Source organism: Pogonomyrmex barbatus, unplaced genomic scaffold (genome assembly GCF_055798465.1).
Source record: "Pogonomyrmex barbatus isolate J1 unplaced genomic scaffold, ASM5579846v1 scaffold6, whole genome shotgun sequence".
In the NCBI taxonomy this organism is placed as follows: Eukaryota; Metazoa; Arthropoda; class Insecta; order Hymenoptera; family Formicidae; genus Pogonomyrmex; species Pogonomyrmex barbatus.
Window position 1 is genome coordinate 580,979 of NW_028297160.1, and position 144,179 is coordinate 725,157.

General features: G+C 37.7%; 1 protein-coding gene, 3 long non-coding RNA genes, 1 other non-coding gene and 1 pseudogene across 15 annotated transcripts; 4 read left to right on the top strand and 2 right to left on the bottom strand.

The window, feature by feature from the left end:
* Positions 1–403: 403 nt before the first annotated feature.
* Positions 404–116,170, bottom strand: LOC105426115 (uncharacterized). 9 transcript variants are annotated; one of them, XM_089082714.1, is made up of 10 exons: positions 115,982–116,167; positions 115,408–115,552; positions 115,207–115,312; positions 115,053–115,127; positions 67,444–67,655; positions 11,376–11,517; positions 10,827–10,963; positions 10,536–10,739; positions 9,915–10,203; positions 404–9,500 (listed from the first exon to the last, which is right to left on the bottom strand). In XM_089082714.1, the coding sequence occupies exons 5-10, from the start codon at positions 67,653–67,655 to the stop codon at positions 9,210–9,212; spliced, it is 1,275 nt and encodes a 424-aa protein (XP_088938840.1). In that variant the 5' UTR covers positions 115,053–115,127; positions 115,207–115,312; positions 115,408–115,552; positions 115,982–116,167; the 3' UTR covers positions 404–9,209. The 9 variants fall into 9 exon arrangements, with proteins under 9 accessions (XP_088938840.1, XP_088938845.1, XP_088938843.1 ...); XM_089082719.1 differs by lacking the exon at positions 67,444–67,655 and having other exon boundaries at positions 115,982–116,170; XM_089082717.1 differs by lacking the exon at positions 115,408–115,552.
* On the top strand, positions 41,346–42,265 carry LOC148935048 (uncharacterized; annotated as a pseudogene).
* On the top strand, positions 44,613–44,684 carry TRNAI-GAU (transfer RNA isoleucine (anticodon GAU)). The gene has a single exon. It is a non-coding gene; the product is annotated as a tRNA-Ile (tRNA).
* Positions 53,151–64,369, bottom strand: LOC148935049 (uncharacterized). Its single transcript, XR_016140737.1, has 2 exons — positions 63,078–64,369; positions 53,151–63,003 (listed from the first exon to the last, which is right to left on the bottom strand). It is a non-coding gene; the product is annotated as an uncharacterized LOC148935049 (long non-coding RNA).
* Positions 116,171–116,380: 210 nt separating the features above from the next.
* LOC105423517 (uncharacterized) lies at positions 116,381–117,984 on the top strand. 3 transcript variants are annotated; one of them, XR_016140736.1, is made up of 4 exons: positions 116,381–116,658; positions 116,746–116,936; positions 117,014–117,525; positions 117,782–117,984. It is a non-coding gene; the product is annotated as an uncharacterized LOC105423517 (long non-coding RNA). The 3 variants fall into 3 exon arrangements; XR_967403.3 differs by having other exon boundaries at positions 116,404–116,658; positions 117,014–117,984; XR_016140735.1 differs by having other exon boundaries at positions 116,427–116,658; positions 116,746–116,901; positions 117,014–117,984.
* A 14,886-nt stretch (positions 117,985–132,870) lies between these two features.
* On the top strand, positions 132,871–137,519 carry LOC148935050 (uncharacterized). The gene is made up of 2 exons (XR_016140672.1): positions 132,871–133,480; positions 133,564–137,519. It is a non-coding gene; the product is annotated as an uncharacterized LOC148935050 (long non-coding RNA).
* Positions 137,520–144,179: the final 6,660 nt, after the last annotated feature.

A 144,179-nucleotide genomic window follows, 5' to 3' on the forward strand; every position in this document is an offset into this window, starting at 1 on the left:
GAAAATTCTCCGCGACTGGGGTTGCTTGCGTTCGTATCGTTATTTACGTTAGATCTTGAGCGTAATAAATTGTCGCGTCTCGCTATTTGTAATATATTGTTATCAATGTCGCTAAGCGAGAACATGCGTTCGATTACAATATTCGGATATAACTCCGTTCGACTCTCTAAGCTATCGTCAGAATAATAATCATTTAAGTTATGATGCACGTTATCGCGTGGATTGCGTGTATTTTCCACTTGCGCGGGGCTCGGAGGACTCAGACTAAGTGCATGGCGGCCTGTATTACTATGTAACCACTAACGTTTTTTCTCTCAACGTTTGATTGATGTCTTCATTTTTGATATCTATTTTATTCTCTTCTTAATATCTATTGCACTCGCTTTAGTTTTCTATGACTTACATTATGGTTGCAATTCGCATGTTGTCGGCGTAGCGTTTGCTCGCTTGTTGCGATAGGTCCGCGCTTTCTTCGGTGTCGTTGATATGCTCGCTGGTTGCTCTACCGGGTGTCCTTGCTGGATTGCACGACTGTCCTTGCGTGACTTGCCCTCAATTTTGTCCTCTTTCTAGAATCCAGGTCTCAGAAGGAGTGCGATGGCTGCTTCCTCTGGTTCCGACACTATGTACCCACTGCCACCAATCTGTTGTGCCGCTCCGGACGCAACCAAGAGGAAGTGACGGAAGAGGGAAGAAAGAGCTACTTATCCAACACTTATTTTATTGAATAAAAAAATTTTATTGAACACTCTCGCGTTGGTTATTTCGGTCCGACAATATCTTAAACGTCGCGTATTGTTATATTATTAACGTCTATGTAGTATTCATGCGTCTGAATCTCTGAACATCTGCTGATTACTCTCGTCGCTTTTTATTGGTCCGCTGTTACGCGGCCTCGGCGTCGTGTCGAAACATTATTTGATACATCAGTGTTTCGATACGATGTTATCGGAGTCAGCGTCCTTGCCGAATTGCACGTCGGTTTGTTGCATTCGGCAAGGGCGCGCATTGTTCCCTTATTTTAAACTTATTTTAATTTCTTATTTGATAATTCTCGGGTTAGTCAGAATCCTTGGGCTTCTGACTGATCAGCGATGTTACGAGATCGGTTTGCGTCATTTAGGTTGCGGCCTCGCAAACGAAATTTATTTAGCAAATTATTCATGTTACTGTATGTCTATTTTATTGCATAAATTATTGGTACACGGGCCTAATATTATTTCATCTTTTAATCCCAATAGGCTTACCAGAAGAAGCATTGGAAGCCAGGCACAAAAATATTAGACGTTTTAGAGGATATCACACTAAAAAAACTTCCCATGTTAACACAAATAAAAATCTGATGAAAATGCTTCTTAACATCAGATCTTAAATTCTCTTCTTTACGAAAAAATAAATCTAACGAAAAGATTAATTGGATCATAATATATTTAATTATTAATAATAACGATCGCGAAAAATCCTTAGAATCTGATATGCCAACAGATTTAGATATAAATAAAATATTTGAATCGTGAACAGAAAGTGACAAGTACTTTTTTTCAGACAAGACGTTTTTCTATAATATTTAACAAATTATAATATATTTTAAATATTCATTTCAAAATAAAAAGGTTGTGTTTTGTTTCATATATTCTAAAATATATATTGGTTTAAATAATTATTTATTTTTATGTTAATATTATATTTATATTATGTTTATGTTAAAATAAATAAAGTGATATATAATATTTTTATTAAAATAATGATACACAATAATTCAACTAATACTACTAATAAAAATATTCCTTTTTTTCAATGTTACACAATATTAATATAATACAATGACAGCAAAATTAAGTAACGCGTTTATAAATACGTAGCACATAGGTTAATATATTAAAAAGGAAAAATAAAATTTAGTTGCGTTATATTTGGGAGGTTGATTTTTGAATGCATTTCCTATATATTTGTTACACTGTGCGTCGCATCAAAATCTTTTCGGGACGAATTTTCGGTCTGGAACGGGACTTAGATTTTGCTGTGGCTTGGAAACAGGGAGTTCCCTGTTCTGTCACCAGCAGTGGCGGATTTTACACACAAGAGCCTGTTTTGGGGGCTAAGCTAAGAAGCGCCTTAGTTAGTGAAGAATCTTGTGTGCTTCGGAGACGGGAGCGATCAGAAGCTCCTGGCTTTCTATGTAGTGCTCCAGGATCGCTTTCAGGTATCAGGATGGGTATTTACCAAGATCATTGGATTGTCTGCTGTCTCGCCAATAAAAGGCAAAATCACCTGTCGGAGTCAGCTAATATACCTGAATCGGCCGTAAATCGGAAACAGGTCGGCCGAACTCGGATTCTGAGGTTGACTACGCCAGGGATGATTTTACCGAAGGATTTGCGAATTTCGCCACACGAGCTCGGCAATTCTAAGTATTTGTTCGGTGACGCGGTCGGTAATGGGACCAGCGGCGGCAGCTCCAACGCGCGGATTGTTATGATACACGCGCTATTCAAATTATAGCATCTATTGGTCGACGCAAATTTGTTCGACGGTGGGATCACGGAGGGATCGCCGTGTCGATACCCTGACGGATAGTCGCTCGAGAAAATGAGATTACAATTTATGCTGTTTTTAAATTATAATCTAATTACGGAGCGGGAGATGATTCGAACGTATCGTTATAAGTGTTAAAGAAAAAATGGCGCGCGCGAAATGCGCGCTTTGTATTGTTCTAGTAATAAAAATAAGGCATTTTAATTGATATCAAATATCAATATCAAGGTATTTGATTATCGAATTATTGTAAAACCGCTACGTTGTAAGTCTGTTAAAAATGGGCACGTGGTTGGTAATATAATTGAATTTATTTTATATAGAAAATTTAGCAACCAAGATCTTGCTTGCCAAAGAATTGGCTATGACTCTTACAAAATTATATTTATTCGGTATCATAAAAATTTCAATTATCGGTATGTGATGTCCAATACAGATAATCATTAGAGTTTTTCAAAATATTAGTATTACAAAGATAGAAGTATCTACAATATAAGAATACAACTGCTGATGAATTTGATTCAGTATATATTATTTGATTTAATATATACTGCAAATCCTTGGTTCAATATATTGCATTATGCTTAATTATTTTTGAAATAATTGCAATATACTTATGTTATACCTAATACACTATTCTATTAATGTGAATTGTAATATAATTTGAATAGTACGTGAAACATTGAAAGAAAACATTATAATCAATTAAGAAGTAACATCACCTTGACAATTTAAAAAAATCGATTTTTTTTGCACTAAAATAGTTTCTTAGGGTCTTAAAAATAAGATACAATTGAACCTATATGTGATGAAAGGAATTCTTTTCCCCTCTTTTTTCGAAGTTTCGTGCGGCACTTCGGCGCCTCGAATGAGCGCGCAGCGGCGAAGAAGCAGGTATAGCAGGTGTTGGAGCTCTTTAGATAATGGTTTCAGTTACCTGGTAAGTTGTAAGAAATTTAAAGAAGAAATTGACAAGTTGTAAGAAATTAAAAAAAACAAAGGATTTGGCAGAAAAGGAAAATTAACGAGCAAGCTCATCGACGAATTGTCCCTCTATTATGGATTATCCATTCGTTGAAAGTGATTCTGTTGAAAAAATGCGAAATGGCAATAGGCAACGCTATATCATAAAATTTCGATAGACGAAAAATCGCAGCATGACAAGTGCCCGAGCGGCCCAGATACATGATACTCTTGGCAAAAGGCAAAAGTTTTCAATACCTTAGATTTATACACACATAAACCGGCTATGTTTGATGAAGTTTTCAACGCAATTAAGCCTATACGAAGATATAACAAAGATTTAACCAACGATGGTCTTCTTAATCACTGCTTAGGAGGATATACGCAGAACAGCAATGAAACTTTAATACCATTGTTTGGTCCATTGCGCCAAAAGCTCATTCAAGCGGGAAAAAAGTTTGAATATTGCAGTGTTTTTATCCGCCTGTACTTACAATGATGAGATGAGCAGTTTAATGCAAATTATGCAAATATTAGGACTTAAAATAGGCATTAACTGCTATAACTTCTGCAGACGAGCAACGCATACAACGATAGGAGCGCTCATTGAGAGATGGCTAAAGAGACTCGATCTAGGCCCAAATTGTCAAAAAAAGAAGAGGATGAAGAAAATTCTCTTCTTGAAGGACAACTGTATGGGGCAGAAATAGCAGAAATAGATTAGAGATAAATTTAAATTTACCGTTTTTATAAACAAAAAAGAATTACTTAAACTTTTAAACGCGATTTTTTCAAAACTTTTTTCCGAACTAGCGGACATATAACTCAAACAAATATTAACTGATTAACTTGAAATTTGGTGCATCTTCGAAAAAACATATCTCAAGAAACTACGTAGGGATTTTTCGATTAATTAAAAACTTTTTTATAAACAAAAAGGCACAATCTTTTTCCATTAAAATCGAATGTTTTTCGAAAAATCTTCACTATTTTCACAAAAATCAAAATTTCGAAAATTTCCTACGTAGTTCCCTGGCAAATTTAATGTACATGTAATTTTCAAGGATTTGGCAGAAAAGGAAAATTAACGAGCAAACTTACGACGAATTGTTCCTCTATTATGGATTACCCATTCGTCGAAATAGTGATTTTGTTTAAAAAATGCGAAATGACAATAAGCAACGCTATATCATAAAATTTCGACAGACGAGAAATCGCAATGTAAATGTAATTTTCAAAAATTTTTTTTTTCTTCTAGCTCAAAATTTGCAGCTGCTACCTGTCCGCTAGTATAGCGCGACCTTTCAACTTTAGCGGTATATTTAGAAATTTCTGAGCATCATTAAGAAAAATAAAAAAAGATTTTCATAAGGTATAAAATGTATATAATAAAGAGCAAAAAGCGAATTATTGTTTACTTTATTTATTTTCACACAAAAGATCCTCAAAATTTAGTCAAGATGATGTTACTTCTTATGCGTGTTATATAAATATAAAATATACATTTATAAATGCAATATTACTTAAATATAATATATTGTGTTATATAAATATTTTTCCCAATCATAATAAATGTTACAATATTATTTTTATGTTGTGTAATTGTTATAAATCGTTTTTACTATGTTATTGCTATTTACATTTACTATATGTTATTATTCATATAAATAGGGCGATTCTGGAGGACTATTAGTTAATGCTGATAATTTTCTACTTGGTATAACTTCATGGGGAGACAGTTGTGCTGAAAAGGATTCGCCTGATGTCTATACCGATATCATAATTCTTCAAAATTAGAGATAAAATCGGAATTAATGCTTAAAAAATTGTAATATACATTATTTGAAAATACAAATACATTGTCAAAACATAATTATATCAAATTACAAAATGTTTGCTTATATGCTTCAAATATTGCCATAATATATTAAATATTAAATGTCCGTAGATATTTAATATCTACGGACATATTTAATTTTAATTTGACACAAATAATTTAACATAAATTATTAATTTGTTTTATAAAATCTAATGCTATTTATTATATTCTGTAAAATTTTTAAGACTTCAATATTTGTAATGTAATATTAAATTGTGTACCACACACACACACACACACACACACACACACACACACACGCGCGCGCGCGCGCGCGCGCGCGCGCGCGCGCACACACACACACACACACACACACACACACACACACCACACACACACACACCACAATAGTAAATAAAAAAAAAATATATATATATATATATATAGCAAATAGCAAAATGTCAGCAGTATGCCTGTATTGTGCGAGCAGATCCGATTATGACTTCGCAGCAGATTTCTATCTAGCTGCTGCTTCCCAATTAAGCTTAATTTTTTGCGGCACACCTTCTCATCACAGAATAATGACAAAAATGTGATAAAAATTGAGCATTGCTTACTGTCTCATTATGACAGCAGATATGTAGCAGATATCATGCAAAGTTTGCCATATCAGATACTGGCAGCGGAAACGCAACAGAAATCAAGCATAGTGCCATCACAACGTGACGACAAAATTGCGGCAGATATATGGCGCGATCTGCTTTATCAGCTGTGTCGGTAGAAACGCAGCAAAAATCAAGCACAGCGTGCTATCACGATATGACGGCAAAAATGTGGTAGAAATCGAATAAGGCTTGCTAACATAACTTGTTAGCAAATTAACAATAGAAATCGAGCAAATTCTGTTTCGTAAATATATAAATTATTATTAATACTAAAAAATTTTGAAAAATGTTTATTATTTTTTCTATCTCTTATTTTAAAAGAATAATTTTTAATTATTTTACTAATGATGAAATTAATATATTTTTTACAGCACAAATAAGTTATAAAAAGCTTCTTAAAAATATAAGTTATGATCCTTTTGATTCTTATATAACGTATCAAATAATGTATCAAACATTGTACATTTTATATAATGTACTATTTGGACTTCCGTTTCCGGAGCGGATGTGTAGGGAGTAGTGTGTCAGCGTGATTTGAGAGAGGCGTAGTTGGGTGAAGGAAGGTGTGCGAGGGCAAAGAAAAAGGGAACGAGAAGTGTGAGGGAGGGAAGGAGGGGAGAAGGGCAAGAGAGAGTGGAGTACGTGAAGTCGGAAGCAGAGGAGAGGTGGCCTGATGTGGGCAGAGGGTGAGAAGATGTTTGATGCGAAGAGACGGGCAGGAATTAGTCAGAGATAAAGAGAGGAGATAGAGGGTCGATCACTAAGGTGCGTGGCGCATGGGCCTTAAGGCGCAAATAAGAAGGCAGGGTGTGCGTCACGGCGAGGCCCGAATCAGTCGTGAAAATTCGTAATTATTTTGCGAAAAATATCACCTCAGCCAGGAATCGAACCTGGATCTCCTGTTTACCGAACAGGTCTCATCTTATCCTTTCGACCACAGAGGCATGTGATGATATTTATCGCAATAACGTGTTTAGAACAACACGTCAATAATACAATGATATATACATATATATATATATATATACATATATTACAATATACATATATATATATATGTGTATATTCTCTCGAATTCCCACGACCGGTACTCCAGAGTGTAGAGTGGAGCCGGAGGACTTGAAAGGAGCATAGGACTGGAGTAGAGAGAGAAGGATAGTCGCAGAGAGGAAAGAGGAATCAAAAAGGTAAGAGAAAAGATAGCGAGGGAGAGGAGGCAAAAGGGAAAGAATGAGAGAAAGGGAGAAAGAAAGAGAAAGGACGAATAGTTGAGGAGTCATCGAGTTGTTGAAAAGGAAGAGGGAGTTGGAAGAGGAAGTAGCAGGAGGATTAGTGAGAGGGTGGGGAGAATGAGGAGGAGCACTGCTTTCAGAAGAGTAAAATAACTACGGGATCGCCGGTGAGAAGAAAGGGAGGGTATTATTATTGCATTAAAGGCATTGGAGGACTAGATGGAGAAGTTCAAGGGGAAGTGAAAAAGGATGGAGGATAGTCTGGTAGGCATCAGGAGGGAGCTAGAAGAAATGAAAAGAAGTGAGGATGAATGGAGAAGAAAAGAATGGAAAAGAGAAGAGATAGGAGAGCTGGAGTTAAAATTGGAAAAAGACTTAAAGATAGGGGATGGAATGAAGAAAATGGAAGAGTTGGAGGAAAGGATAAGTTTTTGGAAAAGGGAGATGGGAAAGTAGATAGAGGTAAGGGAGGCGCTGAGGAGGTGGTGAGAATCTTGGAGAAGGAGAGGGAAAGAAGAGAGAGATATGAGAGAAGGAATAACATAGTAGTTAACATAGTAGGGCTTTTAGGAGAAGGGAAGGGATGCAAGGAAAGGGGTGGAGGAGGTATTTAAGCAAATAGGGACGAATGTAAAGATGGAGAAAATAAAAATGATAAGGACAGGGAAAGAGGAGAAGGGGAGATAGGTGGTAAAACTGAAAGAGGGAGATAAAAAGGAAATAATGAGGAAAAAAGGGCTTAAAAGGAGAAAAGATATGGATCGAAGATGACTTGACATGGATGGAAAGAAGGTCCAGGTGGAAATTCAGGGAAGTGATAATGGAGAAAGAGAGGAAGGATATGGATAGGGAGCAGTAAAATAATGATAGAAGGGGAGTGGTTTTGGGACGAGAGGGAAGAGGTGTTGAGGGATAGGGCAGGAAGAAAAAGAGGTGACGAAGAGAGGAGGGGTTCGGAGGAAGGGAGAAAGAAGGTATAGTGGAGCGGAAGGTTGATCAGATGGGGGGAGAGCCGGAAGAAAAGAGGGGCGGAGACGTATGGATGGAGGGAGCGATGGAGGAGAGGAATAGGAGGGGAAGAGAGACAAGGAGGAGGAGAGGGGAATAGGGGCAGGGATTGTTACAAGGTTGTATTTTGAAATGTAGCGGGATTGGGGAATAAAGATGGAGATTTCTGGAAGGATTTAGCGGATTGGGATGTAATGTTTATTGAAGATGTAGGTTGAGAAGAGAGGATGGGAGAAAGTAAAAGGAAAGTTGTCGATATAATTGGGAAGTGCAAATGGTAAAGAGGAGGAACAGAAAAGGTAGGGCGATTAGGAGGATGATGATTATACCTATCGAAATTTTGCCGTCACAATATGATGATACTCTGTTTCTGCTGCGTTTCTGCTGTCAGTATCTGATGTTATAAATCGTGTTGCATTCTTGCTGCATTTCTGTTATCACAGTGTGAAAGAATAAATATGTCAGATATTTACTACATTTTTGTAACATGTCTTAGCGTATCATGCTAAATTTTGGAGTATTTTCTATTAAATACTGTGGCAACACAAAATGCTTGAATTCTATATTTTGATGACAAGCTTTGTTCAATTTTTGCAGCATGTTATGATGCAGAGTTCGATATGTGCTGCATTTTTGCTGGCAGTATCTATACAGGAGCCCATGCTGGATTGCTGCTCGATTTTTGCCAGCATAACATGTATCATAACTTCGCAATTTGTGCTTTTGGTATGGTTTGCTATCTGGATATATATATATATATATATATATATATATATATATATATATATTTGTTGATATTTAATGTATTATTATTCACTGACATTAATAAAATACAGAATGTTGTTTCATGCAAAAGATAAATCATTGATAATTGTTTACATAGATAAGATTTAAATAAACCTTATAATACATTATACAGCCAAAAATAAAAGAAATATTAAAATATACTAAATGATCTAGAATTAATATTTAATTTACATCTGATTCTTATTTTAATTCTATGCTTTTTCCATCTTCAGAAATAACAAATTTGGAATCTTTGTAATATAAAAGATTGACAGATTTTTGAATTGACCATGCTTTGTAACCAAGTTTATAGAATAATGGTAACTGATCGAATCTACCAGCTATTGCCAATGAATTATTGTAATCCCATTGTTGATCCATTAGTTTATGTGCATGTTTCTTTTTTGAAGTTTTTAGCATCGAGTTTTCTAGCATCACATGTTTTGTTGGTAAAGTTATTTGGCCTTGAAGTAGAGTCAAAAAAAATTGCACCTAGGTAATAAAAATTCAAAATATGATATTAAATTTATGCATAAAAAAGTTTATGCATAAAATTTTGTAATTAAATTTATTATATTATTACGAAAATTAATTCAAATTTTTGTTAATACACTTTTGTAGTTATTTGCACATTTTTATTACATGCGGAAATTATTCAATGTATATTATATATAAAAGATTATATATAATATATATTGGTTAAGGTAATAGTTATTAAAATAACTTTATGCAAAATATTAAAATTTGATAAATTTAATATGCGTAATGTGCGTATGCGTGCATACATATGTACATTATTTCATATCAAATAAGCAATTCTTTTTATTGATCAGTTTATAGCTAATGTATGTCATAATTGTTAAATTACACGTAAAATTAATTATCATGTTGTTGGACTCGAAATACCTGCATATGAAACATAGGAAACGGTACAACATTGGAAGGTATACCAATGATACACATTGAAGGATGCTCGATATTTATGAGATGTTTATAAAGCGGAGTTATGTAATTACTCTCAACTTGTATGCCACAATTTTTGTCTAAAAAAGGAAAATTGTACTTGTATCCAGTACAAAAAAGGAAAACGTCGATAGTATCGATAATGGTGCCATCTTTAAGATAAAATGTAGTTCCGTGTATGCTTTCAACACCAGCAACTTGTATTATGTTCGATGGTAAAGAACTTATTAATCTGAAAGTAAACAATCAAAGTAAGAAAGTTTTCAATTAAACTTTGTTTCTTTCTCATATCATTTATTAATTAAAAATGTAGTCAAATGTAATTTCGATTTGTATTATGTTTGATGAAAAAATTTATTAATCTGCAGAAAGTATAAAAATATACAATAAAAAATATAGAAAACCCTCAACCATATTTAATTTCTTTTTAATTTTATTTCTAGTATTATACAATAGTAATTTAATATCTATTGTACAAACAACAAATATAGTCAATAATAACAACAATAATAACAAATATAGTCAAATCGTAATTAATTTTTAACAACTTGATTAGTTGCTTACTTATCGTGATTGTGACTTAAATACACGCGACTCGCTTGATTAGACAAATCGATTCCTATATCGATACCGGATGAACCTGCACCCAGTATTAATATATTTTTACCGGAAAATTCATCCGGTTTTCTATACGAATGGCTATGCAGTATTAAACCTGAAAAACTTTCGATACCAACTATAGTTGGTACATACGGATCAAAATAATGTCTAAAAAACGGATAAAAACGATTATTTACTTCAAATTATTAATGTAATCGACAATTTTTGATCTAATCAGTAATTGCATTTTCTTACCCATTACAAACCATAATTGCATCAAAATAACGTAATTCCATTTCGTTTGTTTTTAATTTTCTTATTTGCACAGACCATTTATTTTGATCGCAATAATCAGATGATATAGATTGAACATGTTCAACTTTGATATTAAACTGAAAAATAAAAACTGAATAAGAAAAATTACTGAATAAAAAAATAATATTGTTATACAGGATGATTTATCTACAACAAAATCGGAATATCAAAAATTAAATTTGCTAAACAAAAATATTATATTTTAAAACAAAAGTTATATGATTTAACAAAAGTTATATGATTTGAAGGAGGATAAATAATGATAAATTCAATTTTCAAAAGAAATCAATTTTTCAAGATCATATGGAGGTCATCTCCATTCTTTTATATGAAATAGTATGATTTTTTTTTACATAATATTCCCCTTCAGATCATATAACTTTTTTTCAAAACATTTTTGCCCGGGTTCAATTTTCAATATAATCCGATATTTTGTTTTAGGTGGATCATCCTCTATATATTTCTGTATCTGTAATATAATGAAATTACATGAACATGTCGATATATGTCAAAATGCTGAGCATAATCTTTTAAATATTTTAAAACTTCTTGGTGATTCACACAACTCCGTTCTTGTCCTTCCATTGTCATGTAATCCGGAAAATTCATAATTTTTGCAGGCAAATTCGTTCTATACAACAGATCAAAAAATATACTTGACATTAGAGACTGATTAAGTCGACGAAAATGACACAGATTTCCTAAAGAGACACCTTGTTTCCCGAACATTAAAAGTTGCAACTTATTAATATCGCTAAAAACATAATCTGTTTACAAGTAATCTAATGATACAACCCAAGTGATACATCTAATTTTTTTCAAATTTAGCACAAATATAAGAGCTACAAAAAATATTTTACACCTATCTTTCGATTTTGATCTAAAGATAGTTACTACCTATTTATCCCCTCCATATTTAGGGATTATTTCCCTATTTAGGGAAATACTAGAAAACGTGGAAGAAATGACACGCATGTGTGAAATGCACTTCTTAAAAAGGCAAAAAAGAGCAGTAAGACATTGAGGAAAGGGCAGAAAGGTAATCAATAGAAAGAGTTATAAAGGAACATTGGGAAATAAAGGAGAGTGAAGCAAGGAAGAAGAAAGAAGCAGGTAAATACGGAATCATAAACGATAAGATTATGGTCAAATTTTCGCTAAGAACGAAAACAAGGAAATAGTTAGGAAAGGAATAGAGCGAAGGAATATCGGAGATAGACGGAATTAATACGACATTTAACAAAACTCTCCGTCAAGGCAAGATCGATAAAGTAGAAAATAACTGATAGAGAGACATATACGAAGGCAACAGTTGATCGATAAAGCAGGAAATGATAAATATTGTTATATCCGCGGCGGTCATTTCAAAACTCGCGCACACTCTCTCGCATTTCCGCACACTCGCGCAATTCAGGAAGCCGCACTCAAAATAATTAACACTTCTTAGAAACACAAGAACTTTATTAAAAGCAGAACAATCAGAATACAGCGAATACATGTCCGTTCGCTACGAGACACCGCGCAACAAAAAACAATCTCACAACGTAACCGTTGTCCCGGAGAGCGCTTCGCTTCTTCTCCAAATGGTGGCTTGATTCTGCTCAACCACGGAAGACTTGCGCAGGCATAACAATATATAACGAACAAATAAAAGGAGAAAAAAAGGAGAGAAAACCAACGAAGCAGAAAGAGAAAGGAAGCGAAAAAGAGAAAACAATCTTAGATTGTTTAATTTGAAGATCCAAAGCGAGGAAAAAGGAATCGATCATCATGTCAAGTAAAAGAGAAAGTGAAGAGGAAAAAAGAATAAAGACGGGAAGAGAATTTTTAGGAAAGTTCGAGAAAGCAAGGAAAAACAAGAAAGCTACTAGGAAGAAAAACAGGAAAGACGCGTCTTGCTGTCTTCTCGTGCGTCTTCCTTTGTTTTTTCCTTGCAGGAAGAAACAAAGGGAGACGCACAAGAAGATTGTAATATAACAGAGGAAAGCATGACGGAAATAAAGGAATTTATGATGGATAAGTGTCGGTCCACAATAGGTGATTTAAGCTTTAAGAAGTAAGAAATTGACCAATTTTAATCGAATATGAAAAGAATACTCGACTATGATTAGTCAATTTCTTACGGCTTAAAGATTAAATACTTATTGTGGACCGACACTAAGAGAAGAATTGAGAAGTGCTAGAGAAAGAATAATAAAGGAAATTAAGAATGAATGAAAAAGGAGAAAAAGGATTGGCAAAGAAGAATTAAGGAAATAAAGTACAAAATAGAAAATTTAGTAATGAGAGAAAATAAAAGAAAAAGTCAGAAAATTAGAAGTTGCAGAAGAATTAAGAAAAAAAAAGAAATAACATAGTAATAAATGGATGGAGGGTTCCAAAAAGACACCGGTTGGAAATAACAGTGAAAGAAATGTTGAAGGACGAACTCAAAGTCGATATGGTTGTGGAAAAAGCGTTCTGGAGAAGAGATACAAAAATGGTAACGGCAAAGATTAAAGACAAAGAACAAAAAAGAGAAATAATTTTCTTCTCAATCGTATTGCTCGTGTCCGAGTGGTGATCTGTCTTATATATTTGCGATGCGCACGATGATTATACACAGGTATATGGGACCTACAGTTTAACGCCGCACGCCGTTCCGAACGGCAAATTATTGGTAGAGAAATATACTAGATAAAGTTACTCTCAGTAGTTTGTCGTTGTCTTCCGAGAGAAAACAAGTGTAAATATTTTGACTCTGTCGGGGATCGAATCCGGGACCTCTAACATAATAGACGTGTTGTCTACTATGCCACGCTCTTGAAATAATGATAACAAAACTTGAAAGGTAAGAATATAGTTATAGATATGATTTAACTTAGAAAGAGAGACAGGTACAGAAAGAAATACGCATGAGAGCAGAAAAAGGGAAAAGAGTCCTGAGAGTCGATTGTGTATCTTTATCGACTTTCCTCACTTCTCACACTTTCATTTCACATGAAAAAATACGCGCAATTGATTATGAGCATAGTGAAAATACGATATTCCTATGCTCACGAGAGTGAAAATCACAACTGCAAGTCCGAGCAACGGAATACAATTTGTCATATAACTTGATGTTAAAAAATATCGACTGTGTAAATAATGAATGTTACAGAAAAACAAAAAGAATTAATCATGCTACTTTAGATAATCTATAACATATAAATATATGTATGTATTTATGTATATACCATAATATTAAATTATAAAATTATATATTTATAGATTAATTTTATATATAAATTGTAACGTATGTTGAATATATTATAAGACTTTGCAGACATTGAAAGAAATATTAGGAACAGAAGTTAATATTAAATGTTTTTTAAAAAAATAAAAAATTAAAAATACAGATTAAACATAATGCATAATGGATACAAATTAAAATATAAAATATATAAATATATCATATATCTATATCATATATTTATAGCCATTTCGCATTATATTTATGAATTCCTATATTTTTTAAATATTTTTTAATATTTAATATTTATTCCTGTTCTATTTCTTTCATTATGTGCAGAGCCTAATTGTAATTTAATATAATTTGTGTAAATTATCAATATAATTTGCTCATATCCTGTACAATTTGAGAAATGTATTATCCGGTATGTCAAACGGATCTTGTATATCCCTTAATCTTTTCTTTATTATATTTAAATTTCTTTGGTGCATCTATTCCCACTTTTTTCATTTTCTTCCATCAGCGACATAATAGTGAAATCCATTATTTTTGGTATTAATCGATGTACATATTATCGTCCTAAACTGTAACGATGCAAATTCGACACAATTTGACTGAATTCGACATTCAAAGTCGAAGCAATGTCACGTGAGAAATATTGCATTTTCACTATGATGAAAATCACCTAATCAAGTGAGAACTTGCTTTTACCATTTTTACTAGATTTTACGACATACAATTGAGCTTAAGGTGAAGATTGAATACAGGAAGCTGCAGATCAACGAGAAGAAGTTTGGAAGGTAAAAGAAGGGCTAAAAGAGCAAAATTTTTGGAGTAAACAGAGCTCCGTAAGCTCACAAAGCAAACGGAGAGGAGGAGAAGAGCTCATATAGTTATTCCGCCATAGTCGGTGAGAACTGACCGCGAAGAAAGGCAGGGCAGAGATGAGATAGCTGAAAAGCCGAAGAAAAACAAAACACAAATCAACGACAAGAAAAGAAAAGAAAGCACAAAAAAGAAAAAAAGAAATAAGAAGACAAAAATAAGAAAAATTAAAATTGGTTTTTGGAATATTGCAGGATTGGACAACGAAAACGCACAAATCTGGAACTATAAAAGAATTCTACATAATTCGGAATGGTGGAAACGTGGAAAAAAGTTGGAACAAAAGAACCCGTATCAAAAAGCTTTAATTGGGTATGTCAACACGTCAAGAGAGAAAAGAATAAAAGGCGATGGTAGGAATCATCACGTTCTGAAGTACCGTTCGTGAGAAATCGAGAATATATATGTGTTACGTCCAGCCAAGAATAAGTTGAAAATTGAGAATTAAAAATTAAAAATGCAAACGGGGATACAAATGGGCTTGGAAGGACGCGAACAGCTATTCTCTCGAAGGCCAAGCGTGGAAATCTGTCGAGTCCGAGCGTACTGATAAGTCTCGGCACTAGATCAGCGATATGAAAACGCTACGATGCTATTCTACAGTGCGCTGGTCGGATATTTTCTGGTCAAGAAACTTAATTCTTCTTACCAGGAATAGACCTTGTGCGATCAATGGGATGGGGAATAAGACGAGGGGTTTTAAGAGAAAAGAGAAATTAAAATTAAATTAAATGTTTAATATGGTTAATGTTGTACATGTTTTTGAGAAGCAAGAGAAATAATATAGGCGAGTAATGTGCATGTATGTTATCGCGAGTGTTACAATCATTCGGCGGCCATCGGATAGGATTTCTAGTAGGAAGAGTGTGAGTGTAAGAGTGTATTAAGCGATGATCCTATCCTGTAATACAATACAAAATATATTCAACAATAAACTTAAATTAATAAAAACGAAAATATGACATTATTTAGTCGATATATGTACGTGTATGTGTATGATGGAAAATTAGGGAGGAGAATAGGCTTGGATTTGTTCTGAAGGAGAGGTTAAGAGATCGAATAATTCAAGGAAATCTGTTTCAATATTAGGAAACAAGATTGTTCTCTATCATTGGAGAATAAAAGACCGAAGGGGGATAGAGCTTCGAAGTCAATGATAGATTCGGGGTCAAAAGCATAAAATGAATTTTCCGAGGTACCGGTAGAGAATTCAGGGAAAAGTTGGGAAACGAGTCGAGAGAAAATTCAGATGAGAAAATAGTAGAGGTTGAGTGTGAAAGAAGAGGAGAGGGAGATTCAAGAGGGGTGATAGAAGAGGTTGACGGTAACGGTTTGACAGGTTGTTTCGTTGGTAGATGGTTTCGTTTCGCTTTTCTGTTTCTGGTTTTCAACGCCGGGCTCTATCACTATAATGACGATGGGGTCGTTTTAACAAACGGTCAGATTGTCAAATTTTAGAAGGGGGCATTCCTAATTAATTCACTAAGAGGAAAAGGAGAAAATGAATAAAAAAAAATTTGGCACATGATAAAGACAGGAAAAGAAAACTAGAAGAGACAGAGAGAGAGAGAGAGAGAGAGAGAGAGAGAGAGAGAAAAGAAAAGTAAAGTAATCAAGAGCTTTCAACGAGATTTAGAGGTCTCTGGCAGTCCGTACCGATAAGAGATGTTAGGAATCTGGGTAGTTAGGCAGGGTAAGACAGGATGCGAGTCAGACAGGATGTTTACGTTAGCTATTGTGTCTCGCTCGTACCCGTTGTATGCTTATGCTTGATATACAGACTTGCAACAGATCCAACCTGAGAATTTATAATATTTAATAATATTCTTTTCATAAAAGCTCGTTCTAATATACTTGAGTAGTTGGTTACAATTCTTTTTCGCTTCGTGTCTATCTTATTAATAAAAGGTCGAAACCAATGTTCTCATATGAGAGAAAATATTATTACTAACGCTTTTGGAGAAAGAAAAGAATCGTGGAGTCTACTGGACGTAATACATGTATATATGAATATTGTAATATATGTATATATAATATGTATATGATATCGTATTATTTAACATGTTGTTCTAAGCACGTTATTACGATAAATATTATCACATCGGTAATCAAAAGGTAAGATGTCTGTCCGGTAAGCAGGATATCCAATTTCAATCCCTGGTTGAGGTGACATTTTTCACAAAAATAATAATTATGAATTTTCATGACTGGTCGGGTCCCGCCGTGACGCATATCCTCCCTTCTTATTTGATGAAAGTAAATCGCGATTACGCGAAGATAGTTAACAGACTCGCATTTAAATGCTATTATTCGTTTAAATTACCAAGATAATAACATCCGATATATTGCAATTATTAAAATGGTAATTGTAAATCAGATACAAATTAAATGTTACTATTGTTATATATTATAAATTTTTATATACAATATACAATTCTTATACATTATATATTGTTACGTCCGTGGTTCTAGTGGAAAGATAATACCTTTCATCAGGAGGAGGAGAACTCGGATAGACGCACGGAACCTTTTCTGTTCTCACGGAACGACGTCGTGAGGTCGATCCGCGAGTCGAACGCGCGTTAAGGGGCAGGAATCGAGTCAGCGTCGGTGACGTTATAACCCTTACCTGCGCTCGCGCTATCGATGGTCCGTTTTTTGGTCAGAAAATCGAATCTCTTTTACCAAGGATGGACCTCGTGCGATCCTCAGGGAGCCGTGAATGGTTCGAGGTCAAGTTTTAGGGTAAATAAATTGAGACGGAATTCGAGTTAACTGATTTAATAATAATAAAAAAAAAAAGAATTACAATGTTATTCGCAAATTTTATTGTGTACATTAAAGTGTTGAAATACTGGTTACAAAAAAGAAAAAATTTTTATACGTAAATTTTGAATAATAATAAATAACAAACAAACAAAAGAAAATCTGGATTTTTATATATCCAATTATTCCAATTGGGGTAAAAAAGTGGTGATCGCGAGCATGTCGATGGGATCGGGTTACAGGTGTGGCGGGGGATCAGGGTGAGCGCTGCGGAAAGCTTTGACTGGGACGAGGAAGGGAAGAGGATCACGGGAAATGTACATAGGGATGTCGGGGATATCGGTAATTTGATGTTTTGAGATCTGATCCCAAAACTGGCTGTCGGGAATCTTGAATCTTGAATCTTCTTTTAATGAAGAAGATGCCAGGAGGTGGATGGGTGGGAGAGCGGGGAAATTGACGAAGGAGGTCGTAGAATTTTTCCACGTCGAAGTGCTCTGGAGTGCACTATTTCTCAAAGTCGGCCGCGGAACGGAGGGCGGTGGCGTATTGGTGTAGAGAGATGTTAGCTAGTCTCGGTTCTACGTCTATCAACTGCTCCGCGAGTTCTTCGGCGTGTCCGGTTTTGCGACGAATCCGCTTATTAAACTTCTCCCGACGGTGTCGCAATGCCCGTTTCATTGGGTTGTTCGGGATGGCTTTCGTTTGGTTCACTATGTAAATAAGAGTCAGATGAAAGAGAATGTGAGATGAGAGTGGATGAGAAAAAAAAAAGAAATTGAGGAATCGTGGTAAGGCAGCTTCACCGATTCAATCGGCGGCTTGTCAGGTTGGAGTGTTGTGGAATCGAGGTAGGCAGCTTCACCGAATTAATCGGTGGCTTGCCAATTTGGAATGTTGGAGTATTTTAATGAAACAACTAGGTAGAGATCGCGAACCAAACAGCCAATCTACCGCGGGAAAGGAGTAATAAAATTGGACTTACTCTTGTCGTGGTGGGCGCTGGTGATGGGCGAGAAGTGTGGTGCCTGCGCTGGATCGTGGATCGTATCACACATGAATAAAGGTATCGCACACAGATTCTAACTGAAAAAATTGGCGCCAACCTCGGATGGTCCCGTCCATCAAAACGTGGGGCGATGTGAAGAGAAAAGAGAGCGATCCACTCCAAGTCGCGGTTTTTAAAGGGTTCCGAAGGGGTGGGAATATCTGAGGGCGTGATGGATTTCCGCGTTGGCTTGTCGAATGATAGTTTAGAAAAATTGTGAGTATAGAGGAAGGAGGGGAGCGGTGTTCTGTAAATTGTGGTTGTTTTTATATTTCCAGATTTCCTAGCGAATGATGGAATTAGTTAGTGAAAATTTTCCCGCCATTCCACACCCTCAATCATTCATTGGTGTGGCCGCCAATGGCCGCTAATCGTTTCTTCTTGATTGGCGTTTCCCTTAGTTTCCCCACCAATTTGGGGAGTGTCACTCTCGAACGATTCGACGCATTTCTTATCCGTTAGAAATTTGCTTTTGTTAATATTTTTTATTTTTATTGGTATGTCATAAACTTGTTGGTGCCGACAAAGCTGTCTATCCCAAGAATTATATATTTTTTTTTTTGATAGTGAGACGTATCTCGAAAGGAATTTTTGTTTATTTATTTAGGTTTATTTCTTTAGATCGCTTCGAAGCGCTTCATTTTCAGATTAGCAGCCATGGTCTTTTTTCGAAAGAGAAGACTTCGTGAAGTCCCTCGGACGTAACAATATTATAATCTTTTTATATTTAATGTTAATTTTTTATTCTAATCATATTTTCTATTTTATAAATAATTCTTTGATAATAACATTTTATTTTATAAATTATGTTTCTATATTTCATGTTGTTGTAGCCAGGTCTACAACCAATAATAAAAGTAGTCCGCATGGCAACAAAATTAGGTCGCATGAATCTCGAAAAGTCTTTCGAAAGATGACACAAATGTGTAACCGCCGAAATCGCGACCAGTCTTTCGAAAGACCGCAGAAATGCATCGCGAGAACATTGCGAAAAAGCCTATCAGCAAATTCCTAAACTTGATGATCAAACCGAGCGTAATATTGATTAATCAATATCACGCAACCGATCGACGCAATCGATCAGAATGCTGACCGGGCATCGATCAGACTATATAACCGATTACACAAGGCGGAATAGACAGAGTCTAGAGTCGGGAATCAATCAAGCATAACGTGTCGTTCGGAATCGTTATTATAATTATCGCGCAAGATAATACACGAGCACAGCGAAGTTCACGCGAGCCGTACTATCAACGTCTCAGGTGACATATTCGGTCGACGGCCGCCAGAGTAACGCGATACGCGCCCGCCGACGTCTAACCGTGTGTGAAAGAAATAAAATAAGTAATACTAAATCCAAGAAATTGTGCAATTGTTAAATAAACCAAGTAACATAAAGAAAGTGTGTTAGTGATTTCAAGAAGATTCCCTTCCATTCTTTTGATCCTGCTCGGAGTCCCAACTCCTTAGGCTTAACGAACCCGACTATCTCTAAAATTAACGTTGTAGCCCATCCGGGGTACAACAATGTTTTTTCATGTTTTGTGTTTATAAAAATATAATTCCTACTTTATTTCCTTTACTTATATAATGTTCACTTACATAATGTTCTTTACTTACATAATTATTATAAATATGAAATTATAATATAAAAAAATGTTTGGTAAATATTTATATCAGGGGACAGCTCCGATGACTTTGACCTTGATATATGTTATAGAGGTGATGATACTGATAACCTTCTCCTCATAACTTAATTGGCGATCTTGTATAGTTTTTGAGATATACTTATAAATGTTAGTAAATTTTTACATTAGGGGACATAATTCCGATAATCTTGATTTGAACATGTATTCAAGGACTGTCCTGAGTAACAATCAAAAGGTTTTAACCAGTAGTTAATGTTTATTAAAAAGTTATATACAGAGTGTCCCAAAAAATGGTCAAGCAATTAAGCAATATGCAGAGTAGACCAAACTGAGTCGAAAAGTCCTGTACTATTTTGCGATTTTCACAATATTGAAAAACAAAGAAATATTGAAAAGCCAACGTTACTAGTCAACAAATCACGTTTGAAATAGGTATTTTACATGGCAAAATCTTGGAATTCTATATCCGATTTGGGCTAAAACATATTTGGTTATTTTAACATAGACAAAACATTTCGAAAACAATGCATCTTCGAAAAAAATATTTCAAATAAAAATTGTAAGATTTAAAGAGGGCCATCAGATAAGTTATTTGAATTTTAAGTCCAGGATTCATTTTGGGCTCAATAAGGTCCAAGTTGATTTTTTCAACGAAAACGCTTATGTTTTATTGTAGATTTTTATTCTATAAAAAAAAATATAGAAATTTTGTTCCTGATAATTTCTTGTTAAACCTCCTCCAATAGGTAAAATAGCGCTCAAAACTCTCTTATTTTGAAACACGTTCCGGCCAATGAAGGTGAGACCAATAGATTGACAACATATTATGTTCTTTCAGTTTTATTACTGCTAAACTGACAATTCTCGGTATTCGGTACTCATAATTAATACTTCTCGATACTTGTTAAATAATTTTCCCTCCGCCTCGACATTTAATTCGGAGGACTAGTAAATAAGTAATACGTAATATGAGAAGCATAGAATATGGATCGCCCGAGCACTTCCATGGTTGATGTCTTCCTCCTTGCTCCTTTTATTTTTTTCATATCTCTGCGCTTCACTTCCTGCTTTCCAATAGCTTTCATTATCTTCTCGATCATCAATTCTTTCACAACGGTCTCCATGCACTTTAATGATGATGGCCTCTCAGTCGTCTCAGTCTTTTCCACGACTTCTATTACGGTACCTCGCACAAACGATGTGAGAATCCACAACCTTTATTTTAATACATAAAAAAAATCGCAGACTCGGTGGCACCGTAATGGGCGCCTCAAGGTTGCCATTGCCTGTTTTGAAACTACTCTCCGTAAAATACCAAAAAGGTCTACCGTCTAGTTGTAAAGATAGGATTATGATCAAACATACTATAACGAGCTCGATCATGATCATCCTTCTGGATACTAATTCTAGACATCAAGCCTTCTGATCTCCTTTGTCTGGTGGTGTTATTGATAAGCTTTCTCTCCATAGATTTATTCTTGATCTGTTGTATTGTTTGTTTACAATAAAAGCTTGTATCATGTACACATACTTTGCATTCTGATATTTTGCGCATAATTAGCATTGTTAAGGTTATCGCATTGCTTTGTCAAAAGCATAAGATCTCGATTGACATCAATCAATGACCAGTTCAGAGTCTTGTTTTAACATTTACTAAAATGTTAATGTGTGAACAAATAAGTCAACAGTTCAATAATCAAGAATTGATGTTAGACACCTTGAATATTGATCGCTCTGATGAAATTGACAAGGATTGCAATCTCCATCGAATAAATCAGACGATTTCGATGAAGACTACGTTTCAGAATTATCAGAAAAGAAACTACATCAGAAGTTTTTATTACTCAAGAACAGTTTTTGAAAGCTTACAAAGTACTGGATGTAGAAAATCAATGATGGACTAATTATCATTAATAATAATAAATTTCTAAAAAAACGAAATCAGAAAATCAGAATTGATCCAAGAAGTATAGTTATATCGACAAACAGTTACAATTTGTGCCATTGGATTCAGTGCATCAAAGAGGGAAAAGAATGGAATGTTGGAAAGATAATGTAAATTCAAAAGAAACACGACCATCTGATAGTAACTAATTGATGTCTTCACCGATGGGCACTTAATTTGGTAAAGTCTAATAAATTCAAGACTGAAATTTAAAGCTTCCAACAAATGGCTTTTTAACTGCAAATTTTCGCATTCCACTTAATTACACAAGGGAAAGAAAAAAATTTCTGGACCAATCAACAAAACATCGAAAAGAAGAGTATAAAATTTGTAAAAAAAAGTCTAGGAAATGGTCAAGGAAGAAAGTTATTGTCCATGAGATCATCAATTTTGACCAATCACGCTTCAACAAGCAACTAAACAGTTTCAGAACACTTGCACAAAAAGGCGATAAGCAGATCTACTACAATGTTAGCTCAATACATGCTTTTACCTACGTGATATTTTCCGTCATTAGTATATCTGGTATGTTTCATTCGCTTCTATACTTGAAAAGCTAGGTGGCCATTGCTCACTTTCCAACTCGTCTTGGCTGTGCTCCAACTATTCCGATAAATATTTTAGTTCGAGCCGGCAATGATGGGCAAGAACGATTTGAAAGATTTCTTGCAGAATGTTTTCTGGTTGAAAGCTGCGAATATCAAGAAATGTCTTCTTGTTGAGCACTGGAGTTCCAACAGAGATAATGCTTTCTTTAATTCAGTTCAACTAGAGTTTTTCGAAATTCCGGTTAAGCGAATGCTTATCCTAGAAGGCACAACTGAACTCATCCAATCATTAGATGTGTTCTATTTCCGATTATACAAATTGTTTGTGCGTTATATTACGGACTGTCTTGAAATAGACTGTGAGATCTGGAAACACGACAATTACATTAAGTTGTGGGTTTAATAATGGGGATTAATAATGGGGGTTTGCCCACTATCAATTCCAGACCTCGATATGTCTATTTAATTTAGCATTTTAAGATAGGCTACACATCTGGACATCCTGAATTGTTTATTATACTTGTACAGTTCTGTTCGGTGATAATGATTTATTTATGTGCATAGCATTGTGAGAAAACTTTAGAGTTTTGTTGTGTACATTGTTGCAAATACTTTTGCTTCAATCATTGTTTACTTAACGATTTGCACATTAACTATTTGATAGTTAATAAAGTTGAAAGAACATAATGTTTATCGGATCATGCGCTGGTCTTGCCTCTATTGGCCGAATAGTCCGTTAGTCTTGCCTACATTGACCGGATCATCCGCTGGTCTTGCCTACATTAACTGGATCGTCCACTGATCTTATCTTCACTGTCCGGAATGTGTTTTAAAAGAGTTTTATAAGAATTTTGAGTGCTATTTTGCGCCTGTTCGAAGTGGTATAGCAAAAAATTATTAGAAACAAAATTTCTATATTTTTTTCCATAGAATATAAGTCTACAATAAAATATAGGTGTTTCTATTGAAAAAATCAACTTTATTGGGCCCAAAATGGGTTCTGTGGATGGATTCAAAATTTAAGTAGCTCAGATGATGGTCCTCTTTAAATCTTACAACTTTTATTTGAAACATTTTTTTCGAAGATGCATTGTTTGAGGTATTTTAATGTCTATATTAAAATAGCCAAATATATTTTGGCCCAAGTCGGATACAAAATCTATAGAATTCCAAGATTTCGACATGTAACCTATTTCAAACGTGATTTTTTAACTAGTAACGTTAACTTTTTAATATTATTTTTGCAATATGGCATATTCCCTTCTTAGTTACTTTGTATACAAAATAAAATTCGATACAACACATAGAAGTTTTTGGATCTAATTACAAATATGAAATCAGATTTGCAAAATTATTTATTTAAATAATGAGATGTTTAAAAAAAGTTATAAAAATTAGCAAAAGTTCTTAAATTAAAAAAATACAATATAGCAACATATTGTTACGTCCAGTCCAGAGTAAATTGTAAAATTAAGAATTAAGAACTAAATGAATGAGAATTGAATGGGCTCGGAAAGACGAACAGCTCGACAGTTAGGCGTGAAAATGACGTGATCTCGAGTTGAATGCACTATTTATTTCTCGGCACTAGATCAGCGATAAAGAATCATGACGTCTCGCTGTAAACGTACGTTCGTTGATCATTTTTTTGATAAAGAAACTTAATTCTTATTATCAGGGAAAGACCTCGTGTGAAGTAAATCGAGAGTTTTTAAAGAAAATAAAAATTAAAATTAAAATCTAAACATTAATTTTAATTAGAAAAAATGTATACATAATAAAAGAGCGGAAGAAACAAGAGAAGAAACATTTGTGTAGGTGTGTGTATTTGTGTGATAGCGCGGGTATTACATAATAAATACGAACGCCATCAGGTAGGATTTTTACGAGTGTGAATGTGTGAGCATGTGTGAATTTTTGGTATAATAATCCTATCCGGTAATACAATTAATATTCTTTGATTAACTTAAACTAATGATTACATAATAAGCAAAATGAAGGAAAGATTACAAAAATATATAATAAGAAAAATCATAAGAATAGTAATATATAATATGTGTATGATGAAGATTAATACATGAGGGTTAAGGAGGGGAGTATTCTTGATGTTCCTCTTGATGTTCCTTCCTGATGGGAAATGGGGTCAAAAGGAGGAATTAGGTCGATAGGATGAGATTCTTCGTCTTTTAAATCTTCAAAAAGAGGTTCGCCATCTCGGAATAGAGGACCTGGAAATAGGGTGTAGGAGTCGAGAAGGTATTCTGGATCGGATAGATGCACGGAAAAATAACTAGGTGCGATTGGCTGATATTGGCGTTGTATCGAGGCAGAAGGAGGAATAGAGTTAGATGAAGATGGTAAAGTTCAGTGGACAAGTGAGGAAGCGATGATGAACATTAATTGAGGGAGGATTCAGGAGCAGAAATAATTAATGTTGACGATTCGATCGACTCTTTTAATATTTTCTTGGACTTCTTGGTTCTGCCCTGATATTTCCGCTGATTCCAACTGCAATAACGATGACGATAGGGTCGTTTTTTAGTATCGCGTTGTCAAATTTTAGGAGCTAGCACTTCCGTTTGATTCACTATGAGGAAAAGAATAAATGAAAAGAGATGTGAATGCGAGAGAGAGGAAGAAAAGATCAACCAAAGGCCTTGTATAGCTCAGACCGGTTAAAGAGAGAGAGTAAGGAAAGGAACTGGGAGACTTATACAGCTCTAATAAGTTAATAAGAGAGAGAAAGAAAAAGGAAAAGCAATCGGGAGCCTCGCATAGCTCAGATCAGTTAAATAGAAAGAAAGGAAAAGGTACCGGGAGCCTTGTATAACTCTAACCAATTAATAAGAGAGAAAAAGGAAAAGGAAGAACAACCGGAAGCCTTGTATAGCTCTAACTAGTTAATAAGAAAGAGAAAGAAAGAAGAAAAGCAACCTTGCTCAGACCAGTTAATGAGAGAGTGAGTGAGAGAGAGAGGAAGAAGTAGATTTGAGTGATATGGGGCAAAGAAAAGAAATAAAAATCTGAAATTTATAATTGATTGATAATTAATAAATGTAAAACTCACTGTTGATTAGCTGGGGCGAAACAATCTCGAAACAACAAGTTTCGATTTTTCTTTAGAAAGTTGGGATCTTTGTGCACTGAGTCGAAATGTTCGAATTTTAAATAGTTGATTGAATGGATGAAAGCTGTTATACTAATGAAAGTACTTAATAGTACTGCCGTGGTCCGGAAGCAGTCCTATTTATATGGGATGATCAGAATCCGAATCTTGGTTGAGGGGCAAGGGCGGTGGCAGGAACTCTGAAATGGTGAGGATAGGATATTTACATTAGATATCTCCTTCGCTTTTGCTTGGCAAACGTACCTATGTGACAGTATTCGGACTTGCAATAGCTCATCAAACTTAAAGAATAATAATAATAATAATTCTTTGTGTATTTTAAAATTAAAGGTATTATTACAATAGTTAGAGCGGTTGCAAATCTTTCTCTGGTTTCTTGACTCAGTATCTTATTAGATACTTAATAGAAGAAAAATCGCTATTCTTATATAAAGAAAATTATGTTATTCATCTTTTTTGGAAAGAAAAGAAACGTGGAGTCCACTGAACGTAACAATATGTTATAAGAATTATTCGGAAAAATCATTTTAAATGTAATATCAAATTTGTAAAATATGAATTGTATTTAATTATTTAATGAACAAATCGACAAGTTTAAAAAAAATTAGAATACTTTTGTAAGATAATTTATTAGCTTGTATTATTTTACCTATTGTATTATATTTGTATTATTTTACCATGGTTGAGATAACAAATAATTTATAATGTAATGAATTGAATGTCGAGAGAGTATACATGTCGGATCGGGGAATCTAGAGAGAGGATAAGAAGAGAGAAGTAAGATTCAGAGAAAAGAGATCAGTCATTTGGAAATCAGCGAGCTTGCGTAAAAGTCAAAGAGAAGCTACTAATAAAGAGATCAGAAAGAGTGTTTGTCACCGCTAAAAAACATCTCCAAGAGTGTTAATCGAAAAATGGTAACATCTGACCTGGGCATTTGTTACATTTTCAAAACGAAGCCATGGCAGGGTCGTTTGGAAATTGAAGTTATAAACAGAGTCAACATGACAACTTCTACCTCGGCAAGGATCCTGATCTACGTGACAGGTGAAACATTAGTAGCCGAATAATCTCATCAATCGTCAAGACTGACAGTAGACGCCTGCGAATTTCTTGCTCAGATTCTCCGATTCGTAACTATTTACATTCACTTGATTTTCTAGTGTAATTATTGTAATTTGTGAACGATAGTAGACTCACTCTGACACTCGACTTGTCAATTATAACTGACTTAATTAGCGAAGACTCGCCACGTGAAGAAAGTATTCAATAAATTGAATTATCGTTAGCATATTTCTCGATTATTCACTTAAACCAAAACCCTCCGAAAATCATTACAGTTTATAATAACATAAATTATAGAAGATTTTTAGATCGCTAATTATCTATGTTATTAATATAAATATTTTCCTTTAATATTATGGTATAAAATCTGTTTGTTATAATAGTAAAATTTTGTTTTAGCAGTAAAAATTCAAATTTTAAAAAATAGAAATTTAAGGTGTTAATTGTTTTTAAACTTTATAATTGTTTCGTCCAGAGAACTCCACGATTCTTGTCTGCACGAGTTTCTATAAAATTTATTACGCCACACATGTGGTCAATATTAGGTGAGCTAATGACCACGACTTATCATTTCAAGTTACGGCTCTCATGTTTAATTTTCTCAAAGAATTTTGACGATAATAAAGAAATTCTCCTTAAAGAAATATTCCTTGAAGAATAAGTCTATTGTCATTTATTTTTGAGTCAATCGCCAGTTGCCCGTAAAGGAATTAAATTAGAACTGATAAACTTTATGGAAAGTATCAATAAGCTTAAGAAAATATTATAAGGAAATATTATTCAATTACTAACATCCTATCCAAAATTCACGTCCATCATCTGATACACATCCGTTTAGATTAAAAAGAAAAAACATATGTGATACCTAAATAGTTCCTACTTCGAAAAATCTATTAATGAAAACTCAGTTGATGGAAAACTTGAAAAAATAAACAAAGAATCTTATCAATTTAAAATCTTTAATTTCTCGAATCCAAAAATCGACACATTTCTGAGTCCAACATCCCCTTGAAAAATGAATGTAATGTCACCGCGGAACTCCATACAATTTTTACAATTTTTTTACACTATCCAATCACAGTGAGGTCGACACTCAGTCTTCTATCTTAGTACTTCTTAGCGCGGTCAAAACAATTTTTTACTCCATCAATGTGCTAGTCTCAGTGCAGTTGATACGCAGTTTCGGAATGCAATACACATACACAATGTATCTCCTTTGTTTGACCAAATTCTTCAACAATTTCTTATTTACCGTCCATATTTCCTTTCAAAAAGTCCTTCCCCGCAAAAGATTTAGAGAATCTGAGAGATTTATTTCTACAAGTCTACAAATAATAAGTCGTACTTTACATTTTTTTCTTATCTTTCTTTCTTACCCTACATTAGTTTCTTGGCTCTTAATTCCAAAGTTTGTTTTCATTAAAGGTGTCTATAAGCAGTACCGTAACTGGTGTGACGCAAAGACTTCCCGGAGTTACGAACTTAATTTATTACGTCAACAACTTAAGCAAATCTATAGGCAATATCTAATTAAAACGCATTCGGATTGAGATATCCTTATCTCCACTACATTTCCCGCATTTTCTTCTTCTAAAAATTACCTTTTTCAGCCAGTTAAGTTTCTAGTTATATTTTTCCATCCTCCATCCTTTTATAATTTTAATTTCTTGGGAAAGAAAAACTCGATACATAGCACACCTGATGCGAGGAGAGAAGTATGAGTTCATGCGACTAATCATTGAGGGCAATTCATGAAAGGAGATCGGTCGGCAGGCGTCAGAATTCCTGGCTGAAAGACATCAGAAGGTTTGGATACGCTTCAATAGACATCTTTTGCGCGGCAGCGTCTAGGGTTACGTTAGCCATTTGGATCGCCAACCTTTGAATGGAGATGTAGTCATAAGAAGAAGAAGAGAATTCTTTTCCTTCTCTCCGCTCCCTCCACTCTTATTAACACTATTCTTCTATTCCATCTTTACTATCTTTTTATAATTTCGACTTTCTAAAGAATTATTCTCATCCTCTTCGCTCCTACAGCTTTTAGCAAGTCTTTTCTTCTCCTCTACCTTCTCTTCTTCTCCTCTTTATCACCTTTTTATGATTTTGATTTTCCACAGAATTCGTCCTTTCCTTCTCGCTTCCCTAGCTTTTATTAAATCTATTTTTTTCCCGTTTTTATCTTTTTCTTCTACTTTAGCATAGAGTGGCTAGAAGAACTCTTATTATCCTCTTCTCCTCCATTCCCCTCCATCCTCTATGGCAAGCGTAGCGATTTTAGATCATTTCCCTTGTCCTCCTTTCCATCAGTTAGTTCTACATCCTCCATAGAATTCTTAAAATACCTTCCTTCTCCTTCTTCATCCAGGCTTTCTTTCCCTAATGATTTCCCACAGCGAATCAAGTCATTTCCCAAGAACACATTCACATTTATATCACATTAATTTTCCTCATGTACAATTTACTAAACTTAGATTTTATATTATTACCGTATAACCCGAGGCAGCAATGCTCGTTTACTTCTCAGACTGTCCTCCCCCTTCCTAATTCCTATTAGATTTCTTTATATTTTTTCCCATCGTTCGCAATCACTCTTGAAGAAATTAGAATGTTAAAAGTGATAATTTAAATGTCTGTGCGTATGCGTGTTTTTGTATATATATAATTCTCCGATTATTCTCCGTCTGTTCACTCACACATACACATGCATACACATAGTTAATATTTTCCAAAAATTCGTATAATCAACTAGAGCTAAATAACAGACAAGTTCTCCTAACACTCTGGTTCACGACCTCCGCACTTATTTAATACCCGCGATTAAATTCACGACACAATACATATACATGATCGTTTGTATCTTCACTTGTAAATATACATTCCTTATTTTTTATATTAATTAAATAAAATTATAAATTAAAATTTGTTTTTAATTTTTCGCTCTTCCCTAACCTAAGATCGCAAAGATCCACTCTCTGTTAATCAGAATTAATTCCTTTACTAAAATTAAAAGACTGACGATTGCGCTGGCTTTTAAATGGGTAATAGCGCCCTAACGGAACATTGATCCCTGCACAACACGCTCAACTTGCAGAAAACGCCTTAGAACGTACTTGCGAGTACGCAAGGTTTGTCGCGTCTATCTCTTATCCTGTCTAATCAAAATCGTCTATCTCTTATCCTGTCCATAAAAATCTCCAAAGGTTCGGATATAACATTAACACTTTTTTTTTCCTATATTTCATAAAATTAAAAAAATATTAAAAGATGAAAAACAAGAATATTATAACATTTAATATTTATATGTACATAATGTATTGTTACATATATTACATAATGTATTACGTAATGTAACACTTAATATTTATGTAATTTAATATTTATGTAAAAATTTATTATAAAAGAAAAACATGGAAGATATTTGCCATCTTCTTCTTCGTTATTTCTTTGTTTTTTTATTAACAAAATTTAAAAATACGAAAATATATATACGAAGGTAAATATAATTAATTAATTATTCGCAATGTTATCAATTTTTTTTCACGTAGTTACATATACTATATAGTTATGCGTGCATAGGAACATATGGATTTTCTCTTATCATGACCGAATAGATTTGATGTTCAAAAGTCAATTCTATTATCGTTATCATGAAATAACTATAAAAGAGATTATTTTGTTTTCATTTGCTCCTAAAAACAATATATAATAATATGTTTTTTATGAAGGTAAATAAAAAAACAAAATCCATCAACAAGTTTCAGTATAGAAACAGTATAGAAACAGTACAGAAATAATGGGGGGCATCGATCGAGATCGCAGGAGTAACACGTAATAAATGTTTCTCAAAAAGATAAAAAAAGAAGGCAAAATTTCGGAGGAAAGGAGTAAAGATAACCAAGAGAAGATGTGAAGAGAGAGATACAACGGAAAATAAAGGCAAAGAATTTTAGGAAGAAATAAAAAAAAAAAGCAAGTCAAAAAAGAATATATAACAGAGTTATAGGGTATAAGGTTACATCCACAGCATTACGTGGACAAGATTGCAGAAAAGGTAAAGTGACATCTAGTAATCCTCACCTGCAAGATCAAAATCAATAAAGCAGGAAGGAATAGATAGCAGCAAATAGAGGTAGGAAAAACAGTTTGATTGATAAATCAGGAACGAAATCAGACAAATAGATAGCGATGGATAGTTCTGGACGAACAGAGGACATCACAAGAAGCGAGAACGCCGACGAAGAAGAAAAGAGAAGGAAGCAAAAAAGGAAAAACAATTTTAGACCATCTAATAAGAGCAGGGAGTGAATTGGTCAATATTTTAAAAGAAGAAGAAACGAAGAGAAAGATAGAATCGAAGCGGAAAGGGAGTTTTTAGGAAAATTCGAAAAAGCAAGGAAAATTACAAGATCTCCACCAGGAAGAAAAACACATTATAAGGAAGAAAAAGGATCGATAATGGAAACAGAGAGAGGTGCAAAAGAAGACAGAAATATGATGGAAGAAAACATAAGAACAATAAAAGAATTTATGAAAGATATCAGAGAAGAATTGAGAAATGCAATGAGAGAAATAAAAGTAATTAAGGATGAATGGAGAAAGAAAGAGAAAAAAATGAGAAAGAAGAATCAAAGAAGCTGAGAATAAGATAGAAAATCTGATGATAGGAAATAGAGAAGATGACAATGTACGGGAAAAAATTAGGAAATTAGACGAATTAGAAGAGGCAAGAGAGAGAAGAAAAAGAAGAAATAATATTGTGATAAAAGATGGGAGGTGTCAAAAAGAGAATCATTAGAATCGGCGGTGGAAGAAATGTTAAAGAATGAACTCAACGTCGAGGCGATTGTAGAAGAAGCATACTGGACAAGAAGAGGGACAAACAGTAAAAATTAAAGGCAAGGATCAGAAAAGAGAAAGTATGATAAAGAAAAAAAACCTGAAAGGTAAGAATATATTCATAGATAATGATTTTATTTGGAGAGGCAGGAGGAAATACATGTATGATAGCGGAAGCGGAAAAAGAGAGAGGAATTAAAGTGAAGATCGGTTATAGGAAGCTGCAAGTTAACGAAAAGAAGTTTGTATGGAAAGGGAAGGAAGTAAAAGAGTAAAATTTTTGGAGCAGACAGAATTCCGTAGGCTCATAGATAGTTTGCAAACGGAGAAAGAAAGAGCCCGCATAGTCATTCCATCGGGGTCTGCGAGAGCAGTGGAGGAGAGTGGGACAGAAAAAAGGAAGCAGAGAAGCAGAGGAGGGACAAAACACAAGGAAAGTGACACAGAAACACAGGAAAGGAACATATTAGGTGTACAAAAAAGTTCTGAGCTTTTTTTTGTAAAATTCAATCTTTATTCAAAAACAAACAAAAAAATATTAATCAGCGAAATATTCCCCGTTTGCATCAACGACCTTTTGCCATCTTTCGGGTAGCTTGCGAATTCCTTGATGATAGAAGCTCACCGGCTTCAAAGCGATAAAGTCATCAATGCATTTTCGTATCTCTTCAAATCTCACGAAATGTGTATCAGCCAAATGATGCTGCAGCGACCGGAATAGGTAGTAATCGGAAGGCGCCATGTCTGGGCTATACGCCGCGTGCGGGAGAAGTTCCCAGCCTAACGCAAAGATATGGTCCTGAGTCGCTTTCGCAACATGTGGTCGAGCATTGTTATGAAGCAAGATCACTTTATGACGTTCTTGACTAGTAAATGACCTCTTTTCTTCTAATGCATCGCTCAAATTGGTCAATTGTTGTTGGTAGCGGTGTGCCGTGATTGTTTCATCTGGTTGTAACAACTCGTAATACAACATACCTTTCCAATCCCACCAGATACAGAGCACAACCTTCTTGGCGTGGATATTGGGCTTTGGCGTCGATGTCGATGAAGGTTGACCAGGGTCAACCCATGATTTTTTACGTTTAGGATTATCATAAAGGATCCACTTTTCATCGCCTGTAATTATTTTGTGCAGAAAATCTTTTTTCCGGAACTTTGAAAGCAAAGTGAGTGCAGTGTCATGCCGACGATTTTTGTTGTCTTCGGACAATTCATGCGGAACCCATCTGCCTTCCTTCTGAACCTTTCCCATCGTATGTACGGAAATAGTTTGCTGCGTAACGCCAAGCTGTTCTGCAAGCTCCTTTTCAGTTTGCGCAGAGTTTATATTCAACAGTGCTTGCAATTCGTCCGTTTCAATCTTTTGAGGGCGTCCAGTACGCGGTTCTTCAAGACTGAAATCACCTTGGCGAAATTTTTGATCATCTTTTACATGTAGTATGACTTACAGCATTCTCTCCATATGCAGCACAAATCATGCAGTGGCTTCAGCAGCATTTTTCTTCAGATGAAACAAGAAATGGATGGAAAATCAAATATGCTCTTTTGTTATTGCTATCGTGAACACTACTGATTTTTGAGGTTATGTGCATCAAACGCCAAACCGTATGGCATTTTAGAAGACCAAATGTCAACGCTTTAAAACCGCAAAAGAGCGGGAAGATATATAAAATTTAAATTGTTATTTCGATTGTATGAAATCTAAAGCTCAGAACTTTTTTGTACACCTAATGTACACCCAGAAAGAAGACGAAAATGAAAGAAATAAAAATATAGAAATAGGTACAGAAACAAAAAATTTTAAATTGGCTTCTGGAATGTTGCAGGATTAAACAACAAGGATGCGCAATTTTGGGAATATATCAAAGAGTTCGACACAATCAGAATGATCAAAACGTGGAAGAAAACGCTGGAATAAATTAAAAGAACGTATGCCGGAGAATTTCAACTGGGAATGTCAAGAGAAAGAAGAATAAAGGGAGAGCGATTGGAGGAATCATCACAGTAAGAAACATCAAAGAGAAGAACAGGACAAAAACAAAAGAAAAAAGAACTGAAGGAGTATACGTAAGGAGAGTATTTATAGGAAAAAACAAATGGAAAATAATAACAGTATATAATAATCAAGGAATAACTGAAATTATGACAAAAATCAAAGCTTTAATACTCGAAGATAATGAAGAAAATCTTTTAATAAAAAAAAATTTCAATGTCAAAATAGGAAAAGAAGGAACGCTTATTTGGGAAAATGACAAAGACGAGATAGGCAGAGAATCAAAGGACAAGACAATAAACATCGAGAGTAAGAAATTTCTAGAAGAAATAGAAGAGAGGAGATGAGACATTCTGAACGGTAATATTACTGGAGATGAAGAAGGAGAATTTACGTACATAGGTGCAAGAGGTAGCTTAGTAATTAATTATGCAATAGGAAACATTGAGACAAGAGAAAAGATTGAGAAGCTGGTATTTGAAGAGAGAAATAGAATCGGATCGTTTACCAATTTGTGTATACATACAGGCAGAAGATAAAATACGCGTTCTGGATACAGGACAAAAAAAGACAGAGGTACAAACTTTAAGCAACAAATATAGACAGAAGAAGGAATTGAGAAGTTTAGGGAAATTTTAAGTTCTCGGAAATTTAAAGGAACAAACTTGGAAGATGCATGGAGAGAGCTAAAAAAAAATAAAAGTAGTCACACAAGAGAAAGAAATATTTATTTAAAAAAAAAACACTAGGTGAAAAAAAGTGATGGTGAATAAAGAATGCAAAAAAAAAAACTCAGAAGATTTCTCAGAAAAGCAAAGAAGAATAGCAAGAAGAACAACAGCTATTAGAAGAATATATTACACACAACAATACTAGAATTTCTGCAAGGATAGGAAAGAAAAATTTTGAAAAGAAGTAGAAAAAAAATAAGAAAAATCAGTACGGAAACAGAAGCATGGAAATACATAAACATGGAAAGAAGAAAAAGAGAAGACATATCAAGACGAATTACAGAAGAAGAATGGAGACATTTTATGGGACTCCTCCGAGGGATAGAGGAAAGAAAAACGGCAACAAAAGAGAACCAATATTAGATGCAGGTGATAAGATGACATGATAAGATCTAATGGAAATAGAAAACCAAATAAAAAAACTAAAGAAGAAGAAAGCCGCGGACGAAAATGAAGTAAAAAACGAAGCTTGATTATACTGTATGAATGAGACAAAACGCAGATTATTAGAGATCTTACAGAGAGTCTGGAGGGAGGAAGGTTTCCAAATAGTTGAAGGAAGGAAGGGATAGTTCCTATATATAAAAAAAGGCGACAAAGATAAGATAACGAATTATCGTGGTATCTCGCTTCTCAATACGGCATGTATGTAAAATCTACGCCATGATTATAGAAGAAAGGCTTAAATAGGAGGTAGAGAAAAATAAGATTCATTCAGAATCGCAAGCAGGATTCAGGAGAAAACGTAGCACGATGGACAATATTTATATTTTAAATTATACTGTGAAAAAGGAAATAAATAAAAAGAAATAAATAAAAAGAAGGAAAAGTATACAGTATTTTTTTGCAAATTTGAAAGCGACCTTTGATATCATAAATAAAGAAAAATTATGGACAATTATGAAGAAAAAAGAATTAAACAGACATTACGAAATGTACAAGGAGTTAATACCGTGCTAGGAACATACTTTAAGGAGTTCTGGACAAACGCAGGAGTAAGTCAAGATTGTTCTTTGAGTCTAACACTGTTCGCAATATACATAGCGGATTTAGAAAAGGTGTTCTGCAGGGGACAGGCGGGAGGTCTGGTGATCAACAAAGAGAAGATATGGAGTTTTGCGTATGCAGATGACATCATATTGATGGCGAGGGAGGCTAACGATATGAGGGAAATGTTAAACAGATTTTCGAGTTTTTTAAGGAAAAGAGAATTAATTCTCAGTGTAGAAAAATAAAAAATGATGACGTTTCGAAAAGAGGATTGAAAGAGGAAAAAAGAACTGTGTGCAGATCATTTCGGTGTTGAACGAGGCGAGCAAGCTGATCGAAAATAGTTGTCCGCCTTGCGGAACATCTGGCTACCGGGATCTGATCTATCCGATGGCCACTCCCGCGAGGGCCGGTCCATTTTGATGCTATACGTCGGGTCCGATCCCTCGTGAAGACCTCCGTGAAGAAGGGCGGAGTGGCATTGACAATAAATCTAGATACCGCTAACGCATTTTACACCATGCCCTGAGACGGCATAAGGCTGGCACTCGAGAAATATCAAGGTTTATCAGCGTCGAATGATCAGAAATTATCTCGATGGATGTTGGCTGGAGGTTTCCAGACCGGGACGGGGAACAGAAGAGACAGGTGCACCGCGAGGTGTTCTAGAGGTTAATATTGGAACTGATTCTTTGGAATCCGAGGTACAACGCGATGCTCAGGGGCGGACTTTCCTCGGGCGAAGCGCTGATAACACTGACGACACCCTGGTGCTCGCCTGGAGGAAAGGACTGGCAGGAGGCGCAAGACTGAGAAGGGGGCGACCATGGTCATCCGCCGTATTCGTGCCCTGAGACTGGCGATGGCCATCTACAAAACCGAGGCCTTGTAGTTTTATGGGCCTTGGCGGAGGAATAAGCCGATAAGTGCTACATCAGGATAAGTGTATCAGGGTGGAGGACTCCATGAGATATTAGGGCTTCATCCTGGAGTTATTGGCGTTTCGAAAAGCACTTCGGCAGATTGGTCCCCGATTAGAGGGAGTGACGGCAGCAATATCCCGTTTGTTACCCAATCTCAAAGGTGTGCCGCCTCTACGTGAGGGTGGTCCTTTCCATGGCCCTATATGGGGCCCCGGTTTGGTCGGCCGCCTTGTCGGCTGGCCGCCACAGCAAAGCCCTCCTACAGAGAGTGATATGGCGGCTGACAATAAGAGCGATCAGAAGATACAAGACCATCTCCACAAGGGTTTCCTGGTAGGGATGCCCCCCCTCCCCCGGACCTCCTGGCGCGAATGTATATATTAATATACGACCGGGAATCTAACGAGGGGAAAGGGATGCGAGCCGAGATGCTCAGATGCCAGGCTCGGCGATCTATAGTGCAAGAATGAATGGCGCCAGGAGCTAACCGACATATCGGCCAGCTCCAAACAGAGGATCATCCTGTCATGCATGGAGACATGGGATGAGTAACGAAGACAAGTCACCTGCAGATTGTCGCAGATACTGATCGGATACAGGTGTTTCGGTGAGTACCTACGTCGGATAGGGCACGGAGCGACGGCTATCATGTGAAGGAGCGATAAACATTTGCGGATGCAACACATTGTGTCAGACTGTTTCACCTGGGATGTAAAGTGCCATGTCCTAAACAAAAAAATTGATGATGGGAGGTGATGGTGCGGAAGGCGCTGCTCAGGGGGCGCCATCTTCGCCGGAGGTGGTGTTCTCCCAGATCCGGGGGAGACGGGACATTTCTTCCCATTCTCGAGCATAGGAGATGGGGGATGAAGACGAGCGAATTAGGTACTCGTCGATTCCTCACGTAGAGAGTCGTACAAAATGGCAAATGCAGCCACCCGAGCGAATCTGCTTAGAGCCACCTGGACGACCCAGTGCTGTGGAAAAGGGAGGCAGGTAGTTCTCTTCTCCCGGATTAAAAACGGCTGGATGTTGTAGCCGCATCCTGCTGTTGCGAGATTAGGCAGATTGAAATTCACTATCCGAGGTAGAAAAGATGGGGACGGAGAGGTCCCGATGTTTGCAAGAGTTCCCGGGATTCTACTATGCGCCAGAGGTAAGTCACTGTGGGGTTTTAGTGGATAGTGGAGATAAATTAATGCCCCCGAGTCTCAAAAACAATGCCCAGGGGGGTTAGTGCGTAAACTACATTTCCTCACGTAAAAAAGAGAAAAAGTTATCTCAGTACATTCCAGAAGGCCAGACCAGGAAACACAGAAATTCTACGATCAGCACAAATGGTAATTGATAGCTTCGCACATTAATATCTTATTAGCTGAATGCACGAATAGGTAATGCTGTAATCTCCAGAATTAAAAACTGATTCAATGAAAAGACTATGAGTGGGGAAAGCAATTGATTGAGTTCTGCACTCATAACGAATTAAGAATAAACAACACCTTCTTTGCGCATAAATCCCAAACAAAATTATGTTTTGCGAGAGACAACATCTATAATAGTTTATATTATAACGAACTATTAATAAGAACTATTAAATCGAAGTAAATTCTAAACGTAAGAGCGCTAACATCAGCAAACATAGGCAGATCACAACTTGGTGCTGAGCAATATAAGTCTGGCGAAGCAACTACTAAAGAATATCACCCATGAAGGCTTGGTAGAGGACAACATCAAGTCATTAAGAAATGAGAGTACTAGTCCTGTACAAACAACATTTAACTCAAAAAATAGAAAGCACATCAAGTCCCGAAGAAGACAGTCAACTCCACCTGAGAAAAACTGAGAAACAACATATATCAAACATTTAAAGAAGTCTTGGGGATAAGATAAATGAAATTCAAATATTGTTGCCTTGTCAATGTGTCCGTTATGGTCGGAAAACATTTATCTTTCAAGAAAAAATTGGAAGAGATGTGCAATAATATATTGACATTATCATGTCCATGCCATTCTGCTTCATTAGCTTCGCATGCCGCGTGTGCTCAGATACCTCAAGCTTATGAGAAATTCTTGAAAAGAATTACAAGCTATATAACTTGTAGTGATGGTCTATTTTCAACCCAAGCGATGATCTATTTTCACCGAATTAAGTGAATGTTTTGAAGAAAGGACTCACAAAATTGTAAAGTTATATAATACACGGCTTTCTCATCATGCATGTATCGACAGATTTCTTCAATCTTAGAACATGATGCAACATTTTTTTAACGAAATGATCGTGTACGAGAAAGGTATATCTGTAGAAAATTTGTTGTGTCATGCAAAATGTGGATACAAAAGCATATTATTATTTTTAAAATATACATTACATTTGTTTTATATATTTAATGCATTTTTCCAAGTTGAGGAAACGAGGATACATCTGTTACAATCAAAATCAATTGATTTTTTAAAAGAAATTTGTACAAATTTTATAAAACCAGAAATTTTGAAACATTTGCCAAATATAACATTTTGTAAGACAGAAAATCATAAATCTTTAAATGATATTTTTTTAGGATCGGAGTGCGAAGAATATCTTCATCAATTGATAAAGGATGGACACGCAAACATGGTTGCAACTGTTCGAGAGAACTGTTTGCGATTTTACATAACTGCAGCCGAAGAAATTTTCAAAAGATTACCAGTAAGTGATACATTTTTATAAAAATTACAAGTTCTTTTACCACATATAGCTTTATTGAGTACTGATGGGGAAACATCATTTTATGATCTTTCTTTTATCGCTGCAAAAATGGGTGGTTTTGACGAAAACAATTTAAAGAAAGAATGATTTGCCTTAAATTCAGATTTTTCAGTAACAGAGAAACAAGATTTATTAAAATTAAATTTTGATAATATATGGAAGGAGATTTTACAAAGACAATATTTAAATAATGAAACCAAATATCCCAATTTAAGAGCCCTCTTGAATTCTATTAGAGCACTCCCAAATTCAAATGCAGCTCCGGAAAGAATTTTCCCTCTTAATAGATGTTAAAACAAAAAAACGAAACAGATTATCGTTGACTACTGTAAATGCCATTTGTGTATTGAAGTCAGCATTAAAAGCAAGAAACGAAACTGCTTTAAACATGAAGCTTGATGAAAAGCATTTATCTTTTATGTCGGCAGATAAATTATATGTTACTTCTTCGGTAAAGCAAAAGAAAAATTTTCACCTACATACTGCAGACAATATTGCTGGTCCATCTTCGTCTATGCAACAATAAAGAGGATAATTGCTTGTGTTTCATTAAATGCATTAAAGAATTAAGTTAAATAAATACTAATAATAATAGTAAATAATAATAATAGCAATAAGTTTAAATAAATAATATATATAAAGAACATATAATATCTATAAAGAACATCGCATCTGCACAAGACTTTATCTTGTTTTAATGTGCACATATTACATTTGTTACAAAGATAAATGTATAAAATAATGTATAAAAAATATAATAAAAAATAAAATTAAAAAATATAAAAAATACAAAAAAGTACAAAAAAATACAAAAATACAAAAAAATATAATAAATTTTTTTATTTTTCTAATTTTTCTATCTTCTATTATATCTATTCTTTATTATTTTCTAATTACAGATATAACTCTTTCTAATAACAGATATAATTTCCATTTTTTTTTAATATAACGAACATTGTATGTCAATGTTATTAATATAATGGTTACAACTGTAAGCGTTAAAGCAAACGTAGTCTATATCGTAAAGCGCGATCGTTTCAATGGTCAGAAATCAGAATCGCCGAACGAGCAGGCTAGTTGTTAGAATAAAGAATTGAGAATAAAGAGCGAAAGAGTCAGGACTAGGTTTGCTAGCCTTGTCTATTACCCGACGGCGGCCGAACTTCCGAACTCTCACGGACATGCTTTTTCCTTGTTTGCGGCATCCCCACTCCCTGACTCTCTTGTGACTCTCGTCTTGAATCTAGCATCACTGCTCTCGTCTTGAAATTAGCATCACTGCGACAGACTGAATCAAACAATTTATTATGCACTCAGTAGAGAAAAATGCACGGGAAGGATTCACCGAAAAGCAATCCAAATCCCGATGCTCCTCGTAGGACGCTCCTCGCGCGGAGGAGTACAGAATAAACGCTTCCCGGCGTACGGACAAAGAACCGTTTCGTTTCGAAGAACTCATATCGAGATTATAATAAATCATGCTGTACTACATGCACGTACAAAGAAAAGGGAAGAGAGAGAGAAAAGAAAGAAAAATGCAAGCAACACACACACACACACACACACACACACACACACAAAAAGGGAGGGAGAGATAATAAAATACGCTTACCTTGATGTTACGGTGGCAATATCTCCACATGCCATATTCTGATAGTGTTACAAACAATGACCAAAATCCAGCGGGAATCATTAGCTAATCTATGGCTCCCGTCTGGATGTATGATGTACCACCTTGCCCCGTGGAAACATTTCGTCGCATTACACCATTCATGTCGCACGCGCGGAGCTGTAACGCGACACGAAGCCAATAGGCGCGGTCACAGGGTAGGCATATAGAAACGGATGCAGCCGTTACAACGCGTACGAAACATGGCGGTAACAATCTGAATAACAGTCTGGTGCGAAAGCTACTGGTGAACTGGCATGCACCAAACAGCATAAGAAAAATTAAATAAAATAAGTATAATATGATTCCTGAACTTTCAGGATAATGGCCATACAATATTTATGCAGCGCCGAGGCTAACGCCGCATCGTCATACGTGCTGAAAAAATTTCAACACGCCAGGCATCTATTTCGAAGAAACAGAGTCAATGAATCAGGTGCAAACGACCTGGAAATTAATAATTAAATTGGACATCAACGCACTAGAAAAAAGAGCGGAACAGATGGAAAATTACATAGATCAAATCAGCGAGCGATGTAAGAGCATCATTGGACTCGTTCAGTTTACGTATAAAAACATAATGCAAATAATACAAAAAGACAATGCAAAATTAACACAGTTCTTAACGCGACTGGGAACTATCTGCTACACTAGAGACAGCAAACGAGGACTGATAAACGCGATTGGCGCGATAAGCAAAACGTTATTCGGCACCATGGATGCCGAGGACGAAGAGCATCTCAATGAACAAATACAAATGCTGCAAGAAAACCAACAGACTCTACTTCACGCGACGAAAAACTCAGATCAAAATTATCAATGCCACAATAGGGCACATGGATGCATTGGAAAAAACGATCACGTACAACGAAAATATACTGCGGAATGTCACGGCACGGATGGAGTTGCAGCTTGCGAAATATACACAACGCGAGGACATGGACGAAAATCTATTAATACTGCGGACAATAATGACGAACCTGATAAAAGACGTAGAAAACACAATCGACTATTTGTCACTGACCAAAGACGGGATAGTACACGCGCGGCTATTATCGTTGGAAAAGATCATAACAGAGCTGCAAGAAGCAGCGACTCAACTGACCGAAGGTCTACATTTTCTGTTTACAATACGGGTGGAAAACTGGCGTACGATCCAAAAATATATAACGATAAGGGCATATTATAATAAACCGGACATTTACACGATTATTCGTTTCCCGACAATCGTTTCCAACATTTAAACTAATAAAAACTGTATCATTACCGGTACGCAACCACGATACTTTCACATTTATAAAAATTCACCACCCGTTAGTAACGACAGATAAAGAAAATCATCACTACATATTATCAAACGAAAACAAACTACAGACATGTATACAAAACGGACAACTGTACACATGCGAACGAGATTTTCCTGTCTATCATATTAACACGAACGCATCATGCAAGGTACAAGTCTATGTAAATGCGCCGGGCCAACTCAACAACTGCGAATAGCGATGCATGTCTAATACACCCTTGTGGATAACATTAACGGAACCACAAGCATGACTATATTCGTGGATAACAAACCAAAAAATAAGTATCCAGTGCGATAAGTTACCGGAACAACAATTAGAGTTAAGCGGCACGAGAAAAATAAAAATTTACGGAAAAATATAAACTAACAACGCCCGAGGTAACATTACGTAGCGACAACTGTCGACGAAATATATACAGGCACAGTTATCAGACTTCAATTTAACGTTCATGTCGCGCAACAGAAATTAATCAACTGATAAAAAATATTAAGTTACAACGGATAATAAAGAATCCACTCGAACTCGCTAGACTAAGCGTATTAGAAGACGAAATAAACAAACAGGTAGACGAACATATGTATATACTCAGAAATAGCCATTTTGTACATCCGATTAGCTTTAGCGGATTAATAGTAATTGTAACCGCTACCGTTATAATAATTGTAATTATAAGGAAAAAAAGAAACTGCAATAAAGAATCCCCCGTCGTAACACCAAAGCGACGAAGCAATGATGTACTAACAGCAAATGTAAAACAAATGTAAAAATAGATGTAAAAACAAAATAATAACTCATGTAAAACTTAACTATAAGATTAGCATAAGCATTGCGTACCGCGTCTCAAAATATTATTGCACTATTAGCATAAGTGCTAAGCTAAAAGAAAACTCCCTCTCGTTTTCTTTTTTCAAGGGAGGGATGTTGCAAGACAACCTAAATAAAGCAACTCGACCTCATAACATCGCTGATTAACCAGAATCCCAAGGATTCTGACTAACTCGAGAATTATGGATTAAGTAATTAAAATGAAACTAAAATAATAAGAAATAATGCGCGCCCACGCTGATTGCAACCAATGTGCAATTCGGCAAGGACGCTAACTCTGACAACACGTGTCGAAACGCTGACGCACCAAACAACGTTTCGACACGAGGACGCGCCGAGGCCGCGTAATCGGGCCGCGTAAGCGGACCGATAAAAGAGCGACGAGAGTAATCAGACGGGGGCCTCAGAATCAGAGGCATGGACATATGAGTATCGACGCATAGGATTGCTAAGAAAGTGTGACAGTTCACGGGTGATTCGATAATAACGAACATCGAGTGTTAAAATAAAAACTGTTTATTAAAAGATCGCATGACTTCTTCTCTCTCTTCCGCCACTATCTCCTCAATTGCGTCCGGAGCGGCACAACACAGATATAAAAATTTTATCACAGATAAAAAATACGAACGCATAATATAATAATAAAGATATAATTTATGCATTTCTAAATTGGAAAAAGATAATATCGATTGGACAGGCGCGTGCTTCGGAAAGGTGCACATCGGAAGGAACACAGTAATAAAGAATAATAAGAAATGTTGTGCGGGTCGTTTCGGGAGAGGATTGGCCTGGGAGTCGATTGCAGGGTTTTCGTTTTGAATGATGACATTTTAGCTTCGTTAATATTATAAATTTTAATAAACTTTACACTTTGCACTTATTAATTCGGATCGCGACAGACGTGACGGCAATACAAAATTTTAACGAGTCTCACTCCTAGCACCAGTCTCCTGTTTTTTCCTGTTTCAGGCGGCCAGTCCTTGCAGCGTAATCATAATGATCGTCAGTGTTCGCGGTATATTTCTGGATTGCACGGTAAAGACCATGCAACACGATTTAGCAATTGACATAATTTATTCAGGATATAAGATTAAGTAGAACGATAACAAAATAAATATAAACGGTTATAATTTAGCAATCATTATCAGTTAATAAAAGTAATAATAATCGGGGATTCGAGTCATGCTTGATGCAATCTCTGTCGTGCTCCAGGAGGATTATTTGTATATTTGCCAATGGCGTTGGAGGGTGTCGCCGCTGCAGTCCGACTTGCATTCATCGAGTGAGAGACCAACATCGCTCTGGAGTACCGGTCGTGGGGATTCGAGAAAATATACATATATATATATATATATATATGTATACTGTAATATATACTGTAATATATGTATATGTGTGTATGTCATTGTATTATTGACTTGTTGTTCTAGACACGTTACTGCGATAAATATCATCACATGCCTCGGTAGTCGAAAGGATAAGATGCTTGCCCGATAAGCAGGAGATCCAGGTTCGATTCCTGGCTGAGGTGGTATTTTTTTCGCAAAATAATTACGAGTTTTCACGACTGGTTCGTGACGCACACCCTCCCTTTTTATTTGGCGGATAATAAAGTGTCGCTTACTTGCCGCAATCCGCTTCGTCAGCGGTTGGCGCGATTGCACTCTTGGCGCTCGAGACATCCCTCCCCCTTCGATAGAAGAGAACTACGGAGGGTTCCGTGTATGTGTCCTCTTGACGCTCGCAATAGAAAAATAATAATTAACTAATTCTTTATTTGTTTAATCTTTTCTTTTTTTTTTTTAGTTTAGAAATGCATGAATTATATTTCCGTCGTGTTACAGATCGTATGGATGGTATCTTTATATTTATCTGTGTAAATGTAATTCGTAACATATTTTGAATTATACATTTATCCAAATAGATATAAACGACAATAGACGGTAATAAAGAAATAAATAATGTATAAGAATATGGAAATTGAGATAAAAAATAAATGAAATGACAAAACTCGTAAAATGTATAATAAATTGAGAGAGATAAGGCCAAAAACGAGCATAAAGAATAAATACTTGCATTTACAAAAAAACCTTATTGTATTGAAACAACATTTTTGAACGCGAGTCAATAGTAACTACAATTTTAATAATTAACTTAAACGGACTGCACTGAGCCTTCTTCAGTAAGTAATTCGCAAAAAAATAACAAAAAGTGAAGAGATCTAAATCGGTGACAGGTACGCACTCACTCAAGAATCGGCAAACGTCTTCGTAATCGATGCACAATCGTTCTTTTAAAAAAGTTATTATTAGCAATTATTCATCGTTCGTAGGTAAGAGTAAGTTAAATCTTAAGAGGAATAAAAAGCAGTCTTGATGTCAATATAACAAAATTAACAAACCAGTGTGAATCTAAAGAGAGAAGAATGGAAATAAAATAATAGCGGTAGTCAAATGATATGACATATTATCTTAATGTTAAATTGTAACTCAACTTACTTTGAGTGTCGATAAAAATTGATCAAATCGGAAAGGCTATGCAACAATCACAAAGAGGCGCTATAATATTAAAGAGATGTAAAATTAAAGGCAAAAACGAAAATAAAGATAATTAGGTAATTTATTAAAATTAATAACAAGTTTCTCAAAGATATTCTTTTTATTAAAAATAAAATTATGCGTATTCCAGTAATCGATTCAGTATTCTTCGTGTGCAATTACGTGCTGTTATCATCTTTTCAATGTGTGCGAAATTGAGGCGTCGTTCGCTGGAACGATCTTCGACTGAGGATCCGATGGATGATAGAATGACGAGACTTCTTGAGACAGATCACAGATTAATTTAATGAATCAACTTTTACAATGAAATGTACAGATTATAGCGTTCGTTTGGTAGTGTACACGTTGAGAAAATAGAATATATGTTCGCTAGGTAGATTGCACGCACTGGCTTGAATGGTTCATACGAATTGCGAGATCACATGATAAGAGAATGGTCGCAAACTCTTGTACTTTGATCAAACTTAACGAATGACTACGTGCTACTTCGTCAAGCTGAGATAGACGCACTTGTCATTGGACTTCGCTCTTTGAGAATGCTCGCAGTAAATATTCTTGTCGAATCCAAAGGTACTTGAATTCCGAGGTGGCGAGAGAGAACGAGAACCAAGAGTTTGCTACGATTCAGAAATACTTCGCTGAAAAGTCTCTCGCAACGACGATTAACACGTAACGTTATTATTACGAGTGAAATGACAAGTTTAAATTATGACGAGCTGAACTAATGAACAAGAGCAATAGAGGACGACAAGAGCACTGAGTTTTGACCAAAGTATGGTATACTTTTTATGAGCAAAGATTATGATCGATTGGCTGAGAATTTTGATAATGAGAGCTTTTTAAGAAGCTTGCAGGATCATCCGATTGATTTCGTTCTATCAGCGATGAATCATGTAATTTTCGACCAATTGATAGCTTACACATACGTTCCGTCGATTGCGAAACAACGCCGCCCTCGAAGAATGGCTAGTAAGCATAATTACTTCCGCGTGGTATCAATGGGCTACCTGGCGCCATCGATCGGATGATTTCGGGTAATCGATCGCGCGCTTTGCGTGTTCCGTGTCGCGCATTTAGGCGCGATTTATTTATAACAGTTTCGAACACAATGGATCGCTCAAATTTTTAATAACGAAAAAATATCTTTGAGAATCTTGTTATTAATTTTTAATTTTTATAAATTAATTAAGTTTATTAATTTGTATAAATTAACTATAAATTAATTTTATAAATTAATTATTTTAATTTCCATATTCTTATACATGAAGATATTATAATTCATGCACACATTTCTAAATTAAAAAAGGAAGAAGGAAAGATGAAACAAATAAAAAATTAGTTAATTATTATTTTTCTTATTATTCTTTATTATTGCATATGTTCCTTCCAATATGTATCTTTTCGAAGCACGCGTGCGTTCAGTATTATCAATGTTATCGACCTTGCCTAAGTAAATCAGGCCGATAAGTTAAAATTCTAGCGGGACCATGCAAATCATTATCGCGCAGTGCACATTGGATCAACATGGGCTCAGTAACGCCTTTCGTGACAGAAATTACAATCATACAAAGACAACAATGACGACTAGGACGACAACGTTTCTTAAAATAAAAATTTCCAAATCTGACTTTGCGTAGCAATATCTTCGCTCGTATGAAAAAGAATTATTGAGAACTATTGGGAACTATTGAGAAATATAACTATTCAGAACTATTCAGAAAACTATTGAAATTTTGTAGTATTATGGAACATTAGTATTGAAAACATGAATAGTTTACTATTGGATGAATAATTATTATAAGCATTTACTATTCATTATTATTAGGTGTACAAAAAAGTTCTGAGCTTTTTTTTGTAAAATTCAATCTTTATTCAAAAATAAACAAAAAAATATTAATCAGCGAAATATTCCCCGTTTGCATCAACGACCTTTTGCCATCTTTCGGGTAGCTTGAGAATTCCTTGACGATAGAAACTTACCGGTTTCGAAGTGATAAAGTCATCAATGCATTTTCGTATCTCTTCAAATCTCACGAAATGTGTATCAGCCAAATGATGCTGCAGCGACCGGAATAGGTAGTAATCGGAAGGCGCCATGTCTGGGCTACACGCCGCGTGCGGGAGAAGTTCCTAGCCTAACGCAAAGATATGATCCTGAGTCGCTTTCGCAACATGTGGTTGAGCATTGTCATGAAGCAAGATCACTTTACGACGTCCTTGGCCAGTAAATGGCCTCTTTTCTTCTAATGCATCGCTCAAATTGGTCAATTGTTGTTGGTAGCGGTCTGCCGTGATTGTTTCACCCGGTTGTAACAACTCGTAATACAACAAACCTTTCCACCAGATACAGATCAAAATCTTTTTGGCATGGATATTGGGCTTTGGCGTCGATGTCGATGAAGATTGACCAGGGTCAACCCATGATTTTCTACGTTTAGGGTTATCATAAAGGATCCACTTTTCATCGCCTGTAATGATTTTGTGCAGAAAATCTTTTTTCCGGAACTTTGAAAGCAAAGTGAGTGCAGTGTCACGCCGACGATTTTTGTTGTCTTCGAACAATTCATGCGGAACCCATCTGCCTTCCTTCTGAACCTTTCCCATCGTATGTAAACGTACGGAAATGGTTTGCTGCGTAACGCTAAGCTGCAAGCTCCTTTTCAGTTTGCGCAGAGTTTATATCCAGCAGTGCTTGCAATTCGTCCGTTTCAATCTTTTGAGGGCATCCAGCGGTTCAAGACTGAAATCTCCTTGGCGAAATTTTTGATACCATCTTTTACATGTAGTATGACTTACAACGTTCTCTCCATATGCAGCACAAATCATTGCAATGGCTTCAGCAGCAGTTTTCTTCAGATGAAACGCGAAGTGGATGGAAAATCGAATATGATCTTTTGTTATTGCCATCGTGAACACTACTGATTTTTGAGGTTATGTGCATCAAATGCTAAACCGTATGGCATTTTAGAAGACCAAATGTCAACGCTTTAAAACCGCAAAAGGGCGGGAAGATATATAAAATTTAAATTGTTATTTCGGTTGTATGAAATCTAAAGTTCAGAACTTTTTTGTATACCTAACATTATAAGTAGTTTACTGTTTGGAACAAATAATAATTGTAGGCACTTACTATTCATTATTATTAGAATTGTAAATAGTTTACTATTGGAGTGAATAGTAATTATAAGGATTTAGTATTCTTTATTAGACTCATGAGTAGTTTACTACTCATCTTCTTCTATTGGAATAAATAATTACAAATTACTAATTCGCGATTTTCATAAAAAATCGTGGAAATCTAATATTAATATTGAATGATATGCCATATTCTGAATAGTACGCGGATTAGTAATCTTTTTATTGTATTTTTTAAAATAATGTTAAATAAAATGATGTATATACAGGATGTCTTATTTTAAATGACGGATTGAGATTTTTCGAAAATTATTGATGAAAAATGGAAAAACGTTTGAAATAAAAGATATATGTTTTGAAGGGAGACAAATAATGGTAAAATTAATTTTCGAAAAAAATCAATACATGATTTCTCCGATTTTCTGCAAAAAAATATATATAAAAATATTAAGATAAAAATATTAAGATAAAATTGTCAAAAAATTAATAACTTTACACTTTACTCTTGCACATTTCAATATAAAATATAAAATATCTCATAAACTATTCAGTCTTTGCTATTATATCTTAATACTTTTATGCATAAAATAAGATAAATAAATTAGTGCATAGAAAACATATAGTTGTTTTTAAAAAAGAATTATGCAATTCGTAATATGTAATTACATGTTTTTTTTAAAAAGCAACACCATTTTTCTTACACTCCTGTATGAAAAGAAATTATTGAGAACTATTCAGATCTCTATAGTTACCAATTCAATTTTCTGTAATAACTTGAGTACTAACTATTGGCGATTACATGCATGAATAGCTATTCAATTACTATTCATACACGTAGTCGCCAATAGTTGCAGTTACTATTCAATTACGATTCATGCATGTAATCGCCAATAATTACTACTCAAATTACTACAGAAATTTAATACTAACTAGAAATCTGAATAGTTCTCAATAGTTTTGCATACGGGAGGACACGTAGAAAAAAAAATAAAAATAATTTTATTATGCAAATTGAACTCAAGCTATCGATCGAGCCTACTTAGAATTTGATCGGTTCGACCGTTATTGAGATCTGATAATCTCGGGTGCTCGCATCTTACCAGTTCGCATAAAGTCACACGGTAATGTTCGATTAACTTGACATCTAAGACACTACCATATCTCCTGATACGCTTTAACTTCTCTCGCTTGTATTACTGCTAATGGAGGTATTTTTTGAGTAACGTATAGTGGATCTTGAAGGAAATGCTCAATTATATTATTTGTTTCAAGAATTTTTACCAAATGTGAACGCATTAACTTATATTCGTACTTTACTTTGTCAGGTTTAATATTAAATAATAATGAAACCGCAAAAGCTACAAACAAAGCAAAAACACCATAGTCGTTACAATTTGGTTGATGTTGCACAGTAGGAAATTTGATAGAATATTTCTGAAAATTATATGTTGAAAATAATCTTTTTAAAAATTGTTCATGATGTTTTGTATAAAGATTGTACAAAGTTTTATTATTTAAAGAATCATGTATAAATATATTTTTTCTGTCGTAATAGCTATGTACCCCAATGTCTGTCTAATGGACCAGATGAACTATGTAGTATTTGTATATGTTTCTTATCTATTGATACAAGTTGTATATTAAGTAATTGTATTCGTCATGTTTCTACGGCCTTATATTCTGAACAATTTTGTAAGAGATACTGAAAATGTTCCACATGTATGTCTGTTAACCATTCACTCTAGATAATTATGTTTTTCTCTGTGAACATTAAAGTTGTAGATTTCATTGTTTGCATAGACATGCTTTTCGAGATTTCTTTTTAATTAATTTTTTTTTTTAAACAAGATTAGCGCTAATAGAAGCCGATATTTTTCAGCGCTTGTGGCAACCGTTATATAATTTTTTAAAAATTTATTAATTTTATATATATATATATATATATAATTTACAAGTTATGTACACAAAATATATACATATATGTTTATATTTTTTTTTAGTATATAGTATATATAGTATATAGTATATATAGTATAAATTTTAGTATATAGTATATATAGTATAAATAATTAAAAAAAGTTATTAATTAAAAAAATAAAATAAAAAAGAGAAAAGTAAAATTAACGTGAGGACGGGAAAGACGAAAGATTAATTTTTAAAAAGTGTTAATTTTTAAGATTAAATATATATACGTGTGTGTGTGTGTGTGTGTGTGTGTGTGTGTGTGTGTGTGTGTGTGTGTGTGTGTGTGTGTGTGTGTGTGTGTGTGTGTGTGTGTGTGTGTGTGTGCGCGCGCGCGCGTTATTCTTGCATAAAAAAATTATATTTAATGATCTCGCTCTCTTCTCTTCTTCTCTCTCTTTTTTTTTCTTTCTATAAAAATAGAACAACAATATATTAAATAACTAAACGGAGCTGTTTATTACAAATTACAAATAATTATAAATATGAGACAATAGCAGGAACGGCGGAATAGCAGGATTTTAGTGTCAGATAAATCTTTTCTTTCTTTCTTCTTCGCATTCTCTCTCTCTCTCTCTCTCTCTCTCTCTCTCTCTCTCTCTCTCTCTCTCTCTATAAATATAAAAAATAATACTCAGTAAAAATATTTCATATAAGAACATATATGTCAGAACGGTATAAATATTACTCCATTTATAAAATTACAATAAAAGAAAAGTACAATAATGATAACTTATATAACCTTTAATAATACCTATTCTTCTTTATAAATGCTATCTTGAAAAAATGCTATCTTGTCTTCCTCTTTCTCTTCTGCTTTTTAAACTGACCAATCCTAATATATTTCTTAATATTTTATTAAAGAATTTGCACTTCAAACAGTGACATTGTTTACTTACATATTTTCTCTGTATTAAAAACTCATCTATTAATGCATTCAGTCGATAATACATTCAATCGGTAATATAAATAGATAATATAATTACACTAATGACCCCGCGGTATAAATTCTTGCAATCGATAAAATCAATTTGACAATCGTATGTTTCTGTCGAATATAATCAATAGTTTAATATATTAAAAAAAACCATTTTAACATTATCTGTAAAAAACTTAATATTAAAATCTATTAATTCTTATAAAAATAAAAGATTTTATTAAAATTAGAAAATTATTTAACAGCAACTTGTAGTAATTAATAAAGTTTAATAAAATTTTAACCAAATAAATAATTATTAAAAGATAAATTTCTAATGAAAAGCTTTATTTATTTATATATTGGTTTTCAAAGGTAAAGTCTTCCAAAAAATTGTATGATTTAACGTATTGTTTTTAAGATCATATGAAGATCATCACAATTTTTTATAATGGAATTATATATTTCTCTTACATACGATTCTTTTAATTATTTTGCATATAAAAGTATTAAGATAGAGTTATCAAAAAATCAATTATTTACAAGATATTTTATACTTTTATATTTTATGCTTTATACTTTATACTTTATACTTTATACCTTGTACTTATACTATTTTATACTTTATTCTGTGATATTTTGACATAAAATATTGTTTAGGAATAGGATAATTGAAATTCATAGATTCTTTATATTTGTCTCGCGGATCGCCTGTTATACGTTTGAGCTAAGTATGCATCACGCGTACCTGGCATGGAGTACACGCAGTAAACACATGCTCCGCAGAATTCGCGACGTAGCTTACTTCTTCGAAATTAGGATGAGAGAACATTGTTCGTCGCGCACGATTCGCGTTCGCTTTTTTCTCCCGATTGATATGGATCGCTAGATAGTTCGACAGTGTTTTCCATTCCGGCATCGCCTTTACCGTCGTCTTATATTCTGAACGAAATTAGTGATCGTTGCCGCATTTGCCGTAAGAAGATTTCCAATTTCGTTGCCGTGTTTTGCCGAAGAGCTCCGTTAATGCGAGAAGATTTCCGCTGTGTCGTGCGCGAACCGCCCTATATTTCGACAGCTGGAACTATCGAAAGTCATACCGCTCTCCTCGACCTTTAATTGTGGTGATGTTACGTCCAGCTCGAGATAAATATTTTTTTTTGAAAATAGATGGGGCTTAGAAGGATGCTCCAAATACCCTCGCAGGTGGGCGCGCTGAGGCGTCCCTACAAGTCGGGCACACTGTGCAGAGCCACGAGTGCGAGCAACGTCTTGAAAAAGACGCTATGACTTCGACTACGTGACGTGCGTCCGTCGGTCCGTAATTTAGGCAAGAGAATTTAATCTCTTTTGCCAGGGACAGGATCATGCGCGAATCTTGGGATAACGGGGAATGAAAGAGGGAGGAAATAACTAAAACGATAAATAATTTAAATTTTACATGTAATTAATAATTTTAAAACGATTACAAGTTTAGCTAACTACAAGATCCGTGTCATTATTTCTTGCATTGAAATATATTTACTGAAGGTATATTTACATTTGATAAAATAATAAAAAAGGGTGTTACATACGGAAATTCATGTAATATAAATGTTCTAAAAATTGACGGATTGTATTATTTAATTTCTGTGTACAAATTCTATTATATTTGTATGTTTGTCTATATTCTAATTATTCTTATCTTACATAGTTTAGTATTTTTAATCTGTATTTGATAATTTTATCTTACGTTGTTAATCTATTTAAATTTGTATTTTGTTATCTGTGTGTGGTTGTTTCGGAGAGAAGGTTGGATTTCCGATGGTGAGGTCTAGGGGAGGAAGGGAAGGAGTCCGAAGTTCGCAGAACTCGTCCAAGGATTTCTGGGTGCGCAAATCTGGATATATCTGGAAATTAGTGTCATGGCGCTCTGGGAAGAGTGCGCTGAAATCTGGGGGTGATCCAGATTCGGATGGTCTGATCGGGGAATAGGAGGGAGGAGATATGTACAAATAATAGGGTCTCCTGCTGGAACAACTCGTAGTTTCTTCGGCATGTGTCAAAACCTCGGAAGTCCTAGGCGAGGGATAGTTCCCTGATTGACGAGCTTGAGGGCTCGCCTCCGTCTCTGAATGTCGGAAAGAAAGGATGATGCAGATTTCACTAGAAGAAATGGATTTGGAATATGAAAGAAATGTCATTGGTCGTAAACCTTAAGGCTATCTCTGAAATATTTCAGGAAACCGAGAGATCCGACAGAGGAGAGAAATTAAGAAGGGAAAAAGAAAATTGTAAGAGAGGAGAGAAAGAAGAAAAGAATAGATTTCCCGAATTATTCGGTGGCCATGAATCTGAGTGTTCCACAACGCATAGGGAGTCAGTGAGGTTCGACGGCCGAAGCAAACAGAGAAGAAGCAGATTTTGCCGAATTACTCGGCAGCCATGAACCTGCTGAGTGCTCCGCAACGCATAGGGAGCCCAAGAGGTCCGACGGCCCAAGCAAAGAAAGAAAGAGAAAAGAAAAAGAAAAAGAGAGTAGAAGTAAGGAGAAACGGCAGAGGATAGAAAGGATGTAAGGGAGAAATGAGAAAATATAAGGAGAAGAGACCCGAAAACTATTATTACGGAATTTTTCTATGTGTAATTGAACTTACTGTTACTCTGTAATGCCGGAGACTTGGGACCTGCGAGATGATGAAGGCGGAAACGGTGTCGCCAGGAAACTTGGTCACTTGTACTTGTACTTGGTGAAATTGTTGATTTATTTCGACTGACACCGACTGATTGAATTATTGACAACTGATGGACTGAAAATGTTCTGACCGCGTGAAAAAAAGGAAGTAGCAGTGCATGCTCCGTGCCTTTAAGGGCACTATATATATGTATGATTTCATTGAGGAAAACATCTGTACACGTGTTGTTTTTCTGCGATTAGGATAATAGGGATTATCCGCTTAGCCAAATTCTTAGTAACCGACCCCCGGAAGAGATCAGTTGCGTAACCGTCGCGATCGTAACAGAGTAACAAAACATGTGTCACTCGTTTATCCGCTTAATTAAATTCTAATAACTGATACCCGAAAGAGAAGAATCGTGCAATCGTCACGACGTAACAGTGAATACATCATATTTTTGTAAATACAACGGAATTGTTCGATACCCAATCTTTCCGCCTTGGTACACGGCTCCTTCATATAAGGTGGAACTAGTCACTCGCGAACATTTTTCTGGTTCTTCGAGCCGGATTCGTGGTCAAGAAGACGACACTTGTTTTTAATTTCGAGCATTCCAACCAATATCATCGCTCTTTTCACGATGTCTTCCGTCGAGGAACTTTTGGCTGTGCAAAATCAGCTATATTCAATTCCGTGTCCCGTGCTCTACCGAATTTTAAGAAGCTGGGACAAGCCAAGATCACCTGCCATAACGAGACTTCGTCTTGCGACTGTGAAGAGAACATTTGCTAAGTGTCAAGAACTTGATGGTAAAATCATCATGCAAGCGGACGAAAAACTCAAAACAATGCATATCTACTTCGTGCAGAATTTGTTTCTGGAGTGTGAGGATTGCTACAACGAAGCTGCCGATTACATGGCCGAAATGTTGGCTCGTTAAGAATCGCACGCATTCCATTCAGCGGTGTCGCCCGATGTAAGTCTGTCTGATTCTATTCGATCGTCATCACATCTGCCAAGGATCAATTTGCCGAACTTTGACGGGAGCTTCGATAAATGGGAAAGTTTTCGCAATAGATTTAAGTCGATGATTCATAATGATCCGAGTTTGTCAAACACATGCATTATTTATGTTCGTGTAAAAGGGGATGCAAGTAACGCTCTTAATCCCTCGCGGTCACGAACGCAAATTTTGATGTCATGTGGAATATTCTTGTCTCGTTATGATAATAAACGCCGTCTTATTACGTTTCACTTGCAAACACTGTTGAATTTATCGTCGCTTACTTCAGAGTCATCCAAAGACCTTTGTAATCAAACCAATACAGCAATTCAAGCTCTCAAAAATCTCGGTCGTTCTGTCGAACGTTGGGATGTCCTTGTTTTTCTCGTCGTTCAAAAACTCAACAAGTCTTCTCGCAAGGCTTGGGAATTCAAGTTAGGCGATACCGTAGAATATCCAAGCTATAATGAGCTTGATCAATTTCTCGATTCTCACATTCGCGCGGATAGATGCAATATCACCGGTTAATTCAAGGAATAAACCGTTTGATCCTTTGAAAGAAAAGACTGTTGCTTCACATTCCGCGTCCACGCTATCACTCTCATGCTCGCTCTGTAAGTCCAATCATTTGTTGTATCAATGCTTTACGTTCTTAAAGCAGATTCCATCCTAACGATTTCGTTAAACGAACCAAGCGCTATCTGAATTGTCACGAAGCATTCAAGTTCTCGCGCGTGTCGACATGTAGCAAACGATATCACACATTGTTGCATTTTGAGACTACCGTTAGACCTGTCGAGTCAGAACAAGCATCCGTGCCTCCGACGACATCTAATATGGAAAATCATAGCGAAGTCGCATCACATTTAGTGTCGAAGACTGTCGTGCCAAACTCCAAAGTTTTGCTCGCAACCGCTTGCATTCGCATGCATTTTCATTCCGGACGTTTTGTTACCGTGCGTGCGCTCCTCGATCAGGGTTCTATTTCGACTCTGATTGCCGAATCTCTCGATCAGTGTTTGTGACTTACGAAGTCTAAGCTTTCCGTTTTTGTTACCGGTATCGGCAATCAATCATATGTCATGCGGCGCAAGTTACAATTACCTCCGCGTCACATGATAGTCCTGCCTATTCTACGACCGCGCTTATTCTTCGCTCGTTAACCAAATATATTCCCAGTCGGATTAATATCGCGCCTACACGAAAGCGGACTTAAATTAGCCGGACTTAAATTAGCAGATAGTAACCCTATGAGTTCAAATCCAATTGACGTCATTATTGGTGCCGATTCAGTCAACTCGTTCTCGATGGTGTTCGTCGAGATTCACTCGATGAACCTATCGCGCAAAATACCATTCTCGAATGGATTCTTTCCGGTCCAATCGCGTCGTCCTCTACAAGTGAGTTGATTTTCGTGCCCGCGCATTACGGAATCACTGTAGAGACTCTCGATTTCGATCTTCGTCGTTTCTGGAAGACCGAGAAGATCCCTCAAACAATTCAACACAGTCCTGAAGAACGTGAATGTGAGGAGCATTTCCGCGCGACTCATTCTCGCACTTTTCAGGGACGTTACATAGTTAGATTACGTTTAAAAACGGCCCACTTATTTTTAGGAGAATCTCGCTTCATCGCTTTCTCAAGTCTCCATCGATTGGAGCAACATCTTCAGCGAAATTCAACCAAAGTTGCCACATACTGTGATTTTCTCAATGAATATGAGAACTTAGGCCATATGGTAAAAATTCCGTCAACACTGTCGAGCTGCCTTAAAGCTATTATATCCCGCATCATGCTATCTTCCGTGACAACAGTGTAACCATTTGTTTGTGTGTTGTTTTCAACGCATCCTGCCGAACCATTAACGGCACTCAATGATCACATGATGATTGGCTCCAAACTTCAAAATAATCTCGCTGCCGTCATCATGCAATGGTGTCACCATCATTATATTTACACTGCCGATATCGCCAAGATGTATCGGCAAATCTTGTCTTTAGTCGACTCTCGTAATACCGATTATCAACGCACTTTGTGGCGCTCCTCTTCTTGCAAACCAGTCACAAAATACCATCTCCTTATCATAACGTACGGCACAGCTGCTGTTCTGTACTTAGCCCTTCGAGTCTTACATCAACTGGCTGACGATGAAGGTTCTCAATACTCGTTGGCAATTCCCGTAACCAGATTTACGTCGATGACTGCGCTTTCGGCGCTGACGATAAAATTCTCGCTCAGCAAACCCGCGATTGATTGCATTGCTCGAGAAAGGCAGTTTTCGCCTTCGAAAATGGACTAGCAATTCTGTAGATTTGCTGTCTGACATTGATCCTTCCGACCATGGATTGGCAGCTCATACATTTCTGCATGATGACGAGCACATTAAAGTTCTAAGAAATTATTTGGAATCCAACTCTCGATGTGTTTCAATTTTAAGTTTCCGCGTCTTCGTCTGGAAGAACAAAACGAACTATTCTCTCGAATATAGCGAAGTTCTCTCTTGGATGGGCTACTTCCATCATCATCCTGGCAAAGATTTTGTTACAGCGATTATGGTCGCTCAAATGTCATTGGAAGAGGAAATTTCCCGCGAGTTTTTAGATCATTGGCTGGATTATTAAGCTAGGCTTTCGTCACTCAATCTGTCAGAATCCCTCGTTGGATTACACATGGTTCACATGCCATGCATAGTGCTCTTCATGGTTTTGCCGACGCATCGACTAAAACTTTTACTGTCGTGGTGTACTTTCGTATCGTTCAGGTCGACGGTTCGATTACTGTATCTTTTTACCGCTAAATCGAAGGCATCACTCAAAACAATAAGCGTTCCTCGCCTCGAACTGTCGGTTGCATATCTTCGTTTCACAAGAGATGCTCTCCAGCTTCGGAATATCGAGAGTCATTGCTGGACTGACTCTACAATTACATTAGCCTGGCTAAATCAATCTCCTTCCCACTGGAAGACTTTTGTAGCCAATCGTGTTTCTGCTATTCAATCCATTCTTCCGAATACTTTATGGCGACATGTTCCAATACTGTCAAATTCTGCCGATTGCTCCTCGCGTGGTCTAGCTCTCGATCTAAAGGAGCACAGCTTGTGGTGGTCAGGGCCATCGTTGCTGCAGCGTTCGCAAGAATATTGGCTGAATTCGTGCCCGTACCGTCTATCGTACCGTCAGACAGCCATCTCGAAGTGCGTCGGACTTACTCCATTTGCCTCCTAACTTCTACTTCAAATTGGGATCTCGCGTCTCGTTTCTCATCGTAACCAAAATTGTTAAGAGTCACCGCCTTTATCTTTATCGTTTTTTGTCCTCGAAATCCGCCAAATCCATTTTCTTCAATTCTGCAACTCTACAATCGGAAGAAATTCAAAGAGCAAAACTATATTAGCTAAAGGCAATACAGTCAGATATGTTTCCGAACGAGATATCAGTGTTGAAGCACCAACGTGTGCTACGTATGCTAAAGAATAGTTCGCTGTCGTCTCTCAACCCATATTTGGACAATGACGGACTCCTCCGTGTTGGAGGAAGACTCCGACATGCTAATCTCCCGAGGGAAGAGGGAACAACGAAGAATCCTATTGCTCTCCATTCGCATCCGCTCTTGACGCTTATTATCGAGCATTATCATTTGAGAACGTTGCATGCCGGATCACAACTCACACTCGCGTCGTTACGGAGTGAATTTTGGATCCTCCGTTCACGCACTACCATTCGTTCTGTTTTATACAAATGCATTCCATGTGCGCTCGAACAAGCCGCAATGCCTGTCGAATAAATGGCTGATCTACCAGATGTTCGATTAATCGCACAATTCGAGTCTTCGTATCTAGCGTTGATTATGCAGGACCGATCGCGATCCGAACTGCTTCAGATCGAGATCATAAGTCGCAGAAGGTCTATATTGCATTATTCATATGTTTAACAACCAAGGCCATTCACTTGGAATTTGTTAGCGATTATAGTTATCTATATTTATCCGTTTTTCTCGCCGCGTATTACCGTTTTATTTCCCGCCAAGAGTTGCCACGCTCAATGTACTCGGATAACGGAATTATCTTTCAAGGTGCGGATCAAGAATTGTCCGAGATGTATAGCAGGGCAGTTCGCGATTCAAACTTTCTAAATCGTCTCGCGATTGATAGGACGGCGTGGCATTTTTTATCTCCTGCAGCACCGCATTTCGGCGACCTGTGGGAAATCGGTGTTCGTAGTGTTAAACATCATCTCAAACGATGTATTGGCCTTCATAAACTCACATTTGAAGAAATGTCCACGCTATTCTGTCGTGTCGAGGCTTCACTTAATTCTCGTCCAATCGCTGCCATTATCAAGAATCTTGACGATTACCGAGCGTTAATTCCCAGTCATTTTCTTATTGGAGCTCTTCTTATTGCTCTTCCCGAACTTAGCGTGCTTGAATTAAACGAAAAAAGATTATCGCGATAGCAATTAATCCAGCATCTAACTGAAGGTCTTTGAAAGTCTTGGTCAAACGACTACTTGCATACGCTTCAGCAGCGCCCAAAATGGTATACCGTACAATGACTGACCAAAATTAGCCGAATTGTCCTGCTGCGTAATCCATTGGCTCCACCGAGTCATTGCTCGGTCGCATTATCACTTGCCATCCTGGAGATGACGGGCTAATTCGTATGATAATGTTAAGACCAGTCAATCCGAATATAAACGCCCGATTATAAAATTGTGCTTCCTTCCCGTGGATATCAACGTAGAAGATTCAAATGTTTCCGTCACGGCGAGCGGAAGCACTCCATAACTTAGACATATTCTTGTAGCCTCCGATTAAAAGTAATTTATCGTTGTATCACATCCATATTATGTTATATCGTACCTAATTGTCGCATTAAAACTATTGTCAAATTACGTTACCGTTATTGTTGTATTTCGAATGTATGCATTCGAGGCGGGCGGTATGTTTAGGAATAGGATAATTGAAATTCATAGATTCTTTATATTTGTCTCGCGGATCGCCTGTTACACGTTCGAGCTAAGTATGCATCACGCGTACCTGGCATGGGTACACGCAGTAAACACATGCTCCGCGGAATTCGCGACGTAGCTCATCTCTACGATCCTCGAAATTAGAACAAGAGAACATTGTTCGTCGCACACGACTCACATTCGCTTCTTTCTTCCGACATGGATCGCTAGATAGTTCGATAGCGTTTTCCATTCCGGCAGCGTCTTTACCGTTGTCTCGTCTTCCGAACAAAATTAGTGATCGTTGCCGCATTTGCCATGAGAAGATTTCCGATTTCGTTGTCGTATTCTCGAAGATCTCGTTGATTAACGCGAGAAGATTTCCGTTGTGCGCGAACCGCCCTGTATTTCGACAGCTGAAACTATCAAAAGTCATACCGCTCTCCTCGACCTTTAGTTGTGTGCGTCGTGAATAAATATTTTTGCAAATAATAACAGAATTGTTCGATATCCTTTCCGCTTTGGTACACAGCTCCTTCATATAAGAACTAGCCACGAACAAATATAAAATATCTCTTATTTATAAATTATTGATTGTTCAAACTATCTTTTTATATGTAGACTAATTACATGGATTATATCATGTAAAAAAAGTTATATAGTTTTGAAATCTTGTTATCACGATATTTTATCGGTCCCATACGTTTTGTTCACTCTGTATGTAATGTATTTTGAACAGCCATGATGTTCGCCATCTTAAATGCTGTAGTTGCCTCACCTCTGTAATAGCAGTCACAGCAAGATGTGACGACAAAATCAGTGACATCATTACTCTCTCGCAGCGTTATCAGAATATGCTAGTGGATTCAGAATATGCTAGTGAATTCAGAATATGCTAGTGAATTCAGAATATGCTAGTGAATTCAGAATATGCTAGTGAATTTCGGAACGATATTCATATTGCTGCCAGCGCTGACAATCAATTTTGGAACACAGCCGAGCTAAGTCAGCTGTCACGGCGAAAATTGTAGCCGTACAAAGACGACGACAATAATAATGACAACGTTTCTTAAAGTAAAAATTTCCAGATTGGACATTTGAATCATAATATCTCTATTCGTAGGACACGCAGAAAAAAATAAAATTACTTTTATTATGCAAATCGAATCCAAGTTATCGATTGAGTCTACTTAAAACTTGATTGATTCAACAGTTAATGAGATCCGCCGACTCGCGTCACACGATAGGTTGTTTGTATGACTTAAGGGGATCTTAAAGCGAAGGACGAACTCCGACGGCCTTCTGCTAATGTCATCTAAACGGAATTAAAGAAATGTCGATAATGATCGACAATTTAAAAAGTCGATATTATCGACAATTTAAAAAGTCTATATTATCGATATAACTATCGATATAACTAATTCCGTTTATTGTCATATTAATTTTTATCATTTTACTAAATAAATGAAAATACATGTATATTGTACACATGTATTGTCAATGCAGTAGTCATTCTTCACGACGTTTGCTATGTTCAATATCCTTATAAGTCAGAATACGAAAAACACTACATGTATTTTTCTCAAAAAGAACATGTATATACGCACATACGTAATGAAGCGACTTTTTGCTATGTCTCTATAGAAGGACATAGCATGGAACTATTTGTACTATTGCTACTGACTAGTTATCTATGATATCTAGTACAAACATATATATAATTTTAGTAGATTTTGCGACATTGCATATTCTTCCAGTATACGTGTGTGTGTGTGTGTGTGTGTGTGTGTGTGTGTGTGTGTGTGTGTGTGTGTGTGTGTGTGTGTATCTCCAATTGTTTAAATAATGCATTTGTAATAATCGGTATCGTCCGAATAGACGTTTCTGGCATACATTTTTGCAGTAACGTCAAACAAACGCTTTTGATTATAATTTTTATTATCGTTTTTATTACTGTCCAAATAGACGCTTCTGATTTTTATTATTAGAATCATATTGTAATATGAAATATAGAATGGACTTCTTCATTCTCACAAAAATGCAATTGATAATTTCTTTCTTGTCTCTCTGATTGTTAACATATAATTAACGTGGTTTACTGTCTTTCTTCCTGATCACAACAACCGGGAAGCTCGACGTGTTTGCGAAGCATGTGCTTGATTACCTTCTTCTTAACGTCTGATCAATTTTGGTAGATGGTGGCTTGAATTACCGGATTTCACGGACAATACCATTATTTCATCAGTGTAATTCATCAGTTTAATTGGTTAATCGAAAGCGATTGTGCGGTATTGAATTCGATCAATAGCTCACGCATCTTCTTCAATTCGTTCTTGAGAAACTCGGAGAAATTCCTCAGTCATTCAACGAGTTTCGGCAGTGGTCATTGTGATTCGGATGAAGAGTGAAAATTGGAAAACGATCTCACAAGATCTACCCATAAGTCCATGCCGAAGAATGTGACATTATTTAAGCATCCACAACAAGTTATCGTCCACAAGTTATCGTTGATCAGACCGATCACGATCATTCCACGTAGATCTTGAATATGCAAGATTCGATTCACAAAGTTGTTTGAGATCCATCTGCTCCGCTGTGCTACCATCAACATACGAATCTTCGTAGAGGCTATCACTCTTTTGACACGACTTCTCATAACCAACCTGATAACTATTCGATAATGGAAATATACTACTCAATAATGGGACACGTTTAAAATCAACAAAATTGCGGCGGTTACTTACCTCGTTCAGCATTATCTAAGTCGGAAGTCTAAGATTCAAAAAGTGTCATACAATGCAATAGCAAAGTCAGAGAGACGAACGCATGATGCCCGGTGTGCTGATATGAATCTCATCTGCGAACACTTAATCATTCTCTACGTACAAAAGAATTGTGCGATCGCTCGGTTTATCAAGAGACAGGGTAGTGTCTCGGGTATCAAGTCATACAGACAATTGAAACATTACCGACTTTATGCAAGCCGATAATTTGCGAGTACTCGAGATTATCGGATCTCATTAAACTTGATCGATTGATCAAGTTTTAAGTAAACTCAATCGATAGCTTGGATTCAATTTGCATAATAAAAATGATTTTATTTTTTTTGCGTACTCTACAAATAGAGATATTATGATTCAAATGTCGAATCCGGAAATTTTTACTTTATTTTAAGAAACGTTGTCATAAGTTTTAGAAAAATGTTTCAGACAAAAGTTATAGGGCTTAAAAAGATCTATTTACTGAATTTATCAATTTAACTTTGTGGCATCGCCAAGGTCAGGTCAAGATCACATTAATTTTTTTAATGGAACACTCTATTTTTATCTCAGAATCTAATTGATGTCAAGAGCTTTGCAAAACCGTAAAAAAATATTTTTTCATTAAGTACTTTTCGAGTTATGAGAGTTGAAAATTACAATACCGCCGGTACTACCATTACCCAGAATGTACCAACGAAGTTACCATTAAATTTTTAATATTCTGAAACTTAACGTAAAAACTTAACGTAAATGTGATATTAATTGCCGTAAATTAGAATATGTTTGCTACTGTGTGATTATCAGCAAGTAAGAATATTAAATAAATAAACTTAAAAAATAAAAATCGAACAGAAAAATAGTTAAAAAAGCTCAAAATCAAGTGCTTAATGTAACAATAATATTTCGATTCAAAATATGAGATTGTGAATAATAGTTATACATTGTCACAAATGAGGCCCTGCAATAGCTTGAATCAGGTCATCGGTTCATTAGTTTGTTATTATGACATATCTTTCAGAGCAACAAAGAATATCTCTCTTGATGATGCGAGGTTGAGGGGATCATAGGCGATCTTACAATAAAGGGCGCTCTTTAATCGAATCTTTCGTAATGGGCGGACTCATATTTCAAAATCTACTATAGATTGAACGATTAAGCGCTTTGAACAGTTTGGTACAGTGAAAAATTGTCCGATTTCAGGACGACCAGCGTCAGCGACTAACAAGGAAGACACAACCACAATTAGATGCACAATCATTTGTTCAGAATCCACATTTCTCCGTATAGCATTTCTTCGTATAGCATCTCAACAGCATAATATTGATAAATCTGTGCATACAATTTTAAAACACGTCAAGTTTCATCCCTACAAAATTAAATTAGTACAAGAGTTTAACGACAATGACCCTGACCGTCGCCTGGAATTTTGTGACTTAATGATGGAGAGAATTAACTCCGATCCCAACTTTCTATTTAACATCGTTTTTTCCGATGAAGCAATCTTTGAATTAAGTTAATAGACACGGTCAAGTTAATAGACACAACTTCAGATATTGGAGTGATAATAATCCTCATTGGATGTTGGAAAGCCATACTCAATATTCACAAAAATTAAATTATCTGGGTAAATGTTCTGAATGATATGTTAATTGGGCCATTTTTCATTGATGACAATTTGACAGCAGAAAAATATGAAACTATGTTAAGAGCTCAGATAATCAGACTTTCGATAATCAGACAGGTCGCAGGTGAAAATTTTGCCAAAGTATGGTTTCAGTAAGACGGTGCTTTATCACATTATAATAGAAAAATGCGTGTTTATTTGAACACAGTATTTCCTAATCAAAAGATAGGGAAGAAACGATGGATAGAGAAGAGATTGAATGGCCAGCTAGATTACCGCTTCTTCTTGTGAGGTTATCTTAAGGATAGAGATGTATAAGATACAACCAGATAATCTGGAGGATCTCTGCAATCGTATTCTTGAAGAAGCTGCTCTACTTGATCGAAATATGATTAGGAATGCTGTGTCCAATTTTTACGAATTGCACGTTGTTAAATCATTAATGGTGCGCAGTTCGAACATTTGATAAATCTTTTAATGTAGATTCTCAACGATCTTAGCTTTGGTGGATAATTGCTAGCAATTTTGTCTTCATCAGTCGGAACGTGCTCTGATCTTGCCGATCTTGCCTTCTTTGGTTGAATTATGCCGATCTTGCCTTAATTGGCTGGATCCACGATTAATTTTGCTTTAGTTAACTGATTCACACACAGAGGTATTAGATTAAGTTACAAGATTAGATTAAGAGGTATAAATCCGACCAGGCAACACCCACGTGATACATCTTGTGTAATGCTAATGCCGGCGGTATTGTAACTTTCAACTCTTTTATCTCGGAAAGTACTTAAAGAAAAAATATTTTTTACAGTGTTTTGAAAAATTCTTGACACCAGCTATTAGATACTGCAATAAAAACTAGGGTGTTCTATTTAACAAAATTGATGTGATCTTGATCTGATCTTGGCGATATCACTCAAATTGATAAGATCAATAAATAGATCTTTTTAAACCCTATAACTTTTGTCTGAAACATTTTTCTATAAAACTTATATTTTCCGAGTTATTCAAGAATACCAACTTTTTTTCCTCACCCTGTATTCATAAATAAAGTATACAATACAAAAATATAATAGCGCGTATGTTAGCGTAAAAACAAGTTGTTCAAATTGATTAATCAAATGCGGTCTTTTGGATGCGATGCGGAATGTATATTCGTATGAATGCATTCGAATGAATTTGGGTGTAATTCGCTGAATGTGTCATTCAAGTTTTACAAAATATCACACGAGATAATTTGTCGTGTCGTGCGATTAAAGCGCAATTAATGAGCGAATCGCAAAAATTTATCGCGATGTGAATGATAGCGCCGAGTATCCGAAACACAGAGCTGCAATCACATATACTACTATGATCAGAAAGTATTGGGATTGGCTCATTTAGGTCATGGTCCGATTCACGCTCAAAGCATTAACGCCATTCTATCTTTATTTTACATCTAATGAACAATAAAAATAGAATTGATATAAAAAATGTTTTGAGCATGAATCCGGACCGCGGCCTTAAACTACACAAACATATCGAAAAAATATTTTTTTTCTTAGATTGGTAGGATTGTTTTTAACTTCTGTTTAAAATTTCATACTATTACTTTTTCTAATCTATAAATAAACACTTGTTTTGTAATTGAAAAAAAGTATTTCCGGCGATTTTTAACATGTCGAATTTTGTTGAGCAAAGAATTTGTATAAAATTTTGTTTTCGGAACGAATCCTAAATAAGAAAGAAGGATGTGCGTCACGACGGGGCCCGATCACGAACCAGTCGTGAAAACTCGTAATTATTTTGCGAAAAAATACCACCTCAGCCAGGAATCGAACCTGGATCTCCTGCTTACCGGGCAGGTATCTTATCCTTTCGACCATATGTGATGATATTTATCGCAATAACGTGTTTAAAACAACACAATCAATAATACAATGATATACACATATATACATATATTACAATATATAATACACATATATATATATGTGTGTGTGTGTGTGTGTGTGTGTGTGTGTGTGTGTGTGTGTGTGTGTGTGTGTATGTATATTCTCTCAAATCTCCACGACCGGAATGAAATTTCGCATACAAAAACAATGTACATGTTGTAGAAGTGTTTCAGTGACAAATGCATGTCAAGATCAAAGATTTTCGAGTGGTACAAAATGCTCAAAAAAGACAGAGACGTCGAAAGCGAGAATCGCTTTGGAAGACCTTCCATTTTGGAGCTGGATAAAGAGCTCCATAAAGCAACATAGTCGAAATAATGGTCGCGTAATTTCTCCGAATTATTTGGAAACGTGTTTAATAAAGTTTATCAAAGCGATGCGCCTTTGATATGTGATGGTTATACGATCGCGTTAATTGCCAGTGTTTCGGCAGCCCCTAATAGATAGTCGATTGAGGAAATCGCATGAAACGATACGAAGTGCATCATTGCAATATTATCAATTACAATGCAAAGCGCAATTATATAGTGGATAATCTTCAATTTTTAATCCATTATCTCCAATACATTATCTGATATTGGTTTTAAGATTAAGAATATTATCAAGATTAATAAAAAGTTTTTCTGATTTTACAATATAAAAATAAATATTAATCAAATAAAATGTTTTTTAAAAATATTTAAATAAACACAATCACAAAAATAATTTCTAATTTGTATAATTATAATTTGCAAGAAGATATCTCTGTTTATATATAATAAAGATAATTATAATAGAACAAAAAATATCAAACCTCAAATTCTGATACATGCTAGAATGAATTGGTAAACCATTCTCATCAAGACCAACTTGTTCTTTATAGACCCATGTACCTCCTATTTCATTTGTCTGCTCGTAGGCTGTTATTTCAAAGGTCATATTTGCTGCCAAGTGTCTGATTGCACATAAACCAGCCGCGCCAGCACCAATTACGCATACCTTAATTTTTTTCTCTTGATTTGCCATCTACACATAATTCATGTATACCAGTCAGCAAAATGTTAGCAGAATATCATCAGACTGGCAACAGATTTGAACAGAAAATGGTAGCAGACTGATCTTATCTGAGGTCGTATTTCTACTCACATTCTATTGTCAAAACCTGTTGATATTCTAGTCTATTAGCATAATATATTAACAAGTTTTGTCATATTTCTAACAATAGTTTGTTGACATCGTCAAATATTACAGATTCTTTGAAATTTGCTGCCTTTCAAAAATTAATAGTATATTCTGCTCAAAATGTGTTTCTGCAGTAACTTTTTAAATATTTTACGTATATATATATATATATATATATACATATCTTTTGAAACAGTAACAAATAATTATTAAGATTCAACGATATAATGTGATTCAGAACTCTGAATTTGGCCTTAAAATGTTTTTCTGCTATGATTCTAAGACGATGTTTTCACTACTAAAATTTTGTTTAAATTCTTTAAATTATAAGAAAAAATAGTTTGCATATTATGATCGAAGAACAGAAAAATACTAACTAAAAAGATAAAAGATAGAAAAGTAATATAAGAAATATAGTGCTAACAGATACATATAAATATTAAAGCAAAAGTATGGAATAAGAGGCAAGAAAGACATATAATAGAACAGTGTTCAGAATTAGATACATGTTTCTATTTCTGAGGTTTATTATCCCTACATAAGACGTAATGGCCAAATCACTAATTGCGCCTGTAATGCTGTCCTTCAAAAGAGTTTCCCACATTAGAAATATGTTGAAATTTACCTTCCAAATCGTAACGATAACATGATTATAAGACGAAGAGAAGAATTTATTAATAAATATAAAGTGTTCCATAAGGGTCAATCGGGGAATGAATGGAACCCAAAAACAAAAAAGAAAACTGATATGAAATTGATGTAGGTCTGGAAATACGTTGTTTTTTAATTATCACCATTTTTATGTTGAAATTTCAAATTGTTTTACTTTGAAAATTTTTTTGTCAAAGTTAAAAGAAGAGATGACCTTTATAAGTTTTATAGCATAATTAACATCAAATAAAAGTTGCAAGCTACTTTAACACAACATAGGATGCACTGTGTAAAGATGCAGCCAGCTTAGTATCTAATCAGAAATCAAGATTCCACAGATGTGCATCTTAAATAATAAAGCAGCTCAACTTTCATTTAACTTTAATTATATTATAAAATTCATAAAAATCATCTCTTGTTTTCAATTTAACAAAACAATTCAAAAGCAAAACTCAACTTTCATTTAACTTTAATTATATTATAAAATTCATAAAAATCATCTCTTGTTTTCAATTTAACAAAACAATTCAAAAGCAAAGCAAATTTCAACATAAAAAAAATTTTGAAATTTTAACATAAAAATAACTTGGAAATAATGTATTTTAAGATCTATGTTCATATCAATTTTTTTTCTTGATTTTAGGTATACTAGGCGGGTTCTAACCTAAGAGCTCCGAGGAGGGTGCGGGTGTGCGAAGGAAACTCATAGGCGCGAGGTAGAAGAAAGGGAGGAACTCGTAGGCGCGGAGTAGAGGAGAGGAGGGAGGAGACGCTTCGTCAACAAGTCTTTTAAAATATGCCGCCAATGGAAGGGGAGAGTCTTTTCTTTGAAAATGTGAGGACAGTTCCGTTTTCTTTTTTTCTATAAGAAGCGAAAAGATGGTTCTTCGACTTTTCTCAATAATAAATATTGAAACATGTTCGTTCGTGTTCGGTCAAGTTCAAGTGTCTCACAAGTAAGAGACAAATCAATTTTGGCAGCGACGCGGAATGGAAACTATAAAAATGAACAAATTCAGTAAAAATATTATCCTTTATTGATGTTAATAATCAATGTTAATGATTAATAAATAATATCCTATAATAAATACTGAGTTTCTTATACACAACAAAAACTTTCTCTTTTTTATGAGAATCACATCGAAACATTGCCAAACACCCTTTAACTCATGGCAGAGACTTAACTTGATCAACTCGGCATATTATTTCATTTTTAAAAAGGGAAATAGCTTTTTGATTGAAAAATCACATTTTTAAGTGTGAAACTTTCTTTATTCACATTTTTTCTTTTTTACATCGTCTTTTTATCATACATACTAAAAACTAAAGCTAACAGTTCGCAATCAACGAATTAATGCCTATCGAAGATATCGTTATCGCGTATCATGATTGATACTTCTTCGGGATTTGTTACAATAGAAGTGATGTTGGAGAATCGCGTATACTTAACATCGATCGTGTCGATGAGTCTGACTAGTCAATTGAATATTACATCAATACATTCGGTAATTAAATATACGACGTAGCGTCGACCATCATCATGTGTACGTTTAAAGATTCAAGACGTACGAGTGTAACGTCGTTCATCATGCAAACTCGAACTGTTAACGGTTAACTATTAACGACGTTTATAAAATTGTCTTTGTAATTGTTTCGTAGCAATTTGTAGATATTTCATTGTTGCTCATAGAGTCCCTTCCACGTTTCGAGACAATATCAGTTTCTGTCCTCGATGATCTCCTAGGGCAATCTTCATGTAGCTCGATGAGTCAACGTTCCAATTTCCAGAAACTTGAAGCTTGTAGCTGTCAGGGTGTAACGTCTGCTTAGTAAGCGCACCGCGCGATGCTCCATCGAAATGCTGTGTAACGGAAATTAAGTACATAATATTACGTAATGTTATGTAAAGAAAAAAGAAACAAAATAAAGAAACAAAAAAAAAGATGTCGACATTTATACGTTATGTTCTTTCTTCGTTTCGCCATCGTACGATGCGCTGCTTCCTTTGGTAGAGTACATTGCGTGGACCGTTCGCACAAACATTTGATGGAGGACTGATCACATCCGCGTAAATTTTGACATAGTAGAGCGTTAATCCTCCTCTCTTTCAAAAGATGGAGGGGATGGAAAAGATCCAATAAACGGCACTCTATTATAGTATTTCGTGAACAAGCGTGTTGGTAAAAAAAAAAGGCAAAGAATCGTTCAAGTACAATTGCAAACATCATATCGAGAACAAGTTTACTGTTATAGTGACCATAAACAGAAAAAAAACAAATGATCACGTCATTATCAATTAATTGTCAGATTTTCATTTCAAAAAGGCTAAACCAGCTGTATAAATATGTAAAGTGCCATGTAAAAAAGAAAAAATGCGAATAAAAAATTTCGCTTAAATCATAATGCAATTTCTTTGTCGTCGACGAGTCTGACTGGTCAGTTAAATGTTACATTGAAAAAAATATATAGGATCGTTGGAATATTAAGTAATCATCATCATCATCAATGTAATGACGAGGAAAGGAATAAAAAAAACGTATTTTGTATATTATATACGTTTATTTATGGTTATCTGTCCACCAATTGAACAATTTGAATACATTTTGTAATGCGCAATTAGTATAGTGATATCCACATATAATATTATCAGCGACTAAATTGTTCAAAGAGTCGTCGTCGTCGTCGTCGTCGTCGTCGTCGTCGTCTTTTTTCGTACCATGCACAACTTTCATAATCAAACTCTTAGCTTCGCTGTATATGGAATCGTTCCGTCGTTCCATCGCAGTCTATGGTAATGATGTATCACCCAGCGTGCGGGAGACTTGTCGGCACTTGCGAGGAAATGCCACGGTATAGAACTTGCGAAAATGTAGTGAGAGAGAACGGTTTGTTGTGTACCGATAAGTGATATATCAAGTTAATAACAAGATGTACGGAAGCACAAATACATGTAATATAAAGCAGCATATCTATGTTTGTCAAAATCTAAATCATCGTAGAGATCATCATTCAGATCATCGTACGAATAAAATTCTGAGTTTAGATAAAATTTTATGTTATCAATTTATAATTGTCGAAGCCAAATTTATGTGCATTTATGTTATTTTTTGTTAGTCTGTAGAATAAAGATGACGTATCATGGCTTCTCGAACTGAGTCGCTTGATAACCCAGGAATATTTCGTCGTGTTCGGCAATAAAGGGTATTCATATAAATCCCATGAATCGTCCGCTTTCCAAAATTCGCAACATGAATAGTTTATTAACTTCGTTCAACATAACGTGAAGCATTCGCCATTGTACTTTGAATAATTCAAGTGTCGGTTTCACCGCAGGATCTCCTGCAAGGCAATTGTTATCATTGCACGCTCGTATCAAAATTAATTCGTGACGAACGTTAATTAGCGACACATTTATAATCTTCGCAAAAGCCAAACAATATGTTGAGCGGTACACAAAAATTAAAGTATCCATCTGCTGTCGTTAGTTTTCACGTTATAGTCACTTAAGACAATTTCAGCATTCCACAGAGTTATAAAGTTATCATTTGACAGCGATGGATAGCCCTTTAGAAGAGTATTTTTATTGCGATCAATCTCTACACCATTGAATTCATATCGAATTTCGTCAAACCTGAACGCGACGCAATTATTTCCCAATACTACATCAGATCCGTCAACCTGTTTGTTTTTCGTTAAACTTCCTTCAACATAAAGAAAACTTTCGGACGGCAACGCGTACAAATCTTGCTGTTGTATATTCTTATTTCATCGCTATGTCCAAATGTCGTATTAACATGTGGATTGTATGTGTGAGTTTCTATTTTGACAATGTGATCGTCAAAGATCGGCTGATCTCCAATATTCAAGATACCGGCTATCTTAGATAGCTCGTACAATCCCAGTGATTTCAAAAATTTAACGTTTGACGCTGAATTCTTTCCTCTTATTGTGTCAGATGAACGAGTATTATCAATCGGTTAATCTTTATAAAGAATGCGTTATCTCTCTGCGCGTGCTTCGCTTCGTTCAACATGAGCATCTCAAATGTCAGGCTCGCGTTGTCGCTATCGCTATCGTACGTGCAATCTGACGGTGATCTCTTCTCTAAACTCGAGCAATCGTCCGTTCTGGTCAACAATGCATATGGTTAGCTCTGTAATGCTCCGTACGATGACCGGCGCGTAAATGATCTGCATCGATCTTTCTGATATCTTATATCCTGGCGGCACGCTCGGCAAAAATTCGTGTATCGTATGCATACTTTTGTTGTTGCTATACGCGCCCGCCACGTTGCACTCTACACGGATAACGTTTACATTCATTATGTTGATCGACATGTCCGATTCATATCATTTTCGCGGTTGCAGTATACGCTTCGACGACAAACTCAACAACGATCCAATGTTGTTGGGCTTGTTAAGTTTTAGTTTATTCTGTATTTAATTTAGTTTATTCTAGCATATTTAATCTAGCATCTTATCGTGTTGTAATTTGCGCGGAGCACTATCGGGTATTCTCGTCATCGCCGCGCTCAATGTCACCGGCATTGCCATCGGACGCGTCGCGTCGCGATCGTTTCCGTAAAATCTCACATTCCAAAAATTCATTTGTGGCCTGCAGTTCATACAACCCCTTGTATCATAATTCCTGTGTCGTCTTTGTCAAAATAAAATGTATTGTTCAACCTTTTCATTCGGTATCGTGCGAAGTCTCCAAAATTATTAAACCTAACTCGTAGTCATCGTCGCTCAAATCTATGGTTGGAAAATAGTTTGCCGCGAGAACACTGCTTTTCTCGCTTAGCGTCAGCGACATGATGGAAAAAGCGTTCAACGAATACTGAGACGCGGCATTTTGTCAGACTTTTTAAATTCACGCGCGTCGACCATTTGGAAAAATCACAGGTCCGCAGACACTCTAATCGTATATCTAATAGGACGTTCGGTTGTACTCTATCGTTGTAACACTATCTCCGAAATATCGCACCAGTTCCTCGGGCGGTTGAAGATTACCGAAACTGTCGAAATACACGACGCGATTGTTCCTCTTTGCGTATGTTACTCAATGAGTATCAGAATCCATCGTATCGTCCAGATTTACGATACCGCTTTTCTTTCGACGCGTGACGCTAATCGATAACACATGAAAACACCTCTGAAGTACGGTACGCGCATACGCCTAGCCGACTGATCCAATTGTACATTGGTGGTTACGCCCGTAAGTATTTTTATTGTTTCTTTAGTGTTTTTTTTCTTTCTTTCTTTTTTCACTATTACGCCTCGTTTGTCTTTACACGGAGCGAGATACAGTCCCTGTCCGCGCGTTTCCACGCGCGAGGGTAACGTTGTAGTTTCTCGAGCTGACGTCGCGCGGTTTTCCTGTCGTTTATCGCTTTCGCCACGCTGGTTCCACCGATCAAGGATCCAAGCGCGCCCAACATTGGCAGAATTGATAACGCGCTGCTCCGTTTCGCCGTCGAAAATATTCGTTTCTTTTTTTGTCGGCTCTTTCTTTGCTTTCATACTCATGCCGATCTTGGCTTTCATCGCTACCCAAACAGCTGTAGCGGCAGCTCTCTCGCCCAGAGTCGAATCTCTCGCAATGACACGTTCTAGAGTTTTATTGGCGAGTATCTTGTCCACCGCGTGTCTATCGGCGAGATCGTTGCTTCGAGAATACGCAATGTCGTGTTCACGGCACGCCGCGTCCAGTGGATTTATGCCTGTTTCACCTCTGGCTAATCGCTTTTTCAGCCGAGTACCCAGACCGCAAAACTGATAGCCGGGAATATGTAACTCGAAAAGAAGCGCGTTTATCGTTCAAAAGAGCAGCTTCAACGTAGCTTTTGTTCGATGTTGCTGCATATGATACAATCCTTTATCTTCGGTGCGAGACCGTTGATGTGCATGCGTTGCCACGGTGGATTATAATGTTCGACGCAGCAGCGGTAGGATCTCGAACCTCCAAATCCGCCTTTATATGCTCCGGATGATTGTTTCACACGTGGTCAATATAGTCGCTACACACGCGTAACAGTATGATCTTCGGTATATATTGAAATTGCTCAGCGCTCAAATCCCGAATATCGGAGGGATGCGACAGCGTGAGATAAGATACATTTTTGCTACTGAGCGATTTCGCGGTTTCGCGCCTATAAATACGCGTTCAATCGAAGGTAACACAATGCGACCTTGAAATTCGTGCGGCAACCGCTAACGATACGCATCTTGAACTACAACGAGAAAGCGCGAATAATTGAAGACATCGCGACGAAGCGCAAACTGAAATGCTGCCAAGTACTATACGCGCTATCATTTGCGCTCCGTCGAATTGTGATAAAACCAACGTTCTCACAAGCTTACTCGAGAATCTGTATGGTGTACTTTTCGAAAATGTATACGTATACTCGTAAATCAAAATATCAATATCTTGAAACTTTGTTGACATCGATCGATGAAATTGACTACTTTACATTCTCCAACAACAGTGACATCATTCCACCGAGCAAGACACGTCCCAATTCGATCTTCATCTTCGATGGCATTGCATGTGATGCTATAAGCAAGATGCTGCAAGAGAATACTTCTCGATGGGTCGCCACTCGAACATCAACTGCTTCTATCTTTCTCAGACATACACGAAGATATCTAAACATCTGATACGCGATAATGCGAACCTGCTGATCCTATTTAAATAGGATGGTACCAACTTGAAACATGTTTACAACGATCATGTGAATACCGATATGTCGTACGATGAATTCTGTTATGCCGCGATTGTTGGCAGCGAGTAGATTCCTAGTGACATAAGGACAGTCTGCTTATCAGTGGGCGATACGGAAAAAAATTTGACATGTTCGCAGTATTATAACGCCATTAGTCGATGTCGATACATCAACTGGGCAACATAAATAACATCAAAAATCGTGAGAAAATAGCGAATAGGCGGGATTATTGAATCGTAAATGTGTACTTGCTCAATGCATCGATGATGGTAAGTATGTGATACCTCTGTGAGACCTCTGTTAAAACGAGTACGTATCGTTGAGATGATATTGTATATTGCAATATACATATATATACATGTATTCTTTCGAATCCCCACGACCGGTACTCCAGAGAGAATGGCTAATGCTATCGTTAAGATAATTCGAGAAAGCGGAAGATACTCGAGAAACTTGCAAACGGATATGGGGAAAGAGTTTTACAACGCTGTTGTGCAGAAACTTGAAAAAGTATAACGTTGATCATTATTCCACGTATATGGTGTTGAAGACAAGTGTCGATCGTCGAACGGTTCAATCGCATGCTTAAGAACGACATGTGGAAGATGTTTACACTCAATGGTCTTATAAGTGGGTGGACGCGCTACCGCGTCTCGTGTTAGATTACAACGCGCGCAAGCATCGGCATGCGATCCGTTGACGTAACTCCCGCGATCACCAAAAGACTCTTGGACACGATGTATAGTACGATAAAGATCGCAGGTCCAGCAAAATTCAAAGTAGGCGATTTGGTACGCGTGAGCAAGTACAAGACAATTTTCGAAAAAGGTGACACGCCAAATTAGATCACCGAGGTGTTTAAGATCATTAAAATCACGATCTCAACGTACGAACGATATCAGTCTGCCACAGATCGTCGTATCCCCGAATTATAATGTCTTCGTGGAAAATTTCTTCTCGCCAGAGTGCAATTCCTCAACGAGTTGTCATCTCTCGGAATTAACATTTCACGTCCGTCGGATTTTGACGATCTCATGTTTCGACGATATTAATAATATGTGTAAATAAGATATACGACTAAAAATTGTTTTTTCTTCATTGACTGGTCAATCGACTGGCTCGTTTCGTCGATACGCAATTAATTTATAATAATGCTGGCTTCGCGAAGTTTCTCGATGATCGATAGCATCTCGTTGTCATGAGCGTTGTGACCAGTTCGGCGCGAAATGTCGAGCAATCGAAGTCGATCCACCAGCTCGTTGGGATCATCCCAATGCACGTAATCGATCTTGTTGTTATTTAACTTCATAGCGGATGGTATATTGCTCACACTTGTACCCTTTTTTACCGTTTCTTTTATATGTAGATATAAGCGGAGCGATGATGTTAATGTATAATATTGATATCTCTTGTTACCCATGATGGCATTACAAGCGCTGTGGTCACGTCTATGAGCATTCGTTGTTAACAGTATACTTTTATACGTTTGTTTGTCATTTTCAGTAAATATAACCTCAAAAGAAAGTCTCTTGAAGATTAATTCATATAATGGTGTATTTGTATCTCACATTGTCTATGATTATGAAGTCATTTTTGTCAAACTTTTTGTCACCGAGCATCGTATCACTTTTGTCGAAATAGACACTGTACACACCATCGATCGTTTTATCTGTGTCGTCACCGAGAAGAAGGCTCACGTACTTTCGTCCCAATGATCCTAGTTGATGAAGCTCACGGCTTCTTGTTTGAGTTTGCAGACTCTGTTTGATGGTTGTTTCGAGTGACGATTCACTGATGTCTTTTGTTTCAGAAACATCTTCGTTTGGCACAAACAGTGGTATTTTCGGTGATTCTTTCGATGATTCTATCGGTGATTCTTTCGATAGTTCTGTCGGTGTAGAATCAAATGTAAATGAATCTGACGCGGTGCTCAATTGTTTTGTACTTTGCTTTTTAAGCGGCGTTAATTTCAGCTATTCAACATCCGTCCAATATAAATCCTTGTTAGTAGTATTATTATTGTCGTCATCGCTATCTTCACGTTTCTTTTTCTTAATATCGATATCTTTTGCAACATCAGCTTCTTTTTTAATCGGCTGAGATTCCTCGATATTTTCAACAATCTGTTTTAGAGATTCGACGGGTTTGAAGCGTCTCTCCAACATCTTCATCTATTTTACCAGTTTTCAAAGGGCGATATTTTTTGCGAATCGAATCGCGTTTTCGCAATCTGTTTCGCTAGTTTCGCTATTTTCTCACGATTTTTGATGTTATATTGCTTAGTTGACGTATCGACATCGACTAATGACGTTATAGTACTGCGAACGTGTCAAATTGTTTTCCGTATCGCTCACTGATAAGCAGACTGTCCTTATATCATTCACTAATCCCGTAACTTATCTTCGAGAATTATCGCGGAACTGTCGCTGGCGTATTCTACAAGCGAGTTGCGTTACGCGACTCATCCGGACGTGTATCTCGTGGAGGAAGTATTACGCAGGAAGGGAGATAAGGTTTACGTCAATAGGCTGGGATTCAATGGATCGTACAATTCTTTCTTGGAAAGCAATGTGATTTAATTTATTTTATTTTTACAACATATTAAAAAATAAATATACAATGCGTAAATATACAGTTTTTTTCTTCCATTACATCTTCATAAAAAAACTATACATGTAAACAATGATGAAGCTTATGATAATATATAAAACTACATGAAATACGTACATACGTATAAACATACATACATACGTACATACGTACAAATATACAAATGTACAAACGGACATACGTACACACGTACATACATATAAATACGATTACAGACATACATACATACATACATACATACGTACGTACATACATACAGCATACATACATACGTACATATAAACGTACATACGTATATACATATGTATAAACTACACATGTCAACTATATAGGTATAAAATATACAAAATATATATGTATTAGGTGTACAAAAAAGTTCTGAGCTTTTTTTTGTAAAATTCAATCTTTATTCAAAAACAAACAAAAAAATATTAATCAGCGAAATATTCCCCGTTTGCATCAACGACCTTTTGCCATCTTTCGGGTAGCTTGCGAATTCCTTGATGATAGAAGCTCACCGGCTTCGAAGCAATAAAGTCATCAATGCATTTTCGTATCTCTTCAAATCTCACGAAATGTGTATCAGCCAAATGATGCTGCAGCGACCGGAATAGGTAATAATCAGAAGGCGCCATGTCTGGGCTATACGCCGCGTGCGGGAGAAGTTCCCAGCCTAACGCAAAGATATCCTGAGTCGCTTTCGCAACATGTGGTCGAGCATTGTCATGAAGCAAGATCACTTTACGACGTCCTTGACCAATAAATGGCCTCTTTTCTTCTAATGCATCACTCAAATTGGTCAATTGTTGTTGGTAGCGGTCTGCCGTGATTGTTTCACCTGGTTGTAACAACTCATAATACAACACACCTTTCCAATCCCAGCAGATACAGAGCAAAATCTTCTTGGCGTGGATATTGGGCTTTGGCGTCGATGTCGAAGGTTGACCAGGGTCAACCCATGATTTTCTACATTTAGGGTTATCATAAAGAATCCACTTTTCATCGCCTGTAATGATTTTGTGCAGAAAATCTTTTTTCCGGAACTTTGAAAGCAAAGTAAGTGCAGTGTCACGCCGACGATTTTTGTTGTCTTCGGACAATTCATGCGGAACCCATCTGCCTTCCTTCTGAACCTTTCCCGTCGTATGTAAACGTATGTAAATTTGCTGCGTAACGCCAAGCTGTTCTGCAAGCTCCTTTTCAGTTTGCGCAGAGAAAGATATATAAAATTTAAACTGTTATTTCGGTTGTATGAAAGCTAAAGCTCAGAACTTTTTTGTACACCTAATAGATACGTAGATAGACATATACATAGATATGCTCGTGATCCGCTCGTCGTAGCTCCGGAAAATCAATACTTTAAGGATAGATATTTATAAACGAAGGATCGTTCCTTGACGTGTCGTTGGGTGTTATGGTTAATGCTGTTGTTGTCGTTGCGCGGAGATTTGAGGCGGACGGACGACTTATCCGCATAACGCGATTGACCGCGTGATCGTGACCGCGAGCGCCACATTTTGGGGGCTCATTCGGTATCGTGCCGGAGTGAATCTTCGGAAAGATCCAGATCCATTTCTTGTGGAAATGAAATACAGATGGGATCAGTAAGCGACGTGAGTGCTTTGTGAGAGAATATGATTTCGTCGCAATTGAGGAAGAGAACAAGGCCCGAGTCTGCGGATTTCGCCATCTTGGCTGGGACTTTGGAGGTCTTGATAAAGGTCCGTTCTTTACGAGAGGAGATGACCCGCAAGGACTGCGAGAGTGCTGCGTAGCTACGGCTAAGAGACGAGGAGTTGCGACAATTTTGCGTATACTGTATAGTAATTACTATATATGTATAGTACATATACATATATGTATAGTAGTATAGGAATGGACTTTCGTCCTTTCGTTCGCTCTTCATTCTCTCATTTGCTCTTTTGTCATCTTGTTCGTTTCTTCACTCTCTCACTCACTTACTCTCAATATAATTGATAATTAATTCGCTCCAAAGGCTTGACCGTCAGCGTCATTGTCTCACAGTGGCAAAAAATGCAACCGTACTTTACACAGAGGGTGACGTTAACAACGACGACGTTTCTTAAAAGTAAATTTCCAAATTTGGACTTTGTATCATAATATCTCTATTCATAGAATACGTACAAAAAGAAATAAAAATACTTTTATTATATAATGCAAATCCAAGCTATCGATTTCTATTCAGAAGTTGATCAATTCAGCTATTATTAAGATCCAATAATTTTGGTTGTTCGCCGGCTCACGTGAATAGATACGGCCGGTCTCGTGAAACGCTATAGCGCGTACATTTGATGACAAGCCATAACCGTGACTCTTGATAGCGTTTTTATGTCATAACTTTGCGCTATCAACGTTATCACTTCCGAGTAGTGCATTAGTAGCGTTTAGCATTAGCATTTGCGAGTTCCATGAACAGTAGTTAACAGTGAATTGTTTGTTATCCCGAATTGTCTGTTCAAATCCAAAGATTTTGAAGTTTTTGCTAAATTTCGATAAAAAATTTAAAATTAAAGATTAAAATTTAATTTACTTAATTTAATTTAATTTCATTTATTTTAAGATTAAAATTTTTTTAAATTTTGTTTTTCACATAATTTTCGATTCTCAATATATGTCTTCTTAGATTTATATTTCTATTATTTCTAATTTTTCATTATCGCTTTCAGACAATGAAGAATCTATTAATTCTCATACTGTAAATGCTATACTACTGCTGCTAATAATAATATTCTTCGATCTTGCTCCATTTTGCCATTTGCTTAGATTTAGGATCAATTATGCTTTTAAATGCTTAATGCTATACTCACTATCGCTGTTCATAGAGTTCGCATTTGTTAGTGCTATTTTGGCTTGGCGAACGGAGTTAGCGTTAACGTTGATACCACGGTAACAAGCTCCCCGAATATATCCTATGTTATAGCCAGACCTACAACTAATAATAAAAGTAGTCCGCACAACGGCAAAAATAGTCCGCATGAATCTCGGAAAAAGTCTTTCGAAAGACGACACAAATGTGTGATCGCCGAAATTGCGATCAGTCTTTCGAAAGACCGCAGAAACGCATCGCGCGAGAATGTTGTGAAAAGCCTATCAGCAAATTCCTAAATTTGATAATCGAACCGACCGATTAATCAATATCACGCAATCAACCGACCGAAATGCTGATTGGGCATCGATTAGTTTATATAATCGGTTACACAAGGCGGAATAGCGGAGAGTCAAAATTATAAGTCGTGCGGAATCATTATTATAAAAGTCGCGCAAGATATTACGGAATCCCGTCGCGAAGTTCACGCGGGCCGTATTATCAGCAGTTCAGATATCACACTCGGCCGCCAAAGTAATACGAGACGCGCCGAACCGCCCGACGACGCATAAACATATGTAAAATATAATCGTTGTAATATCAAGTATTTGTGCATTTGTTAAAATAAATCAATTAAATTAAAGAAAGTGTGTGTCAGTGATTTCACGAGGACCCCTACATTCCTTTGATCCTGCTCGGAGTTCCAACTCCTTAGGCTTGGTTAACCCGACTATTCCGAATATTAATGTCGTAGCCCGGGAAAATAAAAATTTATATATCTTGGCAACATACGACCTACAGGCAGATAGGAACATTTGTCCCTAATGTAATTGCCGCGCCATATTTGTGCGGAGCGTTTCGAAAGAAATATATTTCAAAAACGTATACTTATAATATATATAGTATAAAATTAAAGCAGATAAACATAAAACTTTCAGAGAATATTTTTAACATATATTTCAAGAAAATGTAGTTTTTTAAAAATTAATTTTTTCAGAATTTTTGACTAGGCATAACTCAAAATATTTTCCAAAACATTTAAATAGATACCTTTAAAAAAAATTAATTCATTAAGGTTTCTGGATAGTCCACCGCGGCTATTGGAATTATGATATCGTAGGCCAGAAATGACACAATAAAATTTATTACACCTAATTTGCAAATAAAAAAATATTTGACTTGTAACGGTGCATATTTTGATGCACCATTCCGCGGCCGTCCATCCGCCGCCAAGTGATACCCGACGATCCGTCGAGCAAAAGGCGCTTTGGATCATTTTAATCGTTCATCAAGCTCGCAAGATTGATTGCGAGCCGACGGTTGATTTTTTGGCATAGCGTCGCTGAGATCAACCGAACAGCGCCGAGCGAATCCGAACGTAAGAGGAGATTCCGGTTCAGCGAGAGCAATCTCCAAACTTAACCGAATACCGCTGAAAACCACCGGAGATTAAAAAGAGCGATCAACTAATTAGAAACAATTGATTATCACTCACGATCCGATCCGAACCACTCCGAATCCGATCGAATATCGATTCATGGGAAGTATAAAAAGCCGTTCCTCCGCTCTATCAGATCTTCCTTGGATCGAGACTCGCTCCCACGAGCCGATTCGCGCTCCGCTCCTAAAGAGAAGTTAAGTGTAAAACCGAGGTGAGGGTATCCCGCCGCCGCCAGAAAATTTCCGGCTAACGCCAAGAGCTCTCTATTTTCCAAACTGACCGCCGCTTTTCTACAACTGCGAGAAATTTACGAATTGAGATATTCCCTATTCCGCCCGGATAAATTAGCACGCAGTTGTTAATTTTTAAACCGCTCACAGCATCCGCTCAAGAGAACGCATCGCCGAAGATAAGGGTAACCCGCCTTCGCCCGGGTATTTTCGGCAGATCTCTTCGTGAGCTTCCAAGACAGCGCATCGCCTTGGTAAAGGTTTTCCGCCATTGATGTTGAGACGTTCCCGGCCAATCGCTATTCCTTTCACGAATGCATCCGAGAAATCGGAGTGCACTCGCTAATTCCATTAGCCATCTTTACGCGCCGCGATCCACGTGATAATAGGCCAATAGATATTCGATAGACTCGTCGAATACCGCCCATGTACGAATCACATGCGTAAATATTGATAGACGCGTGATTTACCGTCGCCTAGGCAACGATTCGCCAACGATTCGCGACCGCCTCAAGACCACAAAAACTTGCGGCCATAATTACCGAAATTGCGTTCCGACAAATACCGCGCTCTGGGATCTCGCCGAACAATAGCCCGCTCGCGAGTATCGGTGCATCGGCATACATAATTACGATCAAACCATTTCTTAACATCTGCGTTACTTGATTATGTAATCTGCATCTGCATGATTAAGCACATAATAACGAAATTAGATGCAATAAAAAATTTCGTTGTCCGCACATCACTTATATAAAAGATGAACAAGGACAAAGAATCAAGAGACACGGGTGATGTCTCGACGCCAAGTTCACGCGCAGCGAAGTTCGCGTAGAACGGCGGCAAGACGCCCGTGGCTCTATTTACGCGAGACTCCGGGATGAACTCGGTCTACATTTTCATATCTCAGCAATGACTACATCAATTAAGTTTTAACTACGCTTAATCGATAGCTGAGAGTAGGTATACTAGGCGGGTTCTAACCCAGAAGCGTTGAGGGGGGTGCGGGTGTGCGGGGGGAACTGTGCGCAACCGAGGAGCTCCGGGGAGGGGGGAGGGGGGGACGGCGCGTGTTGGGCGACCCAGTGCCATTGAATGTAAACAGCGTCGACGATTGATGCCTTCAGAGCACCGTAATAAATAATTACCAAAAGATAAATAACGAATTGGACGCGTGGACATGACGTCAGAGGGGGGGGGGGTCGCGCCGCCGCCGCCGCCGCCGCCGCCGCCACCGCCGCCGAGTAAAAAATAAAAAAAAGAAAAAAATTAAAAAAAAGACTCACCAGGTTGAGGTAGAAAGTCACTTAAAAAAAAGTACAAAAGTCAGTACGAAAGTCACTTAAAAAGTATAAAAAAGAAATGTCCAAGAAAAAAAATGTCGTACAAAATACACACAAAAAAAAAATGTTTAACAAATCCAAGAAAAAAAAAGCACTCGGTCACTGTAACAAAATACACACAAAAAAGAAAAATGTTAATAATCCATGAAATAATTTTACTCCCTCCGGATTATTCGCAGGAGGGAGACTTCATTCACATATCGCGAGATTAACCCGCGGGGGGGGGACTTCTAAATAATTATTCTCCTCTTCTTCCTCCTCTTCCTCCTCTTCCTCCTCTTCCTCCTCTTCTTGTGCCAAAGTCAATGCACGAATATGTTCGTACAAAGGTATTAGCCATGGCAATTGCGTGGCACTAATGAGAGAGTTATTATCAATATAATAAATACGTTGTTCCTCCACAAATACTACAAAGTTACCACGGTACTCTACTCCGTTGATCTTGCGCGGAGAATGACGCGTGGTAATTCCATTGCGTTGCACTCAAAGTTCTTCACACAAAAAGCAATTGTTTTTTTTTCACGCACCAGTGCTTCTTTGCGCACAAAAATTATTATGGAGGCCACGTTTCAATGCCTCCACAAGACTCATTGCATGAGACTGAACGCGGCGAATCAAGAGAAGCACCGATACTCCGACTGCTATAAACAAATCGGGGAGACCTATGATGATGATGATGTTCCGATTTAAACAAAGAAATTGTCGATGATATATAATGAGTCATGGGGTGTGCAGGATCACAGTAGATGGAAGTCTAATGTGAGAGAGAGAGAAAAGCGTGCATACAAAAAAACGCAAAAGTATCGCGTAGTGTCTAACGAGAAGAAATGGTAAGTGAAAAGACATCACAAGAATTCGATTATTTGGCGTATATTAGAGATTTGTTAAAAATTACTTATCCAACTGAAGCAGTAAGTATATTTATTCACATGTATCTTTCTAATGTTTAAAAATATTATTAAACTCAATATTGTAAAAAATATTAAACTCAATATTTTTGTAATTTGACAGACATTATATCCCGATGGTATCTCAGTCGTGGAAACTGTGCAAGTACGGAATCTTATAAAAATTCAAATACGCCACCCGAATGGAGTACGTAACTTTTTCTCCTTTTTTTCTTTTTCTCTCTTTTGTCTTTTTTCCTTTATTTGATATGTAATGAATTGTGTGAAATTGAGATTTTTTATTATTTTTTGCAGTACTTATGCATATATGATATCAAGATTAATGGCTTTATGAATATTAATCATCGACGATGGATACGATATCAGCGTCGCCAACACAAGGAATATTTATACTTTCTATGGGAAGAAATTACTCGCGAGGACGTATTTGATCTGCAGAGACTCTTTGGTTTACGTCCATATGAAGAGGATGAAGAAGTGTGGTGAACAGTGTCTATAGGATATTCTCATTATTTTATAATAATTACATAAGTAATAAAGATCCACAAATATATATATATACAATACAATACAATATATACAATAAATATTATAGTATATACAATAAATATTATAGTATATACAATAAATAAAAGTGTATGAGTTATTCTTTTGCATTAAATAAATATTAAAAAAATTTTTCACTTTTTTTAAATCGTGATTCAATTTCTTTATCATGTCCATGCCCGACACCCTGACCTACATTCCTGCTCGACGCGCGCGAGTCATCCCGGCAAAATAAACTTCTCGGCGTTATATGATAAGAAGCGGTACGTCGATCGTTAGAATTATCAACGCATGGAAAAGAAATAAAAAACGTAATTCGTATATCATATTTATTTTATTCATGGTTATCTGACCACCAATTAAATAATTTGAATACATTTTGTAATGCGCAATTAGTATAGTGATATCCGCATCGCATAGTATTATCAGCATCCAGATTGTTTAGAGAATCTACGTTTTCGTAATCAGCATCCAGAGTCTCGATGTACACGCGCTCATCGTCCAGAAGCAAATTCCACAGCCATTGTCGTTTTTCGTGTCCCTTGACATATACGACAGCATCGCTGTCATCGTCGTCGTCGTTGTCGGCGTCGTCTTCTTCCGTTCCATGCACAGCCTTTGTAATCAAACTCTTAGCTTTGCTGTATGGAATCGTTCCGTCGTCCCATCGTAGTCTATGGTGATGATGTATCACCCAACGTGCGCGAGACTTGTCGGCACTTGCGAGGAAATGCCATGGTATAGGGCTTGCGAAAATATAGTGAGAGAGAACGATCCGTTTTCTGAGAGCGGCAAACTCCTTTACAACAAACTCTCCTCCAACGAGAAAACCTTGCAGGTCTACGAACGTTGGCACGACCATGACGAGCAATTTTTCGAGACTGCGGTCGATTTCGATGTATCGTAGATTTTATTGTCTCTCTCTCATGTGCCAGCGATGCTCTTAGGTGATCTTGCGTACAACATTGGTCAACGGATTGTGAATCACGCGATCGTGTATAATGAGGCAGTGTATGCGGTGGTATTCATCGGTACGTTCTCCTTAGTCTCAAATTCCAATCTCACGTCCACGGTTGCGCTCTTGACCGATTCGTTTTGTCGAGAACAATCGATGATTACGAATGGACCGTTATGTAGAAAAGACGTGACGGTGAGACTCGGCTCGAGATACTCGTATCCGTAGTAACCCTTGCAGAAACGCGCGTACGTTTCATACAACACGGACCATCTGTTTTTGTCGAAATCAAGATGCATATCGTCGTACGGATAACATTCCGAGTTCAGATAGAGTTTCACGTTGGTTAAGTTGCAGTCGTCGAATCGGCTCGTGTCCTCAGCCATGACATTTTTGCGACCTGTTTGCAGAGCAAAGATGACGTATCGCGGTTTCTCGAGTAGCGGTCTTGATGGCCCACGAATGTTTGGTTGTACGCTGTAACAGCGGAAACTCGTACAGATCCCACGAGCGAAAAGCCATGCTCAAGTATCGTCCGCTCTCCAAAGTGCGCAGCATCGATAGTTTTTTTATCTCGCTCAATAACACGTGCGGCATTCGCCATTGTATCTTGAATAAGTCGATCACGGGATCCAACGCCGAATTTCCCATCAGGCAATTGTTGTCGTTACGAGATCGTATCAAGATCAATTCGTGACGAGCGTTGATTATCACGCGTCTGTAATCCTCGCAAAATCCCAACAGTGCGTAGAGAGGTACGCAAAAGTTAAAATATCCATCCGCGCTGGTATGCGCATCCCAACTGGCATTCCTCAGAATCACGCTTCTGTCGGATGATGTCGTTACGTAATGTTTGAGCGTGCTGGTTACGCCCACGTTTCTGTTACGATCAATCTCCACACCATCAAGCTCGTATCGAATCTCATCGAACAGGAACGCGACAAAATTATTTCCCAGCACCACATCAGATCCCTCGACAACTCTGTTCTTCGTTAGTTTTCCCTCGATATATAGAAAGCTTTCGTACGGCAATGTGTACAGATCCTGTTGCTGTATAGGTATTCTTATCTCATCGCGGTACCCGAACGTCGTATTGGCAAACGGGTTGTACGCATGAGTCTCAATCTTGACGATGCGATCGTCGAAGATTGGCTCGTCTTCGATGTTTAGGATATCAGTCATTTCACAAGTTGCGCACCGCGAATCCTAAAGCTTGTAAAAATTTAACGTTCGACGCATTAAGTTTCTTCCTCTTCTTGACGCAGCCGGATGAGCGAATATTGTCGATCGATGTTTTCTTTGTAAAAGATGCGTTATCTCTCTGCGTATGCTTCGCTTCGTTCAACACGAGCATCTCAAAATGTCACGCTCGCGTTATCGCTGTCGCCGTCGTACGTGCAATCTGACGGTGATCTCTTCTCCTCTGAAATCGAGCAATCGTCCGTTCTGGTCAACAATGCGTATCGTTAGCTCCGTAATGCTCCGTACGATGACTGTCAGGTAAATGATCTGCGTCGGCCTTTCCGATATCTTATATCCTGGCGGCACGCTCGGTGAAAATTCGTGTATCGTGTGCACACTTTTGTCGTTGCTGTATGCGCCCGCGGTCACGTTGCACTCTACACGGATAATGTTTACGTTCATTATGTTGATCGACACGTCCGATTCGTGTCACCTTCGCGGTTGCAGTATACGCCTCGAGAAACCCAGCAGCGATCCAATGTTACGAGGCTTATTAAAGTTTATTCTGTAGGCGCATTTAATCTCACACCTCATCGTGTTGTAATTTGCGCGGAGCACTATCGGGTATTCTCCAATCTCGTCATCGTCGCGCGCGGTGTCACCAGCGTTACCCTCGGGCGCGTCGCGTCGCGGACGTTTCCGTAAAATCTCACGTTTCAAAAATTCATTTATGGCATGCAGTTCATACGACCCCTCGGGAATCGTAATTTCTGCATCGTCTTTGCCAAAATAAAATGTATTGTTCGAAGCGTTTACATTCGGTATCGTGTGATAAGTCTCCAAAATTGTTAGACCAAGCTCGTAGTCATCGTCGCTCAAATCTATGGCTGGAGAGTAATTTGTCGCGAGAACGCTGCTCTTCCCGCTCAGCGTAAGCGTCAGCGACATGATGGAAAAAGCGTTCGACGAATACTGAGACGCCGTGACATTTTGTCGGACTTTATAAATTCACGCGCGTCGACCGTTTTGGAGAAGAAACCACAAGCACAGCTGTCCGCAGACGCTCTGATCGTACGTCTGATAGGACGTTCGATTGTACTCTATCGTAGCATCGTCTCCGAAATATCGTATCAGTTCCTTGGGCGGTCGAAGATTATCAAAACTGTCAAAGTACACAACGCGATTGTTTCTCTTTGCGTACGCTACCCAATGAGTACCGGGGCCCGTCGTGTCGTCCAGATTTATGATAACATTTTCATTTCGACGCGCGCCACTAATCGATAATGCGTCACGCATGAAAACACCTCTAAAGTACGGTACGCGCATACGCTTCGCCAGCTGGTCCAATTGTACATTGGTGGTTACACCCGTAGGTATTTTTATCGTCTCTTTGGCGTTTTTTTTTCTTTTTTTCTTTTTTTCGCTGTTACGCCTCGTCCGCCTTTGTACGCGGCGAGATACAGTCCTCGTCCGTATTTGTACGGAGCGAGATACAGTCCCTGTCCGCGCGTTTCCATCGCGCGACGTTGCAGTTCCTCGAGTGGACGTTGCGCGACTTTCCTGTCGTTTATCGCTTTCGCCACGCTGGCCGCTCCGCCGATTAAGGACCCGAGAGCGCCCAAAATTGGCAAAATCGGTAACACACCACCTCGTTTCGCCGTTGGAAGTATTCGTTTCTTTTTTTTGCCGGTTTTTTTCTTCGCCTTCATACCCATGCCGATCTTAGTCTTGGCTTTCATCGCTGCCCAAACGGCTGCAGCTGCAGCTTTCTCGCTCAGAGCCGAATCTCTCGCGATGACGCGTCCTAAGGCTTTATCGGCGAGTACCTTGTCCGCCGCGTGTCTGTCGGTGAGATCGTTGCTCTGAGAATACGCAATGTCATGTTCACGGCATGCCGCGTCCAGTGGATTTATGCCCGTTTCACCTCTGGCTAATCGCTTTTTCAGCCGAGTACCCGGACCGCAAAACTGATAGCCGGGGATATATAGTTCGAAAGGAAGCGCGTTTATCGCTCGATTGAGCAGACCTCCAATGTAGCCTTTCGTTTTGACGCTGTTGCTGGCATAGGCCACAATCCTTTATCTTCGGTGCAGGACCGTCTATATGATCTCGATCCCATGATTGATTATAATGCTCGACGCAGCGACGATAGGTTTGAACCTCCAAATCTGCCTTTATATACTCCGGAAGCTTGTCCCACACGTGATCGATATAATTACCGCACACGCGTAACAGTACGACCTTCGGTATATATTGCAACTGCTCAGCGCTCAAATCCCGAATATCGGAGGGATGCGACAGCGCGAGATACATTTTTGCTACTGAGCGATTCGTGGTTTCGCGCGCCTATAAATAGGCGTTCGATCGAAGCCTAGATAACGCAGTGCGAACATGAAATTTGTACGGCAGCCGCTGACGATACGCGTCGCGAACTGTGACGAGAGAGCGCGAATGATGGGAGACATCGCGACGGAGCGCAAGCACGGTGAAATGTTACCGAGTACGCGCCATCATTTGCGGGCCGTCGAATTGTGGTAAAACCAACGTTCTCATAAGCTTGCTCGAGAGTCCGCACGGTGTACGTTTCGAGAACGTGTACGTATACTCGAAATCGCTGCAACAACCGAAATATCGATATACTTGGAAAATTTACTAACATCGATAGAAGAAATCGGCTACTTTACGTTCTCCAACAACAGTGACATCATTCCACCGAGCGAGGCACGTCCCAATTCGATCTTCGTCTTCGACGACGTTGCGTGCGATAAGCAAGATGCTGTGAGAGAATACTTTTCGATGGGCCGCCACTCGAACGTCGATTGCTTCTATCTCTGTCAGACGTACGCGAGGATACCTAAACATCTGATACGCGACAATGCGAACCTGCTTCTGTTCAAACAGGATGGTACCAACTTGAAACATGTTTACAACCATCACGTGAATACCGATATGTCATACGATGAATTCTGTGCGTTATGCCGCGATTGTTGGCAGCGCGAGTATGGATTTCTAGTGATAGATAAGGACAGTCCGCTTATCAATGGGCGATACAGAAAGGAATTTAATACGTTCGCGGTACCGTAACGTAGTTAATCGATGTCGATACGTGGAGCAGGCAACATGGATAACACCAAAGATCGCGAGAAAATAGCGAAACAGATTGCGAAAACGAGCGATTCGATTCGCAAAAAATATCGCGCTTTAAAAATTGGTAAAATAGCTGAAGATACAGCGTTGGAGAAACGCTTCAAGCCCATCGTCGAACCTCTAAAACAGATTGTTGAAAAAACCGAGGAATCTCAATCGATTGAAAGAGAAGCAAAGGATCTCGGTATTAAGAAAAAACGTGAAGACAGCGATGACGACAACGATAACAATATTACTACTACTACTACTACTACTACTACTACTACTACTACTACTACTGACAAGGATTCATATTGGACGGATGTTGGATGGTTGAAATTAACGCCGCAGTCTAAAAAACAACGTACAACGAAAGAATTGAAAGTCGCGTCAGATTCACTCGTGTTCGAGTCTACACTGATACAACCATCGAAAGAACCACCGAAAGAACCACCGCTGTTACTGCAAAAGGAAGATGTTTTCGAAACAAAAGACGCCAGTGAACCGTCATTCGAAACAACCATCAAACAGAGTCTGCAAACGCAACAAGGTCGAGAAGCGTTGCATAATCAGCTGGGACCATTAGGGCAAAAGTACGTAAGCCCTCTTCTCGATGATAATGGAAAAAACGATACATTTGATCGCGTATACGGTGTTTATTTCGCTAAAAACAGTGGTGCGATGCTTGGTGACAAGAAATTTGACGTTGACAAAAATGACTCCATAATCATAGACAATGTGAGATACAATGGTACACCAGGATTGTACGAATTGATCTTCAAGAGACTTCCCGATGACGCGGTTTTTACCGAGGATGATAAACAAACGTATAAAAGTATTATTGTTAACAACAAATGCTCATAGACGTGGTCACAGCGCCCATAATCCCATCAAGGGCAATAGGGGATCTAAGTATATTAACATCATCGCTCCGCTCGTATCTACGTATGGAAGTAGCGGGCGTAAAAAGGGTGCAGGCGTGAGCAATATACCAGCCGCCATGAAGTTAAATGACAACAAGATCGATTACGTGCATTGGGACGATCCCAACGAACTGGTGGATCGACTCCGATTGCTCGACGCTTCGCACCGAGCTGGTAACAACGCTCATGACAACGAGATGCTGTCGATCATCGAGGAACTTCGCGAAGCCGGCATTATTATAAATTAATCGCGTATCGATGAAACGAGCCAGTCGATTAACGTCAGTGAGGAAAAAACAATTTTAAATTGTATATCTTATCTTTACTATTAAACATCGTTGAAACATGCGATCCGATGGACGTGAAAAAAATGTTAGCTCCGAGAGGCGACGATTCGTTGAGGAATTGCACGCTCCGGCGAGAAGAAATTTTCCACGAAGACGTGTCATAATTCGGGGATACGACGATCTGTGGCAGGCTGACATCGTCGAGATGTCCGTACTCGAGTTTCAACAGAGGTCATCACTACATACTCACCGTCATCGATGCGTTGAGCAAGTACGCCTGGGCCGTACCGCTCAAGAGCAAGGTCGGAAGCGAGACGGCTAACGCTATCGCTAAGATAATTCGAGAGAGCGGAAGATGCCCGAGAAACTTGCAAACGGATATGGGAAAGGAATTTTACAATGCCGATGTGCAACAACTCTTGAAAAAACACAACGTTAATCATTATTCCACGTATACGTGTTGAAGGCATCGATCGTCGAGCGATTCAATCGCACGCTTAAAAACGACATGTGGAAGATGTTTACGCTCAACGGCACTTACAAGTCGGTCGACGCGCTACCGCGTCTCGTGTCAGATTACAAGCGCGCAAGCATCGCACTATCGGCATGCGACCCGTTGACGTAACTCCCGCGATCGCCAAAAGACTCTTGGATACGGTATACAGCGCGATAAAGATCGCAGGTCCAGCAAAATTCAAAGTAGGCGAATCGGTACGCGTGAGCAAGTACAAGACAATTTTCGAAAAGGTTACACGCCAAATTGGACCACCGAGGTGTTTAAGATCGTTAAAGTGCAACGTACTAATCCCGTAACTTATCTGCTCGAGGATTATCGCGGAAAATCGGTCGCGGGCGCGTTCTACGAGCACGAATTGCATCGCGCGACTCATCCGGACGTGTATCTCGTGGAGAAAGTACTACGCAAGAAGGGAGACAAGGTTTACGTCAAGTGGCTGGGATTCAATAGATCGCATAACTCATGGATAAACAAAAGCAGTATGATTTAATTCATTTTTTTCTTATTTTTATAATGTATTAAAAAATAAATATACACTGTATACATGTATACAAAGAGTTTTTATTATTTTTTTCTCCCATTACATTTTTTTAAACTATACATGTATGCAACTTACGAGAACACATGTAAAACTACATGTATTATAAACAATATATGTATTAAGCCGAGTATAAATTAAATAAATCGAAGAGAGAATTAAAGCTAATTCCTCAGCAAGCAGGATCTTGGTTGCTATTATAAAGTATATATAAAATAAATTTGAACAACTAAATTTCATTGTAAAAACTACATATAAAAACTACAAAAAATACATATATCTATACTACATATAAAACAGTATCGTATAAAACAGTATCGTATAAAATTACAAGAAATTACATACGTTCATACATACATACATAGATATGATACATAGGTACGTACATATATACATATATACATACGTGCATATATGCATCATATAAACTATATAAAAAATATAAAAATATATGTACATTGTATAAACATGTATATATTACAATGTATATATTACAATGGAATCCGCCAATGTCCCCACGGTAACGTTTCCGTCGAATCCGGTACGATGTATCGTTTGTCGTCGTACGGACTCAGAGCGATTTTCGACTCGGACACCGTGTATACTTGGTGTAGCTTGGATCTTATACACGATTGGCGACGAGTCATTTCGATCTCTTCGTTCAAGCACCGCGTATAATCGTCGAACGTTATTGTTCGCGTTACGACGTTATTCTTTACACCTTTTGCCTTTTTAATGTCTTTTCTGCCGTCCACCCTCACCGCGTACATCTTCGCTCTGAGTCCGACAAATTCCGTCATTATCGCACCGTTATTCTCATCCTTCATTAGACCGGGTACTTTTTTATTCGCGAGAGGCATCCCGTACGCGTTGTCCGTCGGATAATCGCTCGTATCGAATCTAGCGATATCGCGTTTCATCGCCTCGTACACATCATCGCACTCGATGTGGTATACGAGACTGTCCGTGTCGGTGTACATGATCTTACATTTCTCGCGATACAGCGGTGACATGTATTCGTGGTGAAATTCGTACAAGCAGATTTTCGATATGTCGAGTATACACATATCCACGTAAATCGGCTTGTTGAATTTTACCTCGAGTTTACGCAGTTCGACGGCGATTAAGTTTTCCGCAAAGACGCTGCGGCTGTGGAAATTTGGTTTCGCGATCATTGCCTCCGCGCCATATCGTCCGTCCCATTTGGTCAAAAGTTTAACGTCGACGTGATTGCGCACATTTTCCATTGTTTTACCGAATACCGCGTTGTTCATTAATTTGTACAAATTTTTCTCAAAATCATTTTTCGCGTACGTTCTAAAGTATGTATTGAGTTCGATGTAATCGCGGAGCCAGGCGGATTGAGCAAATTGTAGTACGCGATGTATCTTTGCGATACGAAGACCATGGCGCGTACATTGCTGCAGGTTGCGATAATGGATGACGTACCGCTTCTTATCGTATAACGTCGCGAGAAGTTTATCCTGCCGCGTGCCGGGTGGTTTATCGCGCGCCGGACAGAAAGGTAGGTCAGTGTGTCGATCGTGTAAATGATGCGGATACTCGAGATCGACCTCGAGAATATAACCCGTAGACGAATCCGGAGCGATCGCGCTCGCGTCAAAGTTCTCAATGTCTTCCATCCATCGAAATTCGGCATAGGGCAGCGGTTGATACATCGCCCATCCGTACAGATTATTTACGTCAAAGTACATAAGGTATGATGACGGTTTCGACGGGTCGTACGAATGCATGTACTTATTATTGGCCTGCGCGTATCTGCCGGAACATTGACTGAGACCGCCGCGTATACCGCGTTCGATAAACATAACCATATCGATGTCGGTGAGCAACTCAAATTTTACGCGCGTATGTTTCAACATGGCGTCCCACGTGAAACCTGGCAATGTGTAGTAATGCGCGGGATCGAGTCCATAACTCGCGACGCAACTTTCGCGGAAATTTTCGAAAACGTCGGCCAATAACAAGACATCGGTCTTGAGATATAGATCGTTGTATTCGCCGAGCGTTCGGATGGAGAACCGCTGCCAGACGTTCGCGGCGTGCGCGTAATCGTTCTCCGACACCATGTCACCGGTCAACGAGCTATAGAACGATTCGCGCGGTGGTAGGCGCGTGTCCTGCAGCTTGTCCGCGCGATCCACGTATTCGTACGGAAAGACACCTTTGCGCGTCAACAAATCAAAATCTTCGTTTGAGACCGTGGAAAATTCGGAACGTAAAATTTTTAATTTTTCTTTCGTTAGAAAAGATGCCAATTTATCAAGGCTGGTATTTAAAAATTTGTACGAATCTATGAACCGCAAGCATACGCAATTTCGCGAATCTGATCTCTCGGTGGTATCTTGAACGTGTTTTGTAAACGAAATATATTTTTCTTTTGTTATCGGCAGCACGTCGATCCTGCCTTCGAACGCCGTAGCTATTTCCGTGATGATAAAGTGCGCGTCATAACCGGATAAGTTGTGAAATACTATGGGAATGCAATACGAATCTTTATAATTTAGATTACAATTTGAGTGCGCGGGACCACGGTAACGACCGGTAAGATGACAATGATCGCGTACCCGCGTGTCGTCCGACGCAAATGATTTCTCGCAAATGTGACAACGCGTCGCGCTACGATATGCCTCCCACTGCTCTCTCGACAACGTTTCCATGGGGACATTCGCGGATAATAGAATTTTTACTTGATGCGCCAAATCTTCGAGTTGCCGAACGAACCACGCAACGCAATCTTCGTCGCGACGAAATCGATATACCGATAACACGTCGTCGTACGAGCATCGCACGTAGTATCCGATGCTAAATACCTCGTGCTGCTGGTAGGTGTACGATGCGTCTTCCCTCTCTGCCGGTTCCGTTCGCCGTAGTACGCACTCCAAGTCCGCGTAAACGATGAATGGAAGTCGTTCCTTATTCATGCGATTCTTGAATTCGAGCCACTTGTCGTCCTCGCTCGGCAGTCGGATGGCGCAATCGTTCATCTTTTCGCAGTCCGTTGTATGTGACTGCAATCTTTCAGACGAACTGAAGTAATGTAGACATCTGCAAACGGAAAATATGATTTTTAGTATTTAATAAACAATTTTATAAGAGAAATAATAAAATTTGTTAAAATACATACCGGTCGCAAAAGTATTTCTTGCATTTCTTCTTGTTTATTTGCGAGCTCACAAGACGGGACAGATCTTTGATGTACGCAAAGTGCCCCGCGTTGTCGTCACGCGGATCCTGCACGTACAATAGATTTGCGTGCTTCTCCATCTTCCTTGATGTCAGCCGTATCGAGAGAATCTCCTTTTCCTTGATACCGTAGACGTTGATTGAGATGTCGTTGAGATGTTCGAACTTCTTAATTTGGTTCAACGTCATCGGAAACATAATGTCTTGCAAATTTAACACTGTCGTATAATGCGGGTACGACAATTCCCGATTTGTATGTTTTTTGGCCGAATGCAGAGCCGCGACCACCGACCACGCGAAACACGCATTGTCATTGGATCGTACATTGATCACCGTTCGCTTTAACATAATTTCCCGCGGTAATTCGATGTAACATCCCGCGTGCATTGGATTATATTTGTTCACGTTTATAGTCAAATTTAGAATTCGCGACAACGCCCATCCACTGTCGCGTTCTTGGAATTCTTCGAGCGACGCCAACGTGAGTTCGATGACGTGCTGCTCGTACCACTCGTCCACATTTGATACTCGAAAGAGTTCACTATTTTTAGTGTTTATACTTTTGTTCGCGCGTTTATCGCCCGTCACAAACTCGCCGTTAAATGCAGTGTTCACTTTCACACTATCGTGTCTGTGTATAATGTCTCGCACTCGCTCGAGCACTACACCACCAGCGTCTTCTAAAAATTGTCGCGGCTCGATATAGTCCACATTGATCACCGCACCAGTCAATATACGGCTTTCAAATGCCGTATCGATTTCTCGCCAAACGAGAGATCCATTGTCTCTACTGGTGCTCGCGTACTCACCACCAACGTGCACGAAACGTCTTTCTAGTTGTACTTTTGCACCCGCGAGTCGCGCGATCCTCGCCACCACAGATTGTCTATTTGCAACGGTGAGTCGAGGACGCTTAACACGGCTAAGTTCCTCGAGTTGTTCGATGCACTCCTCACATCGTTGCAACCACGCGAAACACTCCACCAAGGTAGCGACTTGGCTGCACTGCTCCAGCAGCTCGCGTTCCACTCGCTCTAGGTGTTCCATATTGCAAAATCGTGATTCTTTTAAATTGTTGTACTGTCTCATCAAAACAATTTTACATTTTTTTACTTTCTTTTTTTCTTTTTTCTATAGTTGCTTTAACTCGAAGCCTATACAAAGCGTTGTATTTCCGCCATGTCCGGAGATTGATGGGAATAGAACAACCATATATGATTATCGCTTCTTGGAATTATCTCTGCTACTTTTTGCCGCGAGAGAGGTAGTAATATATTGTATGCGTGTCCTCTATAATGATAATATGTGCACGCTTCCAGAATTATTTCCGCTCTCTCAGAAGGAGCGGAGAAGCAGAGAGTCGAATTGTAGCGTCCCTTAACTCTTGGACGAGGAATCGGGAAATGGGGAGTTGAGGTATAGTGTCTCTTTATAAAATACACCGCCACGTTCACTACTGGTAGATGAGAGATTGAATCCCATAACGGAGAACTTGTTAGTTCTTCCAATGACCTTTCCATATTGTTTTTATATCACATCACACTCTTCCACATGCATATGCCTCGTTCACAATGTTGTCTTTTTTCAATTTGTGCAAATTGGGCACATGTTGCATGGCATTATCATACAGACGGACTGTTGGCAATTGGAGCAAAATCGGCTGTTTAGCGCATTGAGAGTATCTATCTCGTGCTTCCTAACGGCATACAATACTCCAATGTCAGTGTCCGCCAGACGAACCATGCATTCGGCACACAGAGTTAGTGCACCACCCGTTGAATAATAAAATTGTATTGAACAATACTTTTTATTATTATTCAACACAAGGAGTTCCGAACGGGTGACAATTTTTTCTGCATAATCCGTAAGGTCATCACTTTGATCACTTACGTAATTGCTATCGTCAGACAATGCGTGCTCTTCGTCTTCAATATCAATGTCAATATTGTCAATTTCTATTTCTTCTTCATTTTCAAACACTTCGTCCACTATATCCACAAAGTCTTCCTCATCCATATTAAACACATTTTCTATATTCAACACATTATCCATTTTCACCGTCACCTATTTTTTTCGCACACATTAGACTTCCATCTACTGTGATCCTGCACACCCCATGACCCATTATATATCATCGACAATTTCTTTGTTTAAATCGGAACATCATCATCATAGGTCTCCCTCATTTGTTTATAGCAGCCGGAGTATCGGCGCTTCTCTTGACACGCCGCGACACGTACGCCGATTTCGGCGAAAAAAACCATCATAAGTCTCTCTGATTTGTTTATAGTAACCGGAGTATCGACGCTTCTCTTAACACGCCGCGACACGTACGTCGATTTCTACGAAGAGCTATCTTTTCACGGGCTCTTCCTAGAAAACAAAATTTGAACGTTATCGCGCTCCTTTGCGAACATGTCGCTACATGTTTGATTGCAACAATGAAATTCTTAGAAAAAAGGGGGAGGGGAAAGGTGGGGGGATTAACGGTTTGCCATGTCAAAAAAATTTATGCGATCAGTCCTCCTCCATCGAACGATCTGCACGACAAAAAAGGTACTCCGCTCCTCCATCGTTCGAACAACACGCAATATATTCTGCCAAAGGAAACAGTGCACCGTACAATGGCGAAAAACAAAAGAAGGAATGTAACGCGTAAGTTTCACCTGCATTTTTGTTATTTTTTTCTCTTTTTTCAATATTGTGCAGTATTATATATTTAATTTTGTAACGGAGCGCATCTTTCCGCACCATTCCTCCTCCGGATTTCCCCCGACCGACCATCGGGGACCGCCGAACATCAGGCGGAGTGCGGCAGTGGCCGCAAAGAGGCAGCAATGCCTCCTTTTTTAATTCTTGTACACACGAACTCCGAAAGCGTCGGAGAATATCACGAAAACACGTATGTTTTCGTGGTATTTCCCCGCACCGCGCCAAGCGTCGCGCCAACAAGCGCGAGCGCACCCCGCACCGCGCCACGCACCGTACCACCGAGCGCGAAAGCGTCCCGCGCCGCACCGACGCCGCGCCACGCAACCGAGCGAGCGTCCCGCACCGCGCCACGACCGCGTCCACAAGCGCGCAACCACCCCGCACCGCGCCGTTACCTTCCCACCGAATTCCTTCCCTACCCAAAAAACCAATCATCCCCCCGATCCTTTTTTTCCGCTCCTGGGGAGAGGGATGCTAACCCCGAGATCGACCAATCCGACCGATCCGACCGAAAATACCGAGGTCGATCTCGGATATAAAAAGGCATCGCTCTCCACAGGAAATCACTCTCCGTTTACTCCTGTTCCTAGCTCGTTTCCGAGAGCTCGCCTCGAGGAAACGATCTTCCGAAACCGGCAGCAAGCCGAGAGTTGCTGGGGTCTCCCCAGCGCGTCGAGTTCGCTCGACCCGACTCTGCCGTTCCGAGATTTCACCGCCGAGTACCGGGGTTCTCCCCGATACTACCTCTCCGAGCACCAGGGTACTCCCTGGTCGGCCGAGTACACTCGGCACCGCCACCTTCTTCTCCGCACACAGCTGGGGCTCTCCCCAGCTGGCCGAGTTCACTCGGCGTTCACGCAAACAGACGAGTGGCACACCCCCCGAGCACAGCCGAGCACTCTCGGCAGGGAACGGGCACACCCGTTCTCCGATCTCAACGATCCACCGAACCCGCGAAATATCCACCCTCGCGACAACACCCGCGACACGCGTGCACGTTTAAATCCACGCCGATTTAAAGGCCCGCGACGAACACGTGCGACACCGCCGCCGCCGCGCGCGCCCCGCGCCACCGAACTGCGCACCGCGATCAGTATCGCGCCGACCGCCCGAGCGATCTCTTATTTTGTATTCACGTATTATCCGAGCGCCGATCGCCGTCTTGCCCGTCCACGGCCACGAACATTAAACGCGACGATTCGGTGCATTCCATCGCACCACTCTTAGTTAAATAAACATCGTTATTTATTATCATTCTCGCTTAACAATTTAATCACGCCTTTCTGTCTCCAACGTCCTCGCTTCTCCTCCTGGTAACCGACTGACCGCTCTCCGCGCGGAAAAGCGAGACCGTTTTATGGCGCCCGAACAGGGACCGGAAGATAGTAAGACCGCGGAGATAGGAAACAAGAGCGAAATGGCCGATGACGGGATAGACCGGTTAACGAAGGCCGAATTGCAGGAACGGCTCGGACAAATCCAGCAAAATACCGCCGGGCCCGTCGAAGCGCTACGACAGCGCCTGCGCAGATGCATGCGCGATCATCCGGGAACGTCTCTCAAGCCACCCGCGCTGACACCCCTTGCTTCCCCCGTATATTCCGTACCCCCCGAATTTCCGATCCGTATACCTGAGTTGCCATGGCTGGCCGAAATCATGGGGCAAATGCGTAAGTGGGGCTGTTTTTTCGACGGACGCGATCCGATCGGGTTTCTGGAGCGGATCGAGGAACTTGGCGAAACGTGCGGTTTTACCGAGCAACAACTGTTGACCGGTATACTCGCATTGTTACGGGGGGACGCGATGTTATGGCACCGAAACAATCGCCAATATTGGTCCGCGTGGGAAACGTTCCGGCAAGATTTCATCGCTCAATTTTGCCCGCAACCAGAAAAAACCGCCGCGTGAAATCTATTCCCGCACCCAGAAGCCCGGTGAAACATACGCACAGTACGCCACCGCCCTACAAACGCTCATGCGTCGCGCAGAGAATTTCGGAGAGCGGGCGCAGACCGATCTGCTTTTCGCCAATCTCCATCCGGATTATAAAATCTACATCCGTCGGGAGGATGCCGCGAACCCCCGCGCCCTGCAGGCACGAGCGACCGAATACGAGGGGATCCAACGACAGCGACAGACACTACGAGCTACCGAACATCGGGGGGAAGTCACCGCGAAAGCTAGCCGCACGGCTGCAACCGCGTATAACCCTCGCGATCACTGTTGGCGATGCCGACAACGCGGGCATACACGCTTTGAATGCCGACGACCGCCCGTTCGATTCTGCTCACAATGTGGAAAAGAGGGGGTATTTACCCGCGATTGCCACCCGCCGGGAAACGCCAACAGGATCGAGAATATCGCGGCCGCGTCTCGATCCCAATAAATTACACTCCGCGGCCGTACCTGACCGTATACGTGCACGATCAAGGCGATGATCGATACCGGATCCGAGCTGTCGTTTATCGATCAAAAGACTGCGCGTTCTCTAGAACAACTCCGCTTCATGCCGACCGCCGAACACGGTCAGGTGCGACTCGCGGACGGGACGCAGGTCAGCACAACCGGCACTATTCGCGTACCGTTAAATTTATCCCATCGCGTCACATGGCATACCTTCCGCATCCTACCGCAACTCGACAACGCCATGATCATCGGGATGGACGTATGGGCGGGATCGGGAATTATCTTGCGACCACCGCCGCCGTACTCACATACCTACGGAACAACCAGCCGACCAAGCAGAGTTGTCCGATCTCGGAGGGTGAACAACTCCGAGTGTTCCTCGAGGAGGAAGTAGGGAAATTCGACGTCGGTGGACCAACCGAGTTAACCGAATACCGCATTAAGCTCATCGATCCCGCGCCGATTAAGCAAAGATACCGACCGCGGAATCCGGCAATGCAGGCGATCATTGACGCGGAGGTCGATCAAATGCTGCAGGACGGCATAATTGAGTCATCAACCAGCGCGTGGAGCTCTCCGATCGTGGTGGTCCGAAAAAAAGACGGAAAAAACCGATTCTGCATCGATTTTCGTAAGGTAAATTCCGTTACCGAGCGTGACGCCTATCCGTAGCCACAAATTTCCGCCACGCTGGACAAACTGCGCGGAGCGAGGTACCTGTCTACCATCGACCTGAAGAACGGTTATTGGCAGGTACCCCTCGCTCCCAGCAGCAGACCGATCACCGCATTTACCGTACCAGGCCGAGGGCTAATGCATTTTCGGGTCATGCCTTTCGGCCTGCATTCCGCTCCGGCAACGTTCCAGCGATTGCTCGACCGCGTAATCGGGCCCGAATTAGAGCCCCACGCGTTTGCTTATCTGGACGACATCATCGTTGCCAGCCGGACATTTGCCGAACACCTGCAGCATCTGCGCGAAGTCTTCCGCCGACTGCGGGCGGCCCGACTCCGCATAAATCGCGATAAGTGCCGATTCTGCGTACCAGAGTTACGATATCTCGGACATATCGTGAATCGCGACGGAATAAAAACCGACCCCGAGAAAACAACCGCGATCGCCGACTGGCCTACTCCACAGTGAAGCACATCCGACAATTTCTCGGGGTGGCCTCATGGTACCGACGGTTTATCAAAAATTTTGCCACCGTCGCCGCACCACTAACTGCGCTGACGCGGAAAAACACGCGATGGAAATGGGGGGAGGAAGAAGGCGCCTTTGACGCGCTGAAAAATAATTTAACGACCGCCCCAGTGCTGGCCTGCCCCGATTTCGAACGGCCGTTTACTCTGCAAACCGATGCAAGTACCATCGGCCTCGGGGTTGTACTCACGCAGTATTTTCCGGAGGGGGAACGCGTCATCGCATACGCGAGTCGGACACTGAACGGCGCCGAAAAAAATTACAGCGCGACCGAACTAGAGTGCCTCGCCGTCGTCTGGGGAATTCGGAAAATGCGCGGGTATCTGGAAAGCTACCGCTTCACGGTAATCACCGACCATCAAGCATTGAAATGGTTGCAGCAACTTGAATCACCGTCCGGCCGGCTGGGACGGTGGATGTTCGAACTGCAACAATACGCGTTCGAAATACGATACCGGAAAGGCGCGTTGAACCGGGTGGCCGACGCGTTATCTCGGCAACCCGCCGTCTCCGCCATATCCCATCCCCGCTGCCAATGGTACCGCCGCACATGGGACCGAGTGACGCGCGATCCCGACCGTTTTCCGGATTTCACGATCCGTGATGGACGATTATACCGCCATGTACTCCACACATTAGACTTCCACGACGTGCCCCGTGAAACGCAGTGGAAGGAGTGCGTGCCGACCGAAAAACGGCGGGATATTTTACGCCAATTCCATGACGCCCCGACCGCCGGACATCTAGGAGTGGCCAAGACTATCACTCGCATCGCGTACCACTACTATTGGCCGGGGATGTACCGGGATATCGCGCGGTACGTGCGATCCTGCGAGAACTGCCTCGCGTACAAAGTACCGACACGACACCCGCCCGGAACCATGCATGCAACCGCACTCGACCGTCCGTGGCAACAGATGACGCTCGACTTAATCGGGCCTCTACCCCGCTCCCTTCGCGGACACACGTGGGTCCTAAATATACAGGACCGCTTCACCAAGTGGCTCGAAATTCGGCCCCTCCGCCGCGCCACCGCCGAATCCGTCGCGAGAACCATCGCGGAAGCAATTGTATTCCGACACGGCTGCCCGACCGAGATACTAAGCGACAACGGCACGCAATTTAAGGCGAAGGAAGTCGAGCGACTCCTCAGCGCATTCGGGATAAAACATCGTTTCACCCCCGCTTACGCCCGCCATTGCAACCCGACCGAACGGGTAAACCGGACCGTAAAAACCATGATCGCGCAATATGTGAGGCGAAATCAAAAAACGTGGGATGAAACGTTGCCCGAGCTGCAGTTCGCTTTCAACACTGCATCAAATGGCGCCACCGGGTACTCGCCGGCCTACCTAAATCTCAGTCGGGAGCCATGCTCGGTTGTAAGAATTAACGAAGCCACCATCAGTCCCAGCAAACCCGACGCCTTAAGACAAAGACTCGAAGACGCGTATGAGCTCGTCCGCGTCAATCTAGCGCGAGCCTTCCAGCAACAGGCGCGAAATTATGACTTAAGGCGACGGGACTGGCAACCAAAGCTCGGAGAGTGGGTGTGGAGGCGCGATCACCCCCTCTCCAGCAAGCGCGATGCATTTAACGCGAAACTCGCGCCCCGATACATCGGGCCCCTGGAGGTGAAGGCAGCCATTTCCCCCGTAATCTACGATTTACGGAGTAAACGTGGGAAATGGCATCGACACGTTCACCTCCAGGATTTAAAACCGTCGCCCGGCAAGACCGAAGCCGACAGCGCCGCCGAAATGGCGAACGACGACGCCGACAATGAACCGACCGACGCCGACAACCAACCGACCGACGCCGACGCGACGCCGACCGTCACCACCAACGACGAGCCCCCGGCAATCACGGCAAAAAGAAGGGGCAAACCGCGGGACGTCGACAACAAAACACAACAACGAGGCCCCGGACGACCGCGGAAAAATTTCAAGCCGGAGTAAAAATAAATAACGGCTGAAAATTAGACCAAGTAGGGGAAAACACGCGACCGCCAGCGACGCGACCACCGGCAACGAGGAACGATCCGATCCTCAGATCACGACGAACTACCGCAATGGCAAGACGCGTGAGTATTGTCGAGGAAATCGACGCGATACTGGAGGAACGCCCGTCGCCGCCATACGATCCGGCGCGGCCGGGAATCGACGAGCTGTACCTCGATCTATTCGGACCAGACTCCGACCTCGAGACCGAGCCACCGGTTCACCAGAGCACTCCGGCCAGAAAAACCGTGCCGAGAGTTGGCACCACGATCCAGCGCTCCGATGCGGCCCAGCGACGCAAAGCCATCTGGCTCGCGGAGACACCACCACCGCCTCCGAAACGAGGCCGATGATCCACGGAGGGATACTCGGTCCGCCCGGCCAGCGGCAAAACCGCCTTGGTGGCCACAAATACGCCACCGATCGTGAAGACCGACGGATGGTCGACGTAGCGACAAAAACCAGCGCCGAGCCGACACCGCCGCTTCAACCCGCCGGCCCGACACGACCTCCGCCGATCCCGGTCGAGATATGGCCAAGGATGGTCATACCGATACCGCATTACGCGGTACACAAGAATAGGAAATATCGGGCCGACATACAGGGCAGAAAATATGTCCTGAGATTTAACGCCAACGGGACCTTGCGCTCCAGCAGGCCCACGTAAATCACTAGCTTCTGGCTTACGACGGAGGGGGGAGATGTAACGGAGCGCATCTTTCCGCTCCATTCCTCCTCCGGATTTCCCCCGACCGACCATCCGTCGGGGACCGCCGAACATCAGGCGGAGTGTGGCAGTGGCCGCAAAGAGGCAGCAATGCCTCCTTTTTTAATTCTTGTACACACGAACTCCAAAAGCGTCGGAGAATACCACGAAAACACGTATATTTTCGTGGTATTTCCCCGCACCGCGCCAAGCGTCGCGCCAACAAGCGCGAGCGCATCCCGCACCGCGCCACGCACCGTACCACCGAGCGCGAAAGCGTCCCGCGCCGCACCGACGCCGCGCCACGCAACCGAGCGAGCGTCCCGCACCGCGCCACGACCGCGTCCACAAGCGCGCAACCACCCCGCACCGCGCCGTTACCTTCCCACCGAATTCCTTCCCTACCCAAAAAACCAATCATCCCCCCGATCCTTTTTTTCCGCTCCTGGGGAGAGGGATGCTAACCCCGAGATCGACCAATCCGACCGATCCGACCGAAAATACCGAGGTCGATCTCGGATATAAAAAGGCATCGCTCTCCACAGGAAATCACTCTCCGTTTACTCCTGTTCCTAGCTCGTTTCCGAGAGCTCGCCTCGAGGAAACGATCTTCCGAAACCGGCAGCAAGCCGAGAGTTGCTGGGGTCTCCCCAGCGCGTCGAGTTCGCTCGACCCGACTCTGCCGTTCCGAGATTTCACCGCCGAGTACCGGGGTTCTCCCCGATACTACCTCTCCGAGCACCAGGGTACTCCCTGGTCGGCCGAGTACACTCGGCACCGCCACCTTCTTCTCCGCACACAGCTGGGGCTCTCCCCGGCTGGCCGAGTTCACTCGGCGTTCACGCAAACAGACGAGGGGCACACCCCCCGTCAGCCGAGCACTCTCGGCAGGGAACGGGCACACCCGTTCTCCGATCTCAACGATCCACCGAACCCGCGAAATATCCACCCTCGCGACAACACCCGCGACACGCGTGCACGTTTAAATCCACGCCGATTTAAAGGCCCGCGACGAACACGTGCGACACCGCCGCCACCGCGCGCGCCCCGCGCCACCGAACTGCGCACCGCGATCAGTATCGCGCCGACCGCCCGAGCGATCTCTTATTTTGTATTCACGTATTATCCGAGCGCCGATCGCCGTCTCGCCCGTCCACGGCCACGAACATTAAACGCGACGATTCGGTGCATTCCATCGCACCACTCTTAGTTAAATAAACATCGTTATTTATTATCATTCTCGCTTAACAATTTAATCACGCCTTTCTGTCTCCAACGTCCTCGCTTCTCCTCCTGGTAACCGACTGACCGCTCTCCGCGCGGAAAAGCGAGACCGTTTTAATTTCCACAGTATTTCGGTGGAGCGTCGCGCGGTGCGCTTACTGAGCAGACGTTACACTGACGGCCACGGGTTACAAATTTCTGGAAATTGGAATCAACGTTGGTCCACCGAGCTACGTGGAGATCGCTCTGGGAGATCATCGGGGACAGGAATTGATACTGTCTCTCGAAACGTGGAAGGGACTCTACGAGCAGCGATGGAATATCTATAAATTGCTGCTAAACGATTACAAAGACAATTTTATAAGCGTCGGACCATTAACCGTCAGAATTTGTCTGATGAACGACGTTACACTCGTACGTCTTGAATTTTTGAACGTACGCGTAACGATGATCGAATCGACGTTACGTCGAATGTTTGCTCTGAACGAATGTATCGATGTGACGTTCGATCGACTCGTTAGATTCGTCGATACGATCGATACCAAGTATACGCGATTCTCCAACATCGCGTCTGTTGTAACAGATCCCGAGGAAGTGCCGAACGCGATACGCGATTGCGATATCTTCGATAGACGCCAACTCGTCGATTGCGAGCTGTTAGCTTTAGTTTTTAGTGTATAAGAAAAACACATGTGAATAAAAAAATTTCACACTTAAAAATGTATTCAATTTGTTTAAAAATATAAACATATATAATATGCAAAAAAACATGTATTTCTTTCATTTCTTTCTTCCCCATCATAAAATAATTAGAAAAATAATATTCTCCATAAGAGAGAGAGCCGCAACGGAAGAGATAATACGAGAGAGATATTTATTTTTTACTCGGCGGCGGTGGCGGCGGGCGCGGCGGGCGCGGCGGCGGCGGCGGTGGCAGCGGCGACCCCCCCCTCCCCCCCCCTCTGACGTCATGTCCACGCGTCCAATTTTTTATATCATCTTCGTTATTTATCTTTTGGTAATTATTTATCATGGTGCTCTGAAGGCATCAATCGTCGACGCTGTTTACATTCAATGGCACTGGGTCGCCCAACACGCGCCGTCCCCCCCTCCCCCCTCCCCGGAGCTCCTCGGTTGCGCACAGTTCCCCCCGCACACCCGCACCCCCCTCAACGCTTCTGGGTTAGAACCCGCCTAGTATACCTACTGCTGAGTATCAAATTATATCAGAAATGTGTTTTTATTTTTTTTTCTCCGTGTTCTACAAACTGAGATATCGCGACGCAATCGTGACGCAAAGTTCAAATTGGTAAATTTAAGAAACGTCCTGAACGTCGTCGACCGTGACTCTCCTTTTTCTGTCGCAAGAGGCGCTAATGAACGTCTCTATATGACAGCTCTTGCAGCGCTCATTTTTTTTATTTGATGTGTCTTTGACAGATGTCCTTCATGTGAAATTGTACGTATTGATTAATAAAAAAGAAGATATAACGTGTGTCACATATAATAGTAATATTGTAATATATAATACATTGAAAAAATAGAATAAGAAATAGAAATAGAATTAGAATCAATTTTATTTATTTTTTTTTTTTTTTTTTACGTCTTGAAGCTGAATAAACATACACATCAATAAACATAAACATAAATAAACATAAAACATATAAAAATTAAACACGAATCAAAAGAGAGTATTTGATAGAATTATTAGCACTATTAAATTAAATAAATCAGTATTACGATTACATGTTAGTGGTAAAGGTAGTACTGGAAAAAGTTTTCTAATTAAAACTATTAAATGTTGGATAAAACAAAATCTTAATAAAAAAAACAGCACCTACAGGTATTGCAGCATTTAATATAGACGGTTTGACAATTCACAGATTGTTCCACTTAGCTGTTGAACATGGTCCTACTCCTAAATATAAACAACTATCTGATCATGTATTGAAAGTTCTACGAGCGGATTTAAATGTTATACTTTTTATAATAGATGAAATATCAATGATATCTAATTAAATTTTAATGTATATACATCTTTGATTATCCAAAATATATGACTACTGAACGTAATGATGGCTGGTTTGGTCGAAAACAAATTTTTTTATTTAAAGATCTTTTTCAATTACCTCCTGTACACGAAGATTTTGTTTCTGTAAATTTAATAAAAGAAAAGATTGATAAATATATTGGCACTTTAGGAATCATTAATTAAACGTCTAATGGATGGATAGACATTGATGATGCGCAAATTAACAAGAAAAAATAACCTAGAGGAGCAAAAAATGTGTATATATTTTTTTTTACAAAATTTTTTTTACATTATTAAAAAATAATGACTGAATACTCATTGTTTTTTCTAGTATATATACAGTATAAACATGTTTCAAATATAGATAATAGATATTATTTGTTACTAAAAAAATGAATGATATCCTAATAAAATTATCTTTTAAAAAAGGTAAAAAATAACGCCAAGTTCATGCGCCTCTTTTCTTATTTATATAAAAGAAAAAATTTTATATAAACATTTCCATCTACAAAAGTCTTTTTAATAATAAATTTCATATTGGTACAAATATGTAATATGAAAAACTGGCGCAACTTCTAATAAAATAAAAAGAACTTTACATTGAAATCATTTTTTTTTGTACTTCATTTTTATTTAAAAAGTCGTTTCATTATTTCTATAAAAAACATGATATAAAAAATTGACACAAACTTTTAATTATATAAAGTAAAAAAGAAACTTTGCAAAGATAAAAAAAGATGTTATCAATCCAAAATTAATGTCAATTTGTAGTTGCCAAAAAAATTTTATTGAATTATTGTACTTGTGTTTATATAAAAATATGATATAAAAGAAAATCTGATGTGTAAGAAAAAAAAACGACGTATAAAAACTTGGCGCGCCTGGGTCGCATTAAAATTACTTTTAATAATAACACTGAATTATGTGGCAGACAAATAGAAAACAGTTTGAATTAAAATTTAATATATTTTAAGATTTTTTATTTTTAAACTTATTTCTTTTTTAATACTAACTAAATAAAATTAGTGAAATATATAATCAGTATCATAAATATATATCAGTATGTTTGTAACATATATAAAACGGTCTCGCTTTCCCGCGCGGAGAGTGGTCAATCGGTTGCCAGGAGGGGAAGCGAGGACGTTGGAGACAGAAAGTTGTTATTAAATTGTTAGGTGATAATTATAACAAATAACGATGCTTTATTTAATAGTGGTGCGATGGAATGCACCAAATCTTCGCGTTAATGTTCGTGGCCGTGGACGGGCGAGACGGTCGGTGCGCGGACAGCGCGTGGATATAAAATAAGATATCGTTCGGGCGGTCGGCGCGATACTGATCGCGGCGCGCAGTTCGGTGGCGCGGGGCGCGCGCGGCGGCGGCGGTGTCGCACATGTTCGTCGCGGGCCTTTAAATCGGCGTGGATTTAAACGTGCACGCGTGTCACGGGTGTTGTCGCGAGGGTGGATATTTCGCGAGGTCGTCGGATCGTTTAGATCGAAGAACGGGTGTGCCCGTTCCCTGCCGAGAGGGCTCGGCTGACGGGAGATGCGCCCCTCGTCTGTCTGCGTGAATGCCGAGTGAACTCGGCCAGCCGGGGAGGGCCCCAGCTGTGTGCGGAGAAGAAAGTGGCGGTGCCGAGTGTACTCGGCCGACCAGGGTGTACCCTGGTGCTCGGAGAGGTGGTATCAGGGAGAACCCCGATACTCGGCGGTGAAATCTCGGGAACGGCGGAGTCGGGTCGAGCGAACTCGACGCGCTGGGGAGACCCCAGCAACTCGCAGCTTGCCGTGCGAGATACGGAGACGGCTTTCGGCCAGGCCAAGCGAACTTGGCGCGTTGGGGAGAGCCCCAATAAATCTCAGGCTTGCTACCGGTTTCAGATGCTCGCTTCCTTGAGACGGGCTCTCGGAAAACGAGCTAGGAACAGGAGTAAACGAGGAGTGATTTCCTGTGGAGAGCGATGCCTTTTTATACCCGAGATCGACCTCGGTATTTTCGGTCGGATCGATCGGATTGGTCGATCTCGGGGTTAGCATCCCTCTCCCCAGGAGCGGAAAAAAGGATCGGGTATAATTGGTTTTTTGGGGATAGGAGCGGGGGATGATTGGTTTTTTGGTAGGGAAGGAATTCGGTGGGAAGGTAACGGCGCGGTGCGAGGTGGTTACGCGCTTGTGGACGCGGTCGTGGCGCAGTGCGGGACGCTCGCTCGGTTGCGTGGCGCGGCGTCGGTGCGGCGCGGGACGCGTTTACGCTCGGTGGTACGGTGCGTGGCGCGTTAGCGCTTGTTGGCGCGACGCTTGGCATGGTGCGGGGAAATACCACGAAAACATACATGTTTTCGTGGTATTCTCCGACGCTTCGGAGTTCGCGTATGATTAGATTAAAAAGGAGGCATTACTGCCTCTTTGCGGCCACTGCCGCACTCCGCCTGGTGTTCGGCGGTCCTCGACGGATGGTCGATCGGGGGAAATTCGGAGGAGGAATGGAGCGGAGGGATGCGCTCCTTTACAACTTATTTCTTTTTTAATATTACCTAAATAAAATTAGTGAAATATATAATTAATTATTAATTAATGAAACATTTTTTACATAAATAATGTAAGAAACTTAAGAATTTATTTTATTAGAATGTTATCCAATATAAACATGCATGTTTTAATATTTATTAATAAATTTTTTTAATATTATATATTTATATATAATGTTAAAGAAAAATATATAAACAAAAATTATATAAAAAATTTATTTACAAATAATTTGAAAAGTAATATATATATATTATTAATGTAAAAAGATAAACAATAAGAGTGCAATATAATACAATAAGTGTGTATGTACGTGTTTTAATGCGACCCGGGCGCGCCAAGTTTTTGTACGTCGTATTTTTTTTTTACACAGATTTTCTTTTATATTGTATTTTTATATAAACACAAGTACAATAATTCAATAAAATGTTTTTGGCAACTACAAATTGACATTAATTTTGGATTGATAACATCTTTTTTTACCTTTGCAAAGTTTCTTTTTTACTTTATATAATTAAAAGTTTGTGCCAATTTTTTATATCATGTTTTTTATAGAAATAATGAAACGACTTTTCAAATAAAAATGAATTACAAAAAAAAATGTATTTCAATATAAAGTTCTTTTTATTTTATTAAATTAGAAGTTGGCGCCAGTTCTTCATATCACATCTTTTGTACTAATATGAAATTTATTATTAAAAAGACTTTTGTAGATGGAAATGTTTGTATAAAATTCTTTCTTTTACAATAAATAAGAAAAAGGGCGTGAACTTGATATTATTTTTTACCTTTTTTAAAAGATAATTTTATTAGGATAACATGAACAAAGATATCGCTATCGTCAACGCGGAGTTCTTAGCTGAGTATCTAAAAGTTTTAAACATTTAAAAAATTTTTTTACTTTCAAAAATATTAAAAAAATATTATTTGTTCAGAAAGAGATTGGGATATTGCGAATGTAAGCACGCAAGTACGCATGCACACATACACACATACAATTTATTTATCTAGATAATTTTATTTTATTGTATCAAAGCATACCAAAATGTAATGCGCTGCATTATAAAAAATTACAAATCCCTATATGATTAAATACGAAACATTAAGTACATTAATTAAATATACATGTATTGCACGTTTGTATTATCGTTCTTAATTTTTGTATATTTTTGTATGCGAGTACAAATGCAAGTACGAATACGTGTGCATGAGCCTGTGTATAGAGTTTAAAATGAAGTCTATAATAATACAATTTCAGATAAAGGGACGCAAAACTGGAAAAATAGTGATACAAAACCAATTGTCATAAAACTTGACAAGGACATAAACACAGACTTAAATTGAATGGCTAAATGAGTGGATCCTGATCAAAAACCAAAAGATGGATCCGATGGGTTTGTCAACTACATGAGTGGAGAAAGTGTGCATACAGTTTTACAAAATAAACGATTAACGATTGGCAGAATTTTATCTATTTTTTTTGTTATCAATGTCCATTTCTTCATAATCTTCATAAGCTTATAAAGCGAGAAAGATGTGAAGATGTTTAATGAAACTAAAAACTTTGAAATGATCAATCTGCTCTGAAAAGAACTTTCTGATGCAAGACCGACAATAAGAAAACAGTATGAAAAATCGATTATGGTAACTGAAGATTATACATTCAGTCTTCCAATTGCCAATGGTTATTTAATGGGCCAATTCATGAACAACGATATTCTACCAAAGCGAGATTGTATAAATAGCAAATGGATCTTGCTGCCATGCAACCCAGATCCATTCCCTCTGGTTTTTGACTAGGATCCATTTAATTTTGTTTCAATTTTTTTCATATTTTACATACTATATCTGCGTCGAATTTCATGACGATTGATTTTGTATCACAAAATTTTCCTAATTTTGCATATTTTTTTCAAATTTTCACATAAAAACTTATTTTATATTATTTTCTACTTTTCATACAAAACAAAGTCAGAAATTATATCTTATCATTAATAATTAGGATTGATAACATACTTATTATTAAGATATTAATTTCTAATTTTTATTAATAATATTATATTATAATTGTGCATACTAGATTATACTCTTTGCAAACTAATTCGATGTTTATGTCGTACCGTATATGCCATAAATATATTAAATGTTTTAATCTTTAAAAAAGTCATCTTTAACATTCAATTATTTCTTTCACAATGGTGATTATGGTGATTACTATTTTTCAATTTTTGTTTTTCGAAGATTTGTTTTTACACAAAATAAAATCAAATCAGTACATTTTTATTAAAATTGAAACTGAGACATTTAAAGTTAATAAGTTTTTTATTTCGAATTGTTCAACTTATTGATATAAGAATTGATAATTGTTTCAAATTGACATGTCCAATGTCATTGGATAATTCATAATTTGTGCAGACATTTTTAACAAGCAAATAATAATAAATTTTTTTGTATAATATCAAAATGTTCATTCACAAGTAAAAAAGATTGTAAATATTGAAATATTTTTTTATTTTTATAATAAAAGATGTATACATTTCAAACATTAACGTAAAATTTAATGTTATTTAAAATTAATAATTTATTTTTTTAGCAACATAAATTTTGCTGCCATTCAATTAAAACAATATAATAAAGTATTTTTTCAATAATTACTTTCTGAGTTATGACTAGAATTTGACATACAATTTGATATAAAATACAAAATATCTCGTAAACTATTTATTTTTGGCAACTATATCTTAATCCTTTTTTTTTTGCAGAATAATGAGATAAATCAATTGATGTAAAAAAAAAATATATAGTTGTTTTTCAAAAAGAAGAATCGTTGTATTGCAAATCTCTACTTTTTTGAACAATTATGTATTTTCTTTACACTAATTGATTCATCTCATTATTCTGTGCATACAAATATTAAGATAGTGTGCTAAAAACTCTCGAGATAAACTATAAGAATATACAATAAAAAAATAGGGATTTTTATTTAAGAAATTGTAAGTAATCTTCATGTGACTTTCAAATAATTATTCCATTATTATCCAAGCTCAAACCAATTCTTCAATCTTCGAGTTCTTCTCAAAGACATAAAACTTTTGTTTGAAACATTTTTTCTCTAAAATGAACTGTTCAAGAGATACTTGAGGTTGTCATTTGGAGCAAAATGGGGCATCCTGTATATATGTAATAAGTTATACATGATTATATATAGATATAGATATATTATATATAGGTAAGTTATTATATATAGATATTTTAATTTGTAATTACATAAAGTCATATATAATTATATATAGAAAAAATATATATATGTTTATATTATATATAGTAAATATATATATATATATATTTACTATATATATATATATATTTACTATTATATATATATATATTTACTATTATATATATATTTACTATATATATATATATATATATTTACTATTACCCAGGTAAACATATATAAATATATAAATATAAATATATATATATTTATATTTATATATTTATATATATTTACCTGGGTATTTTTTCTTTCTATTTGCTTCCTTTCCTTTCCTTTTACAATAAATATTATGGATAGATATATAATATCTATCCATAATATTTATTATAGAAATGAATTAGTATTATAGAATATTTATTATAATATTCTTATAATCTTTTAACAACTTGTAATTCCATAAACATTTTAAATAAAATGTTAATAATATACCGGTAATATATTAACAAATTGAAAAGATTATATTAACTGTAAATTATATTAAACTTGTTCTCTCAACCAAATTTACTGACATTATTTGATAGCAGTTTGCCAATAAAAATTATTATATACTCCAACAGCCAAGTAGAAATATACAGAAATATATTTTAAATAGAATGTGCTACCAATTTCTGATGACAAAAAGACAGCAAATTTTTCAAACAGAGTATGTAATATTTAAGAATGTCGCAAACTATAATCAGAAATATGACAAAGCTCGTAAACATTTTATAAAACCAAATTATATACAAAACTTGCTAACATGAACTATCGACAGATTGATGGTAGAAAAACAAACATATCCAATGCAACATTTTAATGTCAGAAATCAAGTAGGATCTGTGTAACAGTTTGATAACAGATTAATGATAAAAACCAAGCAAACTTTGCACAATCACTAAACACAATTGCTAAACATAATTACAAGACTACTGTTAGCTTGAGTTTGTTTCTTGTATATAAAATTTGGCACTCTATATCGAAATTGTTATAACTAAAATTCAAATATATCACTATTATTTATGTATCTTTTATATATGCACTTAGTGCAAAATATAATTGTTTCTTTGTAATAAAGAAATTTGAGTATAATATCTGGAAAATAATCATTGCTACATATAAAAATCAACGATAGTATACATCTTTAAAAAAATATCATACCTTACTTGTGTTGTATAGAATATATTAATTTTTCTATCAATAAAAGAATTAACAATTATTCTTTTAAAATAAAATCTGGAAAAGAGAATAATAGAAATTATTTTTCAAGACTAATATGTTATAATTTAAATGATTATAAAACAACAAAGCCTACTAGATTTCTACTATCAGTCTCCTGGCAGGTCATGTTAGTAGATTCTGCTCTATTTTTACTGTTAATCTGTTGCTTGAATATGTTTTGTAGGTCGTGCCAATAAAATCTAAGTTAAATACAAATGCATTTGATGTCAATCTGTTGACATGTTTAATTAAATCTGCTGATAGTTTGCGAACTATCTGTTAATATTTTACTTACTGGATAATGATATTGTCATTGCTATTTATCATAGATGCTTTTTTTAGTGTCAGACTATCAGTCATTATAAAAATTGTTATATTTTTCTTAATTAACAAAATTTGTAGTTGATATTTTTTAAAACATATTTTCCATAAATTTGGCTCTATAAGATAATTTAATGGAACAAAGAATTTACAGACAATATTAATCAGTTAAAATTAATATTTTAATTAACAATTTTTTAAATATTTTTTCTTACGATCAAAATCGATATCATGTCAGCTTTTTCAAATAAATGTATATCAATTTTTTCTTAATCATTTTGCATACAGAAGTATTAAAATAAGATTATTAAAAAATACAATTTATGAGATATTTTTTATTCAAGAATATATCGACATAAAATATGAAATATTCTATAATTTGTAATTTGTCTAGTTTATATGCATAAAATTAATTGCACAATATTATCATTGCTTGAATGCATTATAAATTAAGGTTATAAAATAGAAATATTGCTCATAGAATTTTAGTAAAATTGACATTATGTAGATTTATTTAAAAATTTCTGTTAAATTTTGATTGTATTTACCTTCTGTATATTTTACACGATCTATATATTTTACATATATAATCTAACAGTTAAAAGTTATCACTAAAAGATCATATGACTCTTGAGTGTCGGTCCACAATAAGTATTTAATCTTTAAGTCGTAAGAAATTGACCAATCATAGTCGATTATTCTTTTCATATTCGATTATAATTGGTCAATTTCTTACTTTTTAAAGCTTAAATCACTTATTGTGGACCGACATTTAGGCTGCGTTCGGAAACTTCACCCGGATGCACCTACCAAAGCTCACGCTGTTCGGAAATGTTTGGGTTGTACCAATGACAGAGATAAAGCCGTTCTGTTAGTGTCGGTCCACAATAAGTATTTAATCTTTAAGTCGTAAGAAATTGACCAATCATAGTCGATTATTCTTTTCATATTCGATTATAATTGGTCAATTTCTTACTTCTTAAAGCTTAAATCATTTATTATGGACCGACACTTAGAGTACACCTCAAGAAAAAAATTTTCCACTCTGAAATTTCAGGGTGGATGGACGCGGGTAATTCTTTGTATTTAGCGGCATTCTTTAAACTGTAACAATGGCGCGTATAAACTTATTAAAAGAACGATATAAATTATGTACTAACGAAAAAAATGAGCCAATATATGATCCTTAAGGATATTTAATAGTATTCGACATAATAGATAAGTGGTAAATTTGTAATTTACTTGTACCTTTATAAAATAAAATAAAATATTGCATACATATCTTTTCAGTTAAAAATATGTTTTTTTATAGATAAAAACTTAATATCAGTATCTGTTTCGGAAGAATCTTTGGCGTTCTTTCAACTACAACAAATAACTTTAAACGATATGAATTATAAGCTCGAAAATTTTGATAACCTCGAATCTAATAAAGCATCTACGAGTACTCAATCATTAACACAACATAGTATGAATTTTCATCTCATCATATTTTTTGATAATGTACTCATAATAATATTATAATTATTAAATATATTATCGATCATCAAACTATATTTGTTTTTTTTCCAATATTACAGCATCTTGGAAGGATAATAATGTTGCGAAACGATTAATTTATGCTTTGAAAGAATGAAAGTGATTTTAGAAATGGAAAATGCAAGTCCTCAGAAATATAAAAAAAATTTCCACCGTTCTTCAAACTGAAAATAGTCAGTAGATATAAACTGGTACACAATGCGAAAACAAATTTAAAGAATTGCGAAAAAAATATATAAAAGTAAAAGATCATAATAAGCAATCAGGCAATAGCCCAATGACGTAAGTTTTTCGATGAATTTGAAGAAATATTGGGAGATAAATCTTGTATCCAACTTGTTGTGTTGTCCTAGTTTCTAATTTAAGAAAGCGATCAGCAACATCTAGTTCTCAAGAGAGTGAGATAGAAAATGAATTTGGTAAAGATGAATATGATAAAACGAAAAAAATAAAAAAAACCAGAGTTCAAAAGAAATTAGGTGAATGATCTGCTGCTTTAGAGAAGATGCTAGAAGAAAGTGAAGAAAGAACAAGGGAACAATGACACAAAGAGGTAGCAGAATTTGATCGAGCAGTTGCTGTATATAAAGAAATGATGGCAAAATTCATCGATAAATTATAAAAATTAATATATAAAAATTAATATATTACATTCTATTTATATTCTTATTAAGATAAACTATAAGGATATACATATTCTTTTCTCTGTATTTTGTTATTGTATTATGTCTTTTGTTTTTTTATTTTTGTGTTTTGTATTGTCTTATCTTTTTACATTTCTATTATTTTTTGTTTTTCTTTTTTTTTAGAAATACGAAATTTGATATCTAAGACATTGCCAAAGAGTAAAAAATATTTGTTTATTTCAATATTTTTTTGCCGATACTTAAAAAAGAAAACTATATAATTTTATATGAATTTCATTCAATACTATATATTTGTTAAATCTATAATTCTAGTTTATAAAACGGAAAATGTTACTTTGTTCTATAATAAAATAGGTTTAAGGAAAGGATTTTGTATTATATTATTATAAGTATATATCTATAAATATATATCTATAGATTTAGTAGTTATAGTCAAATATTCCCTCCATTCGAATATTATTAGAAATGATGAAATAATAAAAACTGTATTTTAACAAAATGATATAACTATATCGAATTACATATAATTTAAAAACTTAACAGTTAGGAATTCAAAGAGATTTAAAAATTACTATTAATAGAAATTCTATCAAGCAATCATATTCTAAAATCGTTATATCAGCATTGATTAATTTTTACATCAGTTTCGTATTATATATTAAGGAATTTGCAACTCTAGTCATTTTAATTATATGAGTTTGTTTCTTTTTTATAATAAAATAGAATATAATTCATAGATACTATTAAACTATATTTAAATATTATAATTCAAACTATTAATGCTGCTAAATAATTGCGTTTTGCTAGACCCTAAGCGTCATTATAAATTTCTTCCTCAAGTCTATTAGTTGGGTCTCGACCATAATTTCCTTCATTTATTTCATCATATTGCCTTCTTCAATAAAATCCTCCACTCTATCGTTATATTCCTTAAGACAGAGATTATGTAACACACAACAAGCTAATATCACATAAGGAATCAAATCTGCCATTCATATGCAGATATTTAAGTTTCTTCGAAATCTTCCCTTTAACAAAGAAAATGCTCTCTCTATTATCTCATTCTTATCTCATTCTCTTATCTCATTCTTAATAATTCCTTAATAAAGTTGATTTGAATCTATATATAAAAAGTATAAGAAAATAATAATTCAATATAGATATGAAAGACAAAATAAAAAAAATAATAAAGTAAATTAACTTGTCTCAAAAAGTTTCTTTGTTTATATAGGAATGCACCGAGATAATACCGGATAAGCTTTATCAGCAATAATATATTCATTTTCTGAAAAGAACTTTGTATGATTCTCTTGTATAGACATCCACAAATCTAAATTTCTAAATATTCTGGAATCATTCACAGAACCTGCGAATCCCACAAAATCTGTGAACACCAGATCTGCATCACAAACAGATTGTAAAGTAAGTGCATATTCGCATTTCCTAGTTCTGTATGATTCAGCATGAAGCTAGATAGATAAGAACATAAAAATAAGATAAATTATTGTAATTATTGTAAAACAACAAAAACATAATTAAAACAGTATAAAAATAAAATAGTATTACATGTGGAGCAGGATCATAGGTATGTGCGAACCATCAATAGCTCCTATGACATCTGGAAGGACACCAATTCCACTAAATCTATTCTTCACAGAATGTAATTTATTTCTTTGTGGTCACACAATAACACTATCTGCTATATCATTCAAAACATACACAATTCTACGAAAAGAATCATGTAAATTAGATTTTTCCATGTTGAAATGATCTGCAACAGATCTATAACACTAATTATTGCGCAAATTATTAATAAAAAATCTAATGCTTACAGATATTTATAGAAATATTTACCGAAAAGAATCTAGAGTTGCCAGAAGCCAAATGACTGACAAGAGACTTGATTTCTAACTGGAATCATCGGTCTTCCTTTCTTTTTTATTCGTGTCAATGCCGGAGTTAATTGTCGCTCAAGATTTTCATAAGTTCTTTTGGTCATATGAAAATGTTGACGAAACACTTCATCACTAAATCTTGGTACAATTTCGTTGATATATAATTGTTCTCTAATCTTGCAGCATCTTTGATTATCAAATCTTATCTGAGCTTCAATGAAATTGTCTGTTCAATTATTTTGTCCACTTCGTCATCTAATTTCTGGATATAAGCTATCCAAGATTATTCTTATTAATTCCTGTTTCTAGCATTCACGGCACAAGTTACAATAATATTTGCCCGGGATCGCTGTTCAACCGCCATCTTTTATATCTATTTGTCGTTCAGAAACTATTCGCATCCGGGGAGTACCCTCATCACTACTCACCCGGTTGCACTCTCAGGGTAACATTTCCGAATGCAGCATACAAGTGCTTTTCAAGGAAACACAAATAAACATAGTAATCTAGTTTCCAACAAAATCAATTCGTTCCTTTATGCAAAATGATGTAAAATACATATATACATTATATAAATATTTTTCGTGTAACATATACAATTAATTAAACTTTTTAATTCAATCTATAACAATAACTATTAGGTGTACAAAAAAGTTCTGAGCTTTTTTTTGTAAAATTCAATTTTTATTCAAAAACAAACAAAAAAATATTAATTAGCGAAATATTCCCCGTTTGCATCAACGACCTTTTGCCATCTTTCGGATAGCTTGCGAATTCCTTGACGATAGAAGCTCACGGCTTCGAAGCGATAAAGTCATCAATGCATTTTCGTATCTCTTCAAATCTCACGAAATGTGTATCAGCCAAATCATGCTGCAACGACCGGAATAGGTAGTAATCGGAAGGCGCCATGTTTGGGCTATACGCCGCGGGAGAAATTCCCAGCCTAACGAAAAGATATGAACCTGAGTTGCTTTCGCAACATGTGGTCGAGCATTGTCATGAAGCAAGATCACTTTACGACGTCCTTGGCCAGTAAATGGCTTCTTTTCTTCTAATGCATCGCTCAAATTGGTCAATTGTTGTTGGTAGCGGTCTGCCGTGATTGTTTCACCCGGTTGTAACAACTCGTAATACAACACACCTTTCCATTCAACCCCACCAGATACAGAGCAAAACCTTCTTGGCATGGATATTGGGCTTTAGCATTGATGTTGAAGGTTGACTAGGGTCAACCCATGATTTTCTACGTTTAGGGTTATCATAAAGAATCCACTTTTCATCGCCTGTAATGATTTTGTGCAGAAAATCTTTTTTACGAAACTTTGAAAGCAAAGTGAGTGCAGTGTCACGATTTTTGTTGTCTTCGGATAATTCATGCGGAACCCATCTGCCTTTCTTCTGAATCTTATGTAAATCGTATCCATCGTATGTAAACGTACGGTTTGCTGCGTAACGCCAAGCTGTTCTGCAAGCTCCTTTTCAGTTTGCGCAGAGTTTATATCCAGCAGTTGCTTGCAATTCGTCCGTTTCAATCTTTTGAGGGCGTCCAGCACGCGGTTCATCTTCAAGACTGAAATCTCCTTGGCGAAATTTTTGATACCATTTTTTACATGTAGTATGACTTACAGCGTTCTCTCCATATGCAGCAAAAATCATTGCAGTGACTTCAGCAACATTTTTCTTCAGATGAAACGCGAAGTGGATGGAAAATCGAATATGCTCTTTTGTTATTGTCATCGTGAACACTACTGATTTTTGAGTGCATCAAACGCCAAACCGTATAGCATTTTAGAAGGCCAAATGTCAACGCTTTAAAACCGCAAAAGGGCGGGAATATATAAAATTTAAATTGTGTTATTTCGGTTGTATGAAATCTAAAGCTCAAAACTTTTTTGTACACCTAATAGTTACATCTCTTTCTGTATCTTATTTAAATGTATCTAAAAAAACAACATGATTGATTCTTTCTTTTAGATCTTACCAATCGTATGCAATCGCTCCGCGAGCAGTCTAGTAGCTTCGTCTAGTAGCGTTTTTCGACAGAACATATACTGAAAAAAATGAAAGCTCTGTATATAAGATGGACAATAAAAGATGAGATTGCCATTCTGGTGAAGTGCGAACTAAAGTAAATTGTAGGGTTTCGTCTCATATATACAATAATCTTTAATAAGTAATCTTTTCAATATCGAAATTTAAAATACCATAGATATTAAATGTAATTAGATGATTAAATAGGTATGTAAAATTAATGAAAAATAAACACTATATACAAAATAGACGTATTTATTACAAAATAAACTGCTAAATAAATTTATTACAAATAAACAAATACAATATATTTGCACTAATATTTACATGTATCTATAAATAGAGACATCATGCTTTGTATACTTATCACAATATATGCATCACAATAATATTACAAAAATAATCTTAGATACTGTATGTTATATTATATGTTAGTATGTTACTTGTTTATATAGTTGAGCCTCTCATATATATTGGATGTTCCATGTAATTCTATATATGTAAGTGATGTCCATCCAATGTATCCAGTAATGGTTTGGAAAATACATTCTGGAAAAATAAAATATAAAAAATTGTAACACAAGATTCGTCGATTAAAATATATAATATAAATTTATAAATTTATTTACTTTTTGCTTATGTTTGCAAACATACGTTCCATATCCAATAATTTAGTATTGTTGGATTAGCAAAATAATCTGAAACAAAATTTATATTAATATAACTTTTTTTTCTTTAAACTCTATTTAAAAAAAGTAATTTCTTTCGTCTCGACGATTAAAAAATAAAAAATGCAAATTTATGTTGAGATTATATTGCCACAAAGACTTGAAAATTTAAATACAAATTGATAGTAATATTAATATACAATAAATATGATAAATTAGATCAGTTTATTGTATCTCTTATTTATTAAATTAATTAATTATTGCGTTGATTATTGGTTAACTATTTAAATAACTATTATTTACATAAAATATTTATAAAAATTGCTGAAACGATAGGAACTTCTAGTAGTAGTGGAGATCATGCTAATGCTATAGCGTTTTCTGATTGATTACGTCAACTCTCATTTTCGTGCCCCCGTTTTTCTCGAGTTGCCACATTTTGATTTGAATTCAAATTAAATACTAAACATTTTTCAATTATTAATCTAATAATATAATTTTAAAACAACAATATATAAATGTTTATAAACAGGTTCATCCTATTATGGATTATCAATTTACACAACAAGTTCCTCTAATTAATTATAATACTGTCAAATTTAATAATTTTAATGATTCCACATTTAATCTCCAGTCCATCAATATTTTTATTTTGAATAATAGGATATCTAATCCTAGTTTTTCAACAAATCTTCCATTAAAATAAATCATATTTTCAATAAATTTATTTTATTAACTCAAATTAATTATTTCAATAACTTAAAATCAAAAATAAATTCATTTTACATTTAAATATAATAAGCTACTCCTCCTTATTTACAATATACAAAACTAATATAATTTATTCTAATATATTTATTAAAATAATAGTGTAACCACAATTGCTGGCACTACTTTTATTACTTTTATTAATAAAAATTACTAAAATTAATTTCCTAATAACCTTTTAAATTAAATATAAACCTTTTATTAAAAATAATTATTATTTAAATAAGAAGGCAGGGTGTGCGTCACGGCGGGGCCCGACCACGAACCAGTCGTAAAAATTTGTAATTATTTTGTGAAAAAATACCACCTCAGCCAGGAATGGAACCTGGATCTCCTGCTTACCGGGCAAACATCTTATCCCTTCGACTACCGAGACATGTGATATTTATGAGACATGATATTTATCGCAAATAACATGTTTAGAATAACACGTCAACAATACAATGATACACACATATACGTATATTACAATATACATATATACATGTATTCTCTCGAATCCCCACGACCGATACTCCAGAGAGATGATGGTTCTATTCTCTCTGGGTGCAAGTCGGACTACCGCGGCGACACCCTCCAACGCCATTGGCAAATATACAAATAATCCTCCTGGAGCGACAGGAGAGATTGCATCAAACATGGCTCGAGCCCTCGAAATCATGATACAAGCTTCACTCCCGTTTTCCCTTGGCTGCACCAAAGAGAAACAGAGAGAGTGGAAGATAAGAATATGTGGACAATGCATTGCTAATCTATTAGTTTACGTTGTTTAGGGTGAAGCTGCTAACTCTGCCAGAAAAGCAAGACGGCTAGTTTTTGAAAAGTTGGAGAAGCAGGAAGGATGTAAGGAATTTATCACCACAATTTAATGTTCGACCAGCAACGACTCGCGAAGTTCTGACTCGGTCTCGTTTATTTCGAGCAGACAATGGATAGAAAATCTAGAACATTCAATCGATTAACAAAACGCGAACGCGATATTTACATATTTACAGCTAATATCACAAAAACAATGAAACTAGGTAACATACAATGCCAACAAGGGCATCGCGAGCACGAGGAATGCGTGTGACAAATATTATCTTGCAGAACGTATAATGGCAGCAAGGAACCGCAAACGCGAAGGAACGTTCGAGACTAGAGACGCTGAAGAAAACAGAAAAAAAGCTGAAATGATCGCTCGCGAGAAAAAGGCGGAGCGCCGGGAAACGCACGCTGCGTGGCCACGCAGAACACTCATGAAACGTAGGAGATCGCGGACAGCTGCCACACGCAGAACGCACGCTAACTAATGCACGCAGATAAGATCAGAGAGACGCGGCGCAGACGAATGACGAGACGTAACGCAGACAAGGATGAAGCGCAACACGGACGCGGATAAAACGGAGCGCATATGAAAGAGAAACGCAGAACAAAAGACGCGGGATTTTGAGATTGGCGCAGAACGCGGATAAAACGCAGATTAAGACGAAACGGAACGGAACAGACGTGGGACGCGGATAAGACGCACGCTGATCGCGGATGATGCAACCGCTTGCGAGCGAGAGAGAACTATATAGCCGATCACACGCGAGCGAGAGAGAGCGGCGAATCACACGCGAACGAGAAAATGCAGCACACACGCAAACGAGAAAGAGAGCGAGAAATCAGCCGGTCACACGCGAGCGAGAGAAAAGGAAGGGTGCACTCGCGTCTCGCGCGCAGGCGAGAGAGAGATGGAGGCGCGCGGAGAGTGAGAGCGAAAGCACTAATCGGCGCAACAAGTGCGAAGCGCTGCACGTGGTCACACGACGTCGACAAGATTGAATTCGCGACACAGCACAGAACCCGGCACGGACGCGGCACTTGATATTGTATCTTGATATTGGGCGGTCACGCACTTGCACGGTGACGACGATGATACCTGGCTCTCTCTCTCTCTCTCTCTCTCTCTCTCTCTCTCTCTCTCTCTCTCTCTCTCTCTCCGCTAGACGTGTGGCTGTCTGCGCGTTCCGATGGTTGGCACGAAGAGACACGTAATGATCGCTCGATGCAATGTGACTGACGGAGAAGAAAGCGGAAGTTACCACTCTAATCGTGGTATAAGCGTCTACTTCCTCGGTGGACAGTGGTGCTCAGTGGTGGGTGCGCCAAGCGTCAGAGCGGAAGCGGGTGGCAAAACGCCACAGTCACTCTCCTCTCAATAGTCTTCGCCGGCGGCGAAGGGCATGAAAAATGTACCCTTTTGGCAGGAGCTGTAGATGCTGACTGGTGAAACTCTGGCCGCTAGGTGCGCTGCTGTAAATGCCAGATAAGCTGGTTTGAGACAGTTTTTTCGGGGCGGCCAATTTTTTTGAGACGGCCGAGACTGTTTTTTCTGTTCCGTTGACAAGGATGACGAAGGCCGTCAAGTCTCCAGATGACCTGGTGCGGACCAGCTAGGGCGGCTAGGGCGACTCCAAAGGCTTCTTTACCGAGTTGAACAAGTTTGAATACGTGGGTGCACGTGGCTACGTCCTGGAGGACGAAGTGACGTGGCCTGGAGTGGGCCATCGGCGTGGGCCTTATTGATCTAATATGGTCTCTGGAATGCTGGAAGAAATTCCTGCCGATCAGATATGAGGTCTTGGGTTACAAAGAACTCACCCAGAATGCGGAGAGACGTGCCGAAGAGTAGCTCAGCCGGGGAGGCCTGGAGATCTTCTTTGACAGCTGTGCGTAAGCCAAGCAGAACGGTAGACAACAGCTGAGGCCATGGTATATTCGGGTTATACATCAATGCCGCCTTCAGAATCCTGTGCCAACGATGATTCCGTTCGACTGAGGATGGTACGGAGTAGAGTGGATTCTCCGTGCTCCAACCTTGCAATGGCTGAAAAAAGAGCCGACTCGAACTAGGTGCTCTGATCCGTGGTTATAGTGAGCGGGGTGCTAAAGGCTGGCAGATCTAGCTACTATAAAAGGCTGTGCTTGCCTGGGTGTCCTTGAACGGGATCATTGCTGGCCATCTGGAGACGATCGATTATCATGAGACAATACTTTAGATCGTTTATCTGAGGCAACACGATGATGTCTAGGTGGAGATATGGTTGAAACATCCGTCACAGTGATCTTGGTTGCCGTGCTTTGATTGTGATGATGGATTTTCGCCCGTTGGTACGGAAGGTATTTTCGTGCCCAACGGAGAGCATCCTTTCTGATTTCAAATGAATTTCTCTCTCAGAGTGCAAGTTGTGGCCCTTCCACTGGGATGAGAGAGATTGTGCACCACAGCGAAAGCTTGATGTCTGAGGCTTTCTAGGATGTAAGGTCTCACCCAGAGGAGATGTCACAAAAGATATCGAAACCCTCGTTGTCCTCAATCTGAGCCTGGTGGATCGTGATAGCATTCAGAGCGCTGGGTATTGTAATTACGCTGACACGCGAGAGCGCATCGGCAACAGAGTTTTCATCACCCTTCACGTGAAAGATGAAGGTTAAATTGGAGGCTGAACTGGCCGATGAAGTCAAGCTGGCGTTGGCGAAGTGAGATCTTCTCCGAGCGCTGCGAGAAAGTGTAGACAAGAAGACAATGGTCGGTTCGGATCACAAACTGTCTGCCTTCGAGAATGTGCTGGAAACTTGATCGAGGCGAAGATTGCAAGTAGCTCTCGGTCGTGCGTGCTGTAATTCCTCTCCGAGTGGCTGAGCTTTCTCGAGAAAAAATCAAGAGGTCTCCAGGAATCCTTTGAAAATTATTCAAGAGAAGCGCCAATGGCAGTGTCAGAGTCTCATCGGTAATGAGTCGTAGAAGAGCTGAAGGCGAGAAATACAAAGAACATGTAGCCGAGACCAGACCAGACTTACAGGCTTGAAACGCTGCTTCAGATTCGGGTGTCCGAGGAATCTTGCGCTTGTTTTTCTTCTTTGCGCCTTGTAGAAAGACACATAGTGGAGCTTGTAGCTGAGCAGCGTTTGGGATGATTCGTCTGTAATAATTGATCAGCCCTAGGAAATGATGGAGGTCTGAGACAATTTCCGGTTTCGGGTACGCCAGAATGGCTTCAATCCGTTCGAGTGGAGGCCTGAATCCTTGAGAGTCGAGCGTATAGCCAAGATAGTTTAGCTTTTCCTGTCCAAATTGGCACTTGCTCTAGTTGATGATTAGTTAGTAGGAGCGAAGCAGCTCGAACACAATCCTGAAGTGTTGCAAGTGTTCCTCGTGCAAGCTAGAGGTGACGATGACATCAATGTAACAGTTGACGAAGTCATATCTTCTGAAAATGTTATCCATATGCCTCTGGAATGTTTGCGCGGCATTGCGAAGACCGAGAGGCATGCCAAGATATTCAAAGAGTCTGAAAGGTGTGGTGACGGTTTTAGCTATATCAGTTTGAGCGACGGGAATCTGGAAGTAGCGCGCTCAAGATCCAAGATTGAGAAGATGCGCTTCCCATGAAGGCGTTAAAAAATGTCATCGATACGACGTGAAATCGGGTACCTGTCAGGCACCGTCTGAACGTTCAATCGTCTATAGCGCGCCAACCACCTTTCTTCTTGCGGATCATATGCAGAGGGCTGGCCCATTGACTGCTCGACGGGCGGATGATCCCATGGTGCAGCATCAGCTCGAAATCCTCGCGTACAGCCTTGAGTTTCTTGTCTGCGAGTCTGCGAGTTCGTTCGGCAACTGGAGGCCCAGACGTCACAATGTGGTGTTCGACGTGGGCGGAGGCTGGCGGAAGACGAGGCTTGGCTCTCCCGAGATCTTCGAATTCCTTGATGAGAGGTAGTTTGATGTGATTAAGTCCGGAGGCAAGTCGGGCGGACCAGAAGACAAAGGCCATGGCGAGATTGCTTTTGCTGGAGAGCGAGGTAAGGGCATCCAGTAGTACTCGCTTTTTTTAGATCCAGGATTAAACCATAATGATGGAGGAAGTCTCCTCCAATAATGGCCGATTGGACGTCGGCAATTATGAAAGCCCATTTGAAAGTTCGATGAAGGCCGAAGTCGACGGTTAGGATCTTCTCACCGAAGATGATAGGCGAATCGTTTGCGGCGTATAAACGTGCGTCGGATGGCCTGAACGCTTTGGCGATGAGGCGTTTCGGCACCAGGAGACGGCGGAGTCAGAGTCGATTAGAAATTTGATATTAATTGTCCGGTCATGAACATGAAGCCGAAGTTCCTTAAAAGGCAATTGTGTTGTTGTTGCTGCTGTCGACAGCCGGCTTAGTTTAACTGTTTTGACGGTTGACTGGCCCTAAATGAGGGCGTCGCATCGCTAAGCCGCGGCACCGAATCTCTGATGATAATAGCAGGCGCTTCGCGGCAAGGGCGAGGGAACTCTTGGCCGCAAGCGTGAGCAAGATCTGCTGGAGTGAGACCAGTCTGGAATGGAGCTCGCGAATCAGCGAAATGAGCTGCGCCAAAGAGCTTTTAATTTCCAAAAGATGACCTGTCAGGTTGTCGAAGTTAGTTGAGTGTGCCTGACTGTGCCTGGCTGGCGAGGAAGAACGAATAGGATACGTAGACATCACATATGGGCTGCTGCTCCCTTCCGACTACTATAATAAGATTTTTAATTTCAAGATTGGCATTATGCGGATTTCCATTTATAGCAGGATTTTATTCAAAAGATTTATTTTACTTATAGAAATTATCTATGTTTTGAAAAATGTTTTATTATTATTATTGATATTAATATCGTTAAGTTTAACTGTTATATATTCAATTCGTTTAATTTATTTTTTGTATTTTATAAAATTAAAATATTATAGATATATAAATTTTAATGAAGATAAAATTATAAATATGTCAATATGTATTTTAGTTTTATTAAGTATTATAGTGGGATCAATATTAAGCTGAATATTTTTTTTTTATTTTTATATGATTGTGATGCATTTTAAGGTAAATGATCCGCTGCGACGGCAAGTTCATCCAAGTTGGGAGTGCTAAATATTTTCAAGAAGCGCTGAGCGTTGAATGGCAGGAGGGAGAGCCACTTGAATCTGAGAATTTCCTCCGAGGCCTTATTTTCAGAGAGGCATCTGGCGCAGAAGCTGCGACGGCTTTTTATCACTCAGTTCAAGTTCGTCGAACTGTTTTTGCAGCTGGCGATCAGCGGAGTCCGTGAAACGGCGAGTGATACTTTCTTTCAAGAAGATGTATTTGTCAGAGACCGGTGGAGCATGAATTATGTTCCGCCAAAGACTCCAAGTCCAGAGCGCTGATGACCAAATGGTACTTGAATTCGTCTGAGCAGATGCGATTCGAAGCGAAAACCGACTCGATCTGGAAAAATCAAAGATCTGGGTTGGTCTTCCAGAAGGGCGGCAGCCTGCAACTATTGATAGATTCGACGTCGCTATCTTACAGATCAGGATTGGGCGAGTTACTCCGCGTAGAAGACCGAAAGACGGATGCCTCGTTGGATGGGCTTTCTGGACGATAAGAGCATTGAGGCGGAGGCTGGAGTGTCGTCGCGCTGAGGGACGCGACAGAGATCGACGGTCAATCATTTTGGCTATGGACATGAGCGGACACAGTGGACACTGACGGGCACAGAACACGCGCTGATTTAAACACCGGGCATGGTTGCACAAAAATCACTCGGCCGCAATGATGCACAAAAATGAGAACAACAAGATTCACGCCAAGAGATACATGCGAAATAGAATAGCGAGCGCTGACGAGGGTCACCTTGTGATGGAGTCTAACAATGCGTTGCCAATCTATAGTTTAGGTTGAAACTGCTAACTTTACCAGGAAAGCAAAACGGCTGGTTCTTGAAAAGTCAGAAAAGCAGGAAGGATGAAAGACAAACTTAATTTATCACCATAATTTGATGTTGTTCGACCGTTGCCAGCAATGACTCGCGAAGTTATGACTCAGTCTCGTTTATTTCGAACAGACAACGGATAGAAAATCTAGAACATTCAACCAGTTAACAAACAAAACGCGAACACGATATTTAAACGGCTTACAACTAATATGACAAAGACAAAAAAACTTGGAAACGTACAATGTCAACAAGGGCATGCGAACACGAGGAATACGCGTGACAAATATTATCTTGCGGAACGTACAATGCTAGCAAGAGCATCGTGGACGCGAAGAAACGTTCGAGACTAGAAGAAACGTTAGAGACGCTGAAGAAAACAGAAAAAACTCTGAAATGATCGCTCGCGAGAAAAAGGTGAAGCGTCGGAAAACACATGCTGCGTGGCCACGCAGAACGCTCGCGAAACGCAGGAGATCGCAGCTGCTGCACGCAAAACGCACGTTAACGTGATAAAACTGCATGCAGATAAGATTAGAGAGACGCGGCGCAGACGAATGACGAGACGTAACGCGGACGAGAATAAAGCGCAACGCGTACACGAATAAAACGAAGCGCATGCGAAAGAGAAACGCAGAACAAAAGACGCGGAATTTTGAGATTGGCGCAGAACGCGGATAAAACGCAGACTAAGACGAAACGGAACGGAACAGACGTGGAACGCGGATAAGACGCGGATAAGACGCACGCTGATCGCAGATGATGCAACCGCTCGTGAGCGAGAGAGAACTATATGGCCAATCGCACGTGAGCGAGAGAGAGAGCGGCGAATCACACGCGAGCGAGAAAAGGCAGCACACACGCGAACGAAAAAGAGAGCGAAAAATCAGTCGATCACACGCGAGCGAGAGAGAAGATACGTATGCACTCGCGTCTCGCGCGCATGCGAGAGAGAGGTGGAGGCGCGCGGAGAGCGAGAGCGAAAGCACTAGCCGGCACAACAGATGCGGAACGCCGCACATGGTCGCACAATTGAATTCGCGACACAGAACCCGGCACGGACGCGGCACTTGATACTGCACTGGACGCGGTCACGCACTTGCACGACACAGTGACGACGATAATACCTGGCTCTCTCTCTCTCTCTCTCTCTCTTTCTCTCTCCGTAAGTGTCGGTCCACAATAAGTATTTAATCTTTAAGCCGTAAGAAATTGACCAATCATAGTCGAGTATTCTTTTCATATTCGATTATAATTGGTCAATTTCTTACGTCTTAAAGCTTAAATCACCTATTGTGGACGGACACTTAGACGTATGGCTATCTGCGCGTTCCGATGGCTGGCACGAAGAGACACGTAATGGTCGCTCGATGCAATATGGCCGACGGGGAAGAAGGCGGAAGTTACCATTCTAATCGTAGTATAAGCGTCTGCTTCCTCTGTAGACGGTGGCGCTCAGCGGCGGGCGCGCCAAGCGGCAGAGCAGAAGCAAGTGGCAAGGACGCCACAAATATAAAAATCGCTCAATGCCACTTACCGAGTCTGATGCCCAATTATTTACCTAAGTTTAGGTATAACTTTCAATACTAGCAATTGCAGCCTACTTCAATTGCATATTACAACAAATTGATATTGAAGATTAATAAAATAAAAAAAATATAAAATACTGTATTGGTAAGTCTCTCTCTCTCTCTCTCTCTCTCTCTCTTTCTCTCTCTCTCTCTCTCTCTCTATAAGATACATATTACAAAAAGAAAAAAAAATCAGACTTTTGGACACATACTCAGATAATATTCCTTGCGTGCAAATTTTGCATGTATTATACATATAAATCTTGTACGAGATTTGCTTGAGTTTTTTTCACGGAACATTTTTATCATGCTTATTGCCATGAGTGAATGTCGCGTGCAAAGTTTGTTGATTATTCGCTCTATAATGCACACAAACAAAATTTTGCATATGTTGTATATTTGGATAGCTTCTGGCTGTATTTTTTATCTGTAATTTATTATTTAATTTATATATAAAATATATTTTTAGATACTCATTTTATCAACATTTTATATACTTTTAATTTGAAAATATAAATATGGTAATGAAGTGTAGCGTCAAGAAATGTAAAAGAAATAATAAAGATGACAAGGAACATTCTTTTTTTTAGTTTTCCAAGTGATCTTACCCTAACAGCACGCGACATACTGCGAATCAAGATGACAAGGAACATTCTTTTTTTTAGTTTTCCAAGTGATCTTACCCTAACAGCACGCGACATACTGCGAATCATCCCATTTTCGTATTGCTTGTACTGTGATTATCTTAACGTACTGAGATGCACGCTAGAACATCACTAACAGTATCATTCGGTTTTCTTTCGCGCGTGTATATTCTCAGGATTTACGCAGCGGTACATACTTTTTCATCGCACGTGTATATTCTTAAGTTATACTCAGAGGTACAGAAATGATACGTACGCCTTTCTATCGCATGCGTATATTCTATAGACGTAATATTTGTCATGAAATATTATCGTCAGAGATATATTATCATTTAATCGTTACTTTTAAGCCATTTTTAATAAATAAATAATAAAATAACATAATTACTATCTTTTTTTAATTAACTAATTAATTATAATTACAAATAAAAAAAATATTTCGCATTTAATACAATTATTAACAAATTCATAAACAAATAAACAAAATATATATAACAATTTATAAATAATTTTCATAAGAAAAATGATTCTCATTAAACATAATATAGTCACGGCTTTATATATGTAATTAAGTTATCTATAAGAATTACATATGTAATCGAGATTTTAAAATTGATACTGTTTATACGACAATATTAACATTCGACTGTTTATATGACATTAGTAACATTCATTAACCAGATTTGTCATATTTTATGCCAAAATTCTGTATTCACTTATATCATCATTTCAGTAGCAGGTTTCATCCCAACATAGAAGTGAAGCAGCGTCGAGCCAGGATCCCAAGTTAGATGGGTGGTTGTTTTAGAAATATGCGAGGGTACCAAGATGTTTCATCACTTTCTCTTATTTTTTTTTTAATTTTTTCATTTTTTTCACTTATTTTCCGTAAGGGATGTCACGTATATTATAGATTTTCAGTGTTAGCAATCAATATCGGAACGCAATCATAAATACTGAAAACTTCCCGTTTTCATTCTTTCCTAATACTGTCATTATCCGCTGCGAATATTCGCAGCGAAATTCCATAGAAGGTGTTACCCCGGACATAGGAACGTACTTAGAACGTACTTAGTCCATCGCAGTACGTATGAGAATATTCTGAGATGGTATACGCATTGCGATCTTCTCAGAACTTACTCAAAACGTACAGCGTGCTGTTAGGGTTAAAATGTAAGTATATTTAAATGACTCAGTATATGTGATGTTACTATAATGCACATTATAAAACTTAAAATTAATTCTCTCTTTTGTATATTTAACAAACTTCTGTTTTTTTAAATTAATTATAATATAATTATAATATATTAAATAATAATAGAAAAAAATGTGTCTATTTATAGAATTCAAAAATGGTTGGAATTCATTGGTGTAAAGAATGTTTGCAATTATCAAAAAATATGTTTGGAGAAGATTCGTTTCGAAGAAAAGTTTTTAAAAAAAATATATCCACGACGTCTTTTATGAAGTGATGCTATACCAACAATTACTACAAACAACATTTGAAAACACGTTGGGAGAAGATGCGTCTAACATTTGTAAGATAACAATATTTATAAAATTAAAATATTATATAAACATGCAAATTCACAAAACATATAAATAAATTTTTCTATTTTAGATGATAGATTAGAACAACAGCAGTCACTAAATGAAGCTATAGAGGCAAATGATAAAATTGAAACATTAGTCGATATATTAATGACACCTAATATGATTCAAATTACAAGTTTAAAATCTGCAGCTAAGTCTGCTATAAATGTTTAATAGCAAAAAGACAGCAAATTGCACATAAAATTTGTAATATCTGATAATGTCGGCAAATTGTCGTCAAAAATATTATAAAGCCTGCTGACATGCAATGCCAGCAAATTGTCCAGCAATTGTCACATGCTTCATGCTCGGTTTTTGCCGAGATCTTGCTCGGTCTTTGCTAATTTACTAGCACAGCATGTCAACTAGTTTTGTCGACAAAATCCAAACTTAATACAGACACAGATTGCTATACATTTGTAGTCAAAATCTGCTTGAATTTGATACCAATCCGTCAGCATATTGCATATCTCAGAGAATATAGCTGGGCCGTATCTATCTTTAAAATTAATTATGCATATCTTAATATATCTTAGAAATGAGCTAAACAGTTATTTTTTAATTTTTTAATAAGTTTATTTACAATAACTATTATTTATTAAAAAATAACTATTATTTAAACTACAAGAGTTATTTCAAAAGTAATGTATAATTTTTTTAAATCAATTTCTATTCTATATCTTTATTATCATACATAGTGCATAACAGCATCCTTTTTTTTAAAAATTATGTTTATTCTTTTGTCGCAAGTGATATAGTTGAATCACTTTTTTTTTAAATAACGTGTTTTTGATGTCTATCAAAAACAACTGTTACTGTGTTTGTTATTGAATTCCTAATGTGTGAGAATGACGCAGTGAAAAATTCATACAAAAGGCTGTAAAAAGTATACGAAAATGATATTATAGTAATGAACTTGTACAAATTTCAAATATTGAATTTCTGATTTGTTAGAATGAAATAAAAATGACGCTCATCGGAACTCAATAATAACAGCAAATTTTGTTTTTAAAGATATTAAAAATAGTAATCATTTTAAAAAGATGATACGATTGCATCAGTTGTGAAAAAACAAACATGATTTTAGTAGAAGTAGCAAGATGCTAATGGATATTAGTATACGCTATATGTACGATAGAAAAAATATAAAATAAACTGAAACATAGAATTGACTTTTTCAAACTAATTGAAAAAGATATGCATTATTTTTAAAATAACTTTTGTATATAAAAATCAGGGATGTGTCGGATATCCGGCAACTATCCGGTATCCGGTCTATCCGGCTTCTTTTTACTATTCGGCCGGATAGCCGGATCGAAATTTGATATTTAAAATTGACGCCATTAGTGCGGGATTCGAGAGGCAGAATTGGAACAAAGCTAATCATTTTTTATCAGGTTGGCTCTCTTTTGTACAATCTTTTTAAAGGTTTATTTTCAATAATGGTGAAGTGCATTAGTGTTTTTCTAACCTACGAGAAGATATTAATAGCAAAGTGAGGGGATTATGTCTGCCTTTGGCGCGCTTAGACAATTGGTCTTATATGGTCTATTTTTTCCCTTATACTTTGATTATAAATTGAAGTTTTTGAGGTCTTGCTGGTGATTGAAGAGCTGGTAATCCTGATTTTTGTTGATGATATTTGGCGAGTGATATTTGGCGAGTGATATTTGGCGAGTGATATTTGGCGAGTGGGGCATTGTTTTATTATGTTGACGTTTACTTTTTTGTCGAAAGTGAAGGTTATGTTGTCATTTGTCTATGTATTCGCCAACTGCTACATCGCCAGGTGAGAAGTGTCTCGAGGAAGTGCTTGCACCTGTCAAGCAGGGTAAATCCTTGAATGGGAATTCGATCTACGAGTCCTCAGGATCGGCTCCGTTTATCTTGAAATCTTCTGCTCTCTTGCTTTCGAGTAACGGTATATAGCGCGGAGCGCCCGTCCTCTCCGATTTCAACGTCGGGGTGCCCGACAAGTATGCGGCGCCTCGCAAAGTATCCGGTGATATAACAAAGTCTGGACAAATTCATGCAGAGTAAAAAACATCAGCTTGACGAGGAGTTGAGTGATTTGCAGGGTGGAGATGCTCATCCCTCCAAGCGCTCTATGTCGGCAGACTCTTCAAAGAGCGTGAGTGGGGCGTGTCAGTATTATCGATTTGTCTTTCTCTCTCCTTATACAGATACTCTTGACATTACAAACATAACGACTACACCCGAAATTGAGGACAGGCCGGCTTCGATAAACGAGATCACCAATTTATTCAAACAGTTGTCTTCGTAAATGACCTCCCTGGAGATTAAGCTCGGAGGGAAAATACAACAATAAAAGGAAGCGCATGAGAAGGATGTGGAAGTTATCAGGAGCCTTATCATTATTCTTGATGCAAAATACACGTCTACGGTAGACAAGCTTGAGACTAGGCTTTCGGATTGTGAAAAATTTATTGCTAATTTTCACGCGACTTTCCAACCGACTGCTTTACCTCTGACACAAGCTAGTAACTCAATCAGCCCAGCTATCTCTCTCGGGCGCTCCACACTGCCTGCCGATTATCTGCAATTGAAGAGGCTTGTTTACTCTCAAGATCGATAAGAGGAAGTGTAATATAATTGTCAGAGGACTCCAGGTGGGTGGGATTGCTCCGGGCGCGAGGACGAAGGAGTTTCTTCGCTCCTACTTTAACCTGTCTAATTGTGTTGTGAAAGCCAAGTCGCGTGGAGACAGCGGCAAGCAATTCTGGATTCGACTTTCCTTTGAAACTTTGAGATGAAAAAACAAATTTTGAAATCGAAAAGACAAGTTCTTCAAGAAACAACGATTTTTATGATAGCAACTTGAACGCAATTGACCAATTAGCCGCCAAAACTATTCGAGGCGTGAGGAAGCGCTTTGTATTCTCTGGCGTGGCGGTGGGTCTTAGATATAACTGCTTATGGATCGGAGGCATTTAATACAGACTGGACCCGCTGTCTTGCCAGTTTTCATCAGCAATTCCTGCCTTGCCTTCGGATGCATTGACGGGCACCTCGCGGATCGCTGGACGACTATGGGGATGGAGCTTGGGAATCCTACGACGACGATTGACATCACCAACCACTTGTCCCTGCAACCTACCTCCGTTACTGGCCAATCAAAAAACGGGGAACTATAAACATCGCCTTTTGAAATGTGAGAGGTATAAAAAATTTATCTGAAATGACTTGTTTAACGAATAATCATATATAGTTTACATCATCGAAAGTATGTGTAAAGACACTAATAGCATTTATGGCCTGGAGCCTTCGAAAATTATAATAAAATTATGTTGATGCGACAATTGATTCGCAGTCACTACTTGAGCGGCCGAGTGGTGGCTTGATTGTTCTTGTATAGAGATATTTTTGAATGTTATATTATTAAGAAAGTTAAGTAATTTATTTTAGCAAAATTTACGCTTTTGAGAGAGAGCTTTATCATTTGTTTTGTATATTTCAGTCCATCGATAGATCTTGCTCCATTGCTTGATGAACTTAAAGTTTTATTATTTGACATATCGCAATTGGAACCTGACATTCTAATTATTATGGGTGGACACATGAATTCAAAAGTTGGGGATGGAAATATATTCCCGGAGGATTTTGTACTTGAATCGAATTTTACGGAGAAGCGCTCTGTGAGTGACATGCAAGTTTATAAGAATGGTAAAATTTTACTTGAATTTATAAAGAATATTGACTTTTTTATCATGAATGGACGTTCTCTTTTTGATATCAATGGTAACTTCATTTATATTGGCGATTTTGGCTGTAGTACTGTTGATTTTGTCTTGGACAATTTGAACAATATTTTATTTTTTAATGACTTTTTGGAGAAGAAACTACGATCATTTACCAATTTATTGTAATTTCTTTTTAAACAATTCTTATGAAAATTGCATCAGTCAGACTCAAACTTCAGTGAGTAAAAAATATTTATGGGACGATGGCAAAAAAAAAAAAAAATTTATTGCATTCTTAGTTGCTTCCCCTCGTCTCTCTATTGACTTTGACTCAACCTCTCTCGATGCTTTAAATACAAATTTGTTGGAGGCATTGAGGGAGGCGGTTGGATATGCTGATTTTAGATCATGTGTTGCTTTTAGGTTTAGGTGTAGTGACACCACTGGGAGACCGGATTTCTTGTGAATGTGATTGTGAATGTTTATTATCTAAAAGAAGAGTTAATAAAGCTTTAAAGGATGTTAGTGTCGGTCCACAATAAGTATTTAATCTTTAAGCCGTAAGAAATTGACTAATCATAGTCGAGTATTCTTTTCATATTTGATTACAATTGGTCAATTTCTTACTTCTTAAAGCTTAAATCACCTATTGTGGACCGACACTTATAAAGAACAAGTTTGTTGAACTTTTTAAAAGTGACTATCTCTCATAACAAAGTTACATACAAAAGTTACATACTCAATTAATAGCTGAAAAAGAGAAGACCTAAAAAAGACACTCAAAATAAATTTGCAAATGTAGGAGATCCTGCGGTTTTTTGGAGTGTTATTCGCTTATATAGGGGCAAGGGGATGCGGGATGTCACTAGTACTTCAATCTATGATTAGAGAGATTTCTACATTGAGATTTTTCCTCCTCGTGCTCTCCCTCTTTTACCTCTTTTACCTGGCAAACGATGTCCCTTCACTTGACGGTCCAATCACAATGGCTGAGCTAAATAACTGTTTAATTCATCTGAAAAATGGTAAAGCATCCGGAGAGGATGGCATTACAAATTTTACTCTGCATTTCCTCAAATATGATGTGAGTATTTATTAAAGCTTTTTAACAAAATTCTCAACTCGGGCACAGTACCTTGTGATTGGTCCAGTGTTATAATGCGTATGCTGTTTAAAAAGGGAAACAGAAAAGATCCTGCCAATTATAGAAGGATTGCACTCGTTAACTACGTTGTTAAGATCTTTACACAGATTTTGGCGAGTCGTTTAAGTGGGCTGAAGATAAATTAATATCGAAGGAGCAATCTGGCTTTAGAGTGGGACATGGTTGTTTTGACAATATTTTCACCTTAGACTCGGCCATTCAACTGCAACTGAGATTTCCCAGTCATATAGTGTATGCGTTTTTTATTGACTTTAAAAGAGCGTTTGACTCCATCGGTCATACGTGTCTCTGGGATAAACTTGGGCGATTGGGAATTAGTGTAAAGTTTATTAATGCGATCAAGAACTTATATGATAAAGCCTTTTTTAGAGTCATTACTTTGCAGGGATTAACCGATCAAATTGAAATCACTGAGGGTGTGTGCAGGGGGAAGTTTTGAGTCCTTTAATTTTCAACTTACTTATTTCAGATATTGTTGATTATTTTTCTGATAATAGTTTGAATGGTATTTCTATTGACAATTCAAATGATTTAAGATTATTGTTATATGCTGATGATCTAATCTTACTTGCTTCTTCTAAATGTCAATTGAATAGGATAATTTCAGTTCTTGATAAGTATGCAACTGATAATGGGTTAAATGTTAACATTCAAAAATCGAAAATTGTGGTCTTTCGCAACGGCAGGAAATTGTCGTGGTCCAAATGTGGTGGTTTTAAGTATCAAAGAGAAATCATCGAAATTGTGTCGTCTTATATTTATTTTGGAATTCCATTCTCTTCTTCTTCACTTGACTGTGTTGCGGCGAGAGAGGCGGTTTCCAGAGCGAGGGCTGCTTTTAACGAAGTTATTTCAATGGTAAGAAGAATAAGGATTAATTCATGGGAAGGCATTATGACAATCTATCAAAGCTCAGTTAAGACAGTTCTTTTATATGCATCGGCTAATTGGGAATTAAATTATTTTTAATTATTCATTCACTTATTCTTTGAATCCTTGAATCCTCAATTGAATTTTTTTTAAACGTTTATTTAGACTAGTTCCCAACACTCAAAATGCCTTGCACCTCGAATTTAATGTTACTCAATTAGTCTTTGATGTAGTTAAATATGCGCTAAAATGGATTTTTAAATTGTTAAGAATGAATCCATCGAGGCTTCCAAGGATCTGCTTTGACCGCTTGTTGGAGTTGTCTGAGAGAAACAAGATTGACAGTAAATTGAACTGGGTTGCTTGACTGAAAGAAATATTGGCTCCTTTGAGTTGTGCATTTGTGTGGCACGATTTAAACCCGGTAAACTTCACATTTAATATGTTAGAATGTCTCGAACGCTATAAGTTTTTCCTTAGACAGACTGATGAGGATGCCTATATGTCATCCTCATCTTGTCTTTTTACTTTCAACTCTCTGCTGCATGAGCCAAGTCTTACAGTTCAAACAAAAAACACTTTGTTTTTATTCGCTCCATTCTTGCAAATAAGAACTGCGAATATCTATCGATCCTCTATCACTATTGATGGTCGATACTATAAATTTAGCGAGAATGATTGCTGTTTTCTTTGCGGATTCACTGCGTCTGACACTATTATTCATTTTCTGTTTAGCTGTCCTGTATTGGATTCACTAAGACTGAAATATCATAGATTTATCTTAACTGAAGCCAAAAATGTAAATACAGCAGCTATAGTATTTTTATATATATAATTATTATATATATAATATATTATTATTTGACGATTTTAACAAACCTAATTTATTCGATCTATTTATTTTTATCCAAAGCTCTAAAACTGCGAACTGGAATAGCTATTGCATCTTATACGTTTATATTTTGCGAATCTTGTTAACTAATTGTACGCGATTAATTTTATAAATTCTAAAATTTAAGGCGATGTACTGTATATTAGGTTTTGAGTATTTGTGTGGTATGTATCTTTGTATAAGCAAACCTTTTATTTACTTATCTTGTAATATTATCTGTTTTATACGCATTGTAAACATATCTCCCCTTGCAAAAGGATGTATCATTTTAAGCTAAATCTTTATTAATAGCAAAGTGATTAGAGAAAATTATTGATAAATTCATCTTCCAGTGGTGTAGACCTGAAGAGTATATCGTTCATTTTATTGTTGCATTCAATTATAAAATATAATGACACAAGGAAAATCCAACGTATGGAAATTTTTAAAAATATGTAGTAATGATGAAAAAAAAGCAGAATGTTCACTTTGCGATTTCGTCGCAAAAAAAAAATTATGAGAGGAAAAACGCTTAAATTATTCACTACAAAACCTTAATCTTGAAAAGTAAACCTCTATTGGCAATAGAAAACATGGATGGAAATACAAATATCAACGAAACTGAATGTGATTCACCAAGTTCTCATCAATCTCAAAATCAAAATCTTATCAGCCTACTTTACAATCTTTAATTAAGAAAAAAGAAATGGTCTTTGGATGATCCAAAAACTATGAACATAATCAAAAAGATCTGTGAGTATTTTTTATTTTTATATATATTTAAGAGAAACGCTATATATTTTATAATATTGTAGCGATTATATCGTTGCATGCATTGTCATTCGAATCAGCTCATTAGAGTAGATATGAGCGATATTCTCGGGTTTTAATTTCTTTCCGTTTTTATCATACATTTTACCGTTGTATTAATTATTATTACCTTTGTAATATTTCTAACGCTATTTTTTCTTTGTAATATAATTTAAACGTTTAACGACTCGAGACAAGTAACAATAACAAATAAGTACTCCTTCAATATGGATTATTAATAAAAACTTGTTATTAGAACTTTAGATACTTTGTTTGTCAGAAGTAAGCTATTGTTTGTCAAAAAGAAAGATCTCGAAGAAGAAGGCGAGCTTCGAAATAACGAATAGATAGAGAAAGATTCGACTGATGGACACCGACACGAACGGACGTGTAGTCTCAAAGGAAAATAAAAAAAACACTTTATAAAAATTCGGATTCGATTCCTTCCAACACCTTAGCATATCCGATCCACACGCAATAAATTCCAAAATATTATTATGAATAAATATTAAATAATTAAATATTTATGCTAATTTGTCAATAACTTCATTGTCAAGTTATGTCTAATATTGTTCCTAATAAACAAACGTTCATATTATAATAATAAATCAGTTATAAAGTTTAAAATTCTCAACTGTTTATTTTTGTTATATTTTAGGCGAAATGATGGCTTTTGATGCTGAAATTCACTTGTTGAGCGAAAAGACTTTTAAAGATTAATAAAATATTTGGCATCGCAGTATCCTTTACCTTGTAGAACATATTTTTCTGAAAAAATTATGCCACGTCTGTATGAAAATTTGAAAACATATGTTAAAGAAAAATTAATTACTACGATAAATATTTTTCACCGATATTTGGACTAATCCAGCAAACGAATCATTTATAAGCCTGACAGCTCATTTCATACGAAGTGATGATATGCAAAGAGAAATACTTGTACTCAGCGCGAAATACTTTTCTGATAGTCATACTGGTTTCAATATCGGTCAGCTATTAAATGATGTGATGGAAGAATGGCATATAAATTCTAGCCAAATTCATCTAATTTTTAAGGGATAATGCTTGTAACATGATTATAGGAACTGGTGTGTACTTTTAAATAATTTTACAAATATATAGTATTCGTTTTGCAAAAATGTAACCATAATACCGTTGATTCATTGATTTAAAATTATCAATATTGTATATTTTATCTTACAGATATATTAGAAGAGAGTGTAGGATGTTTTATTCACACTTTACAACTCGTGATTCACGATTGTATTTTTAAAAATCGAAATTTCGTTGAAATTTTGAGAAAATGTCGAAAAATTGTTAGATATTTTTAGCTATTCTTCACTCGCCTGCTCGAAACTTAGAAACATACAAGAAAATTTGAAATTGCCAATTCATAAGTTAATCCAAGATGTTACTACACGATGGAACTCTACATTTTATATATTGTCAAGGCTTCATGAACAACGACAAGCGGTAACTGCATATGCTGCAAAGAAGAACATACCAAAGAAGAACATACCTTACGGCTATGCAATGGAATATGGTAGAAAACGTTATACGTGTTCTCCAATCGTTCGAAGAAATACTAAAGATTAAAATAGCTAGTTTAGATTGTGAGACAATGGGATATGTTATTCCGGCAGTTGTTACTCTATACTCCTAGCTTTCAAAACAATAAAAGAATATTGAAGTAGTGATGTTGAAAGAAGAGCTCAAAAAAGCGATGGAAGAACGATTTTTTAATCTTATAAGTATTGTTATAATGTTTATTACTTTAATAAATTTTCATTGTTATTTTTTCTTTGAAATAAATAATTGTATTTTCTATTGTTATGTAGAACTCAATGTCAAGGATCAAAAATGTTTTGTACTCGCTATCGTACTAGATCCAAGGTTCAAAACAAAATTTTGTCCAGACAAAAATAAGGCCAAGCAGTGGATTATTGAAGAATCACTAGAGTGAATAAAAGAGTCACTGATGATACCGAAAACAATACGCAGAGTCATAACATCAGCTCTAATCAAGAACGAGATGTCATAAGTGAAACACACGAGGACATTTGGAAATATTTCGACGAGTATAGTAAATAATTCAAAATCTGATACTGATAATAGCAGTCTTGATGATTCATTAAGCAAAACATCGTTTGAGAGACAATCAAGTGACAGAAGTAAAAAGAAAACTGCTGTCTACAATGCTGAGTTAGCGAAATACCTCGTGTTATCATTGTCACCTAGAATGAGGATCCTTTAATATGGAAAACACATGTTTTGGAATATCCTAATCTCAAAACTTTGGTTATAAAATATTTAAGTGCTCCTCCTTCTTTTGTCAATTCAGAAAGACTTTTTAGTGCAGGAAAGTTAGTTTATTCTGATAATCGAAATAGATTGTCACCGCAGCATGCTGAAATGTTATTGTTCATCATGAAAAAATTTATTAATATTAAACTACCATTTTTATAATAATTTATAATTGACAATTTATTTATAATAATTTTATAATTACAATTTATAATTGAAACTATGATGTAAATAAAATATACAATTAATCTGATGCTTTTCTTGATTTTTATAATTATTTGTATTTAATTTATTCTTATTAATAGAAAATAAAAAATGAAGTAATAACATAACAAGTAATAACCAAAAATTTATGTTATATAGCTTTGACGATGAGTTAAACATAATTATCACTTATGAAGCATATTTTTCAGGAATTACCGGATATCTGGTCAATATCCGATATTTAGCCGGATAATTAGGCTGCCAGATATTTGGTATCCGGTTTTACGTCATTATCGGATACCCGATATCCGATATCCGGCAACTATCCGGCACATCTCTAATAAAAATATCGCTTCTAATTTGACTATTATTAATATTAATTAATATTTTGCTAATTAATCTTTATCTTTATTTTTATATTATAAGATTATGAGGAAAAATTTCAGAATTCTACAAGTACATCAACATCGTATAATATGTCTGAATTTTTAAGTGCTTCTCCAGTGACATCAAGAAAAAATGATACACCAAACTTGTAAAGAATTATAATTCCATACAAATAGTCATCAATATGTGAATCATATTAATTCGCAATTAACATTAATTCCTAAAACATTAAGATTAAGGAAGCAAAAACAAATCATAGCAGCATCAAGAAATAGAATTAATAGATAAAAAAATAAACAAAAATAAAATTTAATATAAAAAACATCAAATAA

Bases quoted from the DNA above. Each gene is read 5' to 3' on its own strand.
- LOC105426115 (XM_089082713.1), bottom strand. From the start codon at position 67,655: ATGGCAAATCAAGAGAAAAAAATTAAGGTATGCGTAATTGGTGCTGGC. The intron at 10,204-10,535 runs GTAAGCAACTAA...GTTTACTTTCAG, and splicing joins TTAAGTCACAATCACGATAA to ATTAATAAGTTCTTTACCAT. The intron at 9,501-9,914 runs GTATTTCGAGTC...TTTATTACCTAG, and splicing joins TTCCTATGTTTCATATGCAG to GTGCAATTTTTTTTGACTCT.